Source organism: Leucopleurus acutus (assembly GCF_964270905.1).
Source record: "Leucopleurus acutus genome assembly, chromosome: 19".
Classification (NCBI taxonomy): Eukaryota; Metazoa; Chordata; class Mammalia; order Artiodactyla; family Delphinidae; genus Leucopleurus; species Leucopleurus acutus.
Window position 1 is genome coordinate 48,903,191 of NC_139161.1, and position 116,839 is coordinate 49,020,029.

General features: G+C 51.2%; 6 protein-coding genes across 6 annotated transcripts; 2 read left to right on the plus strand and 4 right to left on the minus strand.

The window, feature by feature from the left end:
- Nucleotides 1–5,021: 5,021 nt before the first annotated feature.
- TRPV1 (transient receptor potential cation channel subfamily V member 1) lies at nucleotides 5,022–28,213 on the minus strand (the record flags this gene model as incomplete). The annotated part of the gene is made up of 15 exons (XM_082861268.1): nucleotides 5,022–5,194; nucleotides 10,942–11,057; nucleotides 11,669–11,796; nucleotides 12,702–13,024; nucleotides 15,933–15,999; nucleotides 16,419–16,584; nucleotides 19,137–19,207; nucleotides 20,617–20,712; nucleotides 21,986–22,144; nucleotides 24,698–24,877; nucleotides 25,743–26,041; nucleotides 26,187–26,327; nucleotides 26,706–26,858; nucleotides 26,933–27,087; nucleotides 27,846–28,213. 15 exons carry the CDS (start codon nucleotides 28,211–28,213, stop codon nucleotides 5,022–5,024), a joined length of 2,595 nt encoding a protein of 864 aa, XP_082717394.1.
- Nucleotides 28,214–38,642: 10,429 nt separating this feature from the next.
- SHPK (sedoheptulokinase) lies at nucleotides 38,643–59,333 on the minus strand. The gene is made up of 7 exons (XM_082861076.1): nucleotides 59,141–59,333; nucleotides 55,579–55,720; nucleotides 49,503–49,686; nucleotides 48,809–48,961; nucleotides 47,372–47,547; nucleotides 43,469–43,669; nucleotides 38,643–41,258 (listed from the first exon to the last, which is right to left on the minus strand). Exons 1-7 carry the CDS (start codon nucleotides 59,306–59,308, stop codon nucleotides 40,846–40,848), a joined length of 1,437 nt encoding a protein of 478 aa, XP_082717202.1. The 5' UTR covers nucleotides 59,309–59,333; the 3' UTR covers nucleotides 38,643–40,845.
- A 496-nt stretch (nucleotides 59,334–59,829) lies between these two features.
- CTNS (cystinosin, lysosomal cystine transporter) lies at nucleotides 59,830–79,101 on the plus strand. Its single transcript, XM_082859863.1, has 11 exons — nucleotides 59,830–59,903; nucleotides 62,655–62,734; nucleotides 66,719–66,797; nucleotides 67,976–68,060; nucleotides 72,485–72,588; nucleotides 72,706–72,837; nucleotides 73,755–73,854; nucleotides 73,945–74,064; nucleotides 75,126–75,296; nucleotides 77,073–77,190; nucleotides 77,454–79,101. The coding sequence occupies exons 2-11, from the start codon at nucleotides 62,674–62,676 to the stop codon at nucleotides 77,585–77,587; spliced, it is 1,104 nt and encodes a 367-aa protein (XP_082715989.1). The 5' UTR covers nucleotides 59,830–59,903; nucleotides 62,655–62,673; the 3' UTR covers nucleotides 77,588–79,101.
- A 902-nt stretch (nucleotides 79,102–80,003) lies between these two features.
- Nucleotides 80,004–84,798, minus strand: TAX1BP3 (Tax1 binding protein 3). The gene is made up of 4 exons (XM_082859898.1): nucleotides 84,700–84,798; nucleotides 81,599–81,718; nucleotides 81,126–81,203; nucleotides 80,004–80,818 (listed from the first exon to the last, which is right to left on the minus strand). Exons 1-4 carry the CDS (start codon nucleotides 84,736–84,738, stop codon nucleotides 80,681–80,683), a joined length of 375 nt encoding a protein of 124 aa, XP_082716024.1. The 5' UTR covers nucleotides 84,739–84,798; the 3' UTR covers nucleotides 80,004–80,680.
- A 235-nt stretch (nucleotides 84,799–85,033) lies between these two features.
- Nucleotides 85,034–85,834, plus strand: EMC6 (ER membrane protein complex subunit 6). Its single transcript, XM_082859899.1, has 2 exons — nucleotides 85,034–85,116; nucleotides 85,304–85,834. Exon 2 carries the CDS (start codon nucleotides 85,352–85,354, stop codon nucleotides 85,682–85,684), a length of 333 nt encoding a protein of 110 aa, XP_082716025.1. The 5' UTR covers nucleotides 85,034–85,116; nucleotides 85,304–85,351; the 3' UTR covers nucleotides 85,685–85,834.
- Nucleotides 85,835–100,478: 14,644 nt separating this feature from the next.
- P2RX5 (purinergic receptor P2X 5) lies at nucleotides 100,479–113,153 on the minus strand (the record flags this gene model as incomplete). The annotated part of the gene is made up of 11 exons (XM_082861358.1): nucleotides 100,479–100,699; nucleotides 103,180–103,262; nucleotides 105,474–105,567; nucleotides 106,024–106,160; nucleotides 106,627–106,765; nucleotides 107,007–107,087; nucleotides 107,346–107,442; nucleotides 107,529–107,604; nucleotides 107,890–107,961; nucleotides 108,597–108,747; nucleotides 113,017–113,153. 11 exons carry the CDS (start codon nucleotides 113,151–113,153, stop codon nucleotides 100,630–100,632), a joined length of 1,137 nt encoding a protein of 378 aa, XP_082717484.1. The 3' UTR covers nucleotides 100,479–100,629.
- Between the last annotated feature and the right edge of the window lie 3,686 nt (nucleotides 113,154–116,839).

The window sequence follows — 116,839 nt, forward strand, 5'->3', positions numbered from 1 at the left end:
TGGACCTGGCTGTCTGCAGACTGCAGCGAGACTTGGAAATGGGAGAGCCTCCTCCCTCTGCCCGCGCGCCCCAACCCACTAAACGTGAGCAATCTTGGGAGAGGAGAGTCATCAGGGGGTGCCCCGGCGTGTAGGCACCTAGGTTAGGGAGCTCTGAGGAGGCCTTAAGCATCCTATTGGGAGAGGACCCTCAGCACACAGGCCCCAGGCCGTGTCCACAGTCACAGCCTGATAAGGGTGGCTGCCTTTACGACCTCCCTCAGCCCAAAATGACCTGTGGGGCTAGAGGCTGGGCTGGGCCGACCCTGCAAGAAAGGGATGGAGGGCCTGTCCCTTACCGCTCCCTGGGCCTCTGTTTTCCCCTACATCTCTCATCCATGACCACTGGCTGCTCCATTTTCTCTGCCCTGCCTGGTGAGTACGGGACAGTCCTGGGCTGCTGGAGCAGGAGGGGGTCAGAGAACTCTGGTCGGGGACTGCAGCAGCTCTAATTAGCTCCCTGAGTCACCCCATAAACCTGCGTTCCCACCTGCTGGACTCTCTTGCAGGCCTGGCCCTCACTCTATCTGGGATTGGGCGTCCTCACCTGGGAAGTGCCTCCCAAGACCTGGTACTGACTGGAGTGGCCTTTCCTGGGAGACTGACCAGGCCGGGGGGCCACAAGGCCCACCCTCCGTCCAGGGCTTGCTGACTCAGCTCCTATGAGCCGCCTGGGCCCTGTCCGTCTCCAGCTCTGGGGCCATCTCATCCCATCCTGAGCTCCCATCACACTGCTGCCCTGGAGAGCCACGTCCCTGGGGCCTGTGGGGGTGACAGGAGCCTCACCTCTGCCCTGGGCAGCTATGACTGTCCTCGCACCCCAATATCCCCAAACCTCGGGGAGGGGAAAGCTTCCCACATCCATCATATCCTGTGCTCTCACACACTCCCTGTGGCCAAGAGCTCACGTTCAGCTTTGTTTTCCCTGCTAGAGACCCAAGCTCCCTCCCAGCCCTCCCCTGAGGCCAACTGGCAGAGGGACACCTGAGGTCCTCGCTCTGGGCACCCTGTGGCCTTGGAGGGCACTGGCTACCTGTTCGCAAGACTCACCTGGTGAGGTCCAGGTGGCAGTGGTTGTTCTCAGATCACCGCATGTGTAGGGGCCCAAGGCCCCCCAGTAGGATGATAGCTGAGGTGGTGAGAGGCTCTCATCAGAGACAGAGGGATGGCTGGAATGAGGCGTCAGAGGCAGAACTTGCTGGGTCACCTGCCCTTGATGTCAGGCAGGCCACGCCCACCAGCCACAGCTGCCACGCCTGCCCACCGCCCACCTGCCCTGCCTGAGTCAGCCCCACACCCCCAGGGCAGCCTCACCCCGGCCCAGGAGAAGGCAGGGGAGGCAGCAGGTGCTGAGCCTGAAGTTTTGGTCCCAACGCTTCCCTTTCCTGTATTTGATGCTTCCCATCATGGGCCTCATAATAACTGCTTCCCAAGGATGCTGTGAGAAGTCAGAGATCCTGCTGGTAGGCGGGACAAATGAACGGTCGAGTGCTCAGCCCCGACCCCTGGGAGGCAACGCCACAGCCCAGGGCTGGCCTGGTTGACCTCACAATGGCCACCCCCAAGACTTGTTTTCCGTCCTTCAAAGTCTGGGATCAAGTCCGCTCAGAGACAGAAGAAGTCCCCATTCAATGCTTCCCACCTGTGGCCAGTAAGGGGCAGAAAACAGGCTCCGGGGCCAACAGGCTTCAGGTGTGGGTGAAGTAGGAGGCTGCTTTTGCAGTTTAAGTCAAAGGAGCTTCAAAGTTCCTAAGCGCACATCGCAATCTCATCACTGCCTGAAACTCCATTAAAGCTGGGTGTTGGACCAAACACAGTCCGCCCTCTATTGCTCCATTAATTGCCCCTCCCGACTCAGCCCCTCACCCCTCCCTGCTTGCTTTGGGCTGACTGCCTCTGAGCCCTAAGGGTGAGGCTCTTGCCCAATCTCGGCATCTGTATTTTGCGTTGTGTTAGCACATTTTCTCAATAGCCAGGCTGGCTAAGAAGGCCTCTGTTTCCCACCCAAAGGTACACAGTGTGCCCAGCAAGGAGAAAAGGGAGCCCCCTCTGCTGTGTGTGGAGCAGGGGCTGGTCTGCATTCAGTCCTATTGAATCCAACACATCATGAGAGCCTACAGTGGGAGGCCAGGCAGGGAAGCCAGGGGCCAGCGTGGGGTTCCGAACTGGGGAAAGTGGTCTCTACCCTCAAGGAGCTGTGAGCCACGCGGCAGCCAGGCTCGGGCAGGAGCTGTAACCCCACAGGACAGGTTACAAGGACAGAGAGGACTCAAGCCGCTCAGGAGGAGGAAGTGCTTCTAATGGGAGGTGGGGGAGGGGTTCAGAGAAGGGCATTTGGGTTGGACTTGGGAGGAGGGAGGACAGTCTACACGGGGAGAGCCACGGAGCAGGCACTCAAGAGGCAAGAGACACAGGCACGTTCAAGCTGTGGTGACGATCTTGGGCAACATCTAAACTCAAGTCCGGCTGCAGCCAACTGAGTGGCCCCAGGCCACTGAGTCAGCCCTGACCCCTTGGGGGGACACACCAGGCAAGTGTTGAGAAGACCCCCCCCCCCACACACACACACCTCCCAAGCCCTGCAGACATCAGGCCCGAGATGCAGGCCCACAGGTACCCCCTCCTCCAGGAAGGAGAAGGGAGAAAGGAGAGGAGGGGTCTCGGGGGAGGGGGTGCAGCCAGGGAGGGGCCGATCTCTTGACCTGCTCTAGAAAATGCCCCACTTGGTGCAGTGAGCAAGGAGGGGGGACCAGGAGCCAGGCAGACCTCCATCAGCAGCCTCAGGCCTGAGCAGACCCACCCAATGGTCAGCAGCGGGTCCGTCTGCATCCCAGTGGCCACAGCCGTCCCTGGTTTAGCAGAGCTGAGCAGCCCGCCCAGCAGGGATTCTGGGTGGTGACTCATGCTGCCTCCGAGTGATGGAGAGTGGAGGACATGGGAACTGAGAGAGATCAAGAGACAGCGACAGATAAAAAAGACCAAGCTAGTTGCAGGTGTGTCCTCTTTAAACAACCAGGGCTTACACAAAGGTTGTAATCATTCATTTTACGAAAGAACACCCACAAGATTCCTTCCAGCGCTGAGTTTGGAGGTTTGATCCAATTTGCAGTCATTTGAAAATATCTAATGTCTGCACATTTTCTGAGGAAGGCCTACGGGTAAAGCAAGGAGTCCCAAACCCAAACAGGAAGCAGAAGCCCACACGTCTCCCTTCCAACCCTGGGCTAGGCTGTCATGCCCCAGCCCGTTCTCTGCCATGCAACCTGGCACCACAGTCAAGTTCTGGCTTTGGAGTCACATTTGCCTGGGGTCAGACCCAGGCATTGCTGTCTCCTCGCTGTGTAAACTTACTAACTGTTCCAGTCTCAGTTTTCTCATCTATAAAATGGAGCTAATAATAGCTCTTCATGGGCGATTAGGAGGCTTACAGGATAATGAACATGGAGCACATCACATAAACACTCCCTTCGTTCTAGCCGTCAGTGTTCTTCTGCTATGCTCATTTGCCATGGTCTGGCCATGGCTCACTACACGCCTGGCCGCTTCGTCAACCAGACTCAGGATCCTCTGCTGGGCTTGTGTGCGGAGGTAGACGTGCTGCTGGAGAACTTGGAGGAGGGGGTCCCAGTGTTCCCTCCGGATAGACTTCTCACAAAAGGGCTGAAGCCCGGCCGCAGCTAATGTCATCCTTCATCTTGGGAATCAACATCCAACAATTTCACGACTAGGCAGCTCATTCCACACGCCACAGACATAACAAAACCCGCCAGTGTTTGGGACAGAGGGCTTTTCTAAATCATTCTTTCTTACATTCTAGTCCGTAAAGCAGGGATCCTCAAACTTTTCCATAAAGGGCCAGAAAGGAAATATTTTAGGCTTTGCAAGCTATTCAGTCTCTTGCAACTGCTCAGCTCTGTGTTGTAGCATGAAAGCTGCCAGAGACGGTACAGAAATGAAAGGTTGCCTCGTGTTCTAATAAAAGTTTGTTAACCGAAACAGGTGGCGGGCCAGACTTGGTCCCTGGCCCACAGTTTGCTAACTATTGTAGGTGTATGCATGCAGGAGTGCCCTTACCCACGGGTAACAGCTAAGGTATGACCAGAGGCTCCTAGCCATACAAGGTAGTACACACACGCACACACACACGCATGTGCACACACAGAACACACGGAGCCAATGAGCTACGCCGGCTCAATGACTGACATGGAGTTCACACTTGATATGACAGATGTATTTATTTCTGTACTTATCTGATGGACGGCAGGATGGGTAGAGGCGGAAGTAGGTATCACTGTAGGCGAGCAGGATTATGGCCACTACAGAGGGAAGATCATTAAAAAAATTCTTGCCACGTGGCTCTGGGACATGGTTCTGTACTTTCATTTGAACAGCGATAGAGCTAATATTTTTGGAACTGCGATGGATCACACAGAAGGAGGGAGTCACTCCGGAAACACCTGATCCTGGCAGAGCTGGGAATGGGGCCAGGTTCCCCCACCTTCTCGGAGGAGCAAACATCGTCACCCCCAGACCACTCTGGACAGGGGAGATATTAAGGACAAAGTAGACAAGGGCTTCGGCATTTTATCTCAAAGAAGTGTTTTGTTCTAAAAGGTGTTTCCCCGGGCATTGCTGCCTTTCACTCCCAGGAATATAAAGTCAAAGGAAACCGGGGCATCGCGTACATGCACGTGGCGATTTCTCATTCGCCATGTTTGATAAAGTCAGTAAAAACAGGAAAGCAATATCCTTTTGTGTTAGGAGAGTCAGCTGGGGACAGTGAGGGTGGCGTGACTATCTCTACCCGTGCGTCCAGCAATGCCTCCTGCAGCTTGTTCCGTGCCGTCTAGGAAAGGGCCTGCGAGGAGGGTGCTGGTAGGGCCAGGCTGCTGAGGCATCACTGGTGGCCCCTACACACCCTCTTACCGGAGACAGTGGGCTTTCCTAAGGCCCACAGGGTTGAGAGCACCCTGTGTGGTCCCTCACTTCTCCCCTAAAGCAGCAGAATCCTTGATGATATCGGCATCTTCTGGCTTGAGGGACCCCGCGAAGTGCTTCAGATGAACTTCCTCAGGCTGGGCAGGGTGTCTTTCTCGAGTACTTGCATCTCTTAAGAGGGGAACCAGGGCAAAGTTCTTCCAGTTCCTCCCTGCAGCTGAAAGATGAAACACTATTACTGCTTTGGAAGCAGGAAAACGATACCAAACAGTCGTTTGCTGGCCTTACCACCCTCCAGATAAAAGGGGGCACAAGCACATCGGTGCTTCCGGAACACAGGGATCAGTGCCATTTCCTCTTTCCTCACCTGATCGCGGAGGCTCGCCTGCTCTGGCAGCTCCTAAATTCTCCTCCTCGACCCCACCCTGACTTGCTTGTGGCCTCAGGATTTTCCGGTGCTTTCAGCCTCGGTTTCCCCCCTGCCCATGGGGGAGGGAGAGCGGCTCCACACCAGGTCAGCTGCAGGGTGATGAGCCCCAGCCAAAGATTGAGGATTTGGGGTTCAGGCCCCACCAGGGAATAGCAGATTGGGAACAATGCCAAGGGAACCATGGTGACACTGGGCCTTGAAGTGGGCTCTCATATGTGGCCTGAAATCCCAGGAAGCCCCTGAGGAGGACCCACTGTCACCCCCCAGAGCGATCTCCAGCCCCTCCCTCCCCCCAGCAACCTCAGAGAAGTGACAGCCAAGAGGAACAGCTGTACGTGCTCTCCTTCTGCTTGCCTCTGGCTGGCCATCTTGGGTCTGATCTTTCTAGAAAACCAGCCTAAATTCACACCTTTCGCCCTCAGGCCACAATTCAGGCTCCTCTGTTGGTGTCCTGCACTGGTCACATCCCAAAGGCATCAGGAACGTGGGAGGCTGGGCCCATTGTGACCTCCCAGCTGAATTCTCCAGGCCTCGGCTTTCCCCTGGGCCCGCAGGCTGACACTGGCCTGCCCCCGTTCACCACAGCCTGATACAAGCACCAGGAGGATGTTTCAGGGAAGGCATAGAAGCAGGAAGCCTCCACGGGGAGACAGGCCAGGTGCTCACTGAAGATACCATCTTCTGGCTGGCTGGATGGTGGGGATACCCCTCCTCAGAGACCGCTTGGCCCAGCTCCAGTCCCTGGGCCCTCAAAGCAGGCATGGGGCTCCCAGTGCCTGCTTCCCACAGTCCTGATACGAAGACCCCCTCACGTGCTCCCCCTAGCTCAGCTACTGACCACTTTCCTCCCTGCCTTTTCTCTCTTGCGCTTCCTCACGCCTTCCCAATCACTAGTGCTATGTGGGTGGGGAGAGTTCCTTGTTACCTGAATAATCTGATTATTCATTATGGGAGTTTCCACTGTTACGAGGTTGTATAGGAAAGCAAAATCCTCAGGAAATACTCCCTACTTAAGCATAGGTGTGAAACCAGGGATCCTCTAACCATCTCCTAGCCCCTCCCCAAGTAACATGAGTGTGTGTGTATCCCTGTCACTGGATCAATGTCTTTATTAATAGCACAGTGAATGTGTGATGCCTCAAACAGCCAACAATGTCATGCAAACACAATGCAAATCAACTGCAAAGTGAAACAGCAAATCTTGTAAAAAGGTGTGTGGTTTCATGAAATCAATGAAGCAACGTTGGAAAACTACTCAAATCACTTGCAAAGCCATCTTTGAACGGCTCTGTGGTGAAGCTGGACCAGTTAACAACCGAAAAAGAGATAATAAGTGTTATGACATGACACCGGGAGTGCTTCTAATGAAACTTGTGGGGAAAGTATAGGACTGCAGGAGGCCCTTGGGAACACTGATGAAGCCCTTGAGTAGTTTTCCAAAAGTAAGCCTCTTAATAAAATAGATTTCCACTTCCAGCTCTGATGGAGTATCTAATACTGGGCTAGCCATCCTGCTATAAACAATCATAAAACTGGACAAAATACATGCAGCAAATGTCTTCAGGCATAAGACAACAGACTGAGAAGCTGCAATTGCTGAGAGAAGTGAGATTCACAGGGTGCGCCCTGCGATCGCCCTAACGTATTGCTTAGGGACAAGTTCTCAGACTACAGTGCAGTGAGCTGGAGTCTAAGCAGAGTGTAGCAGTGCCTCTGAGCTAAGGAAGAAGGGAGCAGCCGAAGTGGCTGTGCCTCTGAGCAGCCGAAGCAGCTAGAATCTGTGGGACAGGGTGCAGGAGACGAGGAAGAAGGGAGCTGTAGGGGTAGAGGTCCAGAAGTCTTTGGGGTGGGGTCCCCCCAAGTCCTTGGCTCACAGTTGGGCTGTACTTGCACAGGCTTCTCAGACAGCGGATGCTATGGGGTTGAAAGTGGGACGGAGACACCAGAAGTTGAGCTGTACTGAGGGATATTGGAGATCCAGCCCAGCCAGTGGAGAGACTTCCTCACCACCCTTTTTCTACTCTGAGGATCAAGCTAAAATACCAGAAATACCCTACTTACTGTACACACACTAAAGTAAGATCTACTCGAGACCCACCCTAAAAAGCCTCTAGCCAAGCCCCGACAAGATCCACCGTGGAAACAGTTTGGAGGTTGAGTCCTACAAGTTTGATGGGATTGGCAAATACCTTGGAATTTCCACAGGCCTCCCGCAATAAAGGTTAAAACTAAGCCTACACAAGTTCAAGGTGATTCATCAGTAACTGAACTGCCAACTAGGATAAAAATTCAATCAACTGTCTCTACAACATATTATTACGATGCCCAGTATACAATTTAAAGTTACTAGACACACAAGAAACAAAGAAATGTGACTCACAGCCAGGAAAAAAACAGTCAATAGAAACTGACCCCAATAGAAATTCCATAACCAAGAGCCTAACACTTGAAGTGTAATATTCACTGGATGGGCTTAATAGCAGTTTAGAGATGACTGAGGAAAGTGTCAATGAGTTTGGAGACAGATCAATAGAAATTATCAAATTTGAGAAATAGAAAAAAATTGAGGAGGAATGAACAAAGGAAACCCACAGGACAATATCAAATGGTCTAACATGCATGTAAAAGGAGCAGATAGGGAGACTAAAGCAAAGTGTATATAGTTTCCAAACATATTGATGTACAGATCCAAGAAACTCAGCAAACCCCAAGCAGAATAAAAGCAAAGAAAACCAAACCTAAGCATATCTTAGTCAAACTGCTGAAAAGCAAAGATGAAGAGAATGTTTTGAAAGCAGCCGGGGCTGGGGTTGGGGGCGGGGGCGGGGGGAGGGTGGGGAGACACACTACAGACAGGAGAACAGCAGTGCAAATTATGGGTGAATTTTCATCAGAAACAATGGAGGCCAGAGGACAGCAGAGAATCACAGTTTAAGTGTTAAAATTAAAAACAACAACAACAAAAAAACCCCTGTTAACCTAGAATTCTATATCCAATGAAAATATCCTTCAAACATGAAGATGAAATCAACATTTGCAGGTAAACAAAAGCTGAAATAAAACTAATCTATACTGATCGAAATTAGATAGTTACCTGGGATGGGGAGGGTGGAATTGACTACAAAGGGGCATGAGGGTCTTTCTGGGATGATGGAAATGTTCTGTATCTTGAGTGGGGTAGTGGTTGCCTGAGTGTGTACATTTGTCAAAACTTATCAAACTGTGCATTTAAACTGTGTGCATTTTATTGTATGTAAATTACATCTCAATAAAGTATACTTTTTAAAGTTTGTGAAATATAAAAAAATGAGCTTCTCTATGAAGCAATATCAAACATGCAGTGTCATGCTAACAGGCAAGTTTGCCTGAAAAATCATGCCCTTTCCCCGAGCGAGCCAAAAAAAAAAAAAAAAGAACTATCAACACTTGATTCATTTGTTCATTTAAGAATTAGCAACATTGGGCTCCCTGGTGGCACAGTGATTAAGAATCCACCTGTCAATGCAGGGAACACAGCTTCGAGCCCTGGCCCGGGAAGATCCCACATGCCGAGGAGCAACTAAGCCCGTGCGTCACAACTACTGAGCCTGTGCTCTAGAGCCTGTGAGCCACAACTACTGAGCCTGCGTGCCTAGAGCCCGTGCTCTGCAACAAGAGAAGTCACCACAATGGGAAGCCTGTGCGCCGCAACGAAGAGTAGGCCCCACTCGCCGCAACCAGAGAAAGCCTGTACACAGCAACCGAGACCCAACGCAGCCAAAAATAAATGAATAAAATAAATAAATTTGTTTTTAAAAATTAAAGAAAAGAATCAGCAAATTGGCAAAGTAGGCAGCTCTAAACACCCATGCCTCCACAAAAACATTTTTTAAAAAGGCAGAAACTTTAGAACCAATGCAATCAGAACTCTGTGAAACAGTCCAAGGTTTATAGCAACTTAAAAATGTTAGGGAGCTAAAACTACAAAACTCTTAAAAAAAAAACTAACAAAAACAACACAGGGGACAATCTTCCTGACATTGGATTTGACAATGATTTATTGGATATTACCCCAAAAGAATAGGCAACAATGGAAAATAATAGATAAATTGGGCTTCATCAAAATAAACGTTTTGTACATCAAAGGGCAACTCACAGAATAGGAGAAAATATTGACAAATCATATATCTGATAAAGCATTAATATCCGAAAGTTACAAAGAACTCCTATAAAAAAAATTTTTTTAATGGGCAAAGGGCTTGAATAGGCATTTCTCCAAAGAATATCTATAGATGGCAAATAAGCACATGAAAAGATGTTCAAAATCATTAGTCATTATGGAAATGTAAATCAATGAGATACTACTTCACATCTATTAGGATGGCTATAATCAAAAGGAAAACAGGAAATAACAAGTGTAGGTGAGGAAATGAAACCCTGGTACGTTGCTGGTGGGAATGTAAAATGACTCAGCTGCTTTGGAAAACCATTTGGCAGCTCCTCAAAAAAGTTAAACCTAGAATTACCACATGATCCAGCAGTTCTACTACCACCCAAAAGACTGGATATTTGGAAATCAAAAAGAATCTTGTACACTAGTGTTCACAGGATTATTCACACTAGGCTAAAAGGTGGAAACAATACTAATGTCAGGGAACAGATGAATGGATAAATAAAATATGGTATATACATTCAATGGAGCAGTATCGAGTCAGACACAAAAGGACAAATATTGTGTGATTCCTCTTATACGAAGTACCTAGAATAGGGAAATTCCTAGAGACAGAAAGTAGAATAGAGGGGCTGGGAGGAGGGCGAAATGGAGATAACTGCTGAATGGGTACAGAGTTTCTGTTTGGAATAATGAAAACATTTTGGAAATAGGTAAGGGTGATGCTTACACAACACTGTGGATATAATTAATGCCACCAAATTGTACACTTTGAAAAAAATGATGGAAATGGCAAATTTCATGTTATATATATTTTACCATAACTTAAAAAAAAAAGAAAAACAGACTTAGTGCAGGGTTGTAATTATAACTCAAAATGTGTTCCATATAAGACTAGGTTTGCCTCATTTTTAGGTAAATATCTTCCATTGGACCTTTCATTTCATGTCCACTGTTAAAATGTTTACTATTAATGACGAAAGGACTTTTTCTGGTAGTGATTTTCCACGGGGCTTCTCTGTTCAAGGTGTACATTTTCTCCTCCCACTCTTCCCTCCTCTGCCTGCCTGGATGTGTTGGGCCGGGTGAGAGTCCCTGTTTGTGTCCGTAAGCTTCACGGAGCTGAAGGCAGACGCTGGGTGTGAGGACTGGGCAGGAGGAGACAGGGCACCCACAGAGAGGCTGGACGTGGGCTGACGGCTTCCTCTGGGGCACTGACAACCAGGGGGGCGTGCAGAGCTAGCGGGCACGGGCACACGGAGCAGCGGGCTGCGCAGGCGTGCGAGAGAGCACGGGAGCGCCCATGACTATGTGGGTGGCTGACACCTGGGGCTGCTCCAGGAGTGGGGGACCCCAAGGCTTCAACTGCCCACCTTCCCCTCACCTCGGCCCGACCGCAGGGAGAAGCTCAGTGTGCGTTTGATGCCCTCACAGTTGCCCGGGTCTTCATTGATGATGCCCACGTTGGTGTTCCAGGTGGTCCAGTTCACCTCGTCCACCCTGCAAGGGGAGGAGGTGAGGGAGCAGGGAGCTGGTGGTCCACGGCCAGCTTCCCCGCCCCGCAGGCCACGCCCGTAGACCAAGATGGGGAAACACAGCTGGCGAGAGGAGGCGCAGAGGGGCTTGCCTTTTGGACACCACCCCTGAAGATGAGTTCTCTGACCACACTGTGGGACCCAGGAACTTTAAAGATTGGATTCCTGGTTCCGACTCTGATCACTAGGTGACCCCTTCTGGACATCTCATTTACCAGTATTTCATGTCTGGATCCCACCATCTGGGATCTATGGTGGGGCCCCTATGCTCACAGTCAACCCCTAGGGCAGCCCCTGAACCTACAGCTGCCTTGGGAGAGTCCTTTATGTTCATGACTGGGCCCAAGAGACCCTGAGAAAGGCTTATGTTCCCACAGTTGGTTCCAGGTGGGTCCTCCATACCCATGCTAAGCCCTGGAATGGCCCCTGTACCCACAGCTGGCTCTGGGTGGATCCCCAGGCGCACAGGTGAGCCCTGAGTTAGGCCTCTGTACCCACAGCTGATTCTGGTTGGGTCCCAATACCCATAGCTTAGCCCCCAAGTTCCCCAAGCTTTGATTCTTGCCTGGGAATTACCTGAAACACCACCTGTAGTCGTCCTTGCCGTCAGCTGTGTACCCCACCTGCAGCAGCTTGCCTGAGCGAAAGGCCTTCCTCATACACTTAAGGAAGCTCTTCTCCGTATCCAGGATGGTGATGGCTCTCTGCAGGACGACAAAAAGGGCAGAGGGGCAGAGGGTTCATCCAGGAGCCGCCCCTGGCTGCCAGGGTCACCTGCCAAGATCAGCGTCTGCAGGGTCTCTCCCCGTCCCTGCGCCTCCGAGCCGGACCTCCAGAACCCTCTGCACCAGGCTGGTTCCCACAGTCAGACGGGTGTACATTCCATGGATGGAGCTCAGACCTGCACAGGCGCTGCTGGCGCCTTCCGGGTCTGGGCAGGGCAACCATGAGTTAGATGGAGTGTGCCAGCCCCAGTTCCTCCCCTGAGGAGCTCACAAAGGGGCAACGTGGTATAGTGGCTAAGAGCAGAGGCTCGGGGGTGAGACTTCCTGTGCCGAGTCCTGGCTACCTTGGACACAGATACCTAACTTCTCTATGCCTCGTGCCTTCACCCAAAAACGGCGAGAGTGAGAGTGCCCTCTTGGTAGCATTACTGCAGGATTAAAGAGAGCATGTACGTAAGACACTTAGAACAGTACCTGGTGTAGAGCCAGTGCTACTTAATAACAATGATGCTTTTATTATTAGTTGGAAAGGCAGATGTAGACCAGGTGTCTCAAAGATGCAGCTCTCAGGGCCCATTCCATATTAGCTGCTTCCCGAGTCTGGTCTCTGGTGCCCACTCTAGATGGAGTTCCTCTGCGACAGGCACCCCCGTGGGGCTGAACCCTCCATCTCCTCCCCGCAGGGACTGCCCAGCCCACAGTAGACACAGAGTCTGCAAACACCCGCTGGTGACCCTGGGCAGGGACCCCTGTGGGAGGAGCCAGGGGGAGCCAACTGAGGGAGAGGCTGCTGCCTGAGCCCGCGGCCTGGCTAGGCTCTCTGCACCCTCCCCAAAGCGTGCAGGGGACCCCCTCGTGCTGCACACACCCCGCCAAGCACCCACCTGCAGCTTCCAGATGTTCTTGCTCTCCTGTGCGATCTTGTTGACCGTCTCGCCCATGAGGGCAATGAGCATGTTGAGCAGGAGGATGTACGTGAGAATCACATAGGCCAGTAACAGGATGACAAAGACAGCCTTGAAGTCATAATTCTCCGTGAACTCCAGGTCACCCATGCCGATGGTGAACTTGAACAGCTCCAGACACGTGGAGTACAGGCTGTTGTAGGAGCTGTCGGACGGACGGCAGCCAGGACCTCGCCACCTGTGCGACGTCAACTCAGCCGACACGGAGCCATTCTTCCCATCCTCAATCAGTGTCACCACCGCTGTAGGGCATGGGGAACATGTGGCTGGATGGAAGCCAAGACCCCAGGTTCCCCAACATGCACACCCACTACCCCCAGGATGGGTCTGCGGCAGGAACTCTGGGTTGGCTGTGAGGCACCTGTGTGTGATTTTTGTTTTGAAAAGCACTCCCTTCTTCAAAACTATCAGTTTGTCATAATATACTGTTTTATTAATAGAAAAGTTTTATCATCATCTGCTAGGGGAAAAAAATGCTAAAATAAATATATATGCACAATGTGATACAGCCACATGTGTGCAGTGCACAAGCTGCCTAACCTTACATGTCAGCTCTGGGTCCACATCTACTTTCTCAGTCACACCTTTGTCTGCCTGTGCCCCTTAGAGGGTAGCCCAGAGCCAGCCCATTCCAGAACCATGGGGGCTAAGCAGCTCAGATCAGAATGGCTTCTTGCTGCATTCTGTACTCTTCTTTGGGAGAGGTACTCCAGAGCCTGAGAGCTTCTGTAGCAGTTGTGCCCCATGGTTATTGCATAACCCCCTTGGCCTTATCCCCTCCTGTGGCTCAGACCAAGCGCCAGAGCCCACACTAATCCCTATGAGATCCCTTCCAGTCAAAGCTGCCCATCACTCCCAGACAGGATACCACGTGAACCATGTAACAGTAGGACTCAGATGGGGATCAAAGCAGGACTCAGTTGCTAAGAAAAGGATGTGGTGTGTCAAAAGGGCACAGGAGCCAGCTGCAAGGGACTCCTAATGACTATTTCTCAGAGAATTTGAGCATGAAAAGAAATGATAATAGTAAGGAGTTATAACCCACTTAACAAAGTGAGAATACACACACACAAAAGAATCAAAGAGGTCCTACTGATGTAAATAAATAAATCAATGTAGGAGAATGGAAACCCCTTCCATTACGTTACTGTAGGGAAAGCTCTTCCAGACAATAGAATGCCAGCTAACAAACGTAGAAAGAATAAATTAGAAAATTATCATTTGGCAACCATCACAGGATCGGGTGATTCAGGTGGGAACCATCAGTGGATGCTAAAACCACTGGGTGAAAGTTTGATGAGAAACAGGATATTTACAGTCTCAAAGCATCACCTCACAAATTACTTATCAATTACAAAGGGAAAGATAATAACTTGACAGCAGATAAATCTGGTAGACCTACCAAAACCAGGTAACCAAAGTTAACATCACCAGAGGGAATGTAAATTGGTGCAGCTACTATGGAAAACAGTATTGAGTTTCCTTAAAAAACTAAAAATAGAGCTACCATATGATCCAGGAATCCTACTCCTGGGCATATACCTGGAAAAAACAAAAGTTCTAACTCAAAAAGATACATGTACTCCAATGTTCATAGCATCACTATTTACAATAACCAAGACATGGAAGCAACCTAAGTGCCCATTGACAGATGAATGGATAAAGAAGATGTGGTATATATATATATATATATATATATACACACACAATGGAGTATTACTCAGCCATAAAAAAGAATGAAATATTGCCATTTTCAGCAACATGGATATACCTAGAGAATATCATACTAAGTGAAGTAAGTCAGACAGAGAAAGACAAATAGTATATGGTACCACTAATATGTGTAATCTAAAAAATAATATTAATGAATCTATAAGCAAAACAGAAACAGACTCACAGACATAGAAAACAAAACTTACCATTATCAAAAGGGAAAGGGAAGAGGGGAGGGATAAATTAGGAGTATGGGATTAATAAATACAAACTGCTATACATAAAATAGATAAGCAATGAGGATATACTGTATAGCATAGGGGACTATATTCAATATTTTGTAATAAACTATAATGGAAAATAACCTGAAAAAACATACATATATGTGTGTAACTGAATCACTTTGCTATACACCTGAAACTAACACAATATTGTAAATCAATTATACTTCAATTCTAAAAAAAGAACCACAAAGTTATCATCAGAAATGGGACAGACAGACATCACGGGACTCCTGATATAAGGAAGACACACATTACTTCACTGATATTCTGACCAAACATGTATACCGAAATCTAATTGTGAGGAAACATCAGACAGACACAAACTGAGAGACATTGTAAAAACTGGTCTTTACTCAATAAAAATGCTAAGATCACAAAAGAGAAGGAAAGATTGAGGAACTGCTCCCAACTGAAGGAGACCAAACAGACTTGACAAGTGAATGTAATGCGTGATCTGGGATTTTCATTTCTGTAAAAGATATTTTTAGGACAATTGGTGAAATTTGAATAAGGCTGGAAATGAGCTAATAGTCCTGTATTGATATTGATTTCCTGATGTTGATCATTATACTGTGTTTATGTAAGAGAATGTTCTTGTTTTTAGGAAATACACACTGAAGTATTTAGCGGTAAAGGACTGATCATGTCTGCAACTCACTCTGTTCTTTTAAGTATGGTGTAGTGTGTGTGTGTGTGTGTGTGTGTGCGCGCGCGTGTGTGTGTGTGTCTGCAACTCACTCTGTTCATTTAAGTATGGTGTAGTGTGTGTGTGTGTGTGTGTGTAGCTGGGAGAGAAAGTGATTTTTTAAATGTCGTAAAATTTGGGGAATCTGAGTAAAGACTATAGAGAAGTTATTTGTACTATTCTTGTGGCTTTTCTGAAATAACATCAAAATTTTTAAAAAGTTTAATTGAGCCAAAATGCAGCTATACTATAGGTGAGCAGCACTTCATACCTCTAAAATGACTTAAAATCTTTTATGAATCAATTTCTAAGTTCTCCTACTATTTCAGTGTATTCACTGTCCATCTGCTCTGTCACCTGCAGACACACACCCCGGTGGGCCTCTCCCCACCCAGCCCGGCAGGGTCCTCGGGAAGCTGAGGTCAGCGGGACCCCCTGCCCCCCACCAGCCCTGACCAAGCCCGTTACCTGTGGAAAACCCAAATAAGAAAACGAGGTAAACAAACATGAAGCGACACAGGTCTCTCAGGATCATCTGCGGGAGACAGCAGGCTTGTCAGAAGCAAGTCAAGGCCCGGGAGGGGCCAAGGGCAGGGCCAGGACTGTGTCGGCCTGGGGGCTCATCTTGAGCCCAAGTGGAATCAGAGGACAGACAGGTAGGTTTGGTTTGGTGGTTTTCAGCTCAGGTGTCATGAGGGAGTCACCACAGCTCCCCCCGCCCCCCGCCCATGGGCCTTTTTCTGGTGGGAGAGGGGGGCCTGGTATGTGGCAGGTCAAGTTTCAGGGGAGCCCCCCAAACCCGGGTCAAGGCCAGATTGCCTCATTGTTGGGGAATTCTCTGCAAAACTGGGTCTTAAAGCAGCACCTCCCCAGACAACAACTCCCCAGACCGGGTCCCACACACTCAGGAGGTAAACGGGCTCTGCGGAGAACCGCTCCGGCACCGGCACCCACCTTCTCAATCATGACAGCATAGATGCCCATCTGCTGGAAGCCGCGGGTGTAGTAGAGCATGTTGGTCCAGCCCATGGCCAGGGAGAAAACCATGGAGGCCACGTACTCCTTGCAGTGGCAGAAGTATAGCACAACGGTCCCCAGCATGAACAGCGACTGCACGAAGCTGACGGGGGAGGGACAGCAAGCCCTGTCCATGGGCACCGGGGGGCCTGCACCCTCACAGACAAGACCCCAGATGCCTGGACCTCTCCTCAGAGGCACAGCCCCAGGCCACAGGTGAGCTGGGGATGGCTGTCCTCCCTCCTTCAGCCCATGAGTCTCAGTGGGAGGAGTATCGCTCCCAAGAGGCAAAAATCGGTTCGGGGGGCAGGGGGAAGGGGTGTTGCATGTGCAAAATCTTATCCTTTTTACACACAAAACACAGATACAAATACAGTACATAAACGCATATATAGTACATTTGCAGTAGGAGATTTCATGGGAGGGGCAATTAGGAAAAAAATTTTCTAAAAAGGCTGAGAAAAAGGGCTGTAGCTCCAATAGCCTCCCTGCCCAGTCCCTGGGAACAATAACCTCACGGACAACAGAGAATCTAGGAGGCCTAGGCCTCTGAGGAGGTCTAGGCTGTGCTCTCTTGAAAGAACCACAGGTAGAGTCTGCTGGTCACACCCTCAAACTCAGGTGAGGAGCCAGGGAAGATGTCCTCTCACTCTTTAGTCTGGTGAGGGCTGCCCTAGTCGGAGCCTTGGAGAGGCTGGAGGATGTCTGGACGATCCTATGATCATTATCCTACGACGATCCTATGACAGGGTCTGCTCAGTTGTCCCTTCTTTACTTATTCGTCCCAGGTCTCCTTGTTCATCATGGCCTCCTCCCGGAAGTGCCCTCCCAACAGCTGCATTAACACAGAAGCCTGCACTGACCACCCAACCTCCCATTTGTGTGTGAGAACCCAGCAAAAAGTCACCGCTGTGCTGATGTGAGTGTCCTGAAAACTAGTGTCCTTAAACTGGCTCGTCAATTGGAGTTCTGCTGCAAAGAAAAACTATTCCTCGGCATCTGCAGACCCTTGGCCAAAATAAGAACTGATGCCAGCTGACATAAGCAAATGGAGTCCCCACCTAGGAATTCTGGAAGCTGGGACGTAGTGAACAAATGGAAACTGACCTAGCAGACCCAGGAAAGCCAAATCCAAATCCATAGTGCGGAAACCCGAGAACCAACTCGTTTCATCAAGGAAACTCAAAAGGCTTTCGAGGGGAGGTGAAGAGACCTTACGTGAGTAAGAGTGGAGGTGTTGTCTCTGAAGAAGATAAAGCAGAGGGTCTTTGGACCCGGTTTCATCAGACACCCAAGAAAGCATTGGTATTTTACCCAAAACAGGAGATTATGTGATTTCTATACAAGACATTACGTAAAGCCCTCTTCTCCACTCAGCTCTCAGGAAGCTGGCAGCTAGACTTCTTCCCTCCGGATAGAAGATTGAAAAGATGCAACAGATTGACTTTGGACATTCTCCAACAAATTGTTTATCTAGACCAGACTATAATGCAGCTAAAAATTGATAAGCACCGGGCTTCCCTGGTGGCGCAGTGGTTAAGAATCCACCTGCCAGTGCAGGGGACACAGGTTCAAGCCCTGGTCCAGGAGGATCCCACATGCCACAGAGCAACTAGGCCTGTGCACCACAACTACTGAGCCTGCGAGTCACAACTGTTGAAGCCTGCATGCCTAGAGCCTGCGCTCCGCAACAAGAGAAGCAACCACAATGAGAAGCCCGTGCACTGCAACAAAGAGAAGCCCCGGCTCGCCACAACTAGAGAAAGCCCGTGTGCAGCAACAAAGACCCAACGCAGCCAAAAATAAATAAATAAATAAACTTATAAAAAAAAAGGGGGGGGGGGAACAAATAGAATTTTTTTAAAAGAGCACTTAGGAATTAAAAACATGATATCAAAAATAATAAACTCACTAGAAAGAACGGAAATTAAAATTGATTTGAACCTCCCAGAAAGAAGAGCCAAAAATAAACAGAACACAAGTGAAAAAATGTAAGAACTAGTTCAGGACGAAGTCAGGAGGTTCAATATACAAATCACAGGAGTTCCAGAAGAGAGATCAAGAAATAATTCAAGAAAATATACAAAAAAATAAAGGACATAAATTTAGAGATTGAAAGAGCCCACTAAGTACCCAGAATATTGGATAAAAACAAATCTGCATCAAGAAACATCAAGTTTCCAAACACTAGGAATAAACAGAAGATACTATAGGTTTACGAAGAGAAAAACCAAAAGAGGTCTTAAAAGAGGATTCAGAATCAGAATGGCTTTGGACTTGTCGCCTTTCATATTGAAAGCAAAGAAAAAATGGAGAAATATCTTCACAATTTTAAAAGAATTTTATAACCAACCTCACTATCAATCAATCAAACGTGAAGGTATAGTAGAAATATTTTCAGATGTGCCAGATTTAAAAGAAATTCCCTAGCACCTGGAACATACCTGGCACAGAGTGGACCCTCAGTATTCCTCACCCGACAAACGTTTATTGGGTGCCTTCCATCATTCATTCAACATGTTTGTGAAGCCCTACTATGTGCCAGGCCCAGCGGATGTGAGAGAATGAGTGAGAATGAGCTGATTGCTGTAACCCCAGGTCTCATGGCCAAAAGATGCTATCTGCTACAGAGGCGTAAGAGTCAGTATCACTTACAAAAGCATCTCACTGTAGCTGTCCACAAATAAGGTCTTCAGTGATGGCCGTCTCTGCAGGAAATATTGAATCTGCAGGTAAACAGAGTAAGATCCCAGGAAAGGTTAAATGGTGAGCGCCCAGAATGCTTCCTAAATGGAGCCACGATGGACCATGGGAGTGCATCAAAGCAAAGATAATGAAGACAGTGAAACAGGATGGGTCAGGCTAATGGGGGAAAGTTATGTACTCGGTCAGGAAGATTTTTTTAAAATAGAGTGGAATTACAGCTATACCTAGAAGCAAAGATGGGAAGGAAAACCACCAAAATGTTATTAATTGCTGTGCTTGAATGATGGAATTGGGTGATTTTTTTCCCTTCTTTTTAATTTGTACTTTTTCTTCCTAATTTTCTTAAAGAAGTTTGAATTACAGTAAAAATTCTTTAACCACCCTCCACCGAACTAACTCTCCAGGATAAACCAGTGCTCTCCACCCCCCGAAAACATTCTGACTGATGCCCACGGTGCATGCTCCCCTCCAGGACACCCACACCCGCCTTGCCCTCCCACTGGTTAATCCCATTTGCCAATAATGCTTTTTGCCCACTGCACTTGCTACCGCAGCTTTGTACTTTACTAAAATATAAACTAGGAGGGTGAAAATAAACAGAAACAGTTGTTTCTGTGAAGACAGAGTCCAGTGATTTGGAAAGACTCCTTAAAGGTGAGTTACTGAAAAAAAAAAAAAAAAAGAGGTGTAGCTTAGATCAAAAAGATTAAGGGGGGGCTTCCCTGGTGGCGCAGTGGTTGAGAGTCCGCCTGCCGCGGGTTCGTGCCCTGGTCCGGGAGGATCCCACATGCCGCGGAGCGGCTGGGCCCGTGAGCCATGGCCGCTGAGCCTGCGTGTCCGGAGCCTGTGCTCCGCAGCGGGAGAGGCCACAGCGGTGAGAGGCCCGCGTACCGCAAAAAAAAAAAAAAAAAAAAAGATTAAAGGAAAAAATTACAATAATCTCAAATTCTGCATTCAGGTCCCTTTGTACATGCAACGGTGGTTCCACATATATTAGAAGAATGGCCAAGGAATATGCATGTTTGAGTTTTTAGTTAAAATAAAATGGTTCCAGTTTACATATAGATTTCTTTCATTATTCAGAGCTATAATGGGCTGTTTCAATTAATTAAACAACTACTAGTCATGATCCTGTCTCTTAAGAGGCTTCCAGTCTATCTCTGTAATTAAATATTACATTCAGTGGAGAGCCCTGACTGCCTGTCTTCAAGCATGACTGCCCTGGGTCTGCAGGGACCCACTGGGCAAACCTGCACCCTCCCACAGCTGTGAATGCCTGAGGGATCTCATCTTCACCTGTGCGTCTCTAAGCTCTTCTATCAGGGCCATTATGTGGCTGATGAATTAAAAAGTGGGTGAGTGCTGAGTAGTCTCTTGACTTTTTGTTTTGGTGATAGTGGAAACTCACGGAGTTGGAAGGAATGCTTACCCCTCGGAAAAAAAAGTAGACTCCCCCTGCTACAGAAAGAATCTCTCCAGTGACTCGGAAATAGCCCCCAACGGTGTGTTTCAGCTTAAAGGGAGGCTGCAAAGGGCAGAGAAGTTAGTGATTCCATTCACTCATTCATTCATTCCACAAACATTTACCTGGTACAGAGCCCTGCGATTAAGACCCAGCCCCTTCTGGAAAGGCTCAGCCTCCATCAGGAGAGAGAGACACAAATAAAGACAATGCATAATTATGGGGACACCTGCAAGGAGGGCCCTCTGTGGGACCTGATTTCCAAAGTGGCAGCTTCCAGCTGCTAAGAGGAGTGTCCTTACTGTACTGTGCTGTCTCCTGGATGATGTCCTAACCTGGAGCTCTGCTTGGCTGGGAGGACGGTGGTGGCATTAGGTGGAGGCACCCTTACAGATCCAATGACATGTGCTTCCTGCTGTTCCCACAGCCTATGGCGAACGCCTGGTCTCCCAGAACTGTCAAGGTTCCCCACGGATGGTGGAGGGAGAGACGTCACCATCACACACACACACACGCACGCGCGTGTGCGCCCACGCACGTGTGTGTGTCGTCCTTGTGTTTCAGCCACAGTTTTCCAGAGTGGGTTTCCTTCCAGCCTATCATCCATGTTTCATAAGCACTAGTTCACTAGCTTGTCTCATGAGCACACATTTCGTTTCTCTTAACATAAAGTCATTAGATGGCCTTAATAGTTGTATAGAAATTGGGTTTCACCTAACTAGGAAGTTGAGTTTTTCAACCAAATTTACAAGCAAGGCAACCTGGAGATAAAGGCAGCAAGTTAAGTGCTTGGATACTGAATGGAAAGGACTCAGTTCAGAAACTTGAGGGAGTCTATGGCTCCTGGTAGCGGAAAAAGTCTGGTCTTAAGTTAATCTGATGCATAACCCAGGGCCTGGCTTAGAGGAAGCCCTCAAAGTATATGTCCAGGGAATGAATAATGTGCAAGTGAGTGAACAAAAGCAGGCAGGTGAGAGGGCTGGCAGTGTGCTCAGGGCTGACGCCACCTGGGACCCTGAAGACACCCAGACGAGCGGAGAGGTGCTTCTGGAGCCCCAGTTCCTGCATCCTTTCTAACCTAGTACTGCCCCTCTGCACTCAGGGACCTCAGCGACCACAGGCTCGGCCTCTCAGAACCCGGAGGCTAAAGGAGGGGCTGAGAACAGGAGAGGGATGGGAGACGACCAGGAGAGGGAGGACGGAGCACAGGGGCGTAAGATCTCCAGGTGACTCTTCCATGTCTCCAGGGTCTGGCCTGGGCCCGTGGTCTCGGGGTCTTATAGGAACGCCCGCCCCCTCCCCTCGTCCCCCGCAGAGGCCCGAGCCTCAGGCGCACCCGGCCTTCCACAGGCCTGTAGTAGGCGGCCGTGGTGAAGATGATCATATACAGACAGTAGATGAAGAAGTTGAAGTAGAAGATGCGCTTGACGAATCTGTCCCACTTGTCCTGCAGAAGGCGGTTGAGCGGCTCCACTAAGAGCATGTCATGGCGATTCTAAGGGGAGCAAAGAGGAGTGAGGCTCACCCGTCCCGGACCCGTCTCACAGGACCACATCACACCCACGTCTCTGCAGGACCACGCCCTCAGCTCGGGCGGCAGCGGGGGGTCACAGCCGGCTCCCCACGTGGCCCACCCTGTGGGCCTCAGTGTCTCTGTTGTGCAGTGAACAAGGGGTGACATTGGACACGTGACCCTAAGAGCCCCTGACACTCAAGAGCGTACCAGTGTCACCCGACATTCTACGCCCACGCTCTGTAATAACGCTCTCCCAAGAGCCTACATCCTTGCTGTTCCCACAGTATCGGGAAGAGGCTGGCACAGGCAGAGCTTAGCATGAGGCTGCTGAGGGAGAGGCCTTTGAATTCCTTAATTCTCCCGTTTCCGGCCCTGAGTCAGACAGGCTATCCAGGTGGGAGTGGCAATTACCTATGCATGAGACTGAAGGGAAGGGGGAAGTCTTTCCTGCCGTGAGTGGGCCCAGTGCCTGGGATACCACCATTACAAGTATTGCTTTGGGGCAAAAGTCTCACATCAACGAGCTCTCTGTAAAGTTCAAGTATTCCTAGGATGTGGATGAGCCAAAATCAGGTCATCCTAGCCTTTTTGGGCCATTGAGTGCAACTCTGACCCGAGCTGGAGCTCCCCAAACAAGGACCATGTTCAGTGTCTTCTTGAATACCTTTGGGGATGGGAAGCTCTCTGCTGCCCCAAGAAGCTTGTCGGGAAATTCTGCTCTCTGGAGTAAAGTTGGTCTTCTCTGCTTCCCACCAGTGGTCCCCGCTCTGCACTAGGGACCCCAGTACTGCATTCCAGCCCTTGAAAGCCTCCAGAGATGTGCAGATGGCAGCCGTGGCCCCAGAGCCTTCTCTCTAGGCCAAACACCCCAGTCCTTCTTGAGGTTGTTTCCTACCTGGGCCAGCCCTCTGGGAACACTTACATCAGGGATTCTGAGTCAGAGGCCCAGATTCAGCATGGCAGCCCAGGTGGGAGCGGACAGGACAGAACAAAGCAAGCCAGGCCTCTCCCTCCTCTGGATTCTGCCCCTGTAAGTGCAGCCTCTGCCCTGTGAGACATCATGGCAGCCCATCATCACCAACAGCACAGACTACAGCCCCCAAAGTCAGCCTCAGGGCCTGGAGCATCTGTCGCCTTAGAAAGATGGGACAGCAGTGGTGGCAGGATAAACTTTTCATTAAGTGGCATTGGGACCCTCATTTGTAAACAAAATAAGAAAGACACCTACCTCACACATACACAAAAATCAATTCTTGATAAATTTAAAAGCCAATCATAAAATACCTACAAAGGAACTAAATATAAGTATTGGAAGATGTATGTGCAATCTTGAAGTGGAAAAGGCTTTCCAAAGCAAGACACAAGTCACAAAAGCTATGAAAGAAAAAGTCTAACCAATTCGACTCTCAAAATGAAAACTCTGTATAAGCAAATGATGCAAATGAAGTTTGCAAGAGACTAGGAGACTAGGAGAAAATAAAATATCTGAAACATGTGCAATAGAGAAAGGATCATTTCATAACAAGAGCATCTACACACTAAAAGAGTAAGGCAAACAGTCCAGTAGAAGAGATGGCAAAGGACAGGAACAGGAAATCTACCAAAGAAATATGAACGGTTGAAAACACATGAAAAAATTCTCAGCCTCACGGTAAGCAAGAAAACAAGAATTAAGACATCAATGAGATAGCATTTTGGGCTCCATGGGCTTAAACTAGGTTAAAAAAAAAAGATTGGTAATACCCAGGTTGGCAAGGACACAAGTAGATGTGTACCCATGGGTGGTGGGCAAGTACATTCATGAAATCTTTTTGGAGGCCATACTTTCTGACTTAGCAATTCCAGTTCCAGGTGTCCTTCACAGAAAAATTCTCAAACCCATGCCAAGTGGCCGGTAGCATTGTAGTAGGGAAAAAAAACAACAACGAAATAACTCAAATGTCATTCTGTGGATATTTACACCCCATTCCTTCTATGGAATACTTGCAGTAATTTTTTTTAATGAAGCAGACTCATATGTGCTGATATAAAACTATCTACAGGGACTTCTCTGGCGGTCCAGTGGTTAGAACTCTGTGCTTCCACTGAAGGGGGCCCGGGTCCGATCCCCGCTCGGGGAAGATCTCGCAAGCCGAGCAGCACAACCAAAATAAAAAATTTAAAAATTTAAAAAATAAAACATGCCACTAAGTGAAAAACATGGTTGTTCTGTACTATATATAGTATAATCCCATTTATATAAACAAAATGAAGCTACATGTTTTTATATGGTAGAAAAGGAGGATTCTTTTCTTGTCTATGTATTTTTGAAATATTTAAGTTTTATGGGAATATTATCATATATTGACTGTATGACGCAGGAAGACATTCGGTGGGAATGAACGGGGAGATGAGACCGCAGGGTGTAGGCCCCGGGTAGCAGGTTTCCATTGATGGGAGGGGCCAGAGCCAGATTAGGGAGTGGGAGTAGGGGCTGGGGTGCAGTGAGACCCGAAGCCCTTCCTGGCTGGGTCCCAGCCTCAGCCCACTCACAGGTGTCTCACTGCTGCTGTAGGCAATCACCTCCAGCACTGAGTTCTTCTCACAGGTGTCGATGCAGGACAGGTCGTACAGTGAGGAGTGCACGGGCCCGTAGGCCCACTCGGTGAACTTCCTGGACAGGTGCCTGCACTCGGGCTCCTGGATCTCCCTCTGGAGAATATAGGCCAGGACCTGCCGCAGGGATACAAGAGCCTGTTAGAGGCCAGCCTGGGGCCCTGCACAGGCTGCATTCCCTACCAGCTCTGCTCCAAGAATAATTCTGCTTCCCAGCCCATTGGAGACCCCACCCAAGCCCCAGGAGAGCCCCACCCCCATCTAGCAGCCTCCTGACCACCATCAAGATCAACTTCCCACTGCCTCAGACCCCAACTGCAGCCACATCGGACCCATCACCTGATCACACCTGGCCCCCCATTTCTCCCATCTCACAGTGAAGGACTGCAGTGGTCCACTCTAGAAAACCTCAAGCCAGAAGGAAATAAAATTCAAGAAATAAAACCAAGGTTATAAAGGTTATAAAACCAATGTTCTCATCCTAAGAGACTCAGTATGAACAGAGTCAAGCTCCCAGAATCCTCTGGTACTGAGAAGCCCCTTCCCCTCCAGTTCCCAATTGCCCAGCCCCACCTTCAGCCTTCCATGGCCTGACATCGTCCACAGGCTTGGGCCTGCCCCACCCCATTAGGACCTCATATCACCCAAAAAGTCCTATCTTCCATGAAAAACACCAACAGCTTCTCTTTCCATTTCACCCTCAGCTCAACCCACCCCCATCCCCAGACCCCAGCGCCCCACCCCCATTCTGTGTCTTGTCGGTGATGCTCAGAGTTGGAAATCAGAAACGGCCACGTGTGAGCTGATGAATTCTGCTCGGCATCTCACAATTCCCCTGGCTGACTCTAATGCCCCCTGCCCTCCCTCTACAGGCTGGTGGGGCAGCACCAGGGCTCTGCGCGGTGGCGATGTCAGAAGCTTAGGAAGGTAGGCAGGCCCCTCCCACAGTAGCCCCTGCTCAGGCATGATGCCCCCTCCCTACCCCGATCTTCCCACTGCTGGCGGCCAGAGCCAACGGCGTCAGCCCCTTCTTGTTGGTGAGCTCCTCCAGCTTCAGCGCAGGGTGCAGTCTGGCCCCCAGGATCAGAATCTCATTGTACATGCTCGTCACAAACTTGGTGTTGTCGGCCGTGTTGTCAGCCACCTCCACCAGCGCGTGCAGCACAGTGTTGCCCACTGAGTCCCTGGCGCTGATGTCGGCCGACTGCCAGGAGTTCTGCAGCAGGAACTTCACGGTGCCCAGCTGGTTGGTGCACGCAGCCAGGGAGAGGGGCAGCTCACCTGCAGCCAACACAGGCAAGCGGTGGGCTTCCCCAGGAAGAGACTGGCCCTTGCACCACCCAGCCTCCAACTCCCCCCGTCTCCACCTCAAACCTCCCTTTAGCAATCATCAAAAAGCCAAGTGTCTACCACGTGGTCTCCCCACCAAAATAGAAGCCAGGCCGCCCTTTGGTTTTCTTAAAGAAGTCCCCATTGGCCGCGGCCTGGACGTCGGCCCCGTTCTCCACCAGGAGGGTCACCAGTGCCATGTTCCGTCTCTCGATGGCAATGTGCAGTGCCGTCTGGCCTGTGGAGGACGCGTGCTGTTGGCTTTGTGCTTGTCGTCCTGCAGGGGCTGCCCGGACAGGTGCCGGCGGTGGGCGTGGGCAGAACATGCAGCATGACCCCCCACCAAAGGAGGCCCAAGGAGGCCCTGAGGCAGGAGTAGAGACCCCCAGAACAGGGAACACCAGACTGGGAGCTGAAGGAATCAAAATGGCCCAAGTGTAAGGAGCACCGAGCTATTGGGGGGGTGGGGAGTGCAGGGATCCCCTAGGACCAGGAGATCCCAACTCAGTGGCTGGACAGGGAGTAAGGAGCTCAGAGCCTTTCCCGGGCATGACGGTGCCCTCCTGGATCCAGGCAAACTTGTGGGCAAAGCCATGCCGGCCCGGGCCTCCCTCACCCTTGTAGTAGCCGTCCGTGTAGCTGGCGTTGACCAGCTCCTTCAGGCTGTCCGTCTGCCGGGCGATCTCCAGGAGAAGGGGGATGGTGTCGTTCTGCCCGTCGTGCAGGTTGAGCATGGCTTTCAGCAGGCAGGTCTTCCCTGTGTCTGGGTCTGCAAGACAAAGTGGGGGTCAGAGCAGGCAGCACGGCGGGGCCGCTCCCGGGACCCGGCGGCTTCCGGGCCACCTTTGAATTCGCTGTCCGTGAGCTGTTTCTTGCTATTCTTCAGAAAGAGCAGCAGGCTCTCCAGCTCTTCACAGTTATTCTGAGCCACTGCTTCGAAGATCTTCCTGCGATCATAGAGCTTGAGGTTCTCGGCAGCAGAGTCCTGGGATGGCTGCCTAAGGGCCAGAAAACACCTTCGTCTCATACTCTGGTCTCAGCCCTGAGGCCTTCAGAGCCTGTCAGGGGGCACAACTAAACCCCGAGGCAAACCAAAAGGGGAAAAAACACGATACAAAACCCACCGCTCAGTCCAGGTTGTAACAGGGAACAGTGGGGCGCGTGTACCCCTGTTGTGTCCCCACCCTGTGTGTAGGCATCATCTAGAAAGTCTTTGCAGCCTCCACTTCCTCCAATACCCAGGCCACTCACTTCTCTGCCTGCTCAGAGGCTGGGGGAGCCTGGAGGGGATGGAGGGCAGGGGTTTGGCTGGCCTCTGCTAAGTGAAAAAGCATCCTCACAGGGCCACAGAAGTCATCCAGCCCTGTGCAGTCCCTGTCCTGCTTCGGAGGAGGTGGGAGGCCTGGTGCGCTCTCACTGGAACTGTTTTGTACTCTGTCTAAAAGCATCCTGCACCTGAGCCTTCCAACTTAGAGTTCTCACGATTAGGGCTGGTGAGCGTTCTAAGCCTGGACCCAGAGATCAGCCAGCAGCTAGGATCAGCATATATGCCAGCATGTGTGGCCACATGTCCAGAAGGTCCTATGAGTACAGACGCTGGACCAGGCGACCTCTGGAGGCCCCCCAGCTCCCTAGCTCTATGACCTTCAGCCCATAAACTCGAGTATCACATGGTGCCTCCATGGCTGGGGCCTCAGCCAGCTGGGCCATTTAGGCTCCTGGTGGAGAGGGAGGCTGAGCTCCAGATGCAGCTTACCTGGCACAGGTGGGACCATCCCCAGGCCTCTGGACGGTGACAACAGGGCTGACTGTGATGGCCGGGCAGGATGCCAGCTGACCTTCCTCATAAGAGCAGTCCATGAGGGATGTGTCCTCCGAATCACCCTTTCCAAAGAGCCGGCTGCGGCTCTTGGCCACAGGGAAGCTGTGGGGCTTGGCTGGAGCTGGCCTGGAGTTAGGGTCTCCATCTAGGGGTTCTGGGCAGGAGTCCTCTTGACGCAGGTCCTGAGATTCCCGTAAGTCTGAGCTCCCCCATTTCTTCATCCTGCCAGATCCTCTGTGGCCCGAGAGGCGGCCTGCGGGCAGCCACCAAGATCGGGTTTGCTCCCAGCTGGAGGGCTGCATGACCCCAGCCCCCACTGCCCTTGTTGCAAAGGCCCCTGTGAAGCAGGACAGCCCAGAAGTCCGACAGCTCCTGCCCCCAGCCTTCCAGAAAGGAAGCTTTCAGGGGAGTTGTACCTCCCACCCCAGAGGCCTCAGGGGGAGCAGGCCTAGCAGCCCCATGGCCAGCAGTCTCCAGGGATGAATGAGCCCCCAGCTTGGAACCATCAGGATGGATGGTTCCTCCTCTTCTCTGGGCCTCAGCTGCCTTGTCTGCAGAGTAGGAATGATAACCACTGCTCTGCCTCCCTCCAAGATCAGAATACGGGAAACAGGAGGAGAGGCTAATCTCTGGCTGTGCATCTGGGGAGGAGCTCAGGACGGCTCAGCCCCAAAGAGCCGAGCAGTGTGCGTCCCCAGGAGCAAGGTGGCTGCTGGCAGAGACCGGCACTCACACTCCACACTGCATGGGCCCTTGGGTGCTGTGTGTTGCCCCCCCACCCCCATCAGCCACGCACTCTCCTACCTTTGCTCTTCGACCTGGCTGCTGCAACTGTTGAGTTTGCAGGGGATTTTTTGCACTTTTTGTCATCTTTGTGAAATTAGTATATTTCAAGCATCCTGGCCCTGAACTTTTAGACTTTAAGTGATTCAGCACCGGTGGGCCTTCTAGGCCTGAACACCTGGACTTACACTGGCAGCTGGTGCCAGCACCTATGGCTGTAAACTGCTGTTCATACTGTTTTCCACTCTTTCTTAACCTCCTTTCCTACTCTTCCCCTCCCGACTGGGCACCATCACTCCCTGGTACCCAGCGCTGTCCCACATCTCAGGGACCTTGGCCTCCACAGGGGGTGCTTTTTCCTCCTTCTCCTCTTGTCCAAACCGCACCACCACTCAGATGCCACCTCCCCACTGATGCCACTTCCTCCACGTCCCTAATCCCTGCACTCATCGTGCTGCTCCCCTCCCCCTCCAGAGGGGCCCAGCTCATTTCATCCCTCCTCACAGCCCTCTTAGCACCGTCCACCATGCAGTCTAGCAATTTCTATCCTTCACCGTTATCTCCGCACCCTGCCCTGTGAACTCCACCTGGGCAGGGCACTTACCAGATCCATGTCTTTACGAAAAAAAAGCTGTGCTGGGAAAGGAGTGAGATCAGATACAGACCCTTCTGGCTCCCATTTCCATAGGATGTTAGAGAGATTCATGTTCCGGCAGTGGCCGGATTCCAGAAAACAGCCATTGAAGGAATGGGAGGCTTCTCAAGCCTGCATGTTCAAGTGAAAGTTCAGGCAGTGAAAACTCAGAGCATGTGGCTGGGCTGTGACAGTAACTCGGCTATGATCTGATGCCCAGATCCACGCGGAAAAAGAGGCAGCCTTACCATTTCGCATCCTGTGAATAGGACAGACGATGACTACAGGCTCGTTTCCACTCCTGCCTGTTGTTCTGCATTCAGGAGGGCCTGAGTCCTTCTCTGATTCATCCATTAGGTGGAAACCCTGCTGCAGGAAGTATGCCCGGCCACAGAAAGCCCCACTTCCAACCAACACCCATGTGTGTATCCCATCATTCAACACCCATCCACTGACACTACTGGGTGCCCAGCCCTGTGCTGGGGGCACAGAGAGGACTGAGACCCCATCGGAGACAGAAACCAGGTGCTGGCTGGGGCAGGGGAACCACAGCAGGGCCCGGGGTGCTGAAGAAGTCTTCGTGGAGGAGGTGACAGATGAGCTGGGCCTGGAAATGGAACGAGGCCGGGCTGGGACTAGGGAAGAGGATGGAGACCCCCAGAGCAGCTGATGAAGAGGAAGTCAGTGGGGTCAGAACCAGATGGCTGTCAGCCCTGAACGCCAAGGAACAAGATGTGGACATTACTGCTCAGATGGCAGGAAGCCATGAGAAGCTTCCCATCGAGGCCTGTTCATAGGATGGGGATCGTATTGGCGATTAAAAGGCATGGGAGGCTAATGAAAATGAGAGGAATTGATGTGTTTGAGCCCATGCTGTGCAAAGGAAAACACTGTTCTAACACTTTACAGGCATTCACTCGCTTTATTCTCACATCTCTAAGAGGGAAATATTTTACGGATGAGGAAACTGAGGCACAGAGCAATTATATTACTTACCCGAGGTCACACATTTAGTAAAAGGTGGAACCTGGATTTGATCCCAGGCAGCCTGGCCCCTGAGCCTCTCTAGCACTCTACCACCCCCACCGGAAGGCTCAAGGCTCTTTCTCAGTCATGAAAATCAGCCCCAGACCACACACCAAGAGCTGGGGGCCAATCAGACCAGGCCCTCCCAGCCCTGGGGCCAGGCAGGTGGGGACAATGCCCTTTCATTCAGAAGCCCCAAACCTGTAGCACCCTCCTGCTCAAAACAAGCATCCCAGGAAGCTCAAAACCCCACAACAGACACAAATCAGGTCCAGGCCATATGCCAGGCCTGGCTCTCCCAGGAACGTCTCCCTCTGGATAAGGCCAGCTGCAAAACCAAAAATAAACCTGCTTCCCAACTAGCAGCTCTTAACAGCCCAACAAGAGAGCACCTATTAGCCAGGAGCCTCAACAAACCTTTCAGTGCTGTTCTTTCTTGCAGCTTTGCCTCATTCTCTGACTGGTCCAAATCTAACCAAACTCAGTCAGCATGAAGCAGCCCACACAATGCTATCAATCAGTCAGTCAACAAACCCTGAATCTGCCCTGCAGGCCCTGCACCTGATTCCCTACTGGAAACCAAGCTTCTCTCAGGACAGAGGGAGGGACAAGGACTAAGAGGCCATTTGCTCTAGGCTGGGGGGGATGAACAGGGGCAAGATAGTCTGCACTGCCAGGCCTGAGGTGTGCCCAGCACGTGCGCCCCATGGCAATGCACCTGTCAGAGCCAAACATTCTACAGAGTTGGGGGAATTTCCAACCGCGATTTGGGGTGTCTGATGGAGATGGTGCTTCTGTTTTACATAAGATTCACAAATTCACCCATCTGGACTAAAGGATGGTCTCGAGAAAAGACTCTGCCCAGCAAAGGCCTGGTTTGGCCTCTGGGTCTTTCTCAACTCTAGAGCCAGGAAGGACACTGCCCATCACCTGGGAGAGGCCTCCCTTCCCCTCTCCCCAGTCCAGGTGAGACATCCTGGGGTACAGCTCTCCTCCTCCCCTCTCTGCCCAAAGCGTCCATCTGCGTCTGGCTTCCGTTCGGGCTTTTGGGAGCTGGTCTAGCACCCGGCCTTGATCATTCTCGTCTCCTACTGAGCATCTCCTAAAGAGGGATGGAGAGCTGGGTTTGCAACCCGTGGATGAAGAGCCAGAGGAACACTACCACAAACAGAGAGTGGAGGCTAGACAAGGACCCAGGGCTCCCGCCTGCCGGCCCAGCGCTCCTTCACTCCAGAGAGGACTATGCACTGAATCCTCCAGCCACGAACCGCTGGCCTCTGCAGCAGCCAGAGCTTCTTCACCCCAGGATGCCTCTGGTGCAGATGATACACAGTGATAATAGCAACCTCCACTATCACTTACCAAGTGCTCACGATTAGCTAGGATAAGTGCCCTGCGACTCCGGTACCACGTAAGACTCACCACGGGCTTTGAGGAAGCCACTGTTATTATCCCCAGGTTTCCGATGGGGAGAGTGAGGCGCCGAGAGGCTAGCTGAACAGCCCGTAGTCACACAGCTGGGAAGAGGCATACCCCAGCTTTTGACAGCTCACTATGCTGTCCAACGCTTTTAGATGTTTCTGAAAGCGAACATCCAACTACAAAAGGGACTCACCAGCTAGACGCAGGCACACCCCAGACCCAGCAGGCGCGGCGAGCTCGAAGGCCGTTCCACTCGAAGGGAGAGTGGAGCTGCTGTGGGGAGAAGAGGTGCCTCCCCTGCCTCCCTCCGTGAGGGTCCACGGCCCCTCCCCGGGCTGCGGCTGCTCCGCACTGACAGGGATGGGCTGTGGGCGCCCTCTGGCACTCAAGGAAAACGTTTCCAGCAATGGTAGCAGCCGCTGTTGCTGAGGCTCCGATTCCCAGAGGACCCCAAAGTCTTTCCCATCATTTTTGCCCTTTTTTTCAGAAACCACTTAGTGCTGGGGCCACAATGCAATTAGCCACACGCAGCCCAGAACCAGCCAGAGCTGGTGACCTCAGCTCTCAAGGAAGAAGGGCGCTGCTCAGGCCTCCCAAACCCACCACTCTTGCAGACAGGGTGGTCTGGGGAAACAGCTCAACAAATGCACTTTCACAGCCAGAGATGTAAATGGAGCACCGCTCCATTTTCAAAATGCAGAAGGAATGGAAAGGGTCGTGTCACCCATCATGCAATCCTGGCCTGGCAATTAGGGACCTCCTGGTTTTGAGTGCTGCCTTTGCACCAACTCTGTGTGACCTGGAACAAGTGCCTGGCTCTCTTGGGCCTCTCATTCCCTGTGTGCCCAGATCTGGGGCAGGGATGATGGTGGGGGCACGTCTGCATCTGCCAGTTCCGGCCTTTCTCAATTGGGGTTCCTCACGGAACCACAGAACACAGAAAATGATGAGGGTTTATTTTCTAACGCTTCCTAGTATGACCCTAAAGGAACAAGGGAAAAGTTAATTCATCACTTCCAATAGGGCTTTGATGAGGGTTTATTTTCTAACGCCTCCTAGTATGACCCTAAAGGAACAAGGGAAAAGTTAATTCATCACTTCCAATAGGGCTTCATTCCCTCCCGGAAACTGGTTGAGAAAAGTCTCAAAGTCTTTCCAGGTGTGCATACAGGCTGCCGCCCAAAATGCCTGAGAAGCTGACCTAGCAGCTGCCCCTGGGAACTCAATAGGACTCCAATAAGCTGCGGGTCAGACACAGCCTGAAAAGAGCAGCCACATGCCAGAAAGGCCCATTGTAGCCCTGCCTGGAGTAGCTTACGAGCTCCGACCCCTGAGTCAGACACTGAAGTGCAGACACCACATGGATCCGGCATGTCTTTCTACAGTTTACAAAAAGATTTCTCCACCCACTCTCCTAGGCCATGCAACAACCCGGCACAGTGGGAGGGTAGAGACTGTCATAGCCATTTTACAGATGAGAAATCTGTGACATCTAGCGATTAGATGATTGCCCAAGTCACACTGCTGGTTGGGCCAGGAAGCCGGGCCCATTCCACCACGCCATACCATGTCCCCTGCTTGCACACCTTTTCATATGTGTGCCGTTTGATATGTGCCTAAAATTGAAGCTAAAATGCTTCAATTAAAATGAAACTTGGGGGACTTCCCTGGCGGTCCAGTGGTTAAGACTCTGAGCTTCCACTGCAGCGGGCTCAGCTTAGATCCCTGGTCAGGGAACTAAGAGCCCACAGGCTGCACAGCCAAAACAAAAATAAAAAATAAAATAAAATGAAATTTTGGAATGACTAAGAACCTACTGTATAGTGCAGGGAACTCTACTCAATACTCTGTAATGGCCTATATGGGAATAGAATCTAAAAAAGAGGGGATAAATGTATATGTATAACTGATTCACTTTGCCGTACTGCAGAAACTAACACGACATTGTAAATCAGCTATACTCCAATAAAAATTAATTTGGAGGGGTTCCCTGGTGGCGCAGTGGTTGAGAGTCCGCCTGCCAATGCAGGGGACACGGGTTCGAGCCCCGGTCTGGGAAGATCCCACATGCCGCGGAGCAGCTGGGCCCGTGAGCCACAATTACTGAGCCTGCGTGTCTGGAGCCTGTGCTCCGCAGCAAGAGAGGCTGCGATAGTGAGAGGCCTGCGCACCGCGATGAAGAGTGGCCCCCACTTGCTGCAACTAGAGAAAGCCCTCACACAGAAACGAAGACCCAACACAGCCATAAATAAATTAAAATTTTAAAAAATTAGTAAAAAAAATTAATTTTTGAAAAAATGAAACTTGGAATTCATTCTTTTTTTTTTTTGGAAATTATGGTAAAATATATATAACTTAAAAGTTACCGTTTTAAGCATTTTTAAGTGTACAGTTGAGTAGCATTAAATACACCTCGGTATGGAGACAGTGCCGTGCAGACACTGGGTCAGGCACAGCCCCTGGCTCACACGCTGCCTGGGCCAGGCCGGGGTCTCAGCCCTGAGCTGCCCCCAGGCACAGGGAGGGAGATATCTGAGGAAGGCACTGCGAGAACCGGCCAGCCCAGGAGCAATGTCCAGCAAAGTGGTGGGTCACACTTCTCCACCAGGACCGTCCCCTTAGCCTCCAAGGTGATTTTTGCCTCTGGTGAGGACAACGCTTGTCACTAAATGTGTCCCCTTTGTAACAGAGCCAGTGGGGCTGACAACATCCCAGAGTCTACCTGGTACCGCACATGCTCCGAGGGCTGCAGGGGAAATCCTGGCCCTTCTCCTCCTTCCCCGACAGCTCCATGTTGGTCTCCTTGGCTGCCTCTCCTCGCCAAGCCTTTCCCCTCCACACAGGTGCTCCTTGGGACCCTCATCTCCTCCTTCCCCTCTCTGAGACCCTCACTCCTCCAAGAACCCACCTGACATTCCCAAGCCAGCGACTCCTTCACCCAGACGTTCAGCCCTGCCCTCTCCCCTGGGCTCCATCCCTGCCTCCCGGGATCTCCAGGTAAAGACCGCAAACCCCTTCCCCTCAGCACATCCCAAGATGGACCCCTCTTCCCCCCACATTCCCTCCCCTCAATGCCCCTGCCTATAAAAGCACCAACTTTCTTCTGGTCACCAAGTCCGGCCTGCTTTGTCCTCTCGACCCTCTTCTTCTCTGTCCTCGCTGTCTGGGCTGTTTCTGTGGCTCACGTCCATCCCTCACGGCAGCTGGCAGACAGTTCTCACCAGAAGCCCCAGAAGTGCCTCCTTTTCCCAGTCTAGGCTTCCCAGCCTGCCACCTCCCAGTCCCTAGTCTTAGAACATTGTCCTGATCGTGGCCCCCTTACCAATCAAGGCCCCACCCCTCCACCTGGCACCCTGAGACCACATCCCCGGTCCCCTCTCCCACCATGGCCCACCTCCTCCTGTCACCTAGACACATCTCCTCCCCAGCCACACCCACGGTGCCTGCCTCCACGCTCTTCCCCCCGCCCTCCCTCTGCCCAACACCCATCCCACTCAACCCACCGTTACGGCCCAAGTGGCAGGTGAGACCTATGGACGCTGAGATCCTATCATTCAAATCCCACCTCCTCCAAACGATGCCTTCCTGGGCCTACTGGTACATTTGATCACAATGACAACAATAATGGCAGACAGAGTGCCAGGTTCTGGGATAAGCACCTTATAGGCACTATCTCATTGGACCCTTGCAAAGTTTCACGAGGTGAGTACAATTTTGTTCCCACCTTACAGATGAGGAAATGAAGAGCAGACAGGCTATGTAACCTGCCCAAGAACAGTGACAACTGTACTAGTCTCAGCTGGAGCTTCCTAAAATTTGTATTGGGCTTTAACTTCTCTGATGTTTGCACCCGGCTTTGCAGATTTTAACAGCTCCTGGGCGACACAGGCTCCGGCGCCCTCCGTTTCCCTTCTCCAAGCCTAACTCCGTGCCTTTCCCAAAGATGCACACTGGCCCGGCTTTATCTGAACAGCACCTGCCCTGAGTGGTTCCACTAAAGTTCAGAAAACAGTGTTGGGACAGGACCTCAGGGCTGGGCCTCACCACCATCAGTGTGGTTTCTGGGTCGTAATTTGAAACACTGTGTTCTTGGATCTATGTAATGACGTGCCCATTAAAACTCTTTGTAAGTAGATCATGTTTTAATGATGACTTCTGGGAAGGGGCACTCCCTCCAAGCTCTGATGGGTACCAGAGGCAGCACGGGAAAGCGCTGGAGGTCTCACAGCAGGTGGTTGGGCCCCGTCTGGTGTGACCTAGGCTAAAACTGCTAACGTCAATGATGGCCACAGGTCTCTCTCCCTCTCTGTGTTACCACCGTGGGGCACAATGACTCTGGCAATGGGAGCCTAATAGATTTTTTTCATCCACCTGGGCTCTTCTCAGATTGGAAGCCAGACTTTCTGGCACAGCTAGAAACCAGCAAACTCCCATGTGCTGAAAAAGGCTGATTACCAAAGTCGGGAACACTCATCCTGCCACCTCGGGAGGAACCTGGTGGGAAGCAGGCCGTGCTAGACCCAGCCCCAGGGAGACTGGTGAAGACACGACCGCAGGTGCCCGTAACACCCCACCCCCACCCCCGCCAAGCACAGTGAAAACACTACTGGTTTGTCTTGAGCTTTCTAAATCTTGCACTGAGATTTCTAAATCGTGTCCTGATTTATGCGTCTTGCCTCCCAAATTTTAAATGGCTTCAGGGGTCCAAGATTCAGATGGAAAACAGCAAACCTGGAAGAAAACTACTTTCCTTTTCGCATTCGGTCTGTGCATTAGTGTCAGCGGTACTCACATGAGTCAGCTCCCGTGGAGGGGAGGGCTCTGGGAGAGGGGTCTGTGTGCTGCAGAAGCAGATGAGCTGGCCATCTGAGCTGGGGAGGGAGCCGACATCCACTCGGCACCCCATGGCTGAGCCCTGCTCTGCAGAGCTGGGACCCAGAGAGAGGGACCAGGACAGAGTGAGAAGTGGTTGGCGGGGTGCAGGCAGAGAATGGAAGCAGGAGTGAAGAGGCCCAGCTGTGTCAGACGCCAGCTGCATGAACTTGGGCGGTAGCTGAAGCTCCGGGCCTGCTTCTTCATCCACAACACAGGTGAGAGCACCTGCCTGGCCTGCTTTCAGGGGCTTTGCTGGGGATTAGCAAGGATATGGATGTGAATGGGCTCTGTGAGCTGGTAAGTCTCCAGGCAGGTCTGGGGGGTTGTACATCTCCTCATTATTTCAGCTCGCATCTGCTGACTGCTGAACTGTATCCGGCCATTAGCTCGAGGTGGTGACTAATTGTTTTCTGATGAAAAAAACAAGATTTCCTTAATGTTCATGAGTCATGCAATGAGCATCTCTATACCAAGAACATCTCACTTTCAAAGATGTGGCCTGTTCATCTAATCACGCCTGAGAAGTGGTCAGGTGTGACCCACCCTCTTTCCTGAGGCCCACTGTGCACTTTGCAAACCCAGAGCGGTGAGTAGGGTGAACAGGGTGGTCTCTGCCCTCCAGGAGGCTGGGATGGATAAGGAGGAAGACCTGCTAGGCTCTCTCTGACGCTTACAGGGTGGGGCTCCCTGTAACAGGCACAAACCAGGAGCCAACAGGCCGTGCCGACAGCAAACATTGAGCGAGGTCCTGGATGCAGTTGTGATCCGGTGGCAAATATGCTGCAGGGGGACTGCAGCTGGCGGATGGCATCAGAGTCAGGCCTTGGACAAGGTGTAGCGTTCTGCCTTGTGAGGTGGACATCAGCCCAAGTTCAGATGCAGGAGGAGGACGGGGCAGAGAACACCTAATAGGGACCCTGCCCCCAAGGAGCTTTCAGTCCACTTGAGAAGAAAAAGAAAACAGAGAACATGAAAGCCACGTAAACATCATACGTATGTAGTCAAAGGCCAAAGGATAGTGTGTGTGGCTGGGACAGGGGAGCGAGCCGGAGGACTGGCGTTCACTCCTCTGCCCCTGGCTGGTTCCAGCCTCACCATCTCTCACAGGCTGTTTTCTAGGTTCCTCTAATTGGGACCCTTCTCCTAACATCCATCCTCCAATCCAGAATACACACTGCCAGCTATTCTCCCAAAGCCCAAGAATCCCCAATCCCCTCCCTCCCCTCCGCTGCCCACAGGAGAAAGTCCAAACTCTCTGGCATCCACCACCCTTCTCCGTCTGCCCAACATTTCCAGCCACCACTCCCACGACACCCTTGCACCTGCCCTATGACCAAGTGACACCAGACAATTCACACACCCTGGTCAGGCCAATCACTTTAACATAAACACATTTGCCCAACCTGACCTCGCTGCCTAGAATAACAAAGAAAGCGGGCTCGGAATCCTAGAGTCGTGATCTTACATAAGTTACTTAACGTTTTTGTTTTGGTTTCTTCATCTGTGAAATGGGGATAATATACCCACCTTCTGGGATTATTGTGAAGATAAAATGAGTTCAAACAAGTAGAGTCCAGATTAGCTTCTAGTCCACTGTAGGTACTCAAAAAACGCTAACTTGGGCTTCCCTGGTGGTGCAGTGGTTGAGAGTCCGCCTGCCGATGCAGGGGACACGGGTTCGTGACCCAGTCCGAGAAGATCCCACATGCCGCGGAGCAGCTGGACCCGTGAGCCACGGCCGCTGAGCCTGCACGTCTGGAGCCTGTGCTCCGCAACGGGAGGGGCCACAACAGTGAGAGGCCCGCGTACCGCAAAAAAAAAAACAAACAAAAAAACGCTAACTTTTGTTAGTAGCAATGGACTGAAACTTTCTAAGGTTTCTTTTTTCGATGTCGCTTGCATGAAGAATGAATTGCTCCTCCTTCTTGGCATGTGAGTAAATCTGTTATAGCGTTTATTTCAATCCCTAGTGAGGGGAATTCAACAACACACCACCGTGCCTGATAGAACACCCATCTCCTAGTAGACGCTTCATAAATATGATTCACCTGGGTCTGTGCTGGGACTTCTCAGGCACAGTGTCTACCATGGCTGTAGCAGTCAGAATGAACTAAGTTATCCTGTGGTAACAAACAGCTCCCAAATCTCAGTAGCATCAAACATCAAAGGTTTATTTCTCAGTCACACTACGAGTCACTCGCTGTTTGGTGAGGGCTCTACACCACATTGCCCTCATGTGGGACCCAGGGCAGCAGAGCTTCCTCTCTGGGACACCCCAGGTCACTTACAGCAAAGGGAACAGAGTGTGGTAAATCTCACATTGGCTCCAAAGGGCTTCTGCCTGGAAGCGACAAACTTCTGTTGACGTTTTACTGGCCAAAGCAAATCAGGTGGGGAAGTGCTAGCCTACCATGTGCTTAAGATCAGGGTATTGGCAAACAGCCCTAATGACCCAGCTCCTCATCTGAGGATCAGAATGGTACCTCCTGAGAACGAGAGCAGAAGCAACGAGTGGTTTATGACTTCAGGCTGGAGAAATGAGGCCCTGGCAGCTGCACTCAAACCCCTGCAGAGGCTCCAGGCCAAGTGCAATAGAAATGACAACAGGACCACCAGCTGGCAAGCTTGGACCGTGCAAGGCTTAGCCCTCAGAGGTAGAGTGGACATGCGGAAAGGGGACAGAGAGTTATGGTGCTTCGCAGGATACCCATCCAGCTCCTAATTTATATTTAGGAGCTCCACCCACAGCATCCTGGGAATGCAAGACAGGCTGCCTCCCTGACATCGGAGGGCCAGTTCCTCCTGATGGACAGGGCTCTCTGCTATCCTTTGGCCCATCCCGAGGTGAATTCTCTCTCAAAATGATGGTGTCAACTCATTCTGGCCAAGAGAACAATTACATGACGTTCCTGAGTGATCTGCAGCTGCTTGTCCCGGCAGAACCATGGGGCAGGCAGGGCTTCTACAAATGATCCCCAGAGTTATGTCCAACCTCCCAAACCCTGTGGCAGTGCCAGATTTATAGTCTTCCCAATGCAGAGAGGTGTGTTTTACTAAAGGGACAAGGCTCTGGAAGAATGAACTTTAGTATCTGAAATTCAATCAGCACAGTCAGGCAGATTAAGAGTTTCAGACAATCACATAACGTGGCATTCACAAAGAGACATGACTGCTTCCCAAACTCACAGTCGCCCAGGTGCCTCAGAGTCAGGGACCTGGGATCACCCTTGGGAGTGTGGAAGTAGACACAGCGATGGTGGCCCTCTCCTGGAAGCCATTCCATGGTCATCCTACCAACCAGGGAAGGTTTAAGATGCTCTGGGATCCCTGCAGAGATGCCGACTCAAGTGGGATGTTTCTGCAAGCCAGGCACACATGGCGGGCCAGCAAGGCCCACACCAAGAGAAAGAAGAGCTGGGGCATTTGGGACAAGGGATTCTCTCTGCTTTCTCTCTAACAGGAGCATGCGCAGCTGCATCCCTTCCCTTGGAAGGCTTCCCAGGGATGCACAGGGGCAAAAACACACTGCTGCACAGACACACTCTTGGAAAAGAGTCTTGCTGGTGTCTGGTCAGACTCTTGGGAACAACATGCCTGAATGGTGGCGTTATGCAGCATCTGTCCCCTTGGCTGGTCATGTCATCTACATTTTCTTCTCTGTTCTGTGTCTTCAAGCCAGCTGTGTTGTGAGGAACCATGGCAGCACCAAGCAGGCTCTCCTTGGAGGGGAGGTACATGGCAAGAAGGCCAGCACAGATCCCTGCATCTTCATCTCAGCCAGCCTGCATCACTGTCCTTGGGTCGCCTTCTGCCCCAGCTAGCTGGGTGTGGCCAGAGAAGAACAAGATTGGGAAAGGGGCCTCAGGGTCACGTGGCACAATCCAGTAGGGAAGACTCTTCCAACAGTACATGTGACCCATCTTTCCCTTTCTCTCTGTCTCTCCCACATTTACATTTGCGACCAGCTCTCAGGTGAGTCTCTTTCAGAAGACACTGATTTGGGATCTGGTTGATGACTCCTGGCTGCATTATTAGAGTGTGCCCTGAAGATTGGTTCTTGGTCAAAATGATGGCCTGAGAATAAGCATTGCTTAAAACTGCCCACAGAGCTGTCCAGGAAAAGCATGATCCCAAGCTAAGGAGAGGAACGTTAATTAGATAAACTTTGCAACAGTCCTTTGGCCAATGAGTGTGCTAATACTCCTGCTGGTTAAGGTTTCTCTGGAGCATAACCAGAGCGGCCCCTACAGCTGCATCCACATCCTGCCCATAGGACACTGGGAAGGGGAAAGCCCTCTGCACTTCCTGCTTCAGCACCTCGTTCCTGGACAGCGCACTCCCACTGCCGATCACCCGCTCCACGCCCCACTCTTGGAGCTGCTGAAAAGGAAGCATTGAGTGCAGGTTCTGAACGATGCCTCTGCACAGGGCCCGGGTCACGTGCCCCAAGGAGAGGTCAGAGGAGGAGATTCTGGTCACTGAGGCCAGCTGGTCTGGCAGGTGCCTCTCGCCCAGCACCGTTGGAGTGATGGTTAGGCAGGTGTCTTTCTGCTGTGCAGCAGCCTGGATCATGCGTGAGTACACAGTGGATTCTTCAGCCTCCAGGCCTGCCAGGAACAGAGAAGGCCTGTGTGAGTTCATGCACCCCCTCGCTGCAGGCTATAGAGTTACCAGGGGGCAAGGATAGGTTGACTTGCTGCCTCTCCTCACTGTGGCTGGCTGCTTCCCAAATATTCTGGCTAGCTGTGCTCTGCTCCAGACCCCAGCCACCTTTCTCACTACAGACCCCAGCCCAATCTTCAAGGAGAGATCTCGTAAGCGCTGCTGTGAGTCCTTACCATCCCGCAGCTGTGGGACTCTTGGTCCTAAGTGGACCAAATGCATACACTAATCAGTAAATATCATCACACCTGTTATTAGTGTCACAGGAATCCCAGGACCACAGTGCTGATCACACTCTAGCCTGCCCCTCGGCAGAGGTTACGAACAACCAGTCTAGACCAGAGCTCAGCGTTGAATGTGCATGTGAATCACTCAGGGATCTTATTAAAACACAGCTTCTGATTCAGTGTGCCTGGGGTGGGGCCTGAGATTCTGCATTTGTCATCAGCTCCCAGAGGAAGCCAGTGCAGCTGGCCTGAGGACCACGCTTTTTGAGTAGAAGGTTCTAGATCCGTGCTTACCAACACTTGAGAGCATCAGGGTCACCTGAGGAACTTTTATAAAATGCCGTGCTCAGGCCCCACTCCTCTCCCCCAAGCCAAATAATCAGCTTTTCTGGGAGTGAAACTAGGACATCAACATTGTTTTTAAAACTCCACGAGTATTTCCAATGTATGACCAAAAGTCCCCAAGGAGTCTCAACGTCAGCACATTTAACTCATACAAACTCAACTATACACCCTCAGGAATGAGAAAGAAAAAAATATATTTTTTTCAATCAAATGAAACAATGTAGACATTTCAGAGGAGGTTAAGTTATATAAACTACTAGCCTTCAAAGCACCCTCTGTTTCATCAAAATAAGAACCACGAAAATGTAAAAGACTTTTCTTTTTGAAAACCTTAGAGAAAACTTAAGTATTACGTACTCTTTCAGGGCTGAGCAAAGCAGTCACTTCTGTATAAATAGAAACACCAGCCAACTCAGTAAACAGTCGACAGACTCAACCCAGTTAAAGAAGTATCTGAGTAAAGGGCTTGCCTGAAGGTTCTGATGACTGGTTCTGCATCTTTAAAACCTTTCTTGATTCAAGGCAAAACAAGATCAAAGTTCTGTTCTTTAAATGGAGCATTCCTGAGGGATTCCCAGCCAAGGGGGCAGAACTTACCCGCAATGCTGACACCCCCAGCCAGCCTGGAAGGATTGACGTGGGTCAGCAACACCTGTCTGCATGACCAGTATGAACTTCCCAGGTGCTCCCTGTGGCCTGTGCCCCACCTAGTTATTCTGTTGGATGTTTCCTGGAATGACCTGATTTTGAGCTCCTACAAGTGACCCATGCATCTGATAAGCATGATTTCCGTATTTCTAGACAGCTGGCCAGAAATTTCATTTCTACCCTAAGTACTTAGAAAGGGAACCTCTCCTGGAAGAAAGAGGTTACATCTTTCTCTAAATGCAGAGCAGAGGAAGGCCTGATCAATTCCACCCTGAAGAGAGCAGGAAGACGTCAGAGTTTCCAGGGACCCTTCCAAGAAAGGAGGAGAGGTGCTACTTTCCAGGAATAAGTGCTACCAGTCTTTTCACTCATTCATGTTTGATCATTTTATTCTCCGCTGTCTGTAGCCAGCAGAAGGCAAACCTCAAATGCAAGGTTACTGACAGAGAAAGTAATAGCGGGGCCAGGGAGAGCCAGGAGACTATTAGGATACTCCACAGTTAAGGTTAGAGGAGAAGATGCGCCTCAAAAAAGAGAGTATGGGCTTCCCTGGTGGCGCAATGGTTGAGAGTCCGCCTGCCGATGCAGGGGACACGGGTTCGTGCCCCGGTCCGGGAAGATCCCACATGCCGTGGAGCGGCTGGGCCCATGAGCCATGGCCGCTGAGCTTGCGCGTCTGGAGCCTGTGCTCCGCAACAGGAGAGGTCACAGTAGGGAGAGGCCCGCGTACCGAAAAAAAAAAATAAAAAAGGGTAGGTGATGGCAGCTCAGAAGATGAAAGGCTACAAGCTCAGATCCCTAAGGACAGAGGGAATGTGCTAGAATCTGGCTGGGTCTGAGACAAGAATCTAGAAACTTACAGCACATTCAGCACCAGGACACTGCCACATAGAAAGGACAAGCAGAGAACACACCACTGTGTGGGCCACCCTTACCTAGATCTGCCATCCACTGGACCAGCATGTGGACGAACATGGCCAGCACGTTGCCCCCATTGAGTGATGCTGCCACCGCCAGGTAGGTCCTGTCAAAGTACGGGAAGTAGGCGACTGGAGCTGCAGGGTCTGGAGTCTGCACTGGCTGGAATCCTGAAGGCATGGAGGCTACCAGCTGCACCGAGGTGCTGATGTTGAGAACTGGATGTGGTTCAAAGAAAGCAGAGGTTAGGCCTGTTGGGCTAACTCAGAGGCCACAAGTCACAACAGGGTCGGAGAGTGTGCCACAAATTCCTGGATACTCCTCCTTTCAGGAGGAAGAGCCTAGTCCTCCACCCCTGAGTGTGGGCTGGACTCGGTGACTGGCTTCTAATGAAGAGAGTAAAGCAGAAGTGACAGTGTGTGACTCTGGAGACCAGGTCATAAAAGGGCACTGCAGCTTCCATCCTGATCACTTGCTCCAGGGGAGGCAGGTACCACGTCGTGAGCAGCCCTATGGAGAGGCCCACTGGATGGTTGCTGGCATAACTGACCCCATCTTGAGCCCGCACGGTCCCTCCTGTCCTTCCGCTGACCCTACCCAGGACTGTACTAGGTGGTGAATCACTTCTCTGTCATCAAGGGCTTTGTAGTTAGTAGATATTGTTTAACAATGGTTAGGGCCAGGTGGCCTCTATGCTCTGTTAGTTCCCAAACTATGCTGACTTTTGCTGATGTATTCCCAGAGCCCATGAGACTAGTTACCCATTCAGTCATCTTAACTTAGGAGTGTGTGTCCTGTTTCCAGGCACCCACCCTCATGTCCTAGGTTAACTATAAAACTGTCCCAAAGGCCCCTTGGTGGTGCAGAATGCAGCTGCCAATGCTTCCAGATCATTGTCTGCCTGATCCCACTCTGTAAGTTACCCTAAAATAAACTGACCCATTGATTATACGGAGCCGCCTGCCTCATTTTTCAGTCTCAAGATGCATTCTCAGTTCGGTGGGTACTTTTCATTCCCTCCGTCCTCCAACACCTACAAGGAGCTGAGGCCTCCTGCCAAGAGCCACACGAGTGAGCTGAGAAGTGGATCCTCCAGCCCAGTCAAGCCTTCAGATGACTGCAGCCCCAGCCGACTGACAGTGTGATTGCAATCCAGCCACACCTAGACTCCTGACTCTCAGAAACTGTGTGAGATAATAAGTGTTTGCTGTTTTAGGCTACTAAGTATTGGAGCGATTTGTTACACAGCAATAAGCTACTATTCACAGAGAGGCAGACCTCAGCCCAAGTGTTTTATTCTTTGGGAGGTTTCATTCATTTTTGGTGGGTACCACCTCCTTCTCATTTCCAAGGTGTGCTTCTCAACCTCCCTCCGCCAGCAGGGGGGACGCTCCCGGACCTAGAACAGAGGGGATGATTTTCTCCTCTAGATGGAGGCCAGAGCCTACAGACTGTCCCAGGAGTCTCTCCTCCATTTCTCACGAGACCTGGCCAGAAAGCCTGTTCCTCTCAGTCTGTTGGGGCTAAACTAACTGTGGTCAGCATCCAACTATCCTACCTCCTGGGACGAAGAGGCAAGGAGAGTGAAAACAAGTCTCAGAAAGTCAATAACCTTGACTTCCTGCCACATCAAGACTTTCACCATGACGATAAACCAGAAGCATCATGCCCTCCACCTATCCCCTCGGGGGGAAGTGTCAGTGAAGGGGGCCGACCAGCCTTGCCCATGGACACCGCACAGCTGGGCACAGGCCAGCGGCCCCAGTCTAGAACCAGAGACCACAACCAGCTCAGTGAAGATGGAGCCTAAATCTTAGCTTCTTCCCATTTGACCACCATCTAGAAAGGACATTTATATCCAGGCACATGACAGCTCTCTGTGGAGGGAACAGCCTAAGATTTGAAGACTACCAGGTAGGAGGAAAGAGCCAGGCTCTTTATAGGCACCATCCCAGTGCATCACGACAACTGCCCCATGAGAAAGGCATCATCATCCTCATTTTGGATGATGACAAGGGCTCAGGGAGAAAATTCAGGAGAAAAAGACGGGGTTTTTGACCTTAAAAGATTTTATCACATATTTGTGCAAACAAAAGTGGCAGAATCTGGATATATGTATATGTATAACAGATTCACTTTGTTATACACCTGAAACTAACACAACATTGTAAATCAACTATACTTCAATAAAAAAAAATTTTTTTAAGTGGCAGAATCTCACCTTTCCCTCTCACCTAATCTTGAATTAAGAGGAATGACTACCAAAAACAAAACAAAAAGTCACTTGAAATTTTATTTTTTAAGAATGTACTAAAATAGGAATAAACTACTGCTTCAGAGGATAGTGCTGGTCAGAGTTTTTAAACTCAAGGTTAAATTGTAATAGTTCTAACTGCTGGAGGAAAAAAAGACATCATGACAAAGAAAATCCGAGTAAGATGAATGACTTCTCTGTTCCCGTTGATAACAAGGCGAGGCTCTCAAAGTGGGCCCACTCAGCCAGGCTGCCCTGAGGATCAGATGAGACACACAGCCTGCAATCACCCTGCTCGGGGAGGCAGACCCAAATCTACCCCAGCCCCAGGAGGGGCCAACGACAGCCCCCAGGCCATATCCAGCCTGCCATCTGTTTTTGTATGGCCCAGGAGCTAAGAAAGTCTCTTCCATTTTTTTTTAAATGATAGCTTTATTGAGATGTAATTCAGAAAATTCACCATAAAATGCACCCTTTTAAAGTGTACAGTTCTGTGCTTTTTAGTATATTCACAGAGTTGTACAAACATCACTGAGACCTAATTTTAGGACATTTTCACCACTCCAGAAAGAAATCCCATACTGGTCAGCAATCAACCCCGTGTCCCAGCCCTAGACAACCATGAAGCTGCTTTCTGTCTCTACGGATTTGCCTGTTCTGGACATTTCACAGGAATGGAATAATACACTATGTGGCCTTTCACTTTCATTCACATGTTATAGCATTTTAGCTCTGTGGATACACCACATTTTTAAAATCCATTTATCAGTCGATGGGCATTTGGGTTGTTTCTACATTTTGGCTATTATGAACAAGGCTGCTAGGAACATTTGTGTACAAGTTTTTTGTGCGGACATGTGTTTTCAATTCTTTTGAGTATACACATGGGAGTGGAACGGCAGGGTCCCATGGTAATTCCACGTTTAACTTTTGAAGAACTGCTAGACTGTTTTCCAAAGGGACTGCACCATTTTACAATCCCAGTAGCGTGTTCTTACCTTTTTAAAAGGTTGAAAAGAAATGAAGAGGAGAAGAATATTTCATGACACATGAACATTTTATGAAATTCACATGTCAGCCTCTATAAATAAAGTTTTATTGGAACACAGCTACACCCACTCACTTATGCATTGGCTATGGCTGCGTTCCTGCCCCAACAGCTGTGAAGTAGTTATGATAGAAACAAAATGGTCCACAAAGCTTAAAATATTTACAATCTGGCCCTTTACCCTGCCCTGGATTGCTGTCTCCCCTTCACTGTGACTCTCTCACATGGAAAACAGGGACATCTGCGCTTCTACTCAGATCTGAGGAACTTTCGTTGACAAACACACAATAACAAAACCCCTAACCTATTGAATAATAATCTATTTTCTTGGTCATGGAGACACATAGAAACCAGCCAACTAGAGAGAGTCATTTCCCTCACCTGTCTCTAGAGAAGAAAGGCACAGACTGTGGTCAGGACAGAAATTGCCCTGCTGAATTGTAAGCTCCCGGGGCAGGGGCTTCACCTGTAGGGATGAGGGTGTTCTTCATGTTTGTAACATAATGGTCAAGAGGACGCTGCGACTGCTGGCTCTGTGTGCCCCTCGGACCCTGGCACAGAGCTGGGGCTTAGGAGGCCCCAGTAGAAGTCTGAGGAGAGAACCAAAGACAGACTTACCTGCGTCTGTCCTTTGGGCCATACAGGAATAGACAGAGGCCTGCAAATCCCCCAAGGCCACGCCCACCTGTGTCCCCTTTGGGATCTCAAACCAGGCCTGGGAAGTTCTGCCTGCCACGTTGCCAGGCTCGGTGACGTCCGGGAGTAGGTGGACGGGAAAGCCTGCGTCCCTCAGTCTGCAAACCAAAAGTGGACAGCATATCTACCTGTTGCTTGGTTTTCTGTTTTCTGTTGTTTCCAGGAAACTCAGCAACGGAAAGCGCAATAGGATACACATTCAAGAAGGGAGGGCAGAATCCAGTGTTTTCACAGAGGGTCTCTTTGGCTTTTTTTAAACCATGAGGAAAAGCCTTGGGTTATTTAAAGAGTGAACCCTGGCTTTCAAGAGCTTGGGATGGGCCTCTTGGAGAAGAACACAACCAGTTTGAGCAGAGGTAGTCAGAAGGGACTGGATAAGAAGCAGATTTCATCAACATCCAGCCTCCTGCATTTGAAGGGAGAGCAAACACTGTGCAAAGGGAGGAAGCTGGAGTTTTAGAGCAAAGTCACAGCTGGTTAGCACAGGCCAAACCAAAGTCAAACCCATCAGTCTCCTGAATACCAAATGCATCCATCACTCGCGGTTAGTGAACATGGGGCTGCCAATTTTATAAAACATGCTGGAAAGTCCTTTACCTCAATTACCAGGTGCTTTTTGTTTTATTACAGAGCTCAGAATTTGGACCCTGAAGGCAGTGAACTTATAGGGCACTGGACTGCTGGACCTGAAAAGGCAAATGATGGCTTAAAGGGAACTTAAAAGGCATCCCTTAAGCCTACTACTTCCATTTCTTAACCCTATTTTAAAATACATTAGGGTGGGGGAGAGAGATAGCTAGGGAATTTGGGATTGACATGTACACACTGCTATATTTAAAATGGATAACCCACAAGGACCTACTGTATAGCACAGGGAACTCTGCTCAATATTATGTAACAACCTAAACGGGAAAAGAATTTGAAAAAGAACAGATACATGTATATGTATAACTGAATCACGTTGCTGTACACCTGAAACTAACCCAACATGGTTAATCAACTATATTCCAATATAAAATAAAAAGTTAAAAAAATAAAATAATATGTTAAAGAATGAATGTTGTTCTTTGGAATCTACGGGCTGGCTCAGGGCACAGAAAGAAATAGGGAGCCCACCCTAGGTCTGGGCAACAGTGGAGGAGCAGGCAGCATGGCGTGGTGGGTGGCGCCCCTCCCCAAGAACTTCACTTACAGTCAGGCCCACCCATGCCCGGGGACTGGAACAGGCTGGAGGGTGTTGGAACCTGACCTTGGCCTCGTGGAATCCTCCATTATTCCCAGATGGGAAAGCCCCACTGAAGCTCCCGCTTTAGAGGTTCTGCCCTTCAGCCTCAAGCCAGCCTGCACGGTTATACTCACGTCTCCAAGTTCCAGCTTTGGCTCCTGGTGTTGAAATATCCCCAGCTAGCGGCATTCTGGTCGGACATCAGGGGTCTTGTCAAGCCACACAGCATGGCAACCACATAGTCGTGAATAGTGCCAGCTGCATCGTAGGACTTCAGGAACTCTGGGCTGTTTTTCATACCCCAAACAATTCGACGTGGTTTAACATTGACTTGAAAGCATGTGCTGCACCTAACTGTGGGCGGTGTGGACTAGACATGGCATAGCTGGGTAGCAGCCAGAACCCCACAGGCTGTGGATCCCTAGCAGCGGAACCTCCCAACCCCTCCAAGCCAAGCTGGCCAGAGTCAGCCTTAGAGGAGTGTACTCCTAGGAGGACACACTGTGCCTGTGAAAGCAGGACATCAGCCGTTCTCAGCAGCCCTGATCCCACCGTGAACCCATCCTGTGATCCTTGGCAAGTCCCTTGCCCTCTCGGGTCTCTTCTTTCCCCCTCGAGGTGAGAATCAGATTACCAATAAGAGCCCTCTGCGAAATGAAGCAGTGGTAGACCAAGTCTAAGTCTTGTGACTATACCCTGTGCTGGGCCACACTCACTGAGGGACAATCCAGCACGTGGAGTGATGCTGACCAGCTAGAGGTACAGCTCCCCAGCCACTCTCGTTCCCCTGCAAATCCGTCACCCAATTCAAACAACAGGTGTCCGTACCTATTTTTCAAAAGCCAGAAGATGGTTGCACAGCCAAACCCCGTGGCCACACTGAGATGAGACTCTGGCCGGGGCAGAGAAGCCAGGAACTTGCTGCCACACCGGCCATCCTGCCACGTTACCAGGTGGCTCACGGCTCTGGGCTCGAACACAGGGGCAGCCCCTGCCTCTGTCCATTCACAACCTGGAACGAAGGAGATGACCAAAAATGGAGAAAAGAGCGACGGACTGGCACCAGCATGTCCTTGAGACTACTCTGCTAGTGAGGTTATAGGACAGACTTTATCACCCATGACAACACTTCACTCACACTCAGGGGTTCTGGCCAGTACCCAGAAGAGCAGGGAGTGGATGGACCTAGAGATTGTCATACTGAGTGAAGTAAGGCAGATAGAGAAAGGCAAGTGATATCATATGATATCACTTATATGTGGAAGCTAAAAAAAAAAAAAAGAGGTACAAATTAACTTATTTACAAAACAGAAATAGAGTCACAGATGTAGAAAACAAACTTATGGTTACCAGGGTGGAATGGGGTGGGGGAGAGATAAATTGGGAGATTGGGATTCAGATATACACAATGCTATGTATAAAATAGATAACTAATAAGGACCTAACTAATAAGGACCTGGCGGTCCAGTGGTTAGGACTCAGTGCTTTCACTGCTGAGGGTCCAGTTCAATCCCTGGTCAGGGAACTAAGATTCCACAGGCCCCAAGGTGCGGCCTTAAAAAAAAAAAAGAAAGAAAGGAAAGAAAGGACCTACTGTATAGCACAGGGAACTCTACTCAATCCCTCTGTAATGACCTATATGGGAAAAGCAGCTAAAAAAGACTGGATATATGTACATGTATAACTGATTCACTTAGCTGTACAGCAGAAACTAACACATTGTAAATCAACTATACGCCAATAAAAATCATTTAAAAAAAAAAAAGAAGAGCAGGGAAGCGGTCACAGATAATATGCACCTGAAGCTTATTAAGTTTCACCCAGGAAGAGGGAGTAAGCTGGGGATGGGGTGGTCCACCCTCACAATTACGTTTCTGCCTAAAGCTGGGATTCTTATCCCAGCCCTAAAGCTGGAAATCTGAAGCTTTTTCTTGAACCCTTTTATCTGCTTCCAAAACTCTTTTGACCCTTTTTCTTCTTTTTACTTTTAGGACTATCATCTTTATTTTGTTTGTGTTATAAAATAAATACGGAGTTCCTACCATGCACCAGGTATTGTTCAAAGCACTTTAAAAATATTAATTTTTTTAATCTACATATTAGCCTTACAACATAGGTGTGATATTTATCCCCATTTTCACATAAGACATATGAAACTCAGAGAAGCTTTAAAAATCTTGTCAAAGATCACATAGCTACTAAGTGGTAGAGGCAGGATTCAAGTCCAGGCAGTCTGTTCCAGAATCTGGCCTGATGGATGTTCTTTCTCTCACTTTCTTCTTTTTTTTGGCAAAAATAATAATAATAATAATTTTAAAGTTTTTTAAATTATACAAATGATAAGTGAATGCATTCTCAATATAAAATGTTCCAATATTACAGATAAAGCAAAAGGCCTGCTTGACCATCCCCATCAGAGTCCCAGCCCCCTTCCTGTCACTGTTAGCACTTGTAGAGTTTTTTTGGGTTTTTTTATTTTTTGGCTGCGCAGCACGTGGGATCTTACTTCCCTGACCAGGGATCGAATCTGCACCTCCTGCACTGGAAGCACGGAGTCTTAACCCCTGGACCGCCAGGGAAGTCCCGTTGTTGGGTTTTTATACTCACACAACATACTCTCTTTGGTTTGGTTGATTTGGGCTGGGTTTTGTTATATTTTGGTTTTGTCTGTTTTTTAAAAACAAACAGTACTATACTGTATGTATTTTTTTAGTGGTTGTTTTTATCATCCAGCAGCATGTCCTGGAATCCTTTCCACGTTAGTACATGTGAGTGCACCTTATTCTTTTCAACTACTGCATACCATTCTACAGCGTGGGGTACCAACATTTATTTAACCACTCCCCCATGAGGAAACGTCACAGTTTTCACTACAATAAACAAGGATGCCATGAGTGACCATGATTATGCCTCTTTTGCATATACATGTTAAAGTCCTTTTCCTGAACAGATTTTAAGTAGTAGGGCCACTGAGTCATAGTAACTCTTATTTTTACAGTGTATAATTTAAAAGCTTTATCCTCACCCCCGGCAATTAGCAAATGGATTTCATATTAGTTCAGCTGGAAGTTTTCTTCCTGTAGTTGCTATAACTCTCTTATCTTTTTTTTTTTTTTGCGGTACGCGGGCCTCTCACTGTTGTGGGCTCTCCCGTTGCGGAGCACAGGCTCCAGACGCGCAGGCTCAGCGGCCATGGCTCACGGGCCCAGCCGCTCCGCAGCATGTGGGATTTTCCCGGACCGGGGCATGAACCCACGTCCCCTGCATCGGCAGGCGGACTCTCAACCACTGCGCCACCAGGGAAGCCCACCAAACACCCTGCCAAACTGCCCTCTGAAACGGCCAAGCTAATATATACTACCAGGAGTGATATTTTAAAAAACCAATTTTCCACCCCCTTTGCCAACTCTTGACATTCTCAAACTGCTTTCTTACAATCCAGTGGGTGGAAAATGATTTCTCGTTGTTGTTTTCCTCTGCATTTTCCTAATTCCTAATGACACCGAGCATCGTTTCATATGCTTATTAGCTATTTGTATTTCCACTTCTAGGAATTGCCTGTTGGTTTCCTCTGCCCATTTTTCCACAGGGCCATTGGTCCTTTCTTTGTTATTTGTTCTTTATATGCACCCATATTCGTCCTTTGTCTACTATATACTAGTGAATAATTTCTCCCTGTCTGCTGCTGGCCTTTTAGCTTGATTTTATGATCCCCACTTCTCTCCTGCTATTACTGAGCCTGAAAATGGAATGTGGAAACTGGTGTAACCACAGGCCTCTCAGAAGACACTAGTCACTCCCTCTCTTCTCCAGTTGGCGCCCTTGTGGAAGCACTTAGCTCTCCGCTCAGGTTACTGGTGCCTGTCTGTGTTGACTGCCTTGAGCGAGCCCTGGAAGACGAGGGCTGCATCCTGTTTCTATGTCTCCCGCGGGGCCCAGCACAGAGCCTCATATATTGTAGGTCCCGAAACCAAACTGAATTACAGCCGCTATTAAAAGCAGAACGACTTGATCTCAAATATGATTTCACTCACTCTGCTAAGCAGGTATCATCGTCAAACAGTGGCTCTCCTTCCCAGAAACGGAAACCAAAACAAGAAGGCATGCAGGTGGGCCCCATGAAATATTAAGCAGCTCTCTCCACCGATGTGGGCGATGGTTTGTGTGGTCGTTACAGAGGCCAGGAGACGGGCAGAAAGGAAGGTGTGTGACCGGAGCACAATCATTAGATCTCTGCTGTCCTCTTTGGGAAGGGTTTTAGTATTAAAAGGACGTTTATTCTCGTTACTGCAAAATTAAGGAGTTTAAAAACGTTTACAACCTAGACTCCCCCTGAGAGGTCAGCTCTAACACCAGAACTGGCCTTTCGCTCCTGCTGGGGATTGGAGCCGAGCAGCTCCCGTGGTCCCAGCTGGCCTGACGACAGGCAGACAAAGGGAGAGGAGGAGGGGGAGAGCCTGGGTGGGCTTCGGCAGTCACCCAGGCCCCCCCTGGGGACTGATCAAAGGATGCACCACCAGACCCCTGTCAAGCCACCGAGAGGCAAGTCACCACTCACTTGGCCCAGGAGAATCGGAATCACTGATCCTCTAGGCAGAGGAGGGGTGAATCCAATGTCCAACCTCCTTAACTACAGCCTCCACCCCTCAAAGTAGCCATCCATACTATGCTTAAAACACCTGCAGTAGGGCTTCCCTGGTGGTGCAGTGGTTGAGAGTCCGCCTGCCGATGCAGGGGACACAGGTTCGTGCCCCGGTCCGGGAAGATCCCACATGCCGCGGAGCGGCTGGGCCCGTGAGCCATGGCTGCTGAGCCTGCGCGTCCGGAGCCTGTGCTCCGCAACGGGAGAGGCCACAACAGTGAGAGGCCCGCGTACCGCAGAAAGGAAAAAACAAACAAAAAAAAAACACCTGCAGTAAAAAGTTGATAGTTTTGAAGCTGGGTGATGGGTATGTGTCAGTCCATAATGCTGTTCTCCCTACTTTTACGTCTATGTCGAACTTTCTATAATTAAAAAAAAAATTTTTTTTTAACACTTGCCATAACAGGAGCTCATAACTTCCTACAGGAGCCTAATCCTTCCTTGGACATTCTGTTGGGAAATTCCTCCCTTCATTGAGCTGGTGTGTCCTCCTGTGACTCTGGTCCTCCTGGGAGACTTTCAAAGTTCAGTGTCTGAAGTCAGACAGACTTGAGTTCAAAAGCTGGAGTCACGGGACTTCCCTGGTGGCGCAGTGGTTAAGAATCTGCCTGCCAATGCAGGGGACACGGGTTCGAGCCCTGGTCTGGGAAGAACCCACATGCCGTGGAGTAACTAAGCCCGCGAGCCACAACTACTGAGCCTGTGTGCTGCAACTACTGAAGCCCGCGCTCCTAGAGCCCATGCTCCGCAACAAGAGAAGTCCCCGCTCGCCGCAACCAGAGAAAGCCCGCGCGCAGCAACGAAGACCCAATGCAGCCAAAATAAAAATTAATTAAAAAAGAGAAAAGCTGGAGTTGCTACTTGCTGCCACATGACCCTGAGCATATTATTTTATCCTCTCTGAACCTCCGGGTCTCATCTGCACAAGAGGGAGAGTAATGTAACCCACGTCATAAGGGTGTTGGGAAAATTCAATGAGATCACACAGGTAATATACTTAGCTCAGCACCTGGCATGCGAAGTGCTCACTGCTGTTTTCCTGGCTTAATACTCCTCCTAGAGGCCAAACAGAACAGGCCACCCACCTCTGCACTGTGGCAGACCTCCTGAAAGACGACCAACTAAATGATGCTTAGCAACTGTGCCCATGAAAAGGATGTGCCCTGGAATGGAAAAATCACAAATATCTGTGATTATGTTAAACAACAAAAACTATGCCGAAATTCAGAAGAGTTTCCTCCGCGTCTTGGAATCTACAGCTACACTAATCTCTTGGTTGTTGGCACTGACGCTCCAAGACACTGGCACAAAGAAAGAGGAGGCTGTGGAAAGTCCACTCCACTGGATCCGACAGAGAATCAGAGAGAACTCACTCTTCTCCTCTCCCTGTTCATGAATAACGTGTGAGTGGACAGTTCACTTCATTACCTCCTTTGAACAGGACAGGATGTACACAAAACGCAAGAGGCAGCAGAATAACCTGACCCTTCACAGAGAGCCCTTTTCTGGTTCCAGGGGAGGCAGGAGATAGAAGGGCCCCAGGCTGAGCAGCTGGAGTCTGTCCCCTGCGGACAGATAGATACTCCAAGATGAAGGTAATAGCGGAGCGAAGAGTTGAGGGCTGTCCAGATAAAAGATAAAGAGACCACCTATTCCTCATTCTCGAGATCAAGGAGCCCTTCCCAACTACACGTGCACAGAAAGGCTCCTCGGGGGTCACAAAGGGAAGGGGTGCCACTCTATAGTAGGTGATGTCAACCTACCCGTAGGCCTCTTTGCTAGAATCCATCTTGCCTAAGAGATGTGCGCACACACAGGGGAGGACCCTGAGATAAACCAAATACGGACTCAGAGCCAGTCAAAGCAAGATGATTGGCCAAGGGAAATCAGAAGAAATGCCCCATATAAATGATTCAAACTACCACGAGGGCGCGAGCCTCTGAGAGCCTCTGCCCCTCTGAGCCTGCCTGTGTGTCTATACACACGTACCCTTTTTCCTCCTAATAAACACTTTACTTGTTTCACTACTTTCTGTCTCTTTGTGGAAATTCATTTCTACAAAGCCGACGGGCTAGAGCCTTATCACTGGCCGCTGGTCCCTGGTGGTCTAGTGGCTAGGATTCAGCACTCTCACTGCTGCAGCCTAACTTCAGTTTCTGGCCAGGGCAACCAAAACCCTGCTTCAAGACGCTGCAGGCCGAGGCCACCTGAGATCACAGGGTGACTGTTAACAGCACGTGATCACCCCCAAGCTCAGCATACCTTGGCCTGTTTTCCAGAACATGACTCCATGCATCTGTCCTGACACTCCGATGCCACAGACCTTGCAGAGCTGCTGCCGGGGAAGGGCAGCAAGGCACTCGTGGAGGGCCTGGATGATTCTCCTCACATCCTGCTCTTGCCCCTGGAAACAGAACAGAATACGTTGGACAGAGGTACACACACAGGCAGGGGAAGGAGGGCAGAGGCGCCAGGGACTTCCTGGGTGGTGGCTGCCCACCTAATTCCACCGAGGTCACTTCCAGGACCTGCTGAGGGGCCTCAAGGAGGGGATGTGGGCCTGAGGGTTCTCCACCACCTCCAGCGGGGCCTGGAGTAGGAACGTGGTGGGCGAGGTCCCACTTCTCCCTTCACAGATGAGGCGCTTCTGTGGGTTAAGTTCAGCCAATGGCCTGAGCTCTGCCCGCTGCCGTGGAAGAGTCTGAGCTGAGAAAAGCACTGCCCTGCCCTACAGGAGCTTACTGTCCAGCAGGACAGGAAAACACAAGAAAGAGCATGCTGCAAGAAGAAATAAGGCAAAGGTCTTTGGCAAGGCACATGAAGCATTGGGGCAGAGGAAGGATGGAACACAGCAGGGAGGAACCCAGCAGGAAAGGTGTAGGCAAGAAAGGCTTCCTGGACTAAAGCACCTGAGGACCAGCCCTAGTGTTTGCTCCAGTTCATCCATCTGGCAAACATTTCCCGAATGCCCTGAGGGCTTGCATTTGTTCCGGGGGCAGTGCAGGCCTCCCCTCCTTGGAGTTAAGCCTTCTTTTGTCAGCCTGCTGGCCTCGGGCTGTGGCAGTTCTTGGCTCCAAACAAACATGATCGATGGAGTAGAAAGAAGAAAGGTGAGGAGGGGTAGGGCTGGGGAAGGAGAGGAGAGGGAATACAGAGCATTTCGTTGAGGAGGCAACCCTACATCCTAACAAGACTCTTTATGCAGGAGAGACTACAGTAGAACTGAGCGGGCAGTAAAAGATGGGGCAGAGAGGAGATGCATGGCTATGCGTGATTCCCCAGGAGGGAAGAAATAAGACAGCGGGCAAAGGAAGAAGGAAGCAGGGAAGAGGCATTTGTTTACACCTGCCCTGTCCAACACGCCAGTCATCTGCTACACACAGCTAGTCTGAATTGAAATCTACACACCAGATTTCAGATTTAGTACGGAAAAAAAAGCACAATATCTCATTAATAATTCTATATTGATTATTACATATGGAAATGATATGTTTGGATCCATTGGGTTAAAATAATAAGCAATGAAACTTAATTTTACGGTTCCTTTTTACTATTTTTTGATATGGGCACCAGAAAGTTGAAAATTACGCGTGTGGCTCACATTTGCACTGCACAGTGCTGGTTTAAGGAGTTCCCACGTGGCATGAACCCAGATGGTACATGAACGCAGGACAGAGGAGCTGCTGTTTAAAATGGGCCTAGGGTGGGTGAGCTGTGTAGGCAAGGACAGCGGAGGAGTGAAACAGGCCAGAGGGGAGTGAAGGCAAGGAGGCACTCAGCGTGTGGGGAGTTTTAGTGGTGAGTGTGATGGGGGAGCAATTCTTGGACAGACAGTGGATACACCCACAATGTCACAGAAAAGGCGCTGCCCCCATTCCTTGATTCAGAATATCAAGTGGTCTACATTCAGATCAGATGCTAGAAATTCAGATTTGAAAAAAGAATCTAGGAACTCATTCAACCCTCCTCCCCCACACCCCTTTTTACAGATGGGGAAACTGAGGCCCCGACAGGTAAAATTCATAACACAGAAAGGGTCACAGAGCTTCCCTCAAAAATCTTGATATTTTAAAAAAAAAAAATCTTGATATTTTAAAGTTGCAAAGAGCTAAAAGTCTGACCTTCCACAAAGCTGCCAAAGTTGACCGTGGAGTACACAATGCTTCTAAAGAGTGAGAAATATGGACATGAGGAAAGAACAGAGCCACCAGGTGTTTCTATGGATCAGCAGTGTTTACCCCAGGGATGATTTTTGTCCCCTCGGGGGCATTTGGCAATATGGAGGCATTTTTGGGTGTCGCAGCTGGGGAGGAGGGTTCTACTGGCATGCGGTGGGTTAGAGGCCAGGGATGTTGCTACAACGCACAGGACAGCACCCCACAACAAAGAATCATCCAACCTCCAAATATCAACAGTGCCAAGGTGAAGAAATCCTGCTATAGGTGAACTTACAACAAGGCTGTTTGTCCCAGAGCACGACACACATGTGGAGGATGCAAGGGGGGCTATTACCGGCCTCCCCTAAACCCCCCCTTAGGCAGGGGTGGAGCACCGGGCATGCCTGTAAACACAGAACACTGTGCTGGACACTGGGGGAAGTGGGGAAAATAGTTTTCAAGAAGTGGCCCCATTTCAAGAGAAAAGGGCGCTGCCTAAAACCCACCCCTGTAATCGCAGCTCTGCTGCCCACCCCCACAGGGTCAGAGCTGACTTTGCCTCCACTCCATGGTCCATGAAGTGAGAAAATCATTCTAAAATGTCCTGATGCCCCAACCAAGCTAATTTTGAAAGGCTCTATGAAAATGCGAAGTGCTCCTGAAATCTTTATCCTCTGAAATGCTTCTGATCAAGATGGACTCTGAACCCTAAAGGACTGAGTCCGGGTATGTGGCAAGAGTTTGTGAAAAACAAAGCTATTGCGAGTGGGGTTTGGCTCAGAAAATCGAGGTTTGTGGCTGGAAGGGGCCATAGAGGTCATCTATTTCAATTATAAGAACAAGCTGAGATCCAGCAAAAAAAAAAAAAAGTCATGAGGATACACAGAAAGTTCCTTGATATTAATCTGTATTATCAATGAACTGAATATAAAGCTACCTTTTTCAAGGAATTAATGGAATCCATCTCTGAGAATTGACATCCTTTCTGAACCCACAACTTGCAATTGAGCCCACTGTGGTGAAATTCTCCATTTCTATATTGTAGCTTTCACAAAACACTAGTTTTCGTGTAGAATTATTAATCTGACCTTTTTCTAACATTTTAATTGAGGTATCTCTCAATGTCTATCTGTCCTGGCATCTTTCTTCCAAGGTATCTCAGCCTTTGGGGCCAGGGGATTTTTGCTGTCCAAGTGTATGAGTTCCTCCACCCACAAGCCACTCCTGCGGGATGAAAGAGCAGCAGGTTACGCTGGATTTTGCGTCTGATTTCTCAAGGAAAACCCAGACACCGCCCTAGGGAACAAGCTGAATCCTGAATTTGAGGACACCTGCAGATGTGAGGAGCAGAGCCGCAAGAATGAGAAGGCAGCCTGAGATCGCTCCATATGCAGGAGAGCAATTTCCTGCAGGTCAGGATACAGAAAGTGGAGGGCAGAGAGCACGGGGGTATAGCGCCAAGGTCAAGGCTCCCAAAGAAGGCCAGAGAGTGGGTCGATCGGTGCCAGCAGGTGGGAAAGCTCCTGGGAGGAGATCTATCGGATCGAGGGAATTGCAGCGGGCAGGCAGAGATCAGGCAGGCTGGAGCAGTCAGGGAGACTTCTTTGAGGAGGAAGAGGGTGTCGGGAGGCTCCTGGAGGCGGCGAGGCTCCAGGGCGCTGCCTCACCTGGGGCCCCGCCGCCGCGCTCTGGGCCGCAGTCTCGGCCCGCGCAGGCCGGGCACAGCTCGCCAGTACCACGAACCCGGAAGGGTCGCCGCGCGCAGCCTCCACCAGGGCCGCCTTCACAGACGTGGTGCCCAGGTCGATGCCGAGAGTGACAGACCGTGCAGCCATGACAGCGATTGAGTCTGGGCCCGGGCGCCCCTTCCAGCACACTTCATCCGGGACAGAGGCGCCGAGGCGGGGCCTCGCCTGCCAATCTTTCCAGCCACGCGCAACACGACGAATTCTCGTCTTCCCATTGGTTGAGGAAGGCCGAGTCCCGCGCACCCCGAGCGACGGGCCTCGGCTATAGGCGGAGCCGCGGTGGAAGGCGGAACCTACAGGCCCCGCCCCGCAGGGCAGGGTTTGCGATGGGGCCCGAGGCTTCGGCCTTGCTCACCAAAGTACCAGTACCCCGAGTCTCGCTGGGGGATGCGAGAGCTTCTGTGACCCTAATAGTGACTTAACCCTCCCACATATCCGAGCCTGCCAAGTTGCCTGAGCCTCTCCGCTCCTCCCGAGCCCCAAACTGTCTCGCTGAGACGCGGGAAAACTACAGCTCCCAGGGTGCACCGCGCCGAGACCTGTACTCCGCGGATCAGGTGGCTCGAGTCAGGTGACTTCTGGTCCGCCCCACACTAAGTCAAGCCGGCCGAAGGAAGCTGGTACAGTCCGAAGCGGCTCCTGCGTCCCGTCTGGTCGGTCCCCTGAGCCTAGAGGACCTCAGGTGAGAGCCGACGCGGCCCCGACAGCCTCCCCGCCTCGTTTCCCAGGCGGACCCCCTGAGGCCTAGAGACTGGCACAGCAAGTCAGTTGGGCAGCCTGCCGCGCATCCAGCCTCCCTCAGCCGCGCCAGGGTTCCTTCCCCGGCCACTAGCCCCGGCCTCGAGGCACCGGACAGCACCCGGGTTGAAGGGCTCGGGTGGTAGTGAGTGGAGGCAGGGGACACCGGGCTGCTGAGGTGGTGTGGGAGGCTCTGTTCCAGTGCAGGTTAGCGTCCCTTCCCCGCTTTCTGCTTAGTTGCTGCCTGAATCTGGGTCGCAGAGTTTGCAGATTGCTTGGCAGAGGGGAGACACTGAGAGGACCACGTCAGGAACTCCTTTTGGGGTGCTGAGCGCCGGGCTGGGCTACGGGGGAGTGGGCAGGACGAGACCCGGTCCCGCCCTCCGGGCCTTTCAAGCTGGAGGAAGGGGGGACTACTGGGCCCTGCCTTTTTCAACAATGTTGAGGAAAACTACAACCTAGGCTTTGTGAGAGCCTGCTAAGGGCCCTAGGCCACAGCTGTATTTACTTTACATCATTGTTTCTCATCCTTTTTTTCTTACCAACCCCTTCCCCTTGAAATTTTAATACTGCTGATAAAAGGACCACGAATCGTGCCTAACGTGTCATTTCATTTAAGTCCTATGATTTAGTTCCCACTGTCCCTGTGTTCACTTTAGGAAATTGGAGCTTGAGGAGGTTAAGCAGCACCCCAGAGTCACACAGCTAATAAATGGGGCGCTCAGGTTCAAACCTGTGCAGTCGCTGTCCAGGGCACACATTCCTTGCCACTATCTGTTTTCCTTCTCCAAGAGAAGAAGATCCAGGGAGTTCCAGGTTGTACAAAAGGTGACAGGATTAACCGGATACCTGACCACGTGGAGCTACCACAGGAAACCCCTGACCCCAGGTTTCCCCTGGGAGGGGATTGGGAGTGGGAGGCTTCTTGAAGCAGGTGGCATCTGAGCGAGGCCTAGAATATATCAATAGAACTTACACAGGAAGAGCAGCATGTCAGACAGAGCCCATTGTGGTGAAATTCTCCATTTCTACCTCGTAGCATTCACAAAACACTAGTTTTTGTGTATAATTTTTAATATTTTATTTATTTATGCACGCATGCATGCTGTGCCAGGTCTTAGTTGCGGCACGCAGGATCTTTAGTTGCGGCATGTGGACTCTTAGTTGCGGCATGCATGCGGAATCTGGTTCCCCTGCCAGGGGTCAAACCCGGGCCCCCTGCATTGGGAGTGCGCAGTCTTACCCACTGGGGAAGTCCCTGGGTATAATTTTAACCTGATCTTTTTCAAACATTGTAATCGACCACATATCTCTTAAGTTCGCTTTTTATCTGTCCTAATGTCTTTCTTCCAAGGTGTGTCAGCGTCTAGGACCAGGGAACTTCTGCTGTCCAAGAGTTTGAGTTCCTCAGTCTACATTCCAATCCTGTGGAATGAGAGAGGAGCCGGTTAGGCCTGATTCTGTGCCTGAGTTCTCAAGGAAAACCCAGAATCTGCCCTGGGGAACAAACTGAATCCTGAGCTTGAGGACATCAGCAAGTGTGAAGAGCAGAGAGTGGCAAGAATGAGAGGGGAGTCATTCCACATACACAGGAGAGCAATTTCCCGCAGGTCAGGGTACAGAAAGCAGAGGGGCAGAGAGCACGGGGATACAGCGGCAAGGGCAAGGCCCCCAGAGGAGGCCAGAGAGTGGGGAGATGGGTGCCGGCGGGTGGGAAAGCTCCTGAGATAAGACCCAATGATCGGGGGAGCTGCAGCAGGCAGAGAGGCCCCTGGAGGAGACGGAGGGGCAGTGGAGGTCAGGCAGGCTGAAGCAGTCAGGGAGACTTTTTCGAGGAAGGGGAGTATCAGGAGGGTTCTTGAGGCCTTTTGGGGAAACTGAAACCAGAGAGGGGGGCAGGGATGTTTCCACACAGACCTCTCATGGCTCTCCAACAGTCCACAGGAATCCCCAGAGGCTGTCACAGGTGGCGGGGCAGAGCACTGTACACTGAAGCAGCATGCAGAAGCCAAGTTATAGATATTCAAGCTCACCTGCCCCATCTTGACCCTTGGTTCACCTGTTGTGCGTGGGGGTTATGGGTACGCAGTAACCCATCTCCTTCACTTAACCAATGAGCTGCCACGGGGCTGATCTGGGGCTTGTCCCACACTGGGTCCCCTTTGTGAATGATCCCCGCCGGTCCCAGAGAAGTGACACTTGTTAAACGAAAATGTCCTAATCAAGGGTCGGTTGGTGGCATTAACCCATAGACGCTTATCCCAGGACAGGAAATGAAGTTAATTCCCTTAAGGTTTATAGGTTCACAAAGTCAAATATCTGACCACAGTTTTAATATCTTCTGGAAAAAAGAACCCCCAGCCAATAAGGCTGCATTCTTTCTTTCTGTTTACTAGGTTGCACAAAGCAGTTGAAGAGGGAAAAATTCAGCATTTGTCCACTTCCTCAGGGTGGGACCTTACACAACCCACTTAGCCTCTCTGAGCCCATTTCCCCACATGTCAAAGAAAGATAAGTCCTCCCTGGGGTCCCCTTCTCCAAGCTGGTGATACAAAGCCCATTGAAGTCACAGGTGTGAAGTGGAAGTCCTTTAGGAACTGTCCGTGCCATGGTTCCAGGTGGCTTATTGTCCACTTGTTGCTGAGCTGATCCAACTTTAACCTGAACTTCTCTTGCTGTTTGTTTTTCTTTCTAGTTCATTGAAATCGAGGAACATGATAAGGAGGTGGCTGGTTATTTTTAGCCTTTTTCCCCTGAAGCTCATAGAGAAATGTGGTAAGTTGAGAAATGGATAAAGAGGGAAATGGAGTAAGTAGCCTGACTTGTTTGCCGCCAGAAGTTCAGGACCATCCAGCGTGCATGTGTCCGCCTGCCCCTTGGCCAGATGGGCATTCACTGCTCCAGTGAGTGGAGCAGACCGAGGTCTGGAGTCCAGGAGTTTTACAGGGAGCCAGATGGTTCCACAGATAATTAGCCTTCTGCCCCGGGGTCCCTATTCCCTTTTCTGTATCACCAACATCAAACTGTGGAGCTCTGAAAATCTGGGATAATATCTGTAGAGAAGGGCTTGTGTTCCCACCCTGTAGACCTCAAAGAGGGGAGTTATGGGTCCTGGGAGATGCTGCAGAAGCAGGTGAGGTGGCCACCTTGTTGCACCTGGTTCTGCCAAGCGGTAGACACCTGAGGAGCCTGCCCGGCATCGCCTGGTATGATGAGAAAGCTCTTCCCTTAGACAGGGACCGAGGAACCAGAGTGAAGCAGGGCTAGGGGCCTCACAGAATTCAGGCTGGTTGTCGAAAAACACGTCAGGGTTTGTGCATCCTTGTGAGGCTTGACCTTCAGAGCAGGGCCCTTAGAGGCCTGTATCATTCCATCGATTCTCCACTGCCCAAACATTGCTGAAATTCCTTCCACGAAAAGCTGCGTAGAGCCTCCATGGACACCAGGCCCATTGTTTTGATCATCTGGCTGTTGTCAAAAATCAAATACATCTTGGATCTTGGGAATTCCCTGGCAGTCCAGTGGTTAGGACTCGGTGATTTCACTGCCAAGGGCCCGGGTTCAATCCCTGGTCAGGGAACTAAGATCCCACAAGCCTTGCAGCGCAGCCAAAAACAAATCAAATACGTCTTAAAACCCCCAGCTAAAGTTTCCAAATTAACCTTATATGAACCGTGCAAACCCTTGCCAAAGCTCCCCAAGAGCCACGCGCAGTGGGTGCCCTGCTCCAATTATTTGGCCTCTTGAGCCTCTGAGAAAACACAGGTCATCTGATCAGCTCTTCCAGGTTTGTTAAACAATCAGTCATGTCACCTTGTAGTCACACCTTGCGAGTAAGCAATTTCCGAGAAAGAAGAGGTTTCTTCCAAGAAAGAAAGAACACCATGGAGTCCGGTGTTCTTCCATACGAATGCCAGAGCCCCACTCCAGACCTGCCGGATCATATTGTCTGGGACTAAGGCCCCAAAGTGTGTACAGGAGCCTTGGCCCGCTTTAAATAAAGCTCCATTAGTCATGCTAATGCATTGCCCTAGGAAAGAAGAACAAATCCAACTGCCACCACTCGATTATACAGAGGGCTGACTTAGGCCCAGAGAGGGTAGAAGTCTCTCCCAAACTTGTCTCTGCTTTCGGGAGTGGTATTAGAGGACCCATGATGAGATCATTTGCCTTCAGAGTTTTTTGCCCCTGACTTCTTTGGGTGGAATCTTGAGGTGCTGCCACCTAGTGGCAAGGACCTGCGCTCTGGACCAGGCTGGCCTAGGTTTAAATCTTGCCTCTACCGTTTCTGAGCTGTGTGAGCAGGACACTTGCCCTCATGGGTTTCTCCACTTTCTTCTATCCGAAATAGGGATCACGTTGCCCGTCTCTCACTGTTATAGTAATTTGAGAATGGGAGTTCACAGTACAGCAGAGTGGCTGGCGTGGGGTGGGAGGCATAGTGGGAGATGTGCCAATAAGGATTAGTTTTTAAAATGCAAAGACTCTCCTTGGGGGAACCTTCAGGTAGTCTCACCAAGACTCATTTGGTTATTCGAATGTGGTGTCCAGAGACTCCTGCCCTGGGGCGAACTTTAAAACATGCTTTCCCAGGATATGATATGCCAACTTCCTAACTGCCTCCCATCTTGGGCTAAAAAATGTCCTGCAGGGTTTACATGATGATAAGAATAGTCACCAGCAATTAGTTCGCACTCAGGCTGTGTGGAAATTGCATCACAGACATCACCACGCTTTATCTTCACAGTGCCCCTGGGAGGGAGGGAGTGCTGTGCTCTCCATTTCACAGGTGAGGAAATGGAGGCTCAGGGAGGTTAAGTACGTTACTCTCGGTCACACAGCTAGGAAGTGACAGAGCCAGGAGGGAACTGTGTGACCCAGAGCCCAGTCTCTCAGCTGCTGAGCGCTGCCATCTTCCTTGGGGCTAAGTGAGGGGAAGTGGTTGAACCCTGACCTGGTTCTCTGAGAGCTCACAACCTCCTCTTTTAAAATGCAAAGTCTGGAAGAGTTAAGGCCATGCGGATCTCCCACTCACCCTGACCACAGTCCCAGCAGAGCCCCAAGGGACCCAGAATGTGGGTGGCTACCTGGCATCACTTTCAGTATCCCTGTCCTGGGCAGGGTCTTGCTTATCTGATGTGGTCCTCAGGCTCTAGGTAGAAAGTAACAGCAGGGACCTTTAAGTCCTCCTACCTCAGCTGTGCAGCCCAGAACAGAGCTTCGGGCTGGTACGAGAGAGGTGAGTGTGAACAAGGAGGGGCAGAGCTGCCTCCAGGCCCCAAAGATACGCCTAAGGAGGGGGTGGTGGGTGGGGACCGTTCTACTCTGCTCTGAGCAGCTTGGCCTCCGAAGGGCCAGGGTGGGGACTGCAACTAACTGTGGGAATCAGCTTGGAGACTTGCAGGCATGGGCCAGAGCCTGCATCTGCATCCACCTGCAGGCCAGCATGGACAAGGCGGCTCAGGTGGGGTCTGAGAGGTCCCAGGTCACAGAGCCAGGCCCCGGAGTGCAAGTTTCAGGCTGGCAGGTTCCCTTGGAGGAGATGAGGTTACTCTCCGCCCCCTCCCCCGCTCTTCCGCTCCCACCGAGGTGTCCGGACAGAGGAAGAGAAACTACTAGGGAGGAGGACTGAGAAGGGGCTCAGACAGTGGAGGTTGAATTAGGGAACTTTTAAGTTTCCTTCCAACCTGAGCATCTAAAATTTCAGTTCTTCGTCTCTGCCTTTGAGGGGTCTGGGGAAACCTGGAGGGAGAGGGAGACCTGGGCCCCACCTGTATCCACTACCCACACAAGGACCATCTTCATCAAACTGAGCACCTGCTTTCCCCGTGGACCCCCTTCCCAGCCCAGTCTATGTTCATGATCACACCTTAGGCTGCGAAGGCCCTCAGGGGAGGGAGGTGAAGTAGACGTGTGCCTGGGGCATTGGGAACACCTTGGGTGCCGGGGCGCCCAGAGAACATAGGAAGAGGTCAGAGAGAAGCTAATTCACTCCTGGTCTGTGGCCAAGCTGCCCTGGAGTGTTTGGCTTCCCAAACCTGCTTCCTCCCTCACCCCCGAGGCCTATCTGTCTACCTCCTGAGTTAGCATCTTAATGCCAAGAAGAAATCTCCCATAGTGAAACTGTGTACTGTTCACCAGTCTCTCCCGCATCCCCAGCAGAGTCAGCCTCCGGAAGGGGATCAGTGAATGGGGTGAGCTGGGTTTGTACAGGAGCCCAAAGGCGGTTCTTTAGAAACGGGTTAGCTGGGCCCCAGGTGTCTCTCTGAGACTACAGGACGGGACAGGACCAGTTATGCAGGGCCGGTTTAGCTCCATGAACAGAGGAAGCCATTGTGCTTTCCCTCTGAAGAGGTGGTTTCAGCCCACATGTTCCAGTCCCAGATTGTGGCTTGATTTCCTTTGGGCCAGTTGGGCCAAAAACTGGGAGCAGTTTTGGGGCTCCATGGTTTCTATTTCTGGGTGACTCCTACAGACCCTCAGAGCTCGTCGGTGGGAGAGGAGGAAGCTACAGCATCTCCTCCTCAGGCCTGTGTCTCCCTCTGTTTCTGGCAGCAGGAGGGGAGAGAGCATAACAAGGACATTTGCAGTCCCATCACTTACTTAGCCCCTCAGAATCTCAGAGTCTTTGCCTAGGGGATGGAGATGGTTATAAATCAGACTTCGCAAGTTCAAGTGTCAGGGGCCTTCCTCCCAGCGTCTCAGTGGGCCTGAGTTCTCTGACCTCATGACTCATGCCACTGATTTGGGTCGTTCCAGAGTCCACGGTCAACTTCTCTGTTCCTCCCACCGTGAAGCTGGAAAATGGAAGCTCCACCAACGTCAGCATCTCCCTCCCGTAAGTTCCCAGGCCCAGCTTTGTCCTCAGCCCAGCTCGTTCGCCCCACAGCTGGGTCAGGGCTGACCCCCGGCTCAGTCTGTTCATATTTTAAGTGTGATGCCCTTGCCTCTTCACTTTAAGACGAGCCAGGGAAAGAAAGGCAGCGGCCCTAGGCTGCAGACCGAGGTCCCAAAGTCTCTCTCTCCCCAACCGCTGAATCCTTGCTTCCAGCGGGAGGAGGATGACACGTGAGCGTTTTCCCCAGCTGAGGAGAGTCCTTGAGTGACCAGCAGTTGGTGCCAGACTTCCAAGTGGTCCTTTCCAAGGTTCGAAATATTTGAAGAGAGCCCTGGAGGTTGGGGGCGAGGAGCTAAGTCGCTTGGCAGTGCTTCTGAGATCACATCCAACTGCATTGGGTGGATCCCACTGTGCAGCGCTCCTGCTGAGGCTTGTCTGAGAGTCTCTCTAGCTGCCCTCTGCTGGTTCCCGCACAAGGGTGCCGACCTAGTCCAGACCGTGCCAGAGAGCTTACCTCCTCTGTATCCTTCTCTGCTTTGTCCAACTCTTGCCTCCCAGCCATGAGGATTCCCCAAGATGAAGATCTGGGAAGATTTTTTTCTCTTTACCCTTCTCCCTTTTCCTCACCTCTCCCGGGACGTCTGATCTCAAACCAAAGCTTTGGGACCAAGGCTCCCCAACAGACCCGCATTCCATCCCCAGATCCTGCCATTTCTGCACATCGACACCTTGTGAATCTGACACATCACCCCCTCAGCACAACTCTCCCCTCTGCAGAATCCTTAAGCGGCTTTCCACAGCCTTCCAAATTAACTCCAGGCCTCTAAGCCCAGGCTTGAGGTCCCTATGGGCTGCTCCCACTCAGACATATCTCACTGCTTTCCGGGGTTGCTGCTCCCTGCCTCCTGACCCTTCTCAGAAGCCTTTCCCACCAGAGCAGATGCTATGGTCCTGTCGGCCTCTGGACACCTCATGTGGCATTCACAGCCAGTTTCCCACCTTCTCGTGTTCTCACTGGCCACAGGGACCCCACCTCTCAACCCCCCAGGGCCAAGCACATAGCAGTGCCTCACCCTAATTGCTTGAGAAATGACAGGCCTGCTGTGAAATCCAGAGGGCTGGTTGAGATCTCACAGAGTACAGCTTCTCAGCAGTAACCAGACTCTTGTCCTCCACAGGCGTCCTTTAAATGCAACCTTGGTGATCACTTTTGAAATCACATTTCGTTCAAAAAACATTACTATCCTTCAGCTCCCTGATGAAGTAAGTAATGAATCATAACTGATGGGCAGAAAACTACTGGATAACAAAACACATTTTAACTAAGTGCTTGTGTAAATAGGCCACCTTGTTTTTATACCATGGGCTGCCCCTGTCCTATTATTCTAGAAATCTCAGATTTGGGCTTTGTTAGTCTCTTTGAGGATGGGCTTTTTATGCTATGTAGATGGAATTAGGAAGGTGATGGTAAGAAATCTGAGGCAGAAATGGTTCTGAGAATGTAGAAGAAATTCTTAAGATGGTTTTTTAAGACATTGCTGCTCAAAGAGCATCGACGGACTAGGAGCATTGTCTCTGCTTTAAAATCTTTTCTTTTCTTTTCTTTTTTTTTTTTTTTTTTGCTGTACGCAGGCCTCTCGCTGTTGTGGCCTCTCGCGTTGCGGAGCACAGGCTCTGGACGCACAGCCTCAGTGGCCATGGCTCACGGGTCCAGCCGCTCTGCGGCATGTGGGATCCTCCCGGACCGGGGCACGAACCCGCGTCCCCTGCATCGGCAGGCGGACTCTTAACCACTGCACCACCAGGGAAGCCCCTATTTTCTTTTTAATTGAAGTATAGCTGATTTACAATGTTATGTTAGTTTCAGGTGTACAGCAAAGTGATTCAGTTATACATACACATATGTATATATATTCTTTTATGTATATATTCTTTTTCAGATTCTTTTCCCTTATAGGTTCTTACAAAATATTGAATGTAATTCCCTGTGTTACACAGTAGGTCCTTGTTGGTTATCTATTTTATATATAATAGTGTGTATATGTTAATCCCAAACTCCTAATTTATCCCTCCCCGCTAAAACTTTTTAGAAATGCCCTATCCCAGACCTACTGATTAAAAATCTGCATATAGGCAAGATTGCCCAGATGATTTGGGTCCACATTAAAGTTTGCAAAGCACTGTTCTGAGATCCCATTGGATGAGTGTTATTTCCAAAAACCAGTGCCAGAGGCCCAGAGGCTGTCTGATATAATAGTGATGACTATTTATAGTCTTTATACATTTATCTGTTAATACATACCCTGCTTCCATCTTACCAAGGTTTTGAGCCAATTACCAATCAACCTGATTTTAAAACAAATCAGTAGGGGGAAAAAAGAAACCAGACAAGATGAACACAGGGATGAAATTGATAGCTGTGAGGCTCAGCATGAGGCCCTGTGTGGTCGTAGAAATGAGCTGCAAATCAGCTCTGAGCCTCCTAGCAAGCAAACAGTATTGACTCATGATCAGATAAAGAGCGTCTACCTAAAGGACCTGAGTGAGAGGGGAGTCTCATCTCATAGACAGGGCCATTTCCCACAACTTCCCCCTCCTGCCCCGGGATATGAGGCCTGCTGCAGGGTAAGAAAAGCCGTTGGTTCTAAGAGCAGGTTGTGGTATTTAGCCCTCAGAAGTCTGGCTTGATCCACAGATCAAATTTAGACTCTGAGGAAAGGACGCTGATCACTTAGTTTAAGGGCCAAACATCTAAGGGAAAGATTAATCTTTTAAAAATAAGTGAGGGCTTCCCTGGTGGCACAGTGGTTGAGAGTCCACCTGCCGATGCAGGGGACACGGGTTCATGCCCCGGTCTGGGAAGATCCCACACGCCGCAGAGCGGCTGGGCCCGTGAGCCATGGCCGCTGAGCCTGCGCGTCCGGAGCCTGTGCTCCGCAACGGGAGAGGCCGCAACAGTGAGAGGCCCGCGTACCGCAAAAAAAATAATAATAAAATAAAATATTTAAATAAATAAAAATAAGTGAAAATCAAGCATAACATTAAGCCAAAAAAAAAAAAAAAAGCCTGGACTGTATGATTAAAGTGCAAACACAGACAAAGCAAATCTATGGTGTTAGAAGAATGTTTTCCCAACCAGTTTGCAAAGCAGAAATAGAGACACACATGTAGAGAACAAACATATGGACACCAAGGGGGGAAAACGGGGGCGGGGGTGGGGAGATGAATTGCGATTGACATGTACACACTAATATGTATAAAATAGATAACTAATAAGAACTCCTGTACAAATAAATAAATAAAATACTCCTATAGTAAAAAAAAAAAAAAAAAATAGTAGTTTCCTTTTGGGATCAGCGGTGACCAAAAGGGAACAGAACACAGCTTCTGGGGTCTGGAAATGTTCCATTTCTTGATCTGGGTGCTGGGTGCACTTTTCTGCACCTATGTTATAGTTCATTTTTTTTCTTAAGAACTTAATTTAATTAATTAATTTATTTATTTTTGGCTACGTTGGGTCTTCATTGCTGTGCACAGGCTTTCCCTAGTTGTGGCGAGTGGGGGCTACTCTTCGTTGTGGTGTGCGGGCTTCTCATTGCGGTGGCTTCTCTTGTCATGGAGCACGGGCTCTAGGCACGTGGGCTTCAGTAGTTGTGGCGTGCGGGCTCTAGAGTGCAGGCTCAGTACTTGCGGTGAACGGCCTTAGTTGCTCCATGGCATGTGGGACTTCCCGGACCAAGGTTTGAACCCTGCCCCCCGCGTTAGCAGGTTCTTAACCACTGCGCCACCAGGGAAGTCCCTAGTTCAATTTTTTTATTTTTATTTTTTTTAGCGTAATGGTGGCAGATCCATTTGTAGAATGACCTATCTGGGCACCAACCCACTCTTCCAGGCTTATGCCTCCTTGACCCATCCCTTTCTCTAACTACTCCTGTCTACTCCCTGTGCCTTTGGAAACCACTGGGTAGAACTTGGGGGTCAGGCAGGCGGTCTAGGAGCCTGCGCTGTGAACCACAGGTGAGGTACATCACCCCGACGTATCTCAGTTTCCTCATCTGTGGACAGAAGGTTAATAATGTCTCCTTGACAGGGCCGTGAGGATTAAAAGCAGTAGCAAGTATGAAATGTCTAGGATTGCAGCTGGCACATAGAAAGAAAGCACTCAGAAAACAGATAGCAATAAATTTTGCTGTGGACCTAAAACTGCTCTAAAAGATAGAGTTTATTGATTAAAAAAATTAAAAGCAGGACTTCCCTGGTGGCGCAGTGGTTAGGAATCCACCTGCCAATGCAGGGGACACAGGTTCGAGCCCTGGTCCGGGAAGATCCCACATGCCACGGAGCAACTAAGCCCATGTGCCACAACTACTGAGCCTGCGCTCTAGAGCCTGTGAGCCACAACTGCTGAAGCCTGCATGCCTAGAACCCGTGCTCTGCAACAAAAGAAGTCACCACAATGAGAAGCCCGTCGACACAACTAGAGAAAGCCCACGTGCAGCAACGAAGACCCAACGCAGCCAAAAATAAAAATTAATAAAAAAATTAAAAGCAGTTGTTATGATTTCATTCTGCCTTGTATCAGTTAATTTCCAATTGGAAGATTTTCCTCTTACCTAGTTCTACAAGGGACCTGGTGGCCACTTAGAAATATGCAAACAACAGTTGCCAGGAAAATCTGCTAAAAATAAGAACAAATGAGGATGGGAAAGTAAAAGAGCCAAGAGTAGTACGTGTCATGAAGACGTAGCTCACGAGACATTGGCCACGAACTGGATCCCAGGCTTTGCAGCAGCCACTTACACCATTTCAATTGTCCTGCCAAAGCCCCCTGATTTCTGGGGATAAGAGCAGAAAGACAGTGTTCAAGGGTCCCTGAAGAAGCCACTGCCATCCAGTGAGCCGCATCCTCACGGTGCCCACAACATGGGTGGAAGGCGGGGCCTGAAGCGTCATCCAGGGAACAAAGAGATGGGGGACAGTGTGGTTCAGTAAAGGTATCATCCCACTCCCTGCCACACTCGGGATTTGAGAGCATCAGGAAGCATGATTGGGAGGTCAGAAGTTGCAGGTAGGCCTCCAAGTACTGTTTCTTGGAGCAGAGCTTTCTATGAATATTGGGCAGAAATGAGGGTAAGGATGTTCTCCCTGCCGGGCGTCTGGTGTGTGCACCTCTTCTGTTTGTCGCTTGGCAGCCAGGCTGGGCGTGGGGCAGACATCCCTCTGTGGATCTGGAAGAGCCGTCCGTAGTAACGGGAGTAGAGGTAATAGCAGTCATCGTAGGGTAGTAGTGATGGTAACCACTTCACAGCTTGCTGCGTGTCAGCCTCAGTGCCGTAAGCTTTATGGACGTTATGTCGTTCAGAGCAGCCCTGTAAGGTAGACACTTGTGTTATCCCCTTTTACAGATAAGCAAACCGAGATCAGAGCTCAGATAACTTGCCCGAGATCGAATGGCTAGTGAGATGAAGAGGGCCCTCCCACCATCCCTCAGAGATAAGCCAGGGGAGTCTGACACTGATGTATGGGGGTTCCAGCTGGCCGATTAGTCCAACATTTCTCCCTACTGTTAGGAAGCTCCTAGAAGGCAGGGGCTGTGTGTGACCTGTCCCTCCATTCCCTAGTGCATGGCCTGGAGCTGGGGTCCCAATAACTACGGGGCGCTGGACCTGATTCAGTTTTCCTAACAGGTTGTGGTCCCTCCCGGCGTGACAAATTCCTCTTTTCAAGTGACGTCTCAAAATGTTGGACAAGTTACCACTTATCTGCACGGAAATCACTCCAACCAGACCAGGTAGGCTGGCCTCTGCCCGTGTGGGCCCTAAATGATGAGAAGGGGGATGGTGCTGGCACGTGGGGTTTCCTCCAGAAGTCCAGCCCCAGCTCATCCCAGTCCCCACATTCTCTCCAGCCCAAGGATACTCTTCTCCGTGATCCACAGCAATGTCGTCAGCATCATAAACCAGGTGATCGGCTGGATCTACTTTGTGGCCTGGTCCATCTCCTTCTACCCGCAGGGGATCGCCAACTGGAGGCGGAAGAGGTAACCCACGGAGCTTCACGTGCAGCTTCACCTGGGGCCGGCAGGATGGGCGTTCCAACGAGGCTGTGGGCAGCCTGGGTTCTGACTTACCCCTCTGCTCTTCTTTCTTCCTGTCCTTTCTTAAAAGTGGTCTGATGTGAAAGTTCTAAGCACCTGTGTAGGACTTGCAGTGCTGGGCATTTGGTCTCTTGTGCAATTCAGGCCCTCCCTGCGAAAGCAACAAAATGGGGCTTCTCAGTGGAAGTGGAGAAGGGGCTGGGTGGGAGGAGCCCACCTGAATCTGCTGGGCTCCTGGTCCACGGAGCCCTGGAGGAATTAGTGTCAAGTTGTGCCCCAGTGCAGGAGTTGGATCCTTCGGCCTCAGAGACGAAAACCGGCCCACCTTGATTTTAAAGACAAGGGCCCAGGGCTTCCCTGGTGGCGCAGTGGTTGAGAGTCCGCCTGCCGATGCAGGGGACACGGGTTCGTGCCCCAGTCCGGGAGGATCCCACATGCTGTGGAGCGGCTGGGCCCGTGAGCCATGGCCGCTGGGCCTGCGTGTCCAGAGCCTGTGCTCCGCAACGGGAGAGGCCACAACAGTGAGAGGCCTACGTACCGCAAAAACAGTCAAGGGCCCAGGCGTCATGCACCAAGGACACCTAGGCCACCAAGGAACGTGGGCCTCTGAGGGGCTGCTGAGCTGGGAACCAGGGAGGGAGGCGCTTCCTCTCTGCAGGAAGCCTCCACACAATCCCAGGAGAGTGGGATTCGGTGGCATTGGGGGTGGCATGGAAAGGGACCTGAGGACTGTGCTCTCCTTGAGGGAGCCAGGCCCTCCTTCCTGTGTGCTGGGAGCTCTGTCCCCTCCAGCCCCCGGCGGCCCCCAGTTTCACCCCCTGCTCTGCTTTGTCTCCCTGTCCCCCCGCCCCCCTCCTCAGTGTCGTGGGTCTGAGCTTTGACTTCGTGGCCCTGAACCTGATGGGCTTCGTGGCCTACAGCGTGTTCAACATCGGCCTCTTCTGGGTGCCCTCCATCAAGGTACGGCCCTGCTCACCCCCGCAGCCCAGTCCAAGCTGTCCGGTGGTCTGGCCACCCCTCACCCCCCAGCTTCTCCCCACTCCCAAACAGGAGCAGTTTCTCCTCAAATACCCCAATGGTGTGAACCCCGTGGACAGTAATGACGTCTTCTTCAGCCTGCACGCGGTTGCCCTCACCCTGGTTATCGTGGTGCAGTGCTTCCTGTACGAGGTGAGCAGTGACCCTGGCACCCGCCGCAGCCTGCGCTGCCCAGGCCAACACCCGGCAGCACCTGCTGCCCATACCTGCCGTTTTACAGGAGACATGGAAACCCCCAGAAGGGAAATGTGTCCGTTCACTCACATCTGCTGGCCTATTATCCAGACCCCATTGCTGGGCACAGGGAACACCCTGTAAGCCCAAGTCCTCAGGCCGCCCCAGGTCTGGGGTGAGGGACACAGACGGAGGCAGTGATGACCCAGCAGGCTGAGAGCTGAGCAGGCAGGGAGAGCACAGGTAGCTCGTGGGCCCCACGACTCAGCCAGGGAGGAGGGGGAAAGAGGGCACTGAGTTGTGGTCCAAGGGATGAGTGAAGTTCCCATGGCGATGCGGAAGAGGGCCAGGGTGGGGCACCCCAGCCGGCGGACAGAACTGTGAAGGCCAGAGAGCAGCGAGAGGGACTGCGAGCAGATGGGTGGCCAGGGTGGCGGTGGAGGGAGCAGGAGAGGCCCTGGGGGGCTCTGGGGGCCGGGCTGAGGAGCCCGGGCACAGCTGTGCTGCTGGAGGGCCGTCTGCTGTCTCAGCAGGGAAGGACGTCGTGAGTTAGTGCGTATTTCAGGGCATCGCTGATGCTACTGTTTCCTTTCACTTCACTGTGGGTGCACCACTTCCCTTGGGGAGTTCTCTTCCCACACACAAGGCCGGCCAGAGCTGCTTGGCCCCCACCTTCACGAATCTTCTAGGTTTTCTTACCCTTTGCTGAGAAGGTTAGATGAGGGAGGCCTGCTTTTGGGAAAGAGATTCCAGAGCCAATCAGGCTCCCTGGGGTCGTGGAAGGAGCCTGGGCCGAGATGAGGTGCCAGGCCTCCAGCGTGATGGGGGCCATGTCCCCAGCACCCTTCACTCCTGGTGGGCTCTGAGAGGGACCCCGCTCTGCAACATGGGAACAGGAAGCAAACGGGCTCTTCAGGTCCAAGAGGAGGGAACCAGAGACCCTGATAGTGACAAGGTGCAGTTGGTGCTGGGCTCTCTGCACCCCACCCATCCCTTCCCCTGCCCTGTCTCATCCTCAGCGAGGCAACCAGCGGGTGTCCTCGCTGGCCGTCGGCTTCCTCGTGCTCTCCTGGCTCTTCACACTCATCACCCTGATCATGGCCACGGTCAGGGCCACCACGTGGCTGCAGTTTCTCTTCTGCTTCTCCTACATCAAGCTGGCAGTGACGCTGGTCAAGTATTTTCCACAGGTACCTCCAGGGTCTGCCCGCCTTTTCCACAGGTACCTCCAGGGTCTGGCCGTTAGCGTGAGAGGGATGAGACACAGACCCTGGAGCCGGCTCCCTTGGGGCAGCTTCTGGCCGGGGTGAGATGTGGATGGAAAGCTACAGGGAGGAGGCCGGCAAGCCCAGCAGGAGTGGGGCCTCACAGAAAACCGGCTGTGACCAGTACCTGCTCTTCCCAGGGGCCGGGAATCCCACGGGGAAGTCAGTGGCCGCTTCTCTGACTCATGCTCAGCTCTGAGAGTCAAGGGTTGTGCAAGTCGCTCCCATCTCTCTCCAGCCCCACCTTTCTAATGACTTCAGCTTTGCCCCCCCACCCTACCACCACCACCCATTACCACCAACTGGTGACCCTGATGAGCCACAGCAGGGTACCAGGAAGATGAGGTGGGAGGGGGGAACCCGCCACCATTCAGGGTCCTCGTTGTGAGCCCTCAGCACCCTCCCTCGAGCACTCAAACAGTCCTCTTCAGAGCTGGGTCAGACACAGCCTAAGAGTCAAACACAGCTTGCCCCACAGGCGGAATGGCCCGGGAGAGGGTCAGGTGTAGAAGAACTGCTAACTGCAGGCTGAATCTAGGCCCTTGCCTTTAACTCGCCTTCCCAGCACAGGGAACCTTGTGTTCCGTGGGCCCAGGAAGGAGAGCGTTTTGGCCAGGGTCAGGGCCAGTACCCTGGAGGGCATGGAAACAGAGCCATCCGCTTAAGGATGAGCAGGACTCAGTTCTGTGGACAAGAGAGAAGGGGCGCTCCAGGCCAGGGCAGCCTGCACAAAGGCACAGGCACAGAAGACCCTGCCGGCGGAGCACTGTGAAGCTAGGAAGGCGGGACCAGGTCCCAGGGCACTTGGGAAGGTGGCTTCAGAGTCGGGGGATGGCTTTGGGGGAAGTGGGGCCTCAGTCCCTGAGCGTGGGGAGGCTTGGGCCTGGGAAACCTGGGAGGCAGGAGCCCCAGTTAGAGATGTTTGGAACCGTCCAGGACTGGAGAGGTGGCAGCAAATACAGAAGAGGGTGGGAGAGGGCAAAGAAGGGGAACTGACAGGTGGCTAACTGGGAGAAGACCACTACAGAGGCCAAGCTGTCCCCCCGAGTGGTGGGAAGGAAGGTCAACGGTCAGAGAAGCCCAGAGGGCACTGGCAGCAGGAAGAGGGGCGATGTGCAAGTGGGCTGGACCTGGGAAGCCCGAGGTGGAGGCCCTAGAGCCCAGCCAGGGCTGAGGAGGGAGTTAAGTCCACTCTGCAGATGGGGAGACTAAGGCTGGGAGAACTCAAGTCACTCTCCCAGGGTAACATAGCTCCTCCGACGGTGGAGCTGGGATTCCAAACCAGGCCATCACACTCCCAGGCCATGTTCATAAGCACAACATGAATCCAGTCCAGGCTGAGTTTGAGGAGATTCTCCATTTGAAGGTGAGTAGAAAAATCAGAGTTGCTGGGAAGCCAGGATAAGGAGGGCTGAAGAAGATGGAGAGGCAGCAGCTCCCCATCCCTCTGCCGGAGTTTGGGAGGTGCAAGGGAAGGAGGAGGAGGGCTGTTTGCTGAGCACGCAGAGGAGACCCCAGGACCCGCCCAAACCGTGCCCTCAGTCGAGGCTTGTCGGAGCCCAAAGGTCACTGTTTTTGGAGCTGAGGTCCAAGCGCATGAGTGGGAGGAATGAGAGCCGCTCTTGTTTGGAGCGCGGTCACGAGGTGCAGGAGGCCGCCACTCAGCCCCCTCACCGCCCTCCATCTGTCTGTCTGGCCCAGGCCTACTTGAACTTTTACTACAAAAGCACCGAGGGCTGGAGCATTGGCAACGTGCTTCTGGACTTCACTGGGGGCAGCTTCAGCCTCCTGCAGATGTTCCTCCAATCTTACAACAACGGTGAGTCAGCTGGCAGGCAGCTAGAGGCACAGGGCGGGGCCAGGCTTCCTGGAAACCACCCCTCCCCCACGCGGGGAATCCTAGCCCGTCCCAGCCCCCAAGGTGAGGCTTACCTCCGGCTTTGGCAGCTAGAGGATTTGTGGTTTCCTGGGCAGATGAGCACCCCCGCCCCCCCCCACCCCCACAGCCCCACGTGCTCCAGCTGCTTCAGGGGCTGCCAACCTAAAACCAAAACCAATCCCATCCCTTCTGGCTGCTAACAGACCAGTGGACGCTGATCTTTGGAGACCCGACCAAGTTTGGCCTCGGCATCTTCTCCATCTTCTTCGATGTTGTCTTCTTCATCCAGCATTTCTGCTTGTACAGAAAGAAACCAGGGTATGACCAGCTGAACTAGCTCCCAGGGACCCAGCGGAAACAGCCCAGGCCCTGGGCCCTGGTGGGCAAGTTTCCACCAGGAAGGCTGAAAAAGCCGTCTGGAGTGCCGGGCTGGCTCCATGTGGAGAAGCACTCTTCCTCAGGGCCAAACTCCTTGAACTTGAACCAGCCTGCTTTCGTCCAGGACTCTTACAGGCCAGGGAGGAACCTACCTCTGGGATAGGCACCTGACTGTGTGCCGAGATTAATGGCCAGACCACTGGCGGCCCCTTCCAGACTCCCCAGAGGTCTCAGCCCCTCCCAGGCTTTGCTGGCCAGGCATCTGGCCCTCCTGCATCTTGATGCTGCATCTCTATTTTCTTCAAGGCTTCAGGCAGCACGCAGGGCTTCTGGCAGCCGTCCCAGGCAGGATTGAGCACTGAGCTTGGAGCCAAAGGCCTGGCCCCAAGCAACGAGTGTTTCTGGAAGCAGCTTGAAGGACTGACCTTGCAGCTGGGAGAGCCAAGGGTGCTTTGCTGCCACTGCTGTGTTCAGAGACCAAGCAGCCAGGTGCCATGGCCAACAGACCCGAGGTGCTGGTGCTGGTGGCAGGGGGGCTAGGACTTTGGGGTTAGGCCTTGGGTACCTCCTCTGAAGGCTGCATTCTCTGAGCGCTCACTGTCCTGACACTCAATTCTACGTAAACCCACTTTCACGACTGCAATCACAGGTGGCCCAGGCCAGGCTCTGGTAAAGAAACAGTATTTCTGAGCCTTGAGGTACCCAACAGATTGGTTCAGAACCAGGCTCACATCCAACACTCTCTGGATCCTTATCACACTAACGACCCTTTTGGATTTTTCAAAGGGATGTTTTGGAAGTGAGTGGCTTACTTTCTTCTGCTGCTGCCTATCTCCACTTACCCATAGTCAGGCCCCAAGCCCCTCCAACTGCTCCTTACCCTGAGTCTGGAGTACAGGACACACACACACACCAGTCTGTGCCTTAGACGCCTGTTAGACTTGCCACGTGGTGAAAACAGCTCCCCTGACGGGGAGGGCAGGCCCCCTTCCCTCCCCAGACCCCTACCTGAGACTCACCAATTTGTGGCTATTCAGGAGCCTCAGATAAGGACTTAAGACCAACTTACACAATCCTTATGGGCCCAACCTGATCCCAAAGCCCCTCCTTTCCCACTCCAAGCAGTTGTCCTTCCTTTGGAGGAGGGGAGGGGAGGGGAGGGTCCCAGGACGTGCCTTGTACATGCCATGAGCTTGTCAATCCACTCTCGTAGTTCTTAACCACGAGATCAACATGAGGGGCTTCTGTCCTTAATTAAACCTGATTCATTTCCTCTGCACACTGAGCATTTGCCAGATGCAGGAGGCAGGGGTGTTGGCTTCACAACCAAGTCCTTGGGGCTTAGGGAGACAGCCTCAGTCACTCGTGTAAGGAAATGTGTGGGATTTTGAAGTTTGCTGATTCCAAGGTGGCTGCGTGCCGACCCGGCATTTCATCAGGGGAGCTCTGTTGGGTGGCACAAGATGCTTACCTGCTCAGGGCCAGGTAGGTCCCGCAGGGACCCTGTCTGCATTACCAAGGGCATGGCACTCAGGCTGTGGTTGTGAGCACGGGTTGGATGAGGTCTTTAAGGGCACGTGGGGGAGGAAGTCTTCCAGATGGTCTAGCCAGGTATAAGTATCAAAGAACTTAGGATCTTGTTTCCCTAAAGCAGAAACTGCAGCCTGACCAAGCCCACACACCTGTTTTATTTGGGCCACCCAGTCTGTGATTGGGTACCACACTTTAAAGGTGGGAGATTGCAAAAATCTGACTTGGCAGTGCTAGGTGGGTCCATGAGTGGCAACAATTCCCAGAGCTGGTAATGCAGCCAGTGCTGGGCCAAGCAAAGGCCTCAGTGCTCCCCAGCTCCCCCCCATCTCCTCAGGTCACAGCCCCCGGAAATATTTGGGGCTGCATCTCTGGCTGTGCTAAACTGAATGCTCTTAAGAGTCTTAGGGGGTAGATGTTCTCCCTTGGTGTCCACGAGGTCCCTCCCCAATAGGAGCTGAGGCTAGGTTACGCGAGGGAAGTTGGGGGTTCCTGGCCCAGTTCCAGTGAAGGTACTCCCAGACGTTCCCACGCGGGCGGCCCTGGGCAAGCACAGCGTCAGCGGCCTTGGGGATAGTTGGGCTTTGTCCAGAGCAGCAGGGGCCAAGTCAGCCAGCCTCACAACCAAAGCTCTCTCACAATTCACCCCCAAATATCCCTACCTCATGTCTCAGCAAAGACCTCTGATGAATGAATTCCAGCACTGTTTATTGGGCACAAGACGTGGGGTGGCTTCCTACTGCCCCATTTCCACAGTAACCAAAGCAAGGCTGGTTCCCTTGCTAAGAGTAATTCCCAGATGTGAATTAGCCGAATTCGAAAGTTGAACTGGCATCTTCAAAGAGTACGATAAAAACACTTTGTATCAAAGTTGTGATTAAAAAAATACAAACGTTAAACCCAAAGGCATAGAGGAAAATGGCAATCCTGAGAACTGCCCTGAAATGTCAGCCTCAAACCTCATCTGAATCCTGTAAGTAGGTGAACCCTGGGGAGGCCTGCACCCCTTGGGGGGTGGGAGTGCAACGGGGTGAGCTGCGAGCCTGCCTGGCTTCCATCCGGACAAACCTTCATAGTGTCTCTGGTAGTGAGTCGAATCCCCGCTGGGAAACATAGGGAAAAGGATGGGGCACAGGCACTGCAGAGCCAAGACACGGGGGGCAGTGCCCAGCCCTGTGTTTCCCAGCTACATGGTGTTCTCAGGAAGGGGGCCCCCTGCTCGCCTGCTGTGGCCCGGCAGCAGGGTCTGGGGGCCAAGCCTTGGTCACAGATTGGGGACTGACTCCAACTCGGCTCCAGGCCCTTGTTTCCAATCCTCAGTGTCCAAGGGAGAGAGCTGGTCCCAGAGCTTTGGGCCCATGGTGGGAGAGGGGAAGGCAGGTCAGGCCTCTGGGACCAGCTCTTGCCCTTCTAGGCGGGGGCCCAGCAACGAGCAGAAGCCAGGATGAGGGACAGACAGAGCGTGGAAGTAGTGTCGCTGTACAAAGGGCGGGCAGGCATGAGTCAGGGGCCCTGGCGGCTGCTAGGACAGCATGGACTGCTGCACGGCCTTCTGCAGCGACTGCCGCGTCACCAGCAGACGCACCACCTCCTCCGAGCGCTTGGTGAGCCGCTTCCGGGCCTGGTCGTGTGTGACCATGGTCATGTCCCAGCCGTTCACCTGGCCCAGGAAGAGAACACAGCCCACCTCAGCTTGCCACCTTCTGGGATCTGAAAGTAGGACGGGCTTTGGGAGGCCTGGGTCTCCCGAGTGACGTGCCCGGGCTGGGGGATGCCAAGCACCTCTCACACGCACACGCAGCGGAGAGCCAGCTTCCTCTGGGGGCGACGCCAGTATGGGCTCCAAAACGACTTCGGTGATTCTCCCAGGTGCCCAGGGAGGCAGGCAGGGGCAGCCCCGCCCCCCCCCCAAGTGCTTTAGACCCCCTGGCCCAAACCTTGTTTTCCTCCTTTGGGACATTTGTTACCTGCATGATCTTGTCCCCAATCTGCAGCCCAGCAATTTCCGCAGGGCCTCCTTCGGATACCCGTGTGACGTAAATGCCCTGGAAAGAGACAGCCCAAGGCAAGCACTGGGGTCACTGCACTGGCCTCTTATCCACAGAGCAAAGCCCAGCATGGCATACTCCTAGCCGTCTGTCTGTCCCGCACCCAGTATCCCCCAGCACAAGTTGTGTCGAACAGCCAAGGGGGAAGTAGAACAGCCCCGTGGATGCTACAGCCCCTGCTGCTAGCCTCCTGGGCTCTGTCTGAGCAGGGCGTCCTAGTGCTGGGAGGCCCACCCCTACTTATTCCCACCAGATCATTTCTTGGACCTTCTTAGAGAGGACGTTTGAGAGAGATGAGGTCTGCTCCTTCCACAAAAGCCCAGGAAGCAGAGACCTACCATCTCAGGCCTCTGTGCCCCACAGAGAGGTCCCCAGACCCTAGTCCTCCTCACCTTGTCCGTCTTATCTTCTGAGAAAGGATTCTGGGAGGGATCCTGGTCAATTCCACCTCCAATGCTGAAGCCCAGGATTAAGTTCTCACCTTGACGCAACTTGTGAATTTCAACTCTTTGCTGGCAAAGATAAAAAATGAGTTGGGGATGAGTGGGTATGGAGAGCAAATGTGGTCTGTGTCCCCTGCAGCAGCCTCAGGCTCAGAGCCATGCCACGGGGGTGGGGCCCAGGGCCTCCTTCAGGAATCCAGCTGGTCACCAGCCTGGCAGGCTGGGGGGTTGAGACTCATAACTCAGCCACATCAACCCACCCACACAACCCTCAGTCCCAACCTCTCCCAGCTTCCTCTGTCTCAGGCACCAGCCTTCTCAACACATGCTAAGCCCCTCCTGGCCCAAGAGCCAGGGTGCTTTGGCTGCTCTGAAGAAGGGGCTATGTCCCAGGGGAGGGACCACACAGGGCAGGAGAGGTCAGGCCCTGAAAAAAATATGCAGGCACACTGCTGAGGCAGCTCGGATTGCTGAGCCAGCCCTGTCAAGGGCAAGCCTGGAGATGCTCGGGAAAAGCAGAGATCAAACTTGCACAGAAAGGAGGAAGGCTGTCACGGCCAAAGGAACAGGAGCAGAGGCTTGAAGTTGCTATGGATACATGTCCATGAGACCGGAGTGTACAGCGCAGGACCGGAACTGGGAGGTGAGGTGAGGCTGAGCCCAGGTCAGGAAGGCTGGGGAGTGCAGGCCCAGGAGACTGGCCCAGAGGGAGGGGGTGTCTCCCTAAGCCCCAGGCCCTGCTCTTGTGCAGTGGAGGAGGTGGAGGAGGTGCCTAGGGCTCTCCCACCATACTCTGAGGTTGTGGGCCCCATCTGTGCCAAGCTGCTTTCAAAGACCTCAGCAGACACCCTCCAGTCACCAGATGCTGGGAGCCAGACCGACTGCCCCACCCCAAAAGTTGACAGTTTTAACAGAAAGAAGAAGAACACAAAGCAAAAGGTGACTTGATCCGGACTTGAGGGGCTCCACAAAAGAGCACCAGGCATTGGGCTGACCAGGACTTTGGCCACCTGACCTTGACTCTAGGCCCACTGGAGCTCTCAGAAATTGGGGAGTAGGGCTGGAGTCGGGCCTGATGGTAGATCATGGTCAGGTGTGATGCTAGAATGACCACTCAGGCAGTCAGTACGGGAACAGATGTCTCACAGAAGTGGTATGTGGAGGCCAGGGGACATGAGCTACTTAGGAAGTGAGATCAACAGGCTCCAGACTGTTCATGGCTGAAAGGAGCCAAGGCGAGCTCCTGGCTGGCCACCTGGCCTGGCTGAACACAACCATCTCCCAGATGGGGACCCGAGATGAGGAGGAGCATGTTGAGCTGGAGAGCCAGGAGCCATCCAGGCAGGTGTCCAGAGGGTAGACAGGCCTATGGAGCCGGAGTTCAGAGGAGAGGCCAAAATGATTTTAACATTCTCAAAATGTTAACTACATGGGAGAGGGCACAGGGTAGGAAGGAGCTTCCTCCACCCCCATCCCCGATCAAGACACAAGAGGGAGAGGCCAGACCCCACCCACCGTATTCAGACATGTTCCTAGTGTGAGAAGAATGGGAAGGTCATGGTCCTAGAGTTTTGAGGAAGGCCCAGGGACCGGTCATGACCTGCAGTAAGGGGGTTGCGGGAAGCGTGACACCTGAGGCCCACTGGACCTAGGTCCTTCATGTGCAAACGTGTGCGCTCCTCCAGGCCTGCCTCTGCCTCCTCTGACACACACCTTTGCGCACCTTTGACTCACCCTTAAGATCAGAAAGAAGTACAGGCTTTAGGACTGTGAGACAAGGCCCCGTCACTGACTTGCTGGGTGAGGTCAGGCAGGTTACTGCCCCTCTCTGGTTCCCCGCCTGCGTCCCTTTTTTCCAGCTAAGGAGCAAACATGACCCGTTCTCTCTGGGGCAGCTAGAGAGCTGGAAAAGGCAGGCTGGTGCAGCCAGGGTGAAGCTGAGGACAGCTGTCAGCAGGTCCAACGATGTTTCCTCCTAGCCCAGGCCTGAGCTGGTGCTCTAAGCTGACCCTCACGTGTCAGCTTTATCAGTGGCTCCCTGGTCACGCCACCTGACTGCAGGAGTGCCCAACACGCCCATCTGAGATACTGCAGCCAGTCCCAGGGCCCCAGGACTAGGACTTCCACCTGACCCGTGCCCTGCCCAGCAGGCATTTCTTCTCAGAGACCTGGCTCCTTCCTGAGGGCTTCTTCACACGACTGAGCATGACCAGACTTCTCTCTGGGACTCAATTTCCCCACCTTAGCCACAGAGTGGGCCTCCAGGCCCCATCCAGCTGTGGCATTGGTATCTGGGTCTAATATCCCAGCCTCACTTTGCCTATTCTAATAGCACTTGGCACCCAAGACCAGCCAAGGGAGGAGACAGGGGCCTGAGCTGACCCCAAAGGGTCTCCTCAGGCCCCAAGTGCCAGGTAGGGGACCTGGACTTTGCCCCAAGGGCTGGGGTTCCAGGGAACGTTCGGAGCAGGATCGAACCAGTTGTATGAGCCTTCACTCTGGACCGGGCGGCGATGGGTCCGAGAAGGAAAGGCCGCAGGGGAGGGGGGAGGGGCAGCTATGTTGGCCCCGACCACCTCCACCCGGCAAGTCTCCCTCTGGGCGGCGGCGCCGGCTGGAGTGGAGGAAGCACTTCCTCATTCCAGAGGCTGCGACTCATGGACGTCGGGGCCGGCGCCCGCCACCCGCGGCTGCCCGGCTGGGGACACAGATCCGGGAAGTGGGCGCTTTCCCAGACTCCCACAGCAGGGGCCTTTCTCCTCAATCTTCCCTGTCCCGGCCGGCTGAGAGGAGCCCAACGCAGCGGCGTTGGTGCGCGGGGTCTGGCCTCGATCCCGGCTCCTCAGGAGGCGCTTGGGTCCCAGCCATTTCTGCTGCATGGCTGGGTAAGACCGCGGCTCCGCTCCGGCAAAGCGGGAACCGGAGCTCTAGCTGCGGGTTTGCAGGAGACCCGGGCTCGACGCTTTGTCAACGTGTTTGAGGTGTCAGTTTACCTATCTGCAAAGTGGGGTCAAGCCAAGACGAAGAGGAGCCCGCGCGAGACCACTCACCACCACGGCGGTGACCGGCTGGCCCGGGACGTAGGACATCTCGACCCCAATCTGGTTACCAAACACCGCTCAGTGAAGCCCGCAGCGAAAATCCCTAAGGCCTCGCCCTCTCTAGTTAACAAAGGCCAACCAGCCCGGCCCGCCCCCTCATGAATAGTTAACGACGCTCCAGCCAATCACCGGCCGGAGCGCTCTCGGGCTTTCGGAAGTCCCAGCGCGCGCATAGAAAAGCGGAGAGAGGGGTGGAGCGTGCTCAGGGCGCCCGTGGCGCATGCGCCAGAGGGCGGGTGCGAGTTCCTGGCGACTGCGCAGGCTGGGCCGTCCCAGCATCCTCCAGTGCAAGATGGCGCCGCGGGAACCCGTCCTACGGGGTGTCTGAGGGAGCGCCGAACTACTGCGTCCGCCGCCGGCTTCCAGGTAACTGGGCGAGTCTGGGTGGGAAATGCAGATGTGCCGCCAGCAACCCCGAGCCCTCAGCCTTTTCAGCGTTTTTCGAAGGTCCGAGACTGAGGGGTGCGAGGTCTCCGCAGCCCCAGGGGGAGGGGCGGCGCGAACCCAAGTCGCCACGCTCCGGGCGCCACCTGTAACTTGGTTCTCTCCGCAGCCCCGCGTTGCTCCACGAGAAAGCAGAGGCCGAGCCCGGGCGGGTGCGATGGCCGCTGTGGTGGCCAAGCGGGAGGGGCCGCCGTTCATCAGCGAGGCCGCTGTGCGGGGCAACGCCGCCGTCCTGGATTACTGCCGGACCTCGGTGTCGGCGCTGTCAGGGGCCACGGCCGGCATCCTCGGCCTCACCGGCCTCTACGGCTTCATCTTCTACCTGCTGGCCTCCATCCTGCTCTCCCTGCTCTTAATTCTCAAGGCGGGAAGGAGGTGGAACAAATATTTTAAGTCGCGAAGACCTCTCTTTACAGGAGGTCTCATTGGAGGCCTCTTCACCTACGTCCTGTTCTGGACATTCCTCTACGGCATGGTGCACGTCTACTGAAACGTGGGCAGGGATGACTTTAAAAAAAAAAGATTGGGAGGACTGTTGCCAGAAGTTAACACCAGGTAGACTTACCTAGTTTTTAAATTGTTGGAGTCGCCGCTTGTCCTGTAACGTTATAAATAATTTATATCTTAAGATGAAGAGTCTGTACTGTTCTACAGATTAAATGAAGCGTGAGACCCTTTGTGGAGTTTTCTTCCTACCTTAACGCGTACCACCTGTCTGCCATGGGTGCAAAATCGCCCGGTATTGACTCCGGGAGAGCTGGGACTGCGCCTTAGTTTTCTGTCCTCTCCTTGCATTTACACATAGGCCCCTCAGAGAGGGGCCACTAGGGCCTGAATAAGGAGAGAACTTATCGTTAACATCCTGAGAATTAATAACAGTTAATGTTTATTAAGTGTGCCTTGTATGCCAAGCATTGTACCTCGTACCTTTTACTCGTTACTTCGTTAATTCTAGCAATGTCCTTATGGAGTAGATGTGATTATTATTCCCCATTGATGAACCTGAGTCTCAGAGAGGCTAAATACCTCTGCCGGAGGAGGCACAGCTAGGAAGAGGCAGAGCCAGGATTCAAATGTAGGTCTCTTAATTGCTCTTACTGTATTGGCTGACTACCTTTTCAGAACCCAGCCTTCCCTCCCAACCACTACTCTCAAGGTATGAGTGGTGTCATTTCAGTTCCATTTCACCTAGTTAGAGCTAGCTGTTTTCAGTTTTTAAAAAGCAAGCTCTTTTTTTCTAGACTCTGTCTAGTGAGAATTAAACAGACTGATTGATTAAGCTAATCTGTGGGCTTGTCTAGAGTGTAAATGCCTCTGTCTATATGCTGGTCCATGATCCCTTCCTGTCAGGAGGCTTATCTTAGAATAAAATGCATACATTTAATTGAGAAATAAATATTGCATTAGCGTTAAGTAAGAAACACGTTGCTTGTGGAATTTATAGTTTTAACTGGGAAGACCAGCATTACCTGATTTCACAAATAGATTATAAGAGCTACGAAGAGAGTACACGGGAGCCCCAAACCTAACCCAGGTTGTGGGGTAGCTTTTTTTTTTTAATTTTTTAATTTTATTTTTTTATACAGCAGGTTCTTTTGTTTTTGTTTTTTTTAGCAGTACGCGGGCCTGTCACTGTTGTGGCCTCTCCCGTTGCGGAGCACAGGCTCCGGACGCGCAGGCTCAGCGGCCATGGCTCACGGGACCAGCCGCTCCGCGGCATGTGGAATCTTCCCGGACCAGGGCACGAACCCGTGTCCCCTGCATCGGCAGGCGGACTCTCAACCACTGTGCCACCAGGGAAGCCCTATATAGCAGGTTCTTATTAGTTATCCATTTTATACATATTAATGTATATATGGCAATCCGAAACTCCCAATTCATCCCACCACCACCACCACCACGACTACCCCCTCCGCCACTTTCCCCACTTGGTGTCCATACGTTTGTTCTCTACATCTGTGTCTCAATTTCTGCCCTGCAAACTGGTTCATCTGTACCATTTTTCTAGGTTCCACATATATGCGTTAATATATGATATTTGTTTTTCTCTTTCTGACTTACTTCACTCTGTATGACAGTCTCTAGATTCATCCATGTCTCTACAAATTTCATTCCTTTTTATGACTGAGTAATATTCCATTGTATATATGTACCATATCTTCTTTATCCATTTGTCTGTCCATGGGCATTTAGGTTGCTTCCATGACCTGCCTATTGTAAATAGTGCTGCAGTGAACATTGGGGTGCATGTGTCTTTTTGAATTATGATTTCTCTGGGTATATGCCCAGGAGTGGGATTGCTGGGTCATATGGTAATTCTGTTTTTAGGTTTTTAAGGAACCTCCATACTGTTCTCCATAGTGGCTGTAGCAATTTACATTCCCACCAACAGTGCAAGAGGGTTCCCTTCTCTCCACACCCTCTCCAGCATTTGTTTGTAGATTTTATGATGATGCCCATTCTAACTGATGTGAAGTGATACCTCATTGTAGTTTTGATTTGCATTTCTCTAATAATGAGTAATGTTGAGCAGCTTTTCATGTGCTTCTTGGCCATCTGTATGTCTTCTTTGGAGAAATGGCTATGTAGGTCTTCTGCCCATTTTTGGATTGGGTTATTTGTTTTTTTAATATTGAGCTGCATGAGGTGTTTATATATTTTGGAGATTAATCCTTTGTCCATTGATTCGTTTGCAAATATTTTCTCCCATCTGAGGGTTGTCTTTTCGTCTTGTTTGTAGTTTCCTTTGCTTTACAAAAGCTTTTAAGTTTCATTAGGTCCCATTTGTTTATTTTGTTTTTATTTCCATTACTCCAGGAGGTGGGTCAAAAAAGATCTTGCTGTGATTTATGTCAAAGAGTGTTCTTCCTATGTTTTCCTCTAAGAGTTTTATAGTGTCCAGTCTTACATTTAGGTCTCTAATCCATTTTGAGTTTATTTTTTGTGTATGGTATTAGGGAGTGTTCTAATTTCATTCTTTTACATGTAGTTGTCCAGTTTTCCCAGCACCACTTATTGAAGAGACTGTCTTTTCTCCATTGTATATCCTTGCCTCCTTTGTCATAGATTAGTTAACCATAGGTGTGTGGGTTTATCTCTGGGCTTTCTATCCTGTTCCATTGATCTATATTTCTGTTTTTGTGCCAGTACCATATTGTCTTGATTACTGTAGCTTTGTAGTATAGTCTGAAGTCAGGGAGTCTGATTCCTCCAGCTGTTTTTTTCCCTCAAGACCGCTTTGGCTATTCGGGGAATTTTGTGTCTCCATCCAAATTTTAAGATTTTTTTGTTCTAGTTCTGCAAAAAATGCCATTGGGATTTTTTGCACTGAATCTGGGATTGCACTGAATCTGTAGATTGCTTTGGGTAGTATAGTCATTTTCACAATATTGATTCTTCCAATCCATCTGTTGGTATCATCTTTTTTTTATTTTTTATTTTTATTTATTTTTCTTTTAGCGGTACGCAGGCCTCACTGCTGTGGCCTCTCCCGTTGTGGAGCACAGGCTCTGGACGCACAGGCTCAGCGGCCATGGCTCACGGGCCCAGCCATTCCGCGGCATGTGGGATCTTCCCGGACCGGGGCACGAACCCGTGTCCCCTGCATCGGCAGGCGGACTCTCAACCACTGCGCCACCATGGAAACCCTGCAGTGGCTTCTCTTGTTGCAGAGCACGGGCTCTAGGCGCGCGGGCTTCAGTAGTTGTGGCACGTGGGCTTCAGTAGTTATGGCTCGCGGGCTCTAGAGCGCAGGCTCAGTAGTTGGCACGCATGGGCTTAGTTGCTCCGCATGTGGGATCTTCCCAGAGCAGGCATTGAACCCGTCACCCCTGCATTGGCAGGCGGATTTTTTGTTTGTTTGTTTGTTTTATTTACATCTTTATTGGAGTATAATTGCTTTACAATGGTGTGTTAGTTTCTGCTTTATAACAAAGTGAATCAGTTATACATATACATATGTTCCCATATCTCTTCCCTCTTGCATCTCCCTCCCTCCCACCCTCCCTATCCCACCCCTCTAGGTGGTCACAAAGCACCGAGCTGATCTCCCTGTGCTATGCGGCTGCTTCCCACTAGCTATCTGTTTTACATTTGGTAGTGTATATATGTCCATGCCACTCTCTCGCTTTGTCACAGCTTACCCTTCCCCCTCCCCATATCCTCAAGTCCATTCTCTAGTAGATCTGTGTCTTTATTCCTGTCTTACCCCTGGCTTCTTCATGACATCTTTTTTTTCCTTAAATTCCATATGTATGTGTTAGCATACGGTATTTGTCTTTCTCTTTCTGACTTACTTCACTCTGTATGACAGACTCTAGGTCCATCCACCTCATTACAAATAGCTCAGTTTCATTTCTTTTTATGGCTGAGTAATATTCCATTGTATATATGTGCCACATCTTCTTTATCCATTCATCTGTTGATGGACACTTAGGTTGTTTCTATCTCTGGGCTATTGTAAATAGAACTGCAATGAACATTTTGGTACATGACTCTTTGAATTATGGTTTTCTCAGGGTATATGCCCAGGAGTGGGATTGCTGGGTCATATGGTAGTTCTATTTGTAGTTTTTTAAGGAACCTCCATACTCTTCTCCATAGTGGCTGTACCAATTCACATTCCCACCAGCAGTGCAAGAGTGTTCCCTTTTCTCCACACCCTCTCCAGCATTTATTGTTTCTAGATTTTTTGATGATGGCCATTCTGACCGGTGTGAGATGATATCTCATTGTAGTTTTGATTTGCATTTCTCTAATGATTAATGATGTTGAGCATTCTTTCATGTGTTTGTTGGCAATCTGTATATCTTATTTGGAGAAATGTCTATTTAGGTCTTCTGCCCATTTTTGGATTGGGTTGTTTGTTTTTTTGTTATTGAGCTGCATGAGCTGCTTATGAATTTTGGAGATTAATCCTTTGTCAGTTGCTTCATTTGCAAATATTTTCTCCCATTCTGAAGGTTGTCTTTTGGTCTTGTTTATGGTTTCCTTTGCTGTGCAAAAGCTTTGAAGTTTCATTAGGTCCCATTTGTTTATTTTTGTTTTTATTTCCATTTCTCTAGGAGGTGGGTCAAAAAGGATCTTGCTGTGATTTATGTCATAGAGTGTTCTGCCTATGTTTCCTCTAAGAGTTTGATAGTTTCTGGCCTTACATTTAGGTCTTTAATCCATTTTGAGCTTATTTTTGTGTATGGTGTTAGGAAGTGATCTAATCTCATACTTTTACATGTAGCTGTCCAGTTTTCCCAGCACCACTTATTGAAGAGGCTGTCTTTTGTCCATTGTATATTCTTGCCTCCTTTATCAAAGATAAGGTGACCATATGTGCATGGGTTTATCTCTGGGCTTTCTATCCTGTTCCATTGATCTATATTTCTATTTTTGTGCCAGTACCATACTGTCTTGATTACTGTAGCTTTGTAGTATAGTCTGAAGTCAGGGAGCCTGGCAGGTGGATTCTTAACCACTGCACCACCAGGGAAGCCCTACAGTTTACTGCATACAGGTCTTTTGTCTCCCTAGGTAGGTTTATTCCTAGGTATTTTATTCTTTTTGTTGCAGGGGTAAATGAGAGTGTTTCCTTAATTTTTCTTTCAGATTTTTCATCATTATTGTATAGGAGTGCAAGAGATTTCTGTGTATTAATTTTGTATCCTGCAGCTTTGCCAAATTCATTGATTAGCTCTAATAGTTTTCTGGTGGCATCTTTAGGATTCTCTATGTATAGTATCATGTCATCTAGAAACAGTGACAGTTTTACTTCTTCTTTACCAATTTGTATTCCTTTTATTTCTTTTTCTTCTCTGATTGCAGTGGCTAGGACTTCCAAAACTATGTTGAATAATAGTGCTGAGAGTGGACATCTTGTCTTGTTCCTGATCTTAGAGGAAATGCTTTCAGTTTTTCACCATTGAGAATGATGTTTGCTGTGGGTTTGTCATATATGGCCTTTATTATGTTGAGGTAGGTTCCCTCTATGCCCACTTTCTGGAGAATTTTTATCATAAATGGGTGTTGAATTTTGTCAGAAGCTTTTTCTGCATCTATTGAGATGATCATATGGTTTTTATTCTTCAATTTGTTAATATGGTGTATCACATTGATTGATTTGTGTATATTGAAGAATCCTTGCATCGGTGGGATAAATCCCACTTGATCATGGTGTATGATCCTTTTAATGTGTTGTTGGATTCTGTTTACTAGTATTTTGTTGAGGATTTTTGCATCTGTATTCATCAGTGAAATTGGTCTGTAATTTCCTTTTTTTTGTAGTATCTTTGTCTGGTTTTGGTATCAGGGTGATGGTGGCCTCATAGAATGAGTTTGGGAGTGTTCCTTCCTCTGCAATTTTTTGGAAGAGTTTGAGAAGGATGGGTGTTAGCTCTTCTCTGAATGTTTGATGGAATTCACCTGTGAAGCCATCTGGTACTGGACTTTTGTTTTTGGAAGATTTTTAATCACAGTTTCAATTTCATTACTTGTGATTGGTCTGTTCATATTTCCTGTTTCTTCCTGGTTCAGTCTTGTAAGGTTATACCTTTCTAAGAATTTGTCCATTTCTTCCAGGTTGTCCATTTTATTGGCATAGAGTTGCTTGTAGTAGTCTCTTAGGATGCTTTGTATTTCTGTGTGTCTGTTGTAACTTCTTTTTCATTTCTAAATTTATTGATTTGAGTCCTTTCCCTCTTTTTCTTGATGAGTCTGGCTACTGGTTTATCAATTTTGTTTATCTTCTCAAAGAACCAGCTCTTAGTTTTATTGATCTTTACTATTGTTTTTTTTTTTGTTGTTTCTATTTCATTTATTTCTGCTCTGGTCTTTATGACTTTTTTCCTTCTACTAACTTTGGGTTTTGTTTGTTCTTCTTCCTCTAGTTCCTTTAGGTGTAAGGTTAGATTGTTTATTTGAGATGTTTGTTGTTTCTTGAGGTAGGATTGTATTGCTATAAACTTCCCTCTTAGAACTGCTTTTGCTGCATCCCATAGGTTTTGGATCGTCGTGTTTTCATTGTCATTTGTCTCTAGGTATTTTCTGATTTCGTCTTTGATATCTTCAGTGATCTCTTGGTTATTTAGTAACGTATTGTTTAGCCTCCATGTGTTTGTGTTTTTTTATGGTTTTTTTTCCCTGTAATTGATTTCTAATCTCATAGCGTTGTGGTCAGAAAAGATGCTTGATATGATTTCACTTTTCTTAAATTTACTGAGGCTTGATTTGTGACCCAAAATGTGATCTATCCTGGAGAATGTTTCGTGTGCACTTGAGAAGAAAATGTAATCTGCTGTTTTTGGATGGAATGTCCTATAAATATCAATTAAATCTGTCTGGTCTGTTGTGTCATTTGAAGCTTGTGTTTCCTTATTAATTTTCTGTTTGGATGATCTGTCCATTGGTGTAAGTGAGGTGTTAAAGTCCCCCACTATTACTGTGTTACTGTCAATTTCCTCCTTTATAGCTGTTAACAGTTGCCTTATGTATTGAGGTGCTCCTATGTTAGGTGTGTATATATTTATAATTGTTATATCTTCTTCTTGGATTGATCCCTTGATCAGTATGTAGTGTCCTTCCTTGTCTCTTGTAACATTCTTTATTTTAAAGTCTATTTTATCTGATATGAGTATTGCTACTCCAGCTTTCTTTTGATATCCATTTGCTTGGAATATCTTTTTCCATCCCCTCACTTTCAGTCTGTGTGTCCCTAGGTCTGAAGTGGGTCTCTTGTAGACAGCAGATATATGGGTCTTGTTTTTGTATCCATTCAGTGAGCCTGTGTCTTTTGGTTGGAGCATTTAATCCATTCACGTTTAAGGTAATTATCGATATGTATGTTCCTATTACCATTTTCTTAAGTGTTTTGGGTTTGTTTTTGTAGGTCCTTTTCTTGTGTTTCCCACTTAGAGAAGTTCCTTTAGCATTTGTTGTAGAGCTGGTTTGGTGGTGCTGAATTATTTTAGCTTTTGCTTGTCTGTAAAGCTTTTGATTTCTCCATCGAATCTGAATGAGATCCTTGCCAGGTAGAGTAATCTTGGTTGTAGGTTACATATTCATCACTTTGAATATGTCATGCCACTCCCTTCTGGCTTGTAGAGTTTCTGCTGAGAAATCAGCTCTCAACCTTATGGGAGTTCCCTTGTATGTTATTTGTCGTTTTTCCCTTGCTGCTTTCAATAATTTTTCGTTGTCTTTAATTTTTGCCAATTTGATACTATGTGTCAGGGCCTGTTTCTCCTTGGGTTTATCCTGTATGGGACTTTCTGCACTTCCTGGACTGGGGTGGCTATTACCTTTCCCATGTTAGGGAAGTTTTTGACTATAATCTCTTCAAATATTTTCTCTGGTCCTTTCTCTTTCTCTTCTCCTTCTGGGACCCCTATAATGTGAATGTTGTTGCATTTAATGTTGTCCCAGAGGTCTCTTAGGCTGTCTTCATTTCTTTTCATTCTTTTTTCTTTATTCTGTTCCGCAGCAGTGAATTCCACCATTCTGTCTTCCAGGTCATTTATCCGTTCTTCTGCCTCAGTTATTCTGCTATTGATTCCTTCTAGTGTAGTTTTCATTTCAGTTATTGTATTGTTCATCTCTGTTTGTTTGTTCTTTAATTCTTCTAGGTCTTTGTTAAACATTTCTTGCATCTTCTTGATCTTTGCCTCCATTCTTTTTCCGAGGTCCTGGATCATCTGCACTATCATTACTCTGAATTCTTTTTCTGAAGGTTGCCTATCTCCACTTCATTTAGTTGTTTTTTGGGGTTTTTTTTCTTGTTCCTTCATCTGGTACATAGACCTCTGCCTTTTCATCTTGTCTATCTTTCTGTGAATGTGGTTTTTGTTCCACAGGCTGCAGGATTGTAGTTCTTGTTTCTGCTGTCTGCCCTCTGGTGGATGAGGCTATCTAAGAGGCTTGTGCAAGTTTGCTGATGGGAGGGACTTGTGGTGGGTACAGCTGGCTGTTGCTCTGGTGGGCAGAGCTCAGTAAAACTTTAATCCTAATCCGCTTGTCTGCTGATGGTTGGGGCTGGGTTCCCTCCCTGTTGGTTGTTTGACCTGAGGCAACCCAACACTGGAGCCAACCCGCTCTTTGGTGGGGCTAATGGAGGACTCTGGGATGGCTCACACCAAGGAGTACTTCCCAGAACTTCTGCTGCCAGTGTCCTTGTCCTCACAGTAAGACACAGCGGCCACCCCCCCACCCCCACCCCCCCGCCCCTGCCTCTGCAGGAGACCCTCCAACATTAACAGGTAGGTCTGGTTCAGTCTCCTGTGCAGTCACTGCTCCTTCCCCTGGGTCCCGATGCGCACACTACTTTGTGTGTGCCCTCCAAGCGTGGAGTCTCTGTTTCCCCCAATCCTGTCAAAGTCCTGCAATCAAATCCTGCTGGCCTTCAAAGTCTGATTCTCTAGGAATGCCTCCTCCCGTTGCTGGACATCACGTTGGGAAGCCTGATGTGGGGCTCAGAACCTTCACTCCAGTGGGTGGACTTCTGTGGCATAAGTATTCTCCAGTCTGTGAGTCACCCACCCAGCAGTTATGGGATTTGATTTTATTGTGATTGCACCCCTCCTACCGTCTCGTTGTGGCTTCTCCTTTGTCTTTGGATGTGGGGTATCTTTTTTGGTGAGTTCCAGTGTCTTCCTGTCGATGACTGTTCAGCAGTTGGTTGTGATTCCGATGCTCTCACAAGAGGGAGTGTGAGCACGTCCTTCTACTCCGCCATCTTGAACCAATCTCTCAATTTACTTATTTTATTTATTTTTGGCTGCATTACATCTTTGTTGCCGCACGCGGGCTTTCTCTAGTTGTATTGATGGGCTTCTCATTGCGGTGGCTTTTCTTGTTGCATAGCATGGGGTCTAGGCGCACAGGCTTCAGTAGTTGTAGCATGTGGGCTCAGTGGCATGTGGGCTCAGTAGCTGTGGCTCACGGGCTGTAGAGCACAGGCTCAGTAGTTGTGGCGCACGGGCTTAGTATCTCCGCGGCATGTGGGATCTTCCCCGACCAGGGCTCAAACCTGTGTCCCCTACATTGGCAAGTGGATTCTTAACCACTGAGTCACCAGGGAAGCCCATGGGGTAGCTTCTTTGAGGAAATAACATTACAACTAGGATGCAAAGGTTGAGTAACAGTCAAGTGTGGAGAAGGAGTTACTTCCAAGAAAGTGCATGTGTGAGGGCCAATGAGAACAAAGGAGTTTGGCCTGTGTCTGAAAAGTTAGAAGAGGCCCTGAGGTAGAGCACAGTGGGAGGTTTTGCTGCCGAACTAAACTTGGGTCCACTTGTCCATGCGCAGTAAAACCAATCTACTTTCACTGGGTTCTGGTGAAGGAAAGTGCAGTGCTTATTGCAGGCGCAAAGCAAGGAGACCAGGAAGCTAGTGCTCAAAAGGCCCAAACTCCCTGATGGCTTTCAGGGAAAGGTTTTTTAAGACAGGGTGAGGGAGAGGGTTGCAGGGTGCGTGATCAACCTGTGGACAGTCTTCTGATTGGTTGCTGTTGAGGTGACCAGGAGTTAACATCATCAACCTTCTGGTTCTAACAGGTCTGGGGTCTACTGCTTGTGGGCAGCATACAGTTAACTTCTTCCACCTGGTGAGGGTTTCATTATCTGCAAAACAGCTCAAAGGAGGTGGCTCAGAATGTTATCTATAGCCCTTGAGGAGGAACTAAAGGTCTTTGACTTAGTTTAGCTATTATTTTGTCTTGCTTGACTGTTTTTCTTTCTTTCTGTGTTTTCTCCCTTCTCTGATTAAATTTATTCTTTGGAACTGGGGGAAAGCCTAGGCAGCTAAAGTTTTTCTACAGACAGGAGGCATGTGGAGGACATTCTGTCCTGGGAAGGCCACATAGGGTCTTGCTCAATTACAGTTTGCCCTTGATACTAATAGCAATTGGGGGGAGCCTTTGAAAGCTTTAGCTAGGAGCGATGTGATCAGATTGGGACTTTTAGAAAAGAATCAGTTTTAGATCAGAAGGGGATCTGAGAACTTGAATTCAGGTCCCCTTTTACAGATAGTAGGTGGTAACCTGTGACCAATAGTGGAGGCCCAGGCCTCCTGAATCCCATTTTGGGCTCTGGACCAGATGTTTTCACATGAAGCCAAGAAGCGGCTGAGGTGATAGCTTTGCCTCCTTCTCCCAGTGACCACCTCTGAACCCTTTCTCTGACCACCAATGAAGATGCTCACGTTCATGGTTTACACACCCCACCCCCTCTCCCAACCTCCCTGGTCCTTTCAGGGACTTCTCTAAGTGGGAAGGGAGGGTTCAGTCCTGATGCAGGGTTAGTCCTGCTGGGGGGGTATGGTGAAAAGTGAGCTGATTTACTTAACCATTCCTCTATTGTTGGGCAGTAAAATTGTTTGAAAGGTTATTATAAAAAAGACTGCAGTGCATGTCTTCACATCTATATCATTTTGAGGGAATTTAGTAAGCTACTAGAAGATAAAAACTTGATTCCAAATGCTTTCCAGAGTTTTATCAGATTATACTCATTAAATGAAAAGGACCAGTTTTATCAGTGCCTTCCTAGTCCTTTAATGTTTGCTAGTTTAAAGAGTTTCCTTTCATTTGAATTTCTTTGCAAGACAATAAGGAAAGTAATATATTGCTCACTATTTGTTTCTTGTGTCTGCCTCTTTTGGTCTTGCCTTCTTTACATTTTCCTCTAAAACACCAGGTATCCATGAATATATGAAGGAGAAAAGATCAGGACACATTTAAAGTTAGCACCTTTTATTGTTTTATAACCAAATTAAAATGTCAGAAAATACATATACTGGTCAGGACCCAGAAAATGCTTGATATCTCCCCCCTTTAATTCTGTGTGCTGGCTTAAGGGGAAACAGCTGAAAGAAAGGTATCTTTTGTAGAGAGCATTCTTGGGTCCACTGGAGAATATGCTCTGAGGAGAGTTGTACCACTTGGAGAGGTGGGGGGCAGGTTGGAACCAAGTGGAGCCCTTTTCCAGACGTGCAAGATGCCATTCCAAATGGGGTGATTTAAGGACTTCCCAGGGCACTGCAGACCCTATCTGGGGTACTCAGAGACACCTGGAGGAAGTCACATTCCCCCCTTTATCCCCAGGGGTCAGCTAGCCACTGAGAAAGGAACTGATGGGCTTGGGGGGCACAAAAAGGCATCTGTGACTGATCAGTCCTGATGATCACTGCATCAGGAGTAAAGGACACTTTGCACTTTTTTTAATATATAAATTATTTTATTTTTGGCTGCGCTGGGTCTTCGTTGCTGCCTGCGGGTTTTTCTCTAGTTGCAGTGAGTGGGGGCCACTCTGCCGCATTGCGGTGGCTTCTCTTGTTGAGGAGCACGGGTTCTAGGTGCGCGGGCCTCAGTTGCTCTGGCTCACGGGCTCTAGAGCGCAGGCTCAATAGTTGTGGCGCCCGGGCCCAGTTGCTCCGGGGCATGTGGGATCTTCCCGGACCAGGGCGCGAACCCATGTCCCCTGCACTGGCAGGCGGATTCTCAATTACTGCGCCACCAGGGAAGCCCGCTCTTTGCTCTTTCAATGGCTGGTCCCTATGATGTCACATTAATAGCACCCAATTTGAAACTTTCCCATTGGCCAGCATCATGGTACTCCAAAGGCATGGAATAGGTAGATGGCTTTAGGCCAGGGCTTGAACATAAGCATAGACAATTCTTGTGATGCTGAAATGTCAGCATGGAAAGATCTTGAGAGGCTAGCATGATCATCTTCCTGATGAGGTGCACCGAGGGAAAGGGGCTTTCCCAGGTTTGGAAAGTGCTCAAGTTCCTGCTTCTCTTCTTCCCACTTCAAAGCCAGTTTCTGTAAGATTAATGAGCCTCCTACTCATTCACCAAGTTTCTGCAAAAACGCGGGCAGGGGTGATGCTGTGCAGAAGCATGGGAACTGGCTGTGTGTGACACCATCCAGAAGCTTTGATGGGGGCCACTGGCCAGTCTGGCTTCCTGAGCATGGGGCCTCTGATGTGTACGGGAGAGGCCACCTGGAAAGCTTTGCTGGACTTGAAGAAACAGGTTGTCCTCCATGGCAGTAAGTTTAAAGGGGCAACCCTTAAAATTAAAGAACGTTAACTTGATGAAAGCCTCACAGAAGCTGCTCCAGTGACACCGTCTGCATTCCAGTTCCTCAGTTGCTCTTTCTCACGTCTTTTCTACATGCGGTTCCCTGACGTGGATGCTTCCCCCATCACCTAGTTAGACTGCTACTAACCTTTCTGACTTCAACTTGTGTGTCACTTCCTTGTGGAAACCTGGCGCCTCCTCACTGAGGACTCTCAAAGCATCCCATCCTGTTTGTGATTGATGTGTGACCTCTAGACTCTGAGCACCTGGGCAGGGACCGTTTCTGTGCTGCTCGCCACTGTGTCACCAGCATTTAGTCCAACACCTGACACAGTAGGCACTCAATAAATATTTACTGACTGAAGGAGTAGCTGTAGGGAGACATTTCCATTCCAGTATAAAACAAATAGCACAGCTGTCAAGTGTTACGGCTGCTGCCAAGCGATTGCAAAAGCAGGTTAAAAGAAACCAGACCCAACTCCTCAGTGGCCGTGACCCCTGCCCTTTTCACTCCCAAACATCATATAAGTAACATGCTGTGTTATCAGATCCAAGGGTTAGCCTTAGAGAGGAAGTGAAACACCACAGCAAATCACCTGGAGTTTTCACTTTCTCTTCAGACAGCAGGTTGGGCTTGCTGACAGGTCACCTAGCAGCCCAGGGGAGGAGCTGCTTGATCTAGAAGGGGTCCAGTTCTGGGGACCACGCCCCTGTGCCCCAGAGGCCAGCCTCGCCAGAGACCTTTCCGCCCCTCCAACCCTCTTGTCCAAAGGCCCCAGTGGAAGAATGTTTACTCCCCGCTCTGTGCGGAGGAGAACCAGAGTCCTCCCAGAGAGGGTGCTCCCTTGAGTCAGGGCAGGTGCTCACACAGCACCCAGGCTTGCTGGGTGACGGGCAGCACTGCAGGCCTGGGCTGCCAGCTGGTTTCAACAACCATGATTGAGTTCTAGACCCCTCCCCTTGCGTTTTCGCTGGGGCTCCTCAGGCAGTGCAGCGGGAGAAGCGAGCCAGCCGGCTCCCTAGCCCAGCATATTCTCTTGCATCTGACAGAGGAGACTTGGTCTGACTGCAGGCGGCAGGAAAAGTTCATTTCCTGAGGGAAGGCGTGAGTAACCCAGTGGATTCTCAGCAAGACAGGTGAGCCTCTTGGAATTGGTAACACAGGTTGCCTCCGGGAACGGGTGGGAGGGAAGCTTTTCACTTCTGTTCTTTTGTACCTCTTAAATTTTGAGTCATTTAAGTATGACCTAGCCAAAGTATTTTAATTTAAATGAATTGAGCATAATGCCACTTTCCCGAGGGAGGGAAGGGGGGAATCTGCTTGGTCTCAAAGTAGCTTGCGCTATCTCCTCAAGCACTGCTTCTCAACCTTTCACGTGCGTGTGAATCACCTGGGAGTCTTGCTGAAATGCAGGTTCTGATTTAGGGGGATGAGGGAGGGGCCTGAGACTGCATTTCTAACAAGCTCCCAGATGATGCGGATGCTGCTGGTCCAGACCACACTTTAATAGCAGTGCTTTACAGCCACTGAGGGAGGGGGTTGAAAGCCAACCTAGTAACAACTGTTTCCACCTGACGACTGAGCGCCATTCATCATCTCATTAGATGGAGCCCTAGAGGAGACAGGGAGGGAAGCCGGGCAGGGACACTGCAAGCCCCACAGAACAGCGAGAGCCAAACCACACAGGCAGATGTGTCTCCCATCTGGGTGAGACGCTATCCCCTGAGCTTCCCGAGGCTCTCCTTCCTCATGGCCAGCTGCCTCCTCACAGGTCCAGTCCTTTCCCAGTTGCCTCCTTGGCCACCTTTATATTTCACCCCTGGGGGCAAGGCCACATGTCCCCTTGGGTGTTGGCCAAGGTCCTTCTCTGAGGAGCCATCATTCGCTCTAGGGATTTGTGCAGGTCTCAGCTAGAGGCTGGAGGAAGGCCAGAGTCCTGGGCCCAGCTGTCATGTCTGTCGGCTCTGAAGGGAATTACACGCATGCCCCCCTCCCTGGGGGCCAGATCAGTGTCTCATTCAAGCATCTTTTGGACAGGGCCCAGCCCGCAGCAGGCATCAGTGTTTGTTGTGTGAATGAATAACTGAATGCCCTACTAAGTTCTCAGGAAAAATGAAAACACTCTAGGCCCCTGGCCTGCCGTCCACCCTTCCCCTCCCCAGGGCCTCTTCTGCATGAGCCACTGTGGCCACTGGGAGGCTCCCCTCCGCGCACACACAACAAAAAGCTTGTAGCAGGATCCCAAAGCGCAGGAGAGAGGGCTGTGCCTGGAAGCCCCGTCCCATGTGGATGACGATGACTCTTCCCAGTTCAGAGCTGTGGGCAGTTCTGCCCTCAAATCTTCACCAAATCTGCTGTCAGCCAACAGCTCTGGCTATGCCTCCACGGTCTGCAGGTTCTGCAGCTGCTCCACATTCACCTTTCCATTCCCCTGGTGGCCAGACCTGTGTGTGGGCGGGTGGGGGCACACAGGGCACAGAGGACGCTTGGGAGCCCTGCAGGCAGGGACGGCCTCCCTAAAGGCAGGCTCCGCCTGCAGAAGCCTCTGGCTGGCAGCGCGGTAGGCAGTGAGCGTTCACAGCAGCAGTCTGAGGGCTCCCTGGCCGCAGCCCAGGCACGGGGAGGTGCTCAGGCCATGGCCTCTGGAGCTGGCCCAGCAATGAGCAGCCGCTGCGGCCCCACAGCAACAGGCGAGGTTGGCCAAGACCAGCAGGGCAACCGCTCTTTCCTCTTGTAGGCAAAGGAGCTCCGGTGAGCACCCAGGAAGTGACAGGGAACACGTGGGGGGCTGCTGGCACAGGCCTACCCCAGCAGATCTCCCAGCCTCTCCATCGTTCTTTCCTCACTCCTCTCCATCCTTTGCCTTCCCTCTCCATCCTGGCTCACTGCTCCCTCTTTCCCTGCCCAGGCCCAGCTCCCCACTGGAGGCTGCCAATCGCTGAGTCAGCAGAGAATGGAAGCTCGAAGCAGAGGGCAGCCAGCCCCAGGTCAGTGAACGCCTCTGACGTAGTTCACGAGAGGAGAGTCAGGGAACCCTACTCACTGAGCTGGAGGTTCCCCTGTGTCCAGCACCCCCGGAACAAAAGGGAAAACAGGCCCAGAAAGGGCCAGGCACTTGCTCAGGGGCACATAGCGAGGCAGGGAAGCAGAGCAGGCCTGAGGGCTGCCTCCTGACTCAGCCCAGAGCTCCCTCCCACGCCAGGCTGTGGTCAGGTCTACAGAAAGCGCCAGGCTGCCCGGGGCTTCTGGGCAGTGCTCAGGGAAGGGCAGCCTGCAGGTCACCTGTCAGCACAGCCACCACTGTCCTCAGGCTAGGGCAGCTCCAGAATTTCCACATCAAAGAGGAGCTTAGGGGGAGGCATCTGATGAGGCGTGGAGGGATGAAGGGCCGGTAAGGCAAAACAACCTGATGGAGAACTGGATTCTAGGAACCCACTGCCCAGGTTCAAATCCCAGCTCTGCCATTTATTAGCTGTGTGACTTGAACAAGTTACTTGACCTCTCTGAGCCTCGGTTTCCTCATTAGAACAGGAAATATTAATGTCCACCTCATTAGGTTGCTGAAAAGAGTTCACATGTACAAAGAACTCAGAGCAGTGCCCAGCAGAGTAAGCCTGAGTAAATGATAGTACTGTCTTAACGTGGGCACAGCATAGCAAGCAGACAGGTTTGTGGTCGCTCAGGGGTACTGGAGGGTAACAGGCATCGTGGAGGGGCTAAAGCACCACCAGCACCCCTCCCCCCCAGAGTCCAGCTTGGATGGGCTCTGCTGCGTCCCTGGCATGCTGCCTTCGGGCCAGGTCACCCAGAGCAGGGAGCACAGTAGCCAGCTGGGCTGTCTCTGCGGGCCTCGTTCCTGGCCCTCGGCTGGGCAGCCCCTCACCTGGCAGGCTGGAGGAGCTGCCGGCACACACAGCCATTCTCCTGGGCGCGACCTCCATCCTGCACCTCTGGCTGGTCCGCCAGCCCCGCCGCGTCCGGGGCCACGCTCTGCTGCGAGGACTCTGCCATTCGGGCGAGGACCTCTAGGTCCCTGGGCAGGACATGACCCATTAACCCTGGCCTGTGGGTCCCACCTCCTCCCTGGGACTGGTGAGCCACTTGCCCTGCAGGGGGCGCCCCTCTTCCCCCAGCAGCTCAGCAGGGGTGGCAGGTGGAGTCAGGGCTCAGGGCTTAGCCCGAGAACCAGGGCTGGGGTTCAGTCCAGGCAGATGATGCAGGCTGGCCCTCCGCCCCTTCCCAGGTTGGGGTGGGAGTGAGGGAGCAGCGCCCAGTGCATCACACGAACGAACACACACACACACACACACACACACACACACACACACACACACACACACACACACACACACACACACACACACACACACACACACACACACACACACACACACACACACACACACACACACACACACACACACACACACACCCCTAGGCCCCCAGAGTGAGGGGGGGAAATCCGGGTTTTTTTTCCTTCCCTTACCACTCCAGCTTCCCTCAACCCCAGCTCACCAGGACCACCAAGTCCAAGAATCCTAAAATTGTAGGTGCTGGAAGGCACTGTATGTAAACCAACACTCTCATCTCACAGAGAAAGAAACTGAGGCCCAAGGTGGCCTGGGACTGGTCCAAAGTCACCTGGGGAGACAGTGGCAGGGCCAGGCCTGGAAACGAGGTCTCCTGCCCATGGCCTGGGTGGTCTTGTCTTCTGCCAGCTGCTCTGAAGTAGAATCCAGTTTTGTAGAGCGGGTACTCAGAACATTCCGCCTTACCCAGCCCTTCCAAGGGAGCTCCCCGTATTCAGCCCTGCCTCTACCCGCCAAACGCCGACATAAAACCAGGGTAAGAGTTCTGAGCCCGGGAGGGGGAAAGGCTGACCTAGTGGGCTCCCCTAGGGCCGCTGGGAGGAAGCATAACTGACCTCGCTTCCTCATATTTCTTGTCTCGGTAAAAGTGGCTCTTTTTGATGAAGTAGATGAGTACCAAGTCGCAGAAGAAAGACCCCTGCAAAAGAGTTGGGGTCCCTGACTCAGGATCCTAGACTTCCAGAGAGCACCCAGCCACTTGACACCAACTACATCCCATTTGATCCTGCAGCAACCCCTGAGGGGGGCTGCGCTCAGAAAGAGGCATCTTTGTCCAGGGCCACAAAGCTGCTCCATGGTAGAGCCCGAGTTAGCCTGTGGTCTGTCTGACCCCTCAGGGTGAGCACCCCGCACTACCCTGATTCCATCGGATCACGCCTTCAGCCAGTGTCTGCTGAGCACTGCCCTGGGGTGTGGCCAAGAGTAAGCCAGTGAGACCCTCTGGGAACTCCCCCTCTGGTGCAGGAGGCGGGCATATAAATTATGACAGTGACAATGTCCCATGATGGGGACAGGAGCAGGGGCAGCAGAGAGAAGATGGGACGCTACTCAGCCTGGGGAGGAACATCTGGGCTGAGTCTTGAGGCTGAATAGGATTTTATATAAGGAAAAAGGAAAAAACGCTCAGGAAGGGCACTGCAGAGGAACAGGATCGTCATGCCTGGGAACAGGGCCAGGAACAGAATTGTGGCATTGCGGGAAGATCCCTCTAGTAGGCAGTGAGAGAGGGACTGGAGGGTATCTGAACAACAAGGACACCACAGCAGCGGTCAAGGAAAGATGAGGAGGGCTGAGCCAACCCAGCGGACCGACCCACTGACACCTGAACACAAGCTCTTCAGACCAGAGTGGATGGCGCAAATACCAGTCTCCTCCACCAGAGGGCGACTCCACCCACTGCACAGAGACGAGGGGGCGGGGGTGGGGGGTGGGAGAGGGTTGATGGAGGACCACAGGTGAAGCAGGTCCTCTGACCCTGGGCATTGCACAACCTTCTCCGCCATACCCCACCCCCCCAGATGCTAAAAAGGTTATCAATTCCTTGTTCCACAGAGAACACTCCTCCCACCCCCCACCCTCTACCACTTTTCCCCCTTACCTTCATTTCACAAGTGTGTCCCCAGATGCCTGTGTTCTGATTTACCCCCATCATAAGAAAGTGATGTCTGAAGGTGGCCCCTGTCTCGGGAAGTTACCTATGTAAACGTGCAGGGCTCCCCAACAATGTTGCTGCAGTTAAGAGGAGGCCCTTGGGGCCCACTTTCATCCACTGACCACCTCTCAGGAGCATGGCCTCTTTTGAGTCCTGCTACAGGACATGGTGTTCCTGGTCTCAATAAGAAGTCAGTCCTAGGTCCTCCTGGAAGCCCCCATGGGGCTGCTGTGACCTCCTGGGCAGAGGAACCAGGGACAAGGCTGCCAGAAACCTTGGCAAGTGGCTTGCTGGTACGGGTGTGAGCCACTCTGATGACTGCCTTGTCTTTAAAAAACTTCCAGAAAAACAAAGGGGCATGAAAGATCCAGAGGAAGCCTTTCCCTGCCCTCCAGCTGTTACTTCCTCTCCGGTGGCCCCTCTGCCCAACTGAAGGGACAGACCTGGACTACAGCCCGACTTCCCTGCCTCTCATCTTTTTAGCCCCGTGATTCACAACCGGGGGGCAGTTTGGCGACGTCTGGAGACATTATTGGCCGTCACAACTGTGGGGGAAGGTGCCGCTGGCGTCTGGTGGGTAGAGGCCGAGGATGCTGTCAGACACTCTACAATGCACACAGTCACCCCACAAAAAAAGTGATCTGGCCCTACGTGTCAACAGGGCCGCGGCTGAGAAGCCCTGTGTATAGTCGGATCCTGCCTCTTTTTAGCAGAAGTGGAGACAAGGCTGCGCAGGATCCCAGAGAACCCCACCCCCACCCCAGCTGCAGAGCCACAGGCAGAAGCCTCTCTGGCTCTGGAAAGAGAAACCCAGGTAGTCACGGCCACCTGGGGGCTGCTGGAGGGGTGTGAAGTCCTAGAGAGCCCTCTTCACCCCCATCCGCACTGACCTCCCCAGTTCTGGTTCTTTCCGGAGCACTGGGACAACTCCTGTGGGGCAGTGTCCCTGCTGCCCGCCCCTGTGGGTGCTCGGAGGGTAAAGAGGGTGGGGGAGAGGTACTCACCACACCCATGAGCGCCACCCCTGAGCCCACGTTGATGACTGTGGGGATGATGTTGAACTTCCCTGCCTGGAGCACAGAAAGACAAGGTGGGGTGAGGAAGGCAGCAGGACAGCGGGATCCCCCGGGACTCCCCCAGCATGCCCCACCCTCCCAGGACCTGCCCAGCTTCAGAAGGGGAGCCTCACCCACACACCTTGCCGTTCACCATCACATCAAAGCGGATCCCGTAGGCTTTAAACAGCGTGCGGAGCTCCACCCCAGCTGCGTCTCGGTAATACTTGGCAAACCTGGGGGAGACACAGCTCGGGGAGCCCTCGGCCTACCTGGGTCTTCCCTGTTTGGCAACACAGGCTCCACTACCTTGGAGATTTATAACCCCCCCACCCCAGGACCCTGGCATTCAGCAGGCCCAGGAAAGGTTGGAGACCCCCTTGCTGACGTGACATAAAAGGTTCGTTCAGATCTTTGAAGTTCTTGTCAGACGCTCCCCAAGAGGCAAGGGCTTTCCCACGACCACTGGGCCAACCCGGACCACCAAGGCACTGATGGGCCTGACCCAGGCCTCAGCTTCAGGGCAAGTCCAGAGCCATGGCCGATGCTTCTCTCCCAGAGGGCCCCTGGCAGCCTCCCTGCACCTCCCGCTCTGACACCCACCCCCAGGAAGGGGTGTTGAAGCGCTGGCACCCAGGCAAGGACACGAAACGTGGAGAGGGTCATAAGGTGGCAGACTTAGCCCCAGTTACCTGAAGTTGTACCCAGAAGAAAGAGAGTTTTCTGAAAATCTGTTGTCCAGACGGTTAAAATAATAGCGAGGGTAACATTCAGAGGGAGCTCTATCAAGATCACAGTCCCATTCAATCTGAATTCCTATCACACCACCCTTGATGCAAAAGAGACAAGAATCAGTGCACAGAACTTTCTGGAGATACAAGTCACAGACCAGCTCTTCGTGGAGAGCTCAGGCAGGGGGTTGGCCCCACTGGAGCATCCTTCCGGGAGGGAAGAAGGCCCAGGGTTCACACCTCTGGGGTGACTGAGAAAAGTGCGTCGCGGACAGCCCATATCCTCCTGCTTCACGCTCCAGGGAGAAGGGAATGACCCAAGCAAGCACCTACTGCAGGACTGGCACCTCACACCACAGCCAGGGTGCCAGTGGGGCTCCCGGCTCGGTTTCAGCTGATGCCCCTGGACTCAGAGCCAGACGCAGGTGCAAGTGTGCAGCACAGCTAATTCTGAGACAGTCCATGGGCAGGTGACTGTAGGGCCACCCCATCGCGTGGGTCCTCCTCCACACCCCCTCCTCACTGCAGAGCTCAAGCCCAGAGCTGGCCAGCCCCACCACCCACCTGCACAGCTATCTCCTGGAAGCTGCTCCCCGTCCAGCTGACCACAGACCCAAGTCGGAAGATGGGGCAGTAGGGGTCCTTGGGGCCAAATTTACAGGACTTCAGGAAAGCTCTGTCTGTGGTGTCCAGCACATTTGTCCTGGGTGGAGGCCATGAAGAGCCAGTGAAAGGAAGGTGAGACTCGCTGTTCCCAGGCCAGAAACCGGGTGTGACCCACACTGAGCCCTTGGCTAAAGCCCCTCAGATCCTGACTGCTTTCCACCCCCAACATCCTCCAGTACGAGAGGACACAGCCCTGCCGCCACCGCACGGGAAAGGGTGCCCCCCCATCACCCAGTGGGGCATTCCACACAGCGTCCCATACACATGGGCCCACGTACTTGGAGAAGTTGAATTTGGGGAAACGAATGAAGTTCTTTATGTAAACAGTGAAGTCTTCAGCTTCGCCCAGGAGTGGCTTCCTGAAAACCAAGGCAGGACAGTCTGCTCAGGAGGCCCTACCCCGCCCCCTCCATGCCTGTGCGGAGGCTGAAGCCTGTCTGCTCCCTGGGTGCCCTGGAGCCTTTGCAAAGGACAGTCAATTTGATCATGTCGGGGTGGTCCTGGGGCCTTTGTGGGGTGCCCTGGCTTCTCCCCCAGGACACGTCTCCACCATTGGGCTGGGACCCGCTGCCCAGGACTGGGTAACTCCTCAGGGTCCCGAGGTTACAGCCACTCACGCTGGCCTGGACTTTGTCTCCACCGGGCACCAGGCGAAGATCTCACAGGTGCCCTTTTGCTCGCTCCCCGCCCGCAGGCAGCGGCCAGTCCTCACTCCTGCAGGGGTGGGAGAAGGACAATGCCAGGTACCTCCTGGTTCCAACTCCCCTTCTGCCCCCAGCCCTGTCTACTCCAGGCCTCACCATTTCCAGCCACAACAGGCTCCCCAGGAGGGCAGTCGCTGTCCTCATAGCACACGGCATCCGGAATGCTTTCACTCTGCCAGGAGAGAAAGGGTGCCTGGCGGGGGGCAGGTGCTTGCAGGGACCCCTTCTCAGAACCAGGTCCCACCCCAGGGTGAGGCCAGGGGTTCCTCCCTTGCCTGTGGCTGCTCACCCCTTGAGAACCTGCTTCTCCCCTGAATAATGCAGGTATGCACGCTGGTGCACACATCCCCCAGGGCCCTCGGAGGGGGTGGACACCCCTGCCTCAGGAGAGGGGTGGACCCCAAGTACTGCTGGCAGCTCTCCCACCCCCTCCCCAGCTCTCTGCACCAAGACGCACCTCGGCACAGGTTTCCTGCCGCTGGTTGGGGGTCACGACCAGGTTGGTGATTACAAAGAAGACATTCTCTCCCTGAGAAACCAGAGGGAGGTTGAGGAACCCCCTCCTGCCATCTGGGGTCCCCCCTTCCCGGGGCTGCCTGGCAGGTGGTGAGATCTCTGCATGAGTGTTGCAGACACTGGGGCCACAAATCAGTGGATCCCACCCACGAGCCCACTGACCTCGGAGTCCCAGAGCAGGTATGCTTAGAGGGGTCTCTTCCATGCCCACAACCCCAAACCATTCTGACCTCAGCCCCCAGGGTCCAAGCTGAGATACAGGAGGGGAGAGAGGAGAAGGGGCAGTGAAGAGGTGGCCCGGCCCCAGCACAGGGAACTGCTCCCAGGGACAGTGGCCAATATAAGGGCAGGGCTCTCGGTGCCAGGCCACCTGACTCACACTGACCTGGAAGTTCTCTGGGTCCCATTTGGTTTCAACAGGCTCAGGGTTTCATGGGAACAGAGCAGCCCCGTAAGGCACAGTTGGGGAGGGCTGGGGTTTGGCATGGGGTAAAGGACCTGGGCAGAGTCTATCTGCAAACCCTGCAGCCATCCCAGGCCAAGGGAGACTGTGAATGGAGGTCCCTGGCTCCCCAAGCAGTTTCCCATGTCACCCACCCGGATCCAGACCCTGCCAGCCTGGGCCCTTGTGCTGGGTGGGGCTCAGACCTGGGGTGGGATGACATAGTCGGCAACATCCCAGAGCCGCTCCCCAAGCTCTGAGGTGTTGGTGAAGGTCACACCCTTGACTTTGGTGATGATGCTGCTCTGCAGGGATGTGTCCGTGTCTTGGTAACACTTCTTCACCAGGAACACCCAACTGCAGGGAGGGGCAAGCAGGTGGGCGTCAGCCTCATTGCTGCCCTCAGGAAGTTTCCTCAGGCCCCCAGGGTGTGGAGGGGTCGGGCTTGGGGCTCCACCTTTCCCACCAGCTCCTGGGCAGGAGTCACAACTCCCTCTGCCGCCTGAAAGCCAGTCCTGCAAGCAGCAGAGGTGACAAGCAACCCCAGAAGCGAGAGGCTGCTGCTCTCAGGAGCCAAGGCCCTGCAGCTGGGCAAGCTTGGGATGAAACCGGCTCAACCCACACTTGCCATGTGACCCCGGGTGAGCCAATGAACTCGGGGGGTCAACACAGGGCTAAGTGCACCTCCTTCCAGAGGGGTGAGGATGGTTAAAGGACATGGTGCACAACCTGGATCTTATCATGAGGAGACCTCAGACAGACCCAAACTGAGGGGGATTCTACAAAATTAGAGTGCAGAATCCTGTACTCTGACACCCAAAACACAAGCAACAAAAGAAGAAATAGGTAAGTTGGACTTGATCCAAATTAAGAACTTCTTTGTGCATCAAAGGACACTATTGGGGCTTCCCTGGTGGCGCAGTGGTTGAGAATCTGCCTGCTAATGCAGGAGACACGGGTTCGAGCCCTGGTCTAGAAGGATCCCACATGCCACGGAGCAACTAGGCCCGTGAGCCACAACTACTGAGCCTGCGCGTCTGGAGCCTGTGCTCCGCAACAAGAGGCTGCGACGGTGAGAGGTCCGTGCACCGCGATGAAGAGTGGCCCCCGCTTGCCACAACTAGAGAATGCCCTTGCACAGAAACGAAGGCCCAACATAGCAAAAATAAATCAATAAACTCCTACCCCCAACAACAACAACAAAAAGAGTACATGTGAATTCCAGAGTTTACTTATGAGGAGGTTCTATTGGCAAACTTCCAAAAGTCACCAAGAATAAAATTAAAAAAAAAAAAAGACACTATCAACAAAGTGAAAAGACAACCCAGAGAATGGGAGAAGATATTTGTGAGTCACATAACTGATAAGGGTCTAGTACCCAGAATATACAAAGAAGTCTTACAACTCAACAATAAAAAAGACAAGTAATCCAATTTAAATATGGGCTAAGGATTTGAATAGATATTTCTCCAAGAAAGACATACAAATGGCCAATAAGCCCGTGAAAAGATGCTCAACATCTTTAGTCAGGAAATGCAAATCAAAAAACACAGTGAGAGAGTACTTCACACCCAATAAGACAGCTGTAATCCAAAAAATGGGAAATAACAAGTGTTGGTGAGGATGCAGAAAAATTGGTACTTGCTGGTGGGAATGTAAAAAGGTGTAGGTGCTGTGGAAAGCAGTTGGGTAGTTGCTCAAAAGGTTACTATATGACCCAGCAATTCCACTCCTCAGTATATAACCAAGATAATTGAAATCATATATCCACACAAAAACTTACACATGAATGTTCTTAGCAGCATTATTCCTAATAGCCAAAAAGTAGAAACAGGGCTTCCCTGGTGGCGCAGTGGTTGGGAGGCCGCCTGCCGATGCAGGGGGCACGGGTTCGTGCCCCGGTCCGGGAAGATCCCACATACCGCGGAGCGGCTGGACCCGTGAGCCATGGCCGCTGGGCCTGCGCGTCTGGAGCCTGTTGCTCTGCAACGGGAGAGGCCACAGCAGTGGGAGGCCCGCGTACCCCAAAAAAAAAAAAAAAAAAAAAAAAAAAAGTAGAAACAATCCAAATGTCTGACAGATGAATGCATAAGCAAAATGTGGTGTATCCATACAAGGAGGTATTATCCAGCAATTAAAGGAATAATTTACTGACACAGGCTACAGTATGTATAAATCTTGAAAACATTATGCTAAGTGAAAGAAGCCAGACAAAAAAAGGCCACATGTTGTAATGATTTGATTTATATGAAATGTCCAGAATGGGCTATAGAGACAAAAAGTAGATTAGTGGTTACCAAGGGAGGGATGGTGGTAGGGGAGAATTGCAAATGACTGTTAATAGACACAGGTTTCTTTTGGGGGTGATGGAAACGTCCTGGAATTAGATAGTGGTGATGGTTGTACAACATTGTGAATGTACTAAAACCCACTGAATTGTGTAATTTAACATGGTTAGTTAAAATGATGAACTACATGCTATGTGAGTTTTACCTCAATTTAAAAATGGTTTTTAAAAGGTCCTGCACTCTCCAAAAAATGTCAGTGTCGTAAGATACAAAGACAGACTCAGGAGTGATTCCAGATTAAAGGAGACATGACAACTGAACACAAGGCATGATTTCGGATTTTCTTTTCCTATAAAGGTAATTTTGGGGACAATTTACAAAAGGTCTATTGCTTAGATGATAATATTTTTATGTTAATTCCCGAATTTTCATGCTTTTACTTCATTAAATAAGAGATTCCTTGTTTTTAAGAAATACCCATGGAAGAATTTAGGAATCGAGAGACATCATGCCTGCAACCTACTCAACAGAAAAAAATTGCACATGTACACACACACATAGAAAGAGAAAGGGATAAGGAAAACACAAATGTAGTAAAATGTTAACATTTGAGGAATCTAGGTGAAGGGCATTAAAAAACTGTACTACTCTTAAAACTTTTCTGTGAGTATAAATTACATCAAAATACAAAAAAAAAATTTTTTTAATGAGACGGCACACGTAAATTGCTTAGCACAGCGAGTGCCAGGCACAGAGGAGGAGCTCAATGAATATAACACATCAACTTATTACTGAGGTTACTGTTAATTAGAGATTGTCCAGGTCAACCCCCCTTGGTAAAGTTGGGAAAACTGCAGCCAGAAGAGGGCAGGAAGCCGCCTTCCTGAGGTCCTGCAGCAGTGCTGTGGGGTGCCCTGCCTCTCCCAGGCAGCAACCAGGATGCTTCCACCCTCATCTCTGGGGGCAGAGCTGGCATGTCCTGGGGCCCTAGGCTGTCCCATCTCCAAGGACCTCTGAGAGGGTTGTGACCCTTGAGCCAACCAGCCATTTTAGTAGGGACACACTGGGCCTGGCCTGGACAGAAACATTCAGCAAATACTCAAGGAACAACAACCCTTCATTCACTCATTCGTTTCACACCTGTCCCCTAAGCAGTTAGGGGATACCAGGCAGGCCCCGCCCTCATGGCATCCCCAGGCTGACAAGGGCAGTCAGCACGAACGTTAAGCAAATGATCCCCTGAATACGCACGTAATTACATTGTGGGAATTCTGGGGAGGAGCATGCGAGAACCCCAGGTGTGAAGGATGAGTGGGCGCTAACGACATAGGGGAGGAAAGGGAAGCCTGGCTGAGGAGCAGTAAGACAGAAGGCCCTCAGGTGGGGGGCAGCCAGGTGTCTTAGGGATGAATGTCAGGGATGAAGCCCGGCCTCCGGGTGGGAGTGAGGTGAGGTCAGGGCTGCCCTCCCTGGAGGAGCCTCTACTGCTCCCCAAGTCAGGAAGTAGGAGGGACTCAACAGCATTAAACTGAAGGAATAAAAGAGGCACATCCGCATCCCAGTTGTCTGGTGTCATTTCCTCTCCACCTGTCCGCTCCCTGCTTGGGGGTGAGGCCTCTGAACAGTGCCTGGCTGACCCCAAGGAGCTGCCCCTCAGCTGATGGTGCCAGCTCCTGCAGGGCGGGGGAGGGGGGCAGACAGGAGAGCTGGGTGCCAGGGAGCGTAGAGGGTTTCAGGGCAGGACCCCCAGAGAGGCCAGCCGCGGGTGGGGCAAGCCAGCCAGAAAGGAGTTCTGGGACATGCCAGGCTCCTGAGTTGCCCCTGCCGGGAGACTGGCACTGAGCTCAGTGACTATAAATAAACCACCGGGGGCCGGCCTGGGCCAGCCCGGGCTAGGGCCCAGGGGGGCTGCCATGACAGCTGCAGCCCAAGCCCCTGCAGCCTCGCCCCCTTCCCAAAGCCCTAGCACTGGCGGCCCCAAGCCCCTGCAGCCTCGCCCCCTTCCCAAAGCCCTAGCACTGGCGGCCCCAGCCCTTTCTGGGCCCCAGCCCCAGAAAGGAACTGCCCACGGAAAGCCTCACAAATGGGGGGGCCCCAGGAACCCCGGCGCATCTCATCACCTCAAGAGCCGCTGGGGAGTTGAGGGCTCCCTCCTTAGCCCCCACCCTTAAGCCCAACGGTACAAGAAGGGCCGCCTTCTGGGACCCGAGCAGGGTCCCAGAGCCCAGTCACAGGGCACCCCCGGCGCCCCCAGGCCAATTCCCAGCCCCCGGAGGCCACAGCTGCGGCCCCGACCGGCCCTTCCCCCTCCCCGAGCCCCGAGCCCCGGAGAACTCACACCACCAGGTAGGTCAGGATGGAGACCTGCAGCAGCCGGTAGAGCAGGCCCACCTTCTTATTCTTGGCGATGACGTACTTCTCGGTCTTGTAGTCGAAGAGCGACTGGTAGAGCCCCTTGCAACCCGCCTGCCCCATGGCGCCGGCTCACCTGGCCCGCGATCGCGTCGCCACACGTGTACCGCATGGAGCCGCCCCCGCCGCCGCCCGGCCTCCAGTGTGGGCACCGCTGCGCCCGGGTGCGCGGCTCACCGGGCGGGGTCCGGCGGTTGGCGAGGCCGCGGCAGCGCCGCCCGAGGCCAGGCGGGGGCCTCAGACTGCGACCTTGCCTCCTCCCCTGACTGTGACAGTGACACCGCCGGGCCGCCGCCCGGCCACTGGCCTGCGAGGGCCCTCCCGGCGATCGCCGCCGCCCGGGAGGGGTGCGGTGAGAAGAGGGTCTCCTTTGGAAGCAACGCCCCTTCTCCGCCCCCAAAGAAATCCAGGGGTTCCTCCTATTGAATGGCCGGGGAAACTGAGGCCAGGGGAGGGGGGCCTACAACACAGCAAGTGGAGGCGAAGACGGGGTAAAGAGCATCGACAGAAAGATACAAACAGGTTTCTTGATTTTCCTGCTCCCTGGGGGCAACCCTCGCCCTCCCCTCACAGGATGGGGGCTGGGATGAAGTGCGCGTTCCTACTGCAGCAGCTGCGGCCGGCCCGTTTAAACCCCACACTCCGGGGGGAGTCAGTTTCCAGGCACGCCCCAGTGGCCAGAGCAAGGAGAACTCTGTAGGGCAGGGAGGATGGGTGGGGTGGGGATGGGGAGACAGGCAGCCGAGGCCTGGGATCTTAAAGATGCCTGGAGAGAGGGCGGGGACCAGCTGTGGAAATGCTCCCAAAGCAAGAGACGGACCTCACCTAAGCTGCTGAATCTGCAACCCCTCACGGACGGTGGAATTAAATTAGAGGCAGTGGGAACACAGATGAGGACACCTTTGAGAAGATCAGGTTCAGAACGTGGGACAGCCATCGAGAGGCGGGGTCCTGGGTGAGCTCGGTGTGCGTGTGCACGTGTGTGCTGGGCTGTGCACGCTTGTTTTCTGCATTTCACTCGCTGCCATCCTGCAGTCTGACCGGACGTGGTCCTGCTCCTCTCCCTAGCCTGGCTCTCACACAGGAATAAGTTCCCTTCCCTGAACCATAGGCTCTGGGAGTTGGGAGTTGGAAGGGACCCTAAAGTTCACCAGGTGTGACCTCCTCTCAAAGTAAAAGCCCCAGGGCAGCACGCCTCCAGTTTTAGTGAGCATGGGTATCATTTGGAAGAAAAATGCAAATTCCTGGGCCCTGCCCCAAATATTTTCATTCCCTTAAGGCTAGGATGGGACCAGCAAATCTGTATTTTGCTCTCAAGTTGCCATTTCGGAAGCACAGATTTTTGCAACTGTTCATCAATTTCAATTCAAATGCCATTTCCTTAAAAAAAAAAAAAAAAAAAAGTCCTGTTCTTACTACCACCCACCAAAAGCGCCTCCACCCCAAACATTTTCTATCCCATTACCCCTTCTTATTCCCTTAGAGCCCCTGTCACTCTTGAATATGATCTTATTTACTTATTGTCTGTGTCCCCCACTAAGACCGTAAGCTCCAGGAGGGCGGGGACCTTGCCTTTGGACATCTCTGCATCCCATGCCCACCACTATGACTGCTACATAATATGTCAGTACATATTTGTTGAGTGAAACTCAGGCCTGGCGTTTTAAACAGGGAGATTTCCGCTGCCGCCCTGTTCCAGTCATGGCTGGGGATTTTGGAAGCTGACATCATCCTGGGGGAAAGGCTTAGGAATTGTCACCAGGCCTCCTTTCCTCACTCTCCTGCCAGCCTCTTCCTCAGCCCTCCCCTCACACGGCTCTCCAGCACTCAGAGGAGATGCAGCCTCCATGGAGTGACACCACGCCTTATAAGGAGGCCCACCAACCTGCTCTTGTCTGCCCTCCAGTGTGGGCAGCCCCTCCTGAACCCCCCACGGCCCAGCCAAGACCAGGCTGCAGTTTCTGACAGAACTATCCAGGTGCTTTACAGACCACGAGGGACATCCAAAGGGGAAAGCGCTGCTCTCAGGGCCAGGGCCAGACCCCTCCTTGTGGGCTCCCTCACAGCTTCTCAGGCTAGATCCAGACCCATCAGTGGGTCAGGACATCAGTTTACTGAGTTCCAACCAGCATATTCACAAAAAGAAAATATCAGAGTGTGTTTAAGGAAGTAAGTGTAGACAGTTTGGTGAAATGTTTGAAGTATGTGTGTGTGTATAATGACGTGTAATATATTTCTTCTTGTGGGTCATGGTCAAAGCAATGTGAAAAATACTTCCCTGGAGCTGCAAACCTAAGTATCTGCAATCTACCTCCGTATCGCTGGGGCCGGCTCACCTCCCCAAGTTCAGGTCTAACTCCCATTATACCCAAAGTGGGAGAAGGGGTCTTTGCTTTTTTATTGGCCGCACATGCAGAAGTTCCCATTACCAGGGATCAAACCTGCACCCACTGCAGTGGAAGTGCCAAGTCTTAACCACTGGACCGCCAGGGAAGTACCAGAGTCTTTGCTTTTTACGTTTGCATTATTAGAAGTTCAAGTCAGGGATGTTTCCAAATCCAAGATGAATTCTCCACTTGAATGAAAACTGCCTGCTGTCTTTGAGTGGTTTTTCCAGTCTCTACCTAAACCCATCTCAACAGGCACCCTGTTCAAATGATCTTCGCCACCACTACTGTGCGAATGCTTATCAGCTTAGCAAGTAGTAAGTCAGGGGTCAGGGGTGAATGGCTAGTTCTCAAAGTAGTCAAAGCCCCCTTCCCTCTCCTCCCCCAAAGGCATCCACATCACGCTTCATTATAATGACTGTGGTCCACCTTAAAGAAAGGGGCTGGCAGTGAAGGGACTGACCAATCTCATCTGGTTCGTAAGACTGTCTCGTTGGATGATTTAAGGTAGCTGCAGTCAAGTGATGGGAAATTATTAAATGAACTCAAAAAATATTCTCCAAATAATTAAAAGGAAGCAGAAGAGAAATAAAATACAAATCTCATAAAATAACGTCCTTGGAGGAGAGGTTCAGAGGTTACTTACACCTAACAAACGAGGTTCAATTTCCCACCCCAGAGGAGAGGAGGGATCAAACGAGGCCTGAGATAGGAAATCTGAATCTGTCCTAGGGCACAAAAGGAAGTCATCACAAGGCAAGGAGAGCCCTCCTTCAGAGCCCGAAATATCCTGGATGACCTAGAAGGGACAAGAGTGGGAGAGGCGTGGCACGGAAAGGGTTTCATGAAGCAATTCATCCTTTAATTTTTCTTTTGCTCTGAGGAGTCCTGCTTTGATAAACACATTCCATTAACAGACATTACTGGTCCATTTAAGAAATAGTATTTCTCAGGGTATATGCCCAGTAGTGGGATTGCTGGGTCATATGGTAGTTCTATTTTTAGTTTTTTAGGGAAACTCCATACTGTTCTCCATAGTGGCTGTATCAATTTACATTCCCACCAACAGTGCAAGAGGCTTCCCTTTTCATCACACCCTCTCCAGCATTTACTGTTTCTAGATTTTTTGATAATGGCCATTCTGACTGGCATGAGGTGATACCTCATTGTAGTTTTGATCTGCATTTCTCTAATAATTAGCAATGGTGAGCAGAGTGAAGTAAGTCAGAAAGAGAAAAACAAACACCATATGCTAACGCATATATATGGAATCTAAAAAAAAAAAAATGGTACTGACAAACCTAGCTGCAGCGCAGGAATAAAGAGGTAGACATAGAAAATGGACTTGAGGACTTGGGGTGG

Excerpts from the sequence above, each read along its gene's own strand:
- CTNS (XM_082859863.1), top strand. The coding sequence starts at position 62,674 with ATGATAAGGAGGTGGCTGGTTATTTTTAGCCTTTTTCCCCTGAAGCTC. Across the intron at positions 74,065-75,125 it reads TGCAGTGCTTCCTGTACGAG|CGAGGCAACCAGCGGGTGTC; the intron begins GTGAGCAGTGAC and ends TCTCATCCTCAG. Across the intron at positions 77,191-77,453 it reads CCTCCAATCTTACAACAACG|ACCAGTGGACGCTGATCTTT; the intron begins GTGAGTCAGCTG and ends GGCTGCTAACAG.
- SHPK (XM_082861076.1), bottom strand. The coding sequence starts at position 59,308 with ATGGCTGCACGGTCTGTCACTCTCGGCATCGACCTGGGCACCACGTCT. Across the intron at positions 55,721-59,140 it reads GCGCGGCGGCGGGGCCCCAG|GGGCAAGAGCAGGATGTGAG; the intron begins GTGAGGCAGCGC and ends TTCTGTTTCCAG. Across the intron at positions 49,687-55,578 it reads GTTCTGGAAAACAGGCCAAG|GTTGTGAATGGACAGAGGCA; the intron begins GTATGCTGAGCT and ends CCTTCGTTCCAG.
- EMC6 (XM_082859899.1), top strand. The coding sequence starts at position 85,352 with ATGGCCGCTGTGGTGGCCAAGCGGGAGGGGCCGCCGTTCATCAGCGAG.
- TAX1BP3 (XM_082859898.1), bottom strand. The coding sequence starts at position 84,738 with ATGTCCTACGTCCCGGGCCAGCCGGTCACCGCCGTGGTG. Across the intron at positions 81,204-81,598 it reads CAGAAGATAAGACGGACAAG|GGCATTTACGTCACACGGGT; the intron begins GTGAGGAGGACT and ends GTCTCTTTCCAG. Across the intron at positions 80,819-81,125 it reads TTGGGGACAAGATCATGCAG|GTGAACGGCTGGGACATGAC; the intron begins GTAACAAATGTC and ends TTCCTGGGCCAG.